This window comes from Salmo trutta, unplaced genomic scaffold (assembly GCF_901001165.1).
Source record: "Salmo trutta unplaced genomic scaffold, fSalTru1.1, whole genome shotgun sequence".
In the NCBI taxonomy this organism is placed as follows: domain Eukaryota; kingdom Metazoa; phylum Chordata; class Actinopteri; order Salmoniformes; family Salmonidae; genus Salmo; species Salmo trutta.
The window spans coordinates 176,087-320,265 of NW_021822696.1; the positions used below are offsets into that span (position 1 = coordinate 176,087).

Here is a 144,179-nt window from a genome sequence, read left to right on the forward strand (position 1 = left end):
CCTGTTCAGACAACACCCTCCAGGGGGCAGTAAATCACCATCCTTGTCTTTATACCTGTTCAGACAACTCCCTTCAGGGGGCAGTGTGCACCCTTTCTAGTTTGTTTACCAACTCTTAGAAGTAGTAGAAGAACAAAATGTAATACTTCAGAATGGAGATGGCCTCAATGGCATTGCCTGTGCTCTCACAGACCCCATAATGGGGCCAGTAACATTATACAATGTTAATCTAAGTCTCTGTTTCAAACACATATAATAGAATGCAGCCCTGCAGGAAATGCTGTGGGAATCAGAGAGGAAACCACAGTTGAAGTTGGCAAGCCAACGTGGTTTGTAGAGCTTGTGATAAGGATGTTTATAGCCACACTCATTCCTTGGACAACACCCTCAAAAAATAGGCCACACATTTCAACAATGGAGCAAATGACATCACACCCCATGACATTTAGGGGTGGCAGGTAGCCTAGTGGTTAGAGCGTTGGACCAGTAACTGAAAGGTTGCTAGATTGAATCCCTGAGCTGACAAGGTAAAAATCTGTCATCCTGCCCCTGAACAAGGCAGTTAACCCAATGTTCCTAGGCTGTCATTGTAAATAAGAATTTGTTCTTAACTGACTTGCCTTGTTAAATAAAGGTTAAATAACATGCAAATAGCACTTCATTTACCTGACGCATCTGTAGTATTGAAGTCATGATGACTCAATAGCAAAAGGAGAGTTCATCAGTGTAGCCAGCTCGCTCTGTATCACTTTGACTGGTGTGTGCATCATTAAATTATTATTATTATTATTATTATTATTATTGCTGCTGTTGAACAAATGTCCAAATGGTTTTGTCTTTGAGAAGTTAGGAGGGATGTGATGTTCATGTTAAATGGGTGTCAGTCCCTTTAAGAGCCACTGAGACTGGTTTAAGGGAGAGATGACCAGATAGAGAAACAGCATTTGCAAACAAAGGACAGAATGTAAACTTGACATCTGAATTAAAACCAGAAGAATCAGTTTTATCTGACAACAAAAAAACTTTTCCTGGGTCATAAGTTCTCAACATGGATTTACTTACTGGTGAAAGACACTACCGTTCAAAAGTTTGGGGTCACTCAGAAATGTCCTTGTTTTTGAAAGAAAAGCAATTTTTTTGTTCATTAAAAGAACATCAAATTGATCAGAAATGCAGTGTAGACATTGTTAAAACTAGTTTGGGCAAGGGGGCAGTATTGAGAATTTTGAAAAAAATATGTGCCCATTTTTAACTGCCTCCTACACCAACTTAGAAGCTAGGATATGCATATTATTAACAGATTTGGATAGAAAACACTCTGAATTTTATAAAAACTGTTTGAATGGTGTCTGTAAGTATAACAGAACTCATATGGCAGGCAAAAACCTGAGAAAAATACAAGCAGGACATGAGAATTTTGTGGCTGTACTATCTTCGAGTCATTGCCAATAGAACACACAGTAACAAAGGATTCATTTTGCACTTCCTACGGCTTCCACTAGATGTCAACGATCTTTGTAAAGTTGTTTGAAGCGTCTATGATGAACAGAGACCGGATGAGAAGGAAGGGAAGTTGACGTCCCTGGGATGTCGTCACTTCATTATTGCACGCACATGCGCGTTCATGTGAGATGAGACTTTGTATTTCAAACGTTTATCAAGACACAGGAGAGGTCCTGTTGAAATATTTATCCGTTTCACGTTCTCAAGGCCCTAAAGATTGATGCTAAACAACGTTTGACATGTTTGAACGAACGTAAATAGATTTTTTTTTAAACTTTTTGTCGTGACTTTTCCCTCCCCCGCCCTACATTTTGAGTAGCCTACCGAACGCGCTAACAACATGGAACAACTGGGAGTTATTTGGACATAAATTATGAACTTTGTCGAAAGAAACAACATTTGTTGTGGACCTGGGAATCCTGGAAGTGCCTTCTGATGAAGATTATTAAAGGTAAGGGAATAGTTCTAATGTTATTTATGATGTTAGATGACTCCAACATGCCGGCTAACTGTATAGCCTAGCCTATTTTTCTGAGCGCAGTAGTCAGATTATTGCAAAGTGTGCTTTCCCAGTAAAGTTATTTGGAAATCTGTCAATGCGGTTGCTTTCACGAGATATTAATCTACAATTCTTTGAATAACAGTTTAATATTTTATCCACGTTTTATAATGAGTATTTTTGAAAATTCACCGGCAGTTTTTGGGGGAGATACATTTTCTGAACGTCACGCGCCAATGTAAAATGCTGTTATTAGATATAAATATGAACTTGATGGAACAAAAAATGCATATATTGTATAACATAATGTCCTAGGAGTGTCATCTGATGAAGATTGTCAAAGGTTAGTGCATCATTTTAGCTGGTTTTCTGCTTTTGGTGACGCCTGTCTTTGCATTGACAAAACATTACAAACAGCTATTTTCAATGTACTCTCCTAACATAACCTAACTTTATGCTTTCGCCGTAAAGCCTCTTTGAAATCGGACAATGTGGTTGGATTTAGGAGATGTTTATCTTTCAAATGGTGTAAAATAGTTGATTGTTTGAGAAATTGAAATTATTAGATTCTTGCAGTTTTGAATTTCCCGCCATGGTATCTTGTCAAGCAATCCCGTTAACGGGATCAGAGTGGGAAGGGGTCCCCAATTAATGTTGTAAATGACAATTGTAGCTGGAAACGGCTGATTGTTTATGGAATATCAACATAGGCGTACAGAGGCCCATTACCAGCAACCATCACTCCTGTGTTCCAATGGCACATTGTGTTAGCTAATCCAAGCTTCATTTTAAAAGGCTAATTGATCATTAGAAAACCTTTTTCCAATTATATTGGCACAGCTGAAAACTGTTGTGCTGATTTAAAGAAGCAATACATCTGGCCTTGTTTAGACTAGTTGAGTATCTGGAGCATCCGCATTTGTGGGTTCGATTACAGGCTCAAAATGGCCAGAAACAAAGAACTTTATTCTGAAACTCGTCAGTCTATTCCTGTTCTGAGAAATTAAGGCTATTAAATGTGAGAAATTGCCAAGAAACTGAAGATCTCGTACAATGCTGTGTACTACTCCCTTCACAGAACAGAGCAAACTGGCTCTAACCAGAATAGAAAGAGGAGTGGGAGGCCCCGGTGCACAACTGAGCAAGAGGACAAGTACATTAGAGTGTCTAGTTTGAGAAACAGATGCCTCACAAGTCCTCAACTGGCAGCTTCATTAAATAGTACCGGCAAAACACCAGTCTCAACGTCAACAGTGAAGAGAAGACTCCGGGATGCTGGCCTTCTAGGCAGAGCTGCAAAGAAAAAGCCGTATCTTAGACTGGCCAATAAAAAGAAAAGATGGGCAAAATAACACAGACACTGGACTGAGGAACTCTGCCTAGAAGGCCAGCATCCCAGAGTTTTCATCAAGGATCTGTTCTTTGCTCCGTTTATCTTCCCCTCGATGCTAACTAGTATCCCAGTCCTTTCCTCTAAAATATCCCCACAACATGATGCTGCCACCACACTTCACCGTAGGGATGGTACCAGGTTTCCTCCAGACGTAACACTTGGCATTCAGGCCAAAGAGTTCAATCTTGGTTTCATCAGAACAGAGAATCTTGTTTCTCATGGTCAGAGTCCTTTAGGTGCCTTGTGGAAAACTCCAAGTGGGCTGTCATGTGCATTTTACTGAGTCGTTGCTTCCGTCTGGCCCCTCTACCATAAAGGCCTGATTGGTGGAGTGCTGCAGAGATGGCTGTCCTTCTGGAAGATTCTGCCATCTCCACAGAGGAACTCTGGAGCTCTTTCAGAGTGACCATTGGGTTCTTGGTCAAGTCCCTGATCAAGGCCCTTCTCCCCCGAATGCTTCGTTTGGCCGGGCGGCCAGCTCTACGAAGAGTCTTGGTAGTTCCAAACTTCTTCCATTTAAGAATGATGGAGGCCGCTGTGTTCTTGGTACCCTTCCCCACATCTGTTCCTCGACACAATCTTGTCTCGGAGCTCAACGGACAATTCCTTCCACCTCATGGCTTGGTTTTTGCTCTGACATGCACTGTCAACTGTGGGACCTTTTATAGACAGGTGTGTGCCTTGCCAACTTTCTATGGCTTGTTTTAAAAAAATAATGGTATTTTGGAGATGATATCATTTCCAAATAACTGAAAGTGAGAGGTTGTAATCTGAATATAGGGGAAAAGGCCATTCTTGAACATGGGGTGAGACATTCTTACTAATCTGCCAGAGAACCAGTTTGGATTTAAATATAACTTGTGTGACTGAAGCCTTTAGTGAGAGGTCTAATGCTTTAATATTTAATAATTTCTGCCCTCTGAATTCATATTCATTATATAAATAGGCCTGTTTAATTTTGACTAACTTGCCGTTCCAAATAAAATTGAATATTTTTTGCTCATATAATAAAAACAAAAACACGTTGGTAGGTGTAGGCCATGAGGAAATAGGTAAACTGCAGTAGGACTATTGAGTTTATTAGGGTGCTTTTTCCACAAATAGGCAGGTATTTTCCTTTCCATGGTAGCTAGCTCTTATTTACGGTGTATTTGGAAAGTATTCAGACCCCTTCCCCTTTTCCACATTTTGTTACGTCACAGCCTTATTTGAAATGGATTGAGTAATTCTTTGTCTCATCAATAGACACACAATACCCCATAATGACAAAGCGAAAACCGACATCAATCATAGACAACCTCTAATTTTGTCTTAATTAACATAACTTAAGCCCACAGCAACTGGAGGACACACCCCTACCTAATTACCCACCCCCCCCCCAAATCAGTTCTCCACAAACCTCATGTTTACATCCATCCATGGGTGAAACCACGTGGATAAATCATTTTTTAAAGCAACCTAGATTGACTCCAATCCTATTCTTCCATTCTCCACATTGTTTTCCTGCTACTACTGTCTGCAGCTTATTTTTTTTATATATAAAGGATTATCCAAAGTACCAATATAAAAAAGGTTCTCCACAGCCCAAAAAAGGTTTCCCTTACAGTGAAGTTAAAACACCTTTTTGGTACTAGCACCTTTTTTTGAGAGAGCAATAACATCAGCCCATATCTTCATTAACTAATGAATTACATTTTGTTCTCCCAGGCTATTGTACAAGCAGCCCAGTGTCTTGGTGGGGTGAGTAGTGTTACCTTGTGTTAGTTACATATCATTGTTATCTTCCACATCAGCGTGTAGCCTGGTAAACCACACATCTTTTCAAGGACCTTTATTTGCAAAACTATTGAGATCATAATCAGTACAACACATTCCAGCTTGATCTGTATATCTGTAAACATTGAGATCATAATCAGTACAACACATTCCAGCTTGATCTGTATATCTGTAAACATTGAGATCATAATCAGTACAACACATTCCAGCTTGATCTGTATATCTGTAAACATTGAGATTATAATCAGTACAACACATTCCAGCTTGATCTGTATATCTGTAAACATTGAGATCATAATCAGTACAACACATTCCAGCTTGATCTGTATATCTGTAAACATTGAGATCATAATCAGTACCACACAGTCAAGCTTGATCTGTATATCTGTAAACATTGAGATCATAATCAGTACCACACAGTCAGGCTTGATCTGTATATCTGTAAACATTGAGATCATAATCAGTACGACACAGTCAGGTTTGATCTGTATATCTGTAAACATTGAGATCATAATCAGTACAACACATTCCAGCTTGATCTGTATATCTGTAAACATTGAGATCATAATCAGTACCACACAGTCAAGCTTGATCTGTATATCTGTAAACATTGAGATCATAATCAGTACCACACAGTCAGGCTTGATCTGTATATCTGTAAACATTGAGATCATAATCAGTACGACACAGTCAGGTTTGATCTGTATATCTGTAAACATTGAGATCATAATCAGTACAACACAGTCAGGCTTGATCTTGTTCTGTTTCTTTAGTCGTACTGATGTGGTGGCAGTCACCCCATGGTTGGCACCCATTGTCTGGGAAGGAACCTTTGACCCTGACCTCGTCGACATAATCTACAAGTCCATGAACCTCACCATAGCAACCACAGTGTTTGCCGTTGGAAAGTGAGTATCGTACAACTTTTCCCAAATATTCAAAAGGGAAGTTAAACTATCAATATTTTTACAACATTAAAACTACACTGAGTGTACAAAACATTATGAACACGTGCTTTCTCCATAACAGACTGACCAGGTGAATCCAGGTTAAAGCTATGATCCCTTATTGATGTCACTTGTTAAATCCACTTCAATCAGTGTAGACGAAGGGGAGGAGACAGGTTAAATAAGGATTGTTAAGCCTCGACACATTTGAGACATGGATTGTGTATGTGTGCCATTCCGATGGTGAATGGGCAAGACAACAAAAAAACACTCAGTGTATGAGGACATAACCAGCTAATGTCACATGGCAGGTAATACAATATCATGATGTCATGATTCACAGCTTGGCTAAGATTTGAATAACTGTACTTTGTTTATTTCCTGGTAAACTGTAATTTCTGTTCAGAAACGGTTGAGTATGTCCTATACAGTCCTATGAGAATGACCATACAGTTACAGAGGGTTTCTGGCATCAGAATCGCAGGAGCCTGATACTGCCATTGTGCACTTGAGCAAGGCACCTTAATAACCTGTTATGGATAGGGGGCAGTATTTTCACGGCTGGATAAAAAACGTACCCGATTTAATCTGATTATTACTCCTGCCCAGAAACTAGAATATGCATATAATTATTAGCTTTGGATAGAAAACACTCCAAAGTTTCTAAAACTGTTTGAATGGTGTCTGTGAGTATAACAGAACTCATTTGGCAGGCCAAAACCTGAGAAGATTCAAAACAGTAAGGGCCCTCTCTGACCATTTCTTTGACTTCTTGATCATCTCTAACCAAAAACAGGGGATCTCTGGCATGACGTGACATTTTCTAACGCTCCCATAGGCTCTCAGAAGGCGGCAGAAATTTGACTGGTTGCTTTGGAGCCCCAGGCTGAAAAACATTAGCGCCTTTTGTAAGTGGTCGATCAGTGGACAATGAGAATGGATGGGCGTGCACGGTGTGCACGGGCCGATCCATGTTTACTTTATCTCTCCTTGAACGTATACAGGGTTTCCCGGTCGGAATATTATCGCTTTTTTACGAGAAAAATTGCATAAAAATTGATTTTAAACAGCGGTTGACATGCTTCGAAGTACGGTAATGGAATATTTAGAATTTTTTTGTCACGATATGCCCCGTGCGCGTGACCCTTATTTACCTTTTGGTTAGTGTCTTGAACGCACAAACAAAACGCCGCTATTTGGATATAACTATGGATTATTTTGAACCAAACCAACATTTGTTATTGAAGTAGAAGTCCTGGGAGTGCATTCTGACGAAGATAGCAAAGGTAATAACATTTTTCTTATAGTAAATCGGAGTTTTGTGAGGGCTAAACTTGGTGGGTGTCTAAATAGCTAGCCCGTGATGGCTGGACTATGTACTCAGAATATTGCAAAATGTGCTTTCACCGAAAAGCTATTTTAAAATCGGACATAGCGAGTGCATAGAGGAGTTCTGTATCTATAATTCTTAAAATAATTGTTATGTTTTTTGTGAACGTTTATCGTGAGTAATTTAGTAAATTCACTGGAAGTTTGCGGGGGGTATGCTAGTTCTGAACGTCACATGCTAATGTAAAAAGTTTTTTGATATAAATATGAGCTTGAATGAACAAAACATGCATGTATTGTATAACATAATGTCCTAGGATTGTCATCTGATGAAGATCATCAAAGGTTAGTGCTGCATTTAGCTGTGGTTTTGTTTTTTGTGACATTATATGCTAGCTTGAAAAATGGGTGTCTGATTATTTCTGGCTGGGTACTCTGCTGACATAATCTAATGTTTTGCTTTCGTTGTAAAGCCTTTTTGAAATCGGACAGTGTGGTTAGATAAAGGACAGTCTTGTCTTTAAAATGGTGTAAAATAGTCATATGTTTGAAAAATGGAAGTTTTGGGATTTTTGAGGAGTTTGTATTTCGCGCCCCGCCCACCATTGGATAATGGAGCAGGTGTTCCGCTAGCGGAACGTCTAGATGTAAGAGGTTTTAAAGCCTTATGTTATGTACAGGTAACTGACAAAATAGTGGAAAACACTAGTAAATGAGGGATACAAATATATTGAATGCAGGTGCTTCCACACAGGTGTGGTTTCTGAGTTAATTAAGCAATGAACAACCCATTATGCTTGGTGGTGGCCCAAGGTGGCTCGTGGTGGCCCAAGGTGGCTGGTGGTGGCCCAAGGTGGCTGGTGGTGGCCCAAGGTGGCTGGTGGTGGCCCAAGGTGGCTGGTGGTGGCCCAAGGTGGCTGGTGGTGGCCCAAGGTGGCTGGTGGTGGCCCAAGGTGGCTGGTGGTGGTGGCCCAAGGTGGCTGGTGGTGGCCCAAGGTGGCTGGTGGTGGCCCAAGGTGGCTCGTGGTGGCCCAAGGTGGCTGGTGGTGGCCCAAGGTGGCTGGTGGTGGCCCAAGGTGGCTCGTGGGGGCCCAAGGTGGCTGGTGGTGGTGGCCCAACTCTCTATTAAGTACCCTTTATGTTTATGTTTCCTATATTTTGTCAGTTACCTGTGTGTCTTTAAATTCTGACAGATACGTCCGCTTTCTCCAAGATTTCCTGGAGACAGCAGAGAAGCACTTCATGGTCGACTTCAACGTGCGCTACTACGTTTTCACTGATCGTCCCGACGATGTTCCATCAGTGAACCTGTCCCAGGGGAGACATTTGAGTGTGATCCAGGTCCCAGGTTCAAACCGCTGGCAGGAGATATCAGCCCGGAAGATGAAGACCATTCAGACAGCCATCGAACGTCAGATCAGCAGGGAGGCCGACTACATCTTCTGTCTGGACGTGGACAGCAAGTTCCATGCTCGCTGGGGGGCCGAGTCTCTGGGCAGGCTGGTTGCTGTGATTCACCCATGGTTTTACCAGGCGACCCGTGACCACTTCACATACGAACGGCGCCCAGCCTCGACAGCCTACATCCCCATGGATGAGGGAGACTACTACTACACCGGGGCTGTGTTCGGAGGGTTCGTGGAGGATGTGTACACACTAACAAAGGTATGTCGGAACCAGCTTGAAGAGGACGCGAGGAATTCCATCGAGGCTGCCTGGCAGGAGGAGAGTCACCTCAACAGGTACCTGCTTTACAACAAGCCCAGCAAGCTGTTGTCTCCAGAGTACCAGTGGGATGACAAGAAGACCAAAACCAAAGAGGTCAAAGTCATTCGCTTCTCTACTGTCATTAAAAACTATGCTGAAATTCGTCCCAATGTATAGGACTAGGAATTGGATATTCAACCGGCCGAAAAAAAACTTTATTGATTATGCTTAATGTTAGGTTAATTTCAGGTATTGCTTCACTGAGTTTTGGGTTAAGGTTAGGGAAAGGCATAAAATGTCACATTGGGTATATAGATGTCTGGCGCCATTCATTTTCTCTTGGTGAAATACATACACTTTGCTTTATACCCTGAGGAAGACAGCTTGGCTGTGTATTTTTCTTGAAATAAATAAAAATTCAGAATGTTTGTGTTATTTCACTACTTGTTATATTTTCTATAGCCTAACTAAAAACAACATCTCCCCTGTTACAACGATATGCGGTGTATGAGGAACAAACCAGTGGTTTAGTAGAGAAATAGGGAATGTTGCAAGGATTCCATCCATAGATGTGTACATCAGACAAGACACAGTGGTGGACTGAATTTCCATTTAGAAAAACTTCAGCATAATGTCAAAGTGGACCTGGCATTCCAGTCCAGAAACAACCCCTAACCACAATACATATACTGTAAACTGTAAGAAAACAAAGAAAAATACCCTTTTAAAAAGGTAATATGGAGGATTCCCTTCCTTGTGTAAAAACATCCTGCCAATGTCCAGGCAAAAGGGAAAATCCTTCAATTCAAGTCATACCATCTAATCAATGTTATGTGAGGGATAATCAACGAGGGGCTATGGGTTCAATGGATAATAATGAACGACGTGGAAGGTGTGTTCAGTGACCCGCTAGAGGATTAGATTTGACAATGTAAAAACACAATACAACCACAGATGTGTACAATCCATTTAAAATGATTGAAGATGACAAGTTAAAATTGAAAATACATGAAAACAAAATATATACACAAAATTATAATATGAAAACAAATAGTTTCATTAATACTACATTGAACAAAAAATATCAACTCAACATGCAACAATTTAAAAGATTTTACTGAGTTACAGTTCTTATAAGGAAACCAGTCAATGTAAATTCATTCATTAGGCCCTTATCTATGGATTCAACATGACTGGAAATACAGATCTGCATCTGTTGGTCAAAGATAACTTTAAAAAAGGTATGGGTGTGGATCAGACAGCTAGTCAGTATCTGGTGTAACCATCATGTGCATCGCACATCTCCTTTGCCTAGAGTTGATCAGGCTGTTGATTGTGGCATGTGGAATTCTGTTGATGCAGAGCGTCCCAAAACATGCTCACTGATTGACATATCTGGTGAGTGTGCAGGCCATGGAAGAATTGAGACATGTACAGCTTCCTGGAATTGTGTACAGATCCTTGCGACATGGGGCCGTGCATAATAATGCTGAAACATGAGGTGACGGCGGCGGATGAATGGCACGACAAGGGGCCTCAGGATCTCGTCAAGGTATCTCTGTGCATTCAAATTACCATTGATAAAATGCAATTGTGTTCATTGTAGTTTATGCCTGCCCCATACCATAACCCCCTGCCACCGTGGGACACTCTGTTCACAACGTTGACATCAGCAAACCACTTACCAATACGACACCATACACAGTGTCTGCCATCTGCCCGGTACAGTTGAAACCGGGATTCTTTCGTGAAGAGCACACTTCTCCAGCGTGACCATCAAAGGTGAGCATTTGTCCACTGAAGTCAGTTACAACGCCGAACTGCAGTCAGGTCAAAATATCGGCGAGTTCGACGAGCACGCAGATGGGCTCCCCTGAGACGGTTTCTGACAGTTTGAGCACAAATTCTTTGGTTGTGCAAACCCACAGTTTCATCAGCTGTCTGGGTGGCTGGTCTCAGATGATCCAGCAGGTGAAGAAGCCAGATGAAGCTCCTGTGCAGGTGTGGTCAGACATGTTCTACAGTTGTGAGACCTGTTGCATGTCCTGCCAAATTCTCTAAAATGACATTGGAGGTGGCTTATGGTTGAGAAGTTTACATGAAATTATCTGGCCACAGCACTGTTGGACATTCCTGCAGTCAGCATGACAATTGCATGCTCCCTCAAAACTTGAGACATCTGTGGCATTGTGTTGTTGTGACAAAACTGCACATTTTAGAGTGGCCTTTTATTGTTCCCAGCAGAATGTACACCTGTATAATGATCATGCTGTTTAATCAGCTTCTTGATATGCCACACCTGTCAGGTGGATGGATTATCTTGTCAAAGGAGAAATGCTCACTAACAAGGATGTATATAAATTTGTGCACAACATGTTGAGAGAAATAAGCTTTTTGTGTGTATGGAACATTTCTGGGATCTTTGACTTTACATGTTGTGTTTATATTTTTGTTCAGAATATTATACTTTCTCTTAGCCTGTTCTGTCTTAATACATTCCTTAAGGTTTGCCTTAACTTCATAACTTATGGATGGATTTTGATCTGTTTTGGTACACAACTCCATTCCTCTGCACCAGTGTTAAGGAAATAGCTTTTTCCAGCCAGGCTCCTATAGCGCAGCGGTCTGATATTGGCAACACTGCCTCTGGTGTGATGCTATGAGAGTCTGTAATGAAATTAAAATGACCAGACAGGTAACTGAATGTCATGTACTACTTTAAAAACCATTAACAGTTTGATCTGCATCAACCAGAGATCAAATGGAAGCCAGTTCAGTTCCCTGAAAGGATTATGATCAGATTGTTCTGGGTTGTTGCTGAGTTACTGTTTAGCCTGTTTTCCATTGTCTCTCTAAGCAGTGTGTTCCAGTTTGTGGAATTTAAACATGGTTGCCATGGTATTCAAACAATGGTGTATTCCAACTTATTTGGTTCCAGACAGTAATGAAGTGGAGGGTAAATGCACTTAAAAACCATTTATCCACCTTCCATAATTTTACCTATGCGTTTCCCCACCTCTTGTAGAAAAATGAAGTTAAAGTAGAGGGAGCTTTACTTTAGTCATTGCATATGGCGATCAACCTTTCCCAACTACTTTAACTGGTTCCAGAGTAGCCTAAGAACACATGTTGTTTTGGTTTCTAATGTGGTTGGTTTCTCAGTATCTTGGCAGAGAACACACTGTAGGCCTAACATGGCATTTATGATTGATGCTCTAGACCAGAACTCACTCTAGGACAGGTATTCTGTCCGATTTGCCTTTTCTTGGATACTAGCAAATAAAAAGTCTAATTCAATATGATTATTAATGATAATTCTAAGGACTGTTGTCAGAAAAGGCAACATACAAACTCAACGCACATAGTCACTAACTGCTATCTCTGTGAATGTGAATGCCTTTTATGTAAGTAGTGTCTCAGAGGGTTGGCTACTGTGGCAGTGAAAATGCTAAACTTAGATCTTTTTAAGGGGACTTCTATTTTGAAAACTCATTATGAATGATGTTGACTAAATGTGTTATGAAGATTGTTATGAATGATACTGCAGCTAGCCAATTAGGTAACGTGACTGAACAAAGTGTAAACAAACGGTCAGCAACCTCGACGCGCGAGTAGTTTTAAAACAGCCATTGGCGTGGTTTATGAATGTAAAATGCGGTCCTGGCAGTCCACTTTTCTAAGATAAATATGTTGCTCCTGCAATATGGGGAAGATGTTTTGACCAGGATGGGCGAGAAGCAAGCACTTTTAACTGTAGCAAATGGCGTAACCATTTCCACTGTCAGTCTGAGCAGTGTGTGCCAGTTCTTGTTATTCAAACATGGTTTCCGTTCTCCTCACCCATAAACCCCATCTATGTTTTTGTAAATATGTACAGTACAAGTCAAAAGTTTGGACACACCTCATTCAAGGCTTTTTCTTAATTTTTTACTGTTTTCTACATTGTAGAAGAATAGTGAAGGCATCAAAACTATGAAATAACTCATATGGCATCGTGTAGTAAAAAAAGTGTTAAACAAATCAAAATATATTTGTGATTTTGGATTCTTCAAAGTAGCCACCCTTTGTCTTGATGACAACTTTACACACTCTTGAGATTCTCTCAACCAGCTTCACCTGGAATGCTTTTCCAACAGTCTTGGGTTCCCACATATGCTGAGCTCTTGTTGGCTGCTTTTCCTTCACTCTGCGGTCCAACTCATCCCAAACCATCTCAATTGGGTTGAGGGTGGGTGATTGTGGAGGCCAGGTCATCTGATGCAGCACTCCATTACTCTCATTCTTGGTCAAATAGTCCTTACACAGCCTGGATGTGTGCTGGGTCATTGTCCTGTTGAAAACAAATCATAGTCCCACTAAGATCAAACCAGATGGTATGGTGTATTGCTGCAGAATGCTGTGGTAGCCATGCTGGTCAAGTGTATCTTAAATTGTAAATAAATCACTGACAGTGTCACAGCAAAGCACCACCACAGCACTTTCTCCATTTCATGCTTCACTGTGGGAACCACACATGCAGATATCCTTCATTAACCTACTCTGCGTCTCACAAAGACACAGCAGTTGGAACCAAAAATCTGAAATTTGGACTCATCAGAACAAAGGACAGGTTTCCACCGGTCTAATGGTTGCTTTGTAGCAATTCGATCATGAATGCCTGATTCATGCAGTCTCCTCTGAACACTTGATGTTGAGATGTCTGTTAATTGAAATCTGTGAAGCATTTATTTGGGCTGCAATATCTGAGGCTGGAAACTAATGAACTTACCTTCTGAAGCAGAGGTAACACTGGGTCTTCCTTTCCTGTGGCGTCCTCATGAGAGCCAGTTTCATCATAGTGTTTGATGGTTTTTGCGACTGCATTTGAAGAAACTTTCAAAGTTCTTGAAATGTTCCGTATTGACTGACATTCATGTCTTAAAGTAATGATGGACTGTTGTTTCTCTTTGAGCTGTTCTTGCCATAATATGGACTTGGTCTTTTACCAAGAAGGGCTATCTTCTGTATACCAATCCTACCTGTGACGATATGAGGTTGGACCCAGGAGCAGAGAAGAGACCAGACGAGGAATCAGTGGTTAAGGATAAACTAAAAAACTTTACTGAGAAACGGTAACAGAAGGATCACAGTAACACTGGGAAAACAACAAACTATGGGGCTAGAAACTCACTCAGGAGACAAACACACACGGCAATCAAATCAAGCTACATGAACGGGAAACAGAAAACACACCTCTCTTAAAACCTGTTGGGGCTAGGGGGAAGTATTTGCACGGCCGGATAAAAAACGTACCCGATTTAAACTGGTTACTACTCTTGCCCAGAAACGAGAATATGCATATAATTAGTAGATTTGGATAGAAAACACTCTAAAATATCTAAAACTGTTTGAATGGTGTCTGTGAGTATAACAGAACTCATATGGCAGGCCAAAACCTGAGAAGATTCCATACAGGAAGTGCCCTGTCTGACAATTTGTTCTCCTTCTGTTGCATCTCTATCGAAAATACAGCATATCTGCTGTAACGTGACATTTTCTAAGGCTTCCATTGGCTCTCAGAAGGCGCCAGAAAGTGTAATGACGTGTCTCCTGTCTCTGGGCGAAGAACAGCAGGAGTATTTGTGAGTGGTCAGGCTGAGAACAGTGACACTGGAGATGCGCGTTCATGAGAATTCTCTTTTTTTTTCTTTCAGCCTTTGAATGAATACAACGTCGCCCGGTTGGAATATTATCGCTATTTTAAGAGAAAAGTAGCATAAAAATAGATTTTAAACAGCATTTGACATGCTTCGAAGTACGGTAATGGAATATTTTGAAATTTTATGTCACGAAATGCACTCGCGCGTCACCCTTCGGATAGTGACTTGAACGAACGAACAAAACGGAGCTATTTGGATATAACTATGGATTATTTGGAACCAAAACAACATTTGTTGTTGAAGTAGAACTCCTGGGAGTGCATTCTGACGAAGAACAGCAAAGGTAATCCAATTTTTCTTATAGTAAATCTGAGTTTGGTGAGGGCCAAACTTGGTGGGTGTCAAATTAGCTAGCCGTGATGGCAGGCTATGTACTCAGAATATTGCAAAATTTTAAATTAAGTTATGTTAAATGCATAATGTACGATTCTAGCGCAATGACTGGAAGTCTACAGGTACATTAGCAATGCTACCGTACCTGGAGACTTCCAGTCATTGTGCTAATGCTATATAGCATTTGCTCGTGAAACAACCACTACCTTCCTTCATAATGCGCACAGAGACGTTAAAATGGTATTCATGATCCCTTTAACACTATTAAAGGTTATTAAATGTTAAGTTATGTTATGTAACATAATATCATTGTTTCCTCTGTAGATCGGTTGTTAGGATGTCTCTGCTGCTTTGTTGGGCAGTGATGGCTCTGCACCTCGCAACAGGTAAATATAAAAGTTGAAACTTGAAATGAAACAGTGTGTGTGTAAATAGTTTAATTCAATGATAAAGAACACCCTCTGTGTCTGTAATTTAAAAAAACCATGTAACCTATATTTAACTAGGAAGGTCAGGTAACTCTTTATCCACAATATAGCAGGTGGTGTAAAGCCATAACACATACGTTTTTCCAGCATCAGACTTTGATTGATAACGTCAAAGGCCACACACAAGTCTAACAAAACAGCTCCCACAATCTTTTTATCATGATTTTCACTCAGCCAATCATCAACCATTTTTGTAAGCGCCGTGCATGTTGAATGTCCTTCTCTATAAGCGTGCTGAAAGTCTGTTGTCAATTTGTTAACTGTAAAATTGCATGGTATCTGGTCAAACACAACTTTAAATTCTAGAAAGTAATTGAGGTGCTACTTGATCTAGCTTAGTTTGCACTTTTGGGATTATTCCATTAATTGCTTCAATGTACCAGGTAAACTAAGTCAACCACAGCTCTTGAACAGTACATACTGTCGGTGTGTGTTGTTGTTCTTCCAGGGGTGGATGCTGCCTCGGGGGTGGTGAACACTACAGAGGAGGAGGTGGAAGGGGTGGACTCCCAGTCACCATGCCCAGCCGGGTGGCATCAGAATGAGCATCGCTGCTTCTCCTTCTACCCCGTCTGGGCCACCTGGGCCACTGCAGAGGTAACACTTGTAACAGGGAGAGACAATTACTAATTACTACTACTATTTCACAACCATTGATACTTCAAGACTAGCAAGCACACATTTACTTCAGGAAATGTCAATTTCTAGCCTGCATTGATCTTTGCTCCCTGAGGTACTGCCTGGGCTTTAGCTCAGCGAGCTAACACAGTGTTCTCTGGCTGTCCCTCTAGTCGTACTGCTCCCAGCACAGAGGGAACCTGGTGTCGGTTCACAGCCCTGGTCAACAGATGTTTGTCCAGGATCTGGTCAGGAGACACACATACCAGCCGGTCTGGATAGGAGGCTACGATGCAGCTCAGGTAAACTGGGTCAATAATTCATCAGTCAGTCAGTCTGTCAATCAATCTGTCAAATGTCTACAGGTTACACAGGCAAAAGCTCAATGTACTTTCTGTTTAAAAACAAAAAGCCGTGGAATCAACCAATCAATGTTTTTCTGTGATAAGGAGGGGATGTGGCTGTGGAGTGACGGCTCTGCTGTTGACGATGTTTACTGGGAGGAGGATGAGCCCAGTAACTCTGGACAGGGGGAGAACTGTATGGAGCTACACACTGGAGGTACACACACACACACACACACACACACACACACACACTCTGAGTACATTGAAATAACTGAAGTGTGATTTGTTGTTGCCTTGACAACAGGTGGGCAGGGCTGGAATGACGTGTCCTGTGGAGAGCTGAGGTTCTATGTGTGTTCGATGGAGACAAGGTAGCAGGATAACACTGTCTTGTATCTGGACATGTTTTCACAGAGACCATATTAACACTAAATTACATTCATGTATTTATTTTCTTCATTTTCTTTTAGATCTGGTTTAGCAGCATTACCAAGTCAGAAAAAAGCACACGAGAGAGGTAGGAATGTTTTGTCCCATTGCCTAGGCTTGCCAGATCTAAGAGATCAAGAAGTTTCTGATGTCTGATAGTGGTTAGTTACAGGTGCAGCTCCTTGTTGAATGGCACTCTGACATTAAAAAGATGACAACTGTCTGATGATTAATGACACTTGTGAACGCATTGCCCTTTAAAACGTGTTGACCGATCTGGAATTGTTTTTAAACTATTAAGCTTTTTTTCCTCCTAGAAAATCTGTTCCTCTTTAATGGGATATCTTCAACATTATAAAGTTCCCTTTATTTAAATCTCCCATTTTAAATCTGACTTCCAACATTCTGTTCACTCTAAACAATGTGACTTTGACACGAATCAGCTATTTTGACCCCTTTCCCAGTAGCTTCGACAAAAACGTAGAGCATATTATTAGTCTACTCTGCTATTCAAATCTAAAATTAGAACAGAAATAACTTTTACCAATCAAACTATACAGCTGTTTTGGTAACTGCATCAACTAGTTTAATGTAGCTAACTTCCCACTGTTGAATTAACTGCTATATAACTAGTTTAATGTAGCTAACTTCCCACTGTTGAATTAACTGCTATAGAACTAGTTTAATGTAGCTAACTTCCCACTGTTGAATTAACTGCTATATAACTAGTTTAATGTAGCTAACTTCCCACTATTGAATTAACTGCCATATAACTAGCAATGTGAAACATGTATTTCTAGATGAAACACTGACTAAGTTGGGTGAATAAGTGACTGTATGATTGTATGTGTTGTAATAGTCAATTAAAAAATGTGCTTAGAGTTTTGAAACAACTGTCTTTTTGATGAACTGTTTTGAGTTTTGTATAAAGCATTGCTAAAATTTACCACATACTTGTGAAAACTGCACCAAAGCAATACAAACAAAAATATATATCTTTCTCTCTCTCTCCCCCCTCCCCCGGCCCAGAGCTGGTTGAAGAGGTGAGTATTTATGACGTCCTGTGGGAGACCAGTGAGAGAGTAGCAGATGAGACCCTCTACTCAGCCTTCCTCAGAGGGATGTATTCCAGACGTCTGCCTGCCCACTGCTATGCTGACTTCTGCCACCAGGAGATGCTATACCTGGACAGAGTCATCACCATGCTGCAGGTGAAAAGAAAATACATAAAAAAAAACAAATACAGTAACGTTTTACTTACTATGACTGTGATACGTGGTTGTCATCCCTAGCTATCTGAAGATAAGTTGGTCTGTGTGTGTAAATGTGTGTATGAGCCAGGTGCTGATCAGAACAGTCCAGGGTCCTCCAGACATCATGCAGTTTCTCCAGAGAACACATCAACGCTACCAGGAGTCTCTGAAGGAGGCCCAGAACCAAACTCCACAACACCTGGTAAGAAGCTGTTATAACAATCACCCTTAATATATAATTTAAGATAATATATCTTTATATACAATTTAACATAATATATCTTAATATACAATTTAAGATAATATATCTTAATATACAATTTAATAGAATATATCTTAATATACAATTTAAGATTATATATCTTAATATACAATTTAAGATAATATATCTTAATATACAATTTAAGAGAATATATCTTAATATACAATTTAAGATAATATATCTTAATATACAATTTAAGAGAATATATCTTAATATACAATTTAAGATAATATTTCTTAATATATATTTTAAGATAATATATCTTAATATACAGTATATTACGCAGTAGCTAAAGCTTAATAATAGCCACAACATACCAAACCTTCACAAACGTTTATTAACTTTATTAGGGTAATATCTCAAGTAAATCAAGCCATTGTTTATAGGGAAAATACAAGCAGAAGAGTGAATGTAAACCAGGGAAAAAATGCACTTCCCTCCCCTGTGCCCAATAAAATACCATACAACCCTCCCCAAAGCAAAAAAACATGGACAACCCTGCCCTATTTTGGACCCCCCCTCCCAACCTGTAAATGTAGATTTGTCCCATAGACTATAGAAAAGTAGGTAGTCTTTGAATTTGTAGTCTCACTCAACCCTCCCACATTTACCACTGCATTTCATATACAGTTTCTGTAGCCAAGTCTCCCTCTTTTCCTCAGAGAAAATGGCTTGATTCTACTGTTCAAAAGACATGACCCATAACCCCGATGCTACGGTTTTTTCTTTTTATCATGATTTGGCAGGCTGCATTTTACATTCATAAAGCATATCGCGGGCCGTTCTAAAACTAGGCTACTTGTGGACCGGACCGTTAACCATTTGTTTAGGATACACCTTGATCAGTCATGTTACCTCATTAGCTAGCTATAGTTAACTACCTAGGGGTGCGTTCAGCAGGATCAAGAATAAACATGCCTCTCTGATTGATGAAAAAGGAATAACGGCGGTAATATTCATAGAATTTCTGTCTTAGGTCTCATTTTATGTAGTGTCGTGTTGTCTCTCTTGTTGTGGTGTGTGAGTGTGTCTTAAGTTTACATACACTTAGGTTATGTCGATATAAAACTCGTTTTTCAACCTCTCCACAAATTTCTTGTTAACAAACTATAGTTTTGGCAAGTCGGTTAGGACATCTACTTTGTGCATGACACAAGTAATTTTTCCAACAACTGTTCACAGACAGATTATTTCACTTATAATTCACTGTATCACAATTCCAGTGGGTCAGAAGTGTACATACACTAAGTTGACTGTGCCTTTAAACAGCTTGGAAAATTCCAGAAAATGATGTCATTGCTTTAGAAGCATCTGATAGGCTAATTGACATCATTTTAGTCAATTGGAGGTGTACCTGTGGATGTATTTAAAGGCCTACCAAACTCAGTGCCTCTTTGCTTGACATCATGGGAAAATCAAAAGAAATCAGTCAAGACCTCAAAAAACATATTGTAGACCTCCCAAGTCTGGTTCATCCTTGGGAGCAATTTCCAAACGCCTGAAGGTACGCATCCGTCATACTGCTAAGGAAGGAGATGTGTTCTGTCTCCTAGAGATGAACTTATTTTTGTGCGAGAAGTGCAAATCAATCGCAAAACAACAGCAAAGGACCTGGTGAAGATGCTGGAGAAAACGGGTAGAAAAGTATCTATATCCACAGTAAAACGAGTCCTATATCGACATAACATGAAAGGCCGCTCAGCAAGGAAGAAGCCACTGCTCCAAAACCGCCATAAAAAAAGGTGGCAGCATGATGTTGTGGGGGTGCTTTGCTGCAGGAGAGACTGGTGCGCTTCACAAAATTGATGGCAAAATTATGTGGATATATTGAAGCAACATCTCAAAACATCAGTCAGGAAGTTAAACCTTGGTCGCAAATGGGTCTTCCAAATGGACAATGACCCAAGCATACTTGCAAAGTTGTGGTAAAATAGCTTAAGGTTAACAAAGTCAAGGTATTGGAGTGGTCATCACAAATCCCTGACCTCAATCCCATAGAAAATGTGTGGGCAGAATTGAAAAAGTGTGTGCGAGCGAGGACGCCTACAAACCTGATTCAGTTACACCAGCTCTGTCAGGAGGAATGGGCCAAAATTCACCGAACTTATTGTGGGAAGGTTGTAGAAGGCTACACGAAACGTTTGACCCAAGTTAAACATTTTGAAGGCAATGCTACCAAATACTAATTGAGTTTATGTAAACTTCTGACCCACTGGGAATGTGACGAAAGAAATAAAAGCCATATCTTCAATTAAACCAATAAAAGTATATCACACTCTACTATTATTCTGACTTTTCACATTCTTAAAATAAAGTTGTGATCCTAACTATCCTAAAACAGGGAATTTGTACCAGGATTAAATGTCAGGAATTGTGAAAAACTGAATTTAAATGTATTTGGCTAAGGTGTATTTAAACTTTTGACTTCAACTGTATGTACATGAAGGCAGGGTAAAGTGACAAGGCATCAGGATAGATGTCAAGCAAAGAGTCACTGAGTTTGTAGGCCTTGAAATACATCCACAAGTACACCTCCAATTGACTCAAATGATGTAAATTAGCCTATCAGTCCACAGTTATCTTCTGGGTGACTCTCAAAAAACTTGGCTTGACCACAAACCCAAGGGCTCTTTTAAATGTAACCAGTGCAACCATTGCCAAAATATTGCACAGAAAAAGTGTTTTGTTGACACAGCTTCCAAAATGGAGTATTACGCCAAGCATTTCATTAACTGCAAAACCACTCATGTCATCTATAGATTGGAATGTCCACAGTGCAAGGTGTTCTAAATTGGACGGACAAAGAGACGCCTTCAAGACCGCTTAGCGGAACACAAGTATGCCATACGGGTAGGCAATAAAGACGACCCCATGGCAAGGCACTACAAGTCCTTACACCATGGCAACCCTGCCTCCCTACAAGCTATGGGTATTGATCATGTTCCGGCCTCTATTAGAAAAGGGGACCGTCTTAAACAGTTAAACCAAAGGGAACGTTTTTGGATTTATAAACTACAGGCCACTAAGTACCCTGGTTTAAATGAAGATATGGATTTCTCACCCTTCCTGTAGGGTCGTGATAGGTCCATTTGCTGTCATCTAGTGGACTATATGCTCAATTGCCCCTCAATTGCCCTCAGCTATGTTTAGACTGTTGTTGTTCATGTTTGGCTGTGTTCTAGTGTACTATGGAATATACTGCTTTCTTATTCTTCACACTTCTCCCAGTCATATTTAAGGTTAGAACTACCTTTCTAAGTGTTCTGATACTTCTAGCTTGGAGTTGTATTTTTATGATAACATAGCTACGGTATTTCACTTTTTGACGTGCATAGTATTGCTTACTAGGTGTGTCCAATCAATTTTGTAACCACTCCCTCTTCAAATTATGGCTAATTGGAAAAGCTGTTCAAAAGAGGACATTGTATTATTTCTTTGTACTCCCTGACGAAGGCCATGCAGGCGAAACGCGTTGGATTTTTAAAACTTTGTTTCTATTGAACATGCCATACATATAAACGTATTTTAATTAATTATATGAAGAGTGCCTTGGTCCTCCTTTCTTTTTGATGACCAATTCACTCCTTTTACCAAAGAGCACCTTCTGTCTACCAAAATGTACTATTGTGGACCTTAGTAGCGCTTCCCTTCCTCCTCTTTCTACTAGCCTATCAGAAGCTTCCAAAGCCATGACATCATTTTCTGGAATTTTCCCAACTGTTTAAAGGCACAGTCAAGTTAGTGTACGTACACTTCTGACCCACTGGAATTGTGATACAGTGAGATATAAGTGAAATAAATCTGTCTGTAAACAATTGTTGGAAAAATCACTTGTGTCATGCACAATGTAGATGTCCTAACCAACTTGCCAAAACTATAATTTGTTGACAAGAAATTTGTGGAGTGGTTGAAAAATGAGTTTTACTGACTACAACCTAAGTGTATGTAAACTTCCGACTTCAACTGTACCTACTTCAAATACCTTAGTATTATCTATCCTGATGCATAGTCACTTTACCCTGCCTTCATGTACATACTGTATCAACCTCAAATGCCTTATACCTCTGCACATTGATCTGGTACTGGTACTTCCTGTATATAGCTCCATATTGATCTGGTACTGGTACTTCCTGTATATAGCTCCACATTGATCTGGTACTGGTACTCCCTGTACATAGCTCCACATTGATCTGGTACTGGTACTCCCTGTATATAGCTCCACATTGATCTGAGACTGGTACTTCCGTTATATAGATCCACATTGATCTGGTACTGGTACTTCCTGTATATAGCTCCACATTGATCTGGTACTGGTACTTCCGTTATATAGATCCATATTGATCTGGTACTGGTACTCCCTGTATATAGCTCCACATTGATCTGGTACTGGTACTCCCTGTATATAGCTCCATATTGATCTGGTACTGGTATTCCCTGTATATAGCTCCACATTGATCTGGTACTACCTGTATATAGCTCCACATTGATCTGGTACTGGTACTTCCTGTATATAGCTCCACATTGATCTGGTACTGGTACTTCCTGTATATAGATCCACATTGATCTGGTACTGGTACTCCCTGTATATAGCTCCACATTGATCTGGTACTCCCTGTATATAGTTCCACATTGATCTGGTACTGGTATTCCCTGTATATAGCTCCACATTGATCTGGTACTGGTACTTACTGTATATAGCTCCACGTTTGATCTGGTACTGGTACTCCCTGTATATAGCTCCACATTGATCTGGTACTGGTACTTCCGTTATATAGATCCACATTGATCTGGTACTGGTACTCCCTGTATATAGCTCCACATTGATCTGGTACGGGTACTTCCTGTACATAGCTCCACATTGATCTGGTTCTGGTACTCCCTGTATATAGCTCCACAATGATCTGGTACTGGTACTTCTGTTATATAGATCCACATTGATCTGGTACTGGTTCTCCCTGTATATAGCTCCATATTGATCTGGTACTCCCTGTATATAGCTCCACATTGATCTGGTACTGGTACTTCTGTTATATAGATCCACATTGATCTGGTACTGGTTCTCCCTGTATATAGCTCCATATTGATCTGGTACTGTTACTTCCTGTATATAGCTCCACATTGATCTGGTACTGGTACTTCCGTTATATAGATCCACATTGATCTGGTACTGGTATTCCCTGTATATAGCTCCATTATGATCTGGTACTGGTACTCCCTGTATATAGCTCCACATTGATCTGGTACTGGTCCTTCCTGTATATAGCTCCACATTGATCTGGTACTCCCTGTATATAGCTCCACATTGATCTGGTACTTCCTGTATATAGCTCCACATTGATCTGGTACTTCCTGTATATAGCTCCATATTGATCTGGTACTTCCTGTTTTTAGCTCCACCTTTATTTTATTCCTCCTGTTACTTTTATTTGTGTTATGTTTTAACTCTGCATCTTTGGGAAGGGCTTGTTAGCATTTCACAGTAAAGTCTACACCAGTTGTATTCAGTGCATGTGACAAATAAATGTAATTCGATTTTCCTCCTCCTCCGTCTGCCTACAGAACCAGTCCTCCATCCAGCCCTCTGCAGCTGTGCTTCAGTACCTTCAGACCTTCCATCACCATATAGTAAACTCCCTGTCTCTCTTCCTCCTCCTCCATCTCCTCCTCCTCCTCCTGCCTACAGAACCTGTCCTCCATCCAGCCCTCTGCAGCCGTGCGTCAGTACCTCCAGAGCTTCCATGACATTGTGAATGAGGAGCCCATCTACTGGCTGGTGTCTCTGCTGCCCAGAGCCCTGCTCAGACCTTACTTGGCAAAGAACCTGCCCCTGGGAGAGAGGACCAGACCAGGCCCCAGGCCCTGCCTCTACCCCTGGCTAAGCCTCTTCCCCTGCCCCTGCTACCAGTGGGGGGGAGAGGACATGAAGTCAGACCAGAGGAACCAGAAAGACAAGTCAGGGACATATTACAGGTATCTTGAAGTTTATAGCCTATGGAGGTTTATAGTGTCTCAACTCAACTCACAACACATTGTTGTGTTTAATCTTGTCAAGTGTCGTGATATTGTGGAGTGTCGCTTTTCTTACCTTGTCTCTCTCTCCAGGCCTCTACTGGAGAAGTACCAGGATGTGATAGATGTCTATAAGGCTGTCAACATCTTCAGAGTCCAGATGATCAACGAGAAGGCTCTCTTCACCTCCAGGTGCGGTTAGCCCAACTTAGGTCTACAGTTAGCCTGACTTAGGTTTTCAGTTAGCCTGACTTAGGTCTACAGCTAGCCTGACTTAGGTCTACAGTTAGCCTGACTTAGGTCTACAGTTAGCCTGACTTAGGTCTACAGTTAGCCTGGTCCTGCTATCTAAGTTTACAGTTAGCCAGGTCCTGCTATCTAAGTTTACAGTTAGCCAGGTCCTGCTATCAAATTCTACAGTTAGCTTGGTCCTGCTAAACAAGTCTTGCCAGGTCTCCCTCTCAAAACAGGCTCTCAACCCTACGGATCTCCATAGCCTGGGTGCCAGTCTAATTTGTGATATCATTCTACTCCTTGTCAACATAATTTGGCATATGACATGGAGTACAGGAAGTGGAATCCCAACCAGGGAATTTGGTTTGTTGAAGTTGTGGGATCGTACATTTTTGGTTTACCATTGGTTCTGGGCAGGAAGCAATAACTTTACTGAACGGTAAAACGGAATTCTGAAAACTTAGCCTGTTCTGGGAACGTTAAGTTTTAGGTTCCAGGGAGGTTTCTGAGAACGTCTTACTATGGTTCCAGGGAGGTTTCTGAGAACGTCTTAATATGGTTCCAGGGAGGTTTCTGAGAACGTCTTACTATGGTTCCAGTGAGGTTTCTGAGAACGTCTCACTATGGTTCCAGTGAGGTTTCTGAGAATGTCTTACTACGGTTCCAGGGAGGTTTCTGAGAGCGTCTTACTATGGTTCCAGTGAGGTTTCTGAGAACGTCTTACTATGGTTCCAGGGAGTTTTCTGAGAACGTCTTACTGTGGTTCCAGGGAGGTTTCTGAGAACGTCTTACTATGGTTCCAGTGAGGTTTCTGAGAACGTCTAACTATGGCTCCAGGGAGGTTCTGAGAACGTCTTACTATGATTCCAGGGAGGTTTCTGAGAACGTCTTACTATGGTTCCAGGGAGGTTCTGAGAACGTCTAACAATGGTTCCAGGGACGTTTCTGAGAACGTCTTACCATGGTTCCCCGAACATTTTCCTGTGAGGTTTAATTTTAATGCTCAGAGAAACGGAATTATAGGTTATTTGGAGTTTTTTTTTTAGTTCTTTAAAACGTTCACTGAATGTTTCAATAATACTTTTAACAAAAGTTTTAGCTTTTTTAAGCTTAACTTTTTTAAAGTCCAAGCACAAATAGGACAAGGGGCGCAACTTTGTGCGCTAGCTGGGATGTTAGCACAAAACAGGTTTGGATTTCAGGCTCTCAGTGAAACACTACAGTAGAACACGTGTATCACATTAACCAGGTGATCTCTGTATTAATGTTAAATATCTCTGTGATGTTCATCTCTGTATTACTAGCTGGCAGCGTAATATATCTGAGGTCATATATAATGTGTTCTCCGGATGGAGCGTCCTAATACTTTTAAATATCAAATCAATTCTATAAATCAATGAATATCTTATGTAATCTAATCCGTCTGTGTAATGTTATCCTAGTTGGTTTCCCACTGGTGACGAGGAGGAAGTGGAAGACCAACCCAACCTGTGGTCTGTGGAGTCTGGACCTGACGTTAGGGTGAGTGACATATTTATCTTGTATTGAAATCAGTCGAGGATTGTGCACATTTAAAAAAAAGAAAATGCACCTTTATTTAACCAGGTAGGCTAGTTGAGAACAAGTTCTCATTTACAACTGCGACCTGGCCAAGATAAAGCAATGCAGTTCGACACATACAACAACACAGAGTTACACATGGAATAAACAAACATACAGTCAATAATACAGTAGAAAAGTCTATATACAGTGTGTGCAAATGAGGTAAGATAAGGGAGGTAAGGCAATAAATAAGCCATAGGGGCGAAATAATTACAAAGTAGCAATTAAACACTGGAGGGATAGATGTGCAAAAGATGAATGTGCAAGTACAGATACTGGGGTGCAAAGGAGCAAGATAAATACATAAATACAGTATGGGGATGAGGTAGTTGGATGGGCTATTTACAGATGGGCTATATACAGGTGCAGTGATCTGTGATGATTGATAATGTGACTGTTTTTCTTTTCAACATTTACATGTATTTTCTAACACACTGCCCCCCCTCCCAAAACAGTTATTGTTTGCAAAACCCCCAATTTAGACCAGCCCACTGTGCTTAAAGATGGACCGGACCATCTGGCCCCAAACTTTCTTATGGCCAGTTCGTTTCTGGTTTATAGTGACTCTATTGGGACAGCTATGTCAGGAGAGTCTTACAGATAAAATGTGTTATCGTTCATTGGTCTTGTTTGTCCTGTTCCTTAAATCTGTTTGTTTCTGTCTCTCTTCTCTAGGTGAAGCTGTAGCAGTGCAGCTGTAGAATACAGGGAGCTGTGTGTGTATGGCTGTGTGTGTTGGCTTTCACACTGGGCAGGACTGTTCCTCTTGTCAGACATATTCCAATATGTCACTTTTATGTTTGAAACTTCCCCCCCAACAACTACTGTTTAAACTGTATTAATGCAAAAACAGAATGAATGTACACATCTAATAATTGTCAACAAAGGAGCTACAATAAAATAAAAAACTATTTAGGTAATAAAATCATAGAATGAAACAGCGTGAAATGTAAAACTGTATTTTCTTATGGGTGTTGCAATATGAATATTACACAGCCAATCACATTGCTGTGCTCTTCCACAATCAGAAGAATTGCTCTGGCTAGCCAATAAACAGATGGTATTGCTTCCAAGAATTGACCAATCAGAAAAAGCTAAGATTGCCCCACTGTCAGTGGACCAGTTTTTGAATGCTCCATTGTATAAACTATTGTATTTTTCCTATGTTCATGTTTTATATTCATGTTGGATCCATCGATTTCAAACAATTAGACAATAGTTGTCCCTATCACGTCTTCCTCAAATTCTGTCTTTAATTTTTTCCTGGATTTACAATCAAAACAACTTGGCTAACATTATGGTTTCTATGTAAACCTGTTCTTAAATGAATAGATCAAACCCTTTCTCTTTGGGAAGTACCAAACGTAACTCCTGTTAACACTTTCACCCTTCTGGGTATAACGTGTGAAGTTCCAATCCTGACGAGTGGAATGAGAAAAATAGAGGGTTTATATCAGAATTTATGGTCTGGATGACGTTGACAGATTTACATGGCGAGCAGCGAGGATAGTTAGAAACCTGATGTTTTCTCCTGTCAGATTTACATGGTGAGGAGCGAGGATAGTTAGAAACCTGATGTTTTCTCCTGTCAGATTTACATGGTGAGGAACGAGGATAGTTAGAAACCTGATGTTTTCTCCTGTCAGATTTACATGGCGAGGATAGTTAGAAACCTGATGTTTTCTCCTGTCAGATTTACATGGCGAGGAGCGAGGATAGTTAGAAACCTGATGTTTTCTCCTGTCAGATTTACATGGTGAGGATAGTTAGAAACCTGATGTTTTGTCCAGTCAGATTTACATGGTGAGGAGCGAGGATAGGTAGAAACCTGATGTTTTCTCCTGCCAGATTTACATGGTAAGAAAAAAGAAGCATACAATTAATGATTTTAGAGTGAATACAGCAGCTGATGTCAGGATTCCATACTGGGTCGGCGTCTGTGAGTGTTTCATTGTTGGTAGAACATGAGTCCAGAATTCGCTCCAATTATTCATTCTTGGTAGTGCAACCGCAACCTCCAAACGTGTGTGTGCGCACCTCCGCTCACGGCCACCAGGGGGAACCAGTACATCCAGCCAGCTCCCTGCACCAGGTTGATGAGGGGAGAGGGCTGAGGTCGAACAAGAAACTTTTCCAATGGGTCTCCTTGTTCTGTGGGAAGTTTGTTGTAGTTATCATCTATGGTACAATGGAATAATAAAGCACATAAAAGAGCTGCCCATTCTGTCTCATAAATATACCCCACAATGCATACAGTTATGACCTAGTGTTATGACCTAGTGTTATGTTAGCTAGCTACATAGTTGCCTTTGTATCATGATAAGGTGTAGTACTGAAACTATCGAGGTTACCTAGCCAGCTACACTTTCAAAGTCAACAACGCAGCCACTGCTAGCTAGCCTACTTCACCAGCCAGCAGTACTGTATCATTTTAGTCAATAAGATCTTTGCAACGTAAGCTTAACTTTCTGAACATTCGAGACGTGTAGTCCACTTGTCATTCCAATCTCCTTTGCATTAGCGTAGCCTCTTCTGTAGCCTGTCAAGTATGTGTCTGTCTATCCCTGTTCTCTCCCCTCTGCACAGGCCATACAAACGCTTCACACGCGTGGCCGCTGCCACTCTAACCTGGTGGTCCCAGCGCGCACGACCCACGTGGAGTTCCAGGTCTCCGGCAGCCTCTGGAACTGCCGGTCTGCGGCCAACAAGGCAGAGTTCATCTCAGCCTATGCTACCCTCCAGTCCCTCGACTTCTTGGCGCTGACGGAAACATGGATTACCACAGACAACACTGCTATTCCTACTGCTCTCTCCTCGTCTACCCACGTGTTCTCGCATACCCCAAGAGCATCTGGCCAGCGGGGTGGTGGCACTGGAATCCTCATCTCTCCCAAGTGGACATTCTCTCTTTCTCCCCTGACCTATCTGTCTATCGCCTCCTTTGAATTCCATGCTGTCACAGTTACCAGCCCTTTCAAGCTTAACATCCTTATCATTTATCGCCCTCCAGGTTCCCTTGGAGAGGTCATCAATGAGCTTGACGCCTTGATAAGTTCCTTTCCTGAGGATGGCTCACCTCTCACAGTTCTGGGTGACTTTAACCTCCCCACGTCTACCTTTGACTCATTCCTCTCTGCCTCCTTCTTTCCACTCCTCTCCTCTTTTGACCTCACCCTCTCACCTTCCCCCCCTACTCACAAGGCAGGCAATACGCTTGACCTCATCTTTACTAGATGCTGTTCTTCCACTAATCTCATTGCAACTCCCCTCCAAGTCTCCGACCACTACCTTGTATCCTTTTCCCTCTCGCTCTCATCCAACACTTCTCACTCTGCCCCTACTCGGATGGTATTGCGCCGTCGCAAACTTCGCTCTCTCTCTCCCGCTACTCTCTCCTCTTCCATCCTATCATCTCTTCCCTCTGCTCAAACCTTCTCCAACCTATCTCCTGATTCTGCCTCCTCAACCCTCCTCTCCTCCCTTTCTGCATCCTTTGACTCTCTATGTCCTCTATCCTCCAGGCCGGCTCGGTCCTCCCCTCCTGCTCCGTGGCTCGATGACTCATTGCGAGCTCACAGAACAGGGCTCCGGGCAGCCGAGCGGAAATGGAGGAAAACTAGCCTCCCTGCGGACCTGGCATCCTTTCACTCCCTCCTCTCTACATTTTCCTCTTCTGTCTCTGCTGCTAAAGCCACTTTCTACAACTCTAAATTCCAAGCATCTGCCTCTAACCCTAGGAAGCTCTTTGCCACCTTCTCCTCCCTCCTGAATCCTCCTCCCCCTCCCCCCCCTCCCTCTCTGCGGATGACTTCGTCAACCATTTTGAAAAGAAGGTCGACGACATCCGATCCTCGTTTGCTAAGTTAAACGACACCGCTGGTCCTGCTCACACCGCCCTACCCTGTGCTCTGACCTCTTTCTCCCCTCTCTCTCCAGATTAAATCTCGCGTCTTGTGACGGCCGGCCGCCCAACAACCTGCCCGCTTGACACTATCAACTCCTCTCTTCTCCAGAGCATTTCTGGAGACCTTCTCCCTTACCTCACCTTGCTCATCAACTCATCCTTGACCGCTGGCTACGTCCCTTCCGTCTTCAAGAGAGCGAGAGTTGCACCCCTTCTGAAAAAACCTACACTCGATCCCTCCGATGTCAACAACTACAGACCAGTATCCCTTCTTTCTTTTCTCTCCAAAACTCTTGAACGTGCCGTCCTTGGTCAGCTCTCCTGCTATCTCTCTCAGAATGACCTTCTTGATCCAAATCAGTCAGGTTTCAAGACTGGTCATTCAACTGAGACTGCTCTTCTCTGTGTCACGGAGGCTCTCCGCACTGCTAAAGCTAACTCTCTCTCCTCTGCTCTCATCCTTCTAGACCTATCTGCTGCCTTTGATACTGTGAACCATCATATCCTCCTCTCCACCCTCTCCGAGTTGGGCATCTCCGGCGCGGCCCACGCTTGGATTGCGTCCTACCTGACAGGTCGCTCCTACCAGGTGGCGTGGCGAGAATCTGTCTCCGCACCACGTGCTCTCACCACTGGTGTCCCCCAGGGCTCTGTTCTAGGCCCTCTCCTATTCTCGCTATACACCAAGTCACTTGGCTCTGTCATATCCTCACATGGCCTCTCCTATCATTGCTACGCAGATGACACACAATTCATCTTCTCCTTTCCCCCTTCTGATAACCAGGTGGCGAATCGCATCTCTGCAAGTCTGGCAGACATATCAGTGTGGATGACGGATCACCACCTCAAGCTGAACCTCGGCAAGAAGGAGCTGCTCTTCCTCCCGGGGAAGGACTGCCCGTTCCATGATCTCGCCATCACGGTTGACAACTCCATTGTGTCCTCCTCCCAGAGTGCTAAGAACCTTGGCGTGACCCTGGACAACACCCTGTCATTCTCCACTAACATCAAGGCGGTGACCCGATCTTGTAGGTTCATGCTCTACAACATTCGCAGAGTACGACCCTGCCTCACACAGGAAGCGGCGCAGGTCCTAATCCAGGCACTTGTCATCTCCCGTCTGGATTACTGCAACTCGCTGTTGGCTGGGTTCCCTGCCTGTGCCATTAAACCCCTACAACTCATCCAGAACGCCGCAGCCCGTCTGTTGTTCAACCTTCCCAAGTTCTCTCACATCACCCCGCTCCTCCGCTCTCTCCACTGGCTTCCAGTTGAAGCTTGCATCCGCTACAAGACCATGGTGCTTGCCTATGGAGCTGTGAGGGGAACGGCACCTCCGTACCTTCAGGCTCTGATCAGGCCCTACACCCAAACAAGGGCACTGCGTTCATCCACCTCTGGCCTGCTGGCCCCCCTACCTCTGAGGAAGCACAGTTCCCGCTCAGCCCAGTCAAAACTGTTCGCTGCTCTGGCACCCCAATGGTGGAACAAGCTCCCTCACGACGCCAGGACAGCGGAGTCAATCACCACCTTCCGGAGACACCTGAAACACCACCTCTTTAAGGAATACCTGGGATAGGATAAAGTAACCCTTCTAACCCCCCCCCAAAAAAGATATAGATGTACTATTGTAAAGTGGTTGTTCCACTGGATATCATAAGGTGAATGCACAAATTTGTAAGTCGCTCTGGATAAGAGCGTCTGCTAAATGACTTAAATGTAAATGACTTAAACGTCATTGATATCAGAAAAGGGTCAAACTGACTGACTGACTGATGCTACACAGACTTCCCGTGATGACAAACAAAAGCCATTCTAGAGCTCAATGCCACAAATGCAGTTTATCTTTTTAAATTTCTATACATCAACATTCTATACTATTTTGATGTATAGCATTGTTTCTATGAGTCCATGTGAAAACAAATCCCTTCCATCATTTATTCATTATTTTATAGAAACAATATGTTCCTCCAGCCTTCGTCTTGAACAGTGATTTCCTGCTAATTCTAGAGACACAATACATCCACTAGATGGGGGTGTTTTGACTAAAGTACCTACTCATTCTAGAGACACAATACATCCACTAGATGGGGGTGTTTTGACTAAAGTACCTACTCATTCTAGTGACACAATACATCCACTAGACGGGGGTGTTTTGACTAAAGTACCTACTCATTCTAGAGACACAATACATCCACTAGACGGGGGTGTTTTGACTAAAGTACCTACTCATTCTAGAGACACAATACATCCACTAGATGGGGGTGTTTTGACTAAAGTACCTACTCATTCTAGAGACACAATACATCCACTAGACGGGGGTGTTTTGACTAAAGTACCTACTCATTCTAGAGACACAATACATCCACTAGATGGGGGTGTTTTGACTAAAGTACCTACTCATTCTAGAGACACAATACATCCACTAAATGGGGGTGTTTTGACTAAAGTACCTACTCATTCTAGAGACACAATACAACCACTAGATGGGGGTGTTTTTCCTACTCATTCTAGAGACACAATACATCCACTAGATGGGGGTGTTTTGACTAAAGTACCTACTCATTCTAGAGACACAATACATCCACTAGATGGGGGTGTTTTGACTAAAGTACCTACTCATTCTAGAGACACAATACATCCACTAGACGGGGGTGTTTTGACTAAAGTACCTACTCATTCTAGAGACACAATACATCCACTAGACGGGGGTGTTTTGACTAAAGTACCTACTCATTCTAGAGACACAATACATCCACTAGATGGGGGTGTTTTGACTAAAGCACCTACTCATTCTAGAGACACAATACATCCACTAGATGGGGGTGTTTTGACTAAAGTACCTACTCATTCTAGAGACACAATACATCCACTAGATGGGGGTGTTTTGACTAAAGTACCTACTCATTCTAGAGACACAATACATCCACTAGATGGGGGTGTTTTGACTAAAGTACCTACTCATTCTAGAGACACAATACATCCACTAGATGGGGGTGTTTTGACTAAAGTACCTACTCATTCTAGAGACACAATACATCCACTAGATGGGGGTGTTTTGACTAAAGTACCTACTCATTCTAGAGACACAATACATCCACTAGATGGGGGTGTTTTGACTAAAGTACCTATTCATTCTAGAGACACAATACATCCACTAGATGGGGGTGTTTTGACTAAAGTACCTACTCATTCTAGAGACACAATACATCCACTAGATGGGGGTGTTTTGACTAAAGTACCCACTCATTCTAGAGACACAATACATCCACTAGATGGGGGTGTTTTTACTAAAGTACCTACTCATTCTAGAGACACAATACATCCACTAGATGGGGGTGTTTTGACTAAAGTACCTACTTTTCTAAAACCCCATGTGTTTGATCATTAGATTCATCAATTAATAGTCACTTCCCTTTCCAAGACACAAAGCCTGGATGAAAATATTGTTTCTACAAAGGAATTAATAAACTGTTAAGGAATCTGCAGAGGAGGAAGAACCTGGGTCATTCCAAAGGCAATTTATTCTGGAACAGAGTAATACATCAAATCAGGCTTTAATATATAGCACATTTCAGACATGAATGAAACACAATGCACTTCATAGGAAAAAACAATGAAAATAAAAGCGGAATATTTACTACACTAGAATCATAAAAGGATATAAAAACAACAAAAGTATTACAATTTTATAACTAAAAGAGTAAAAAAGCATTCTAAGGTAAATGCACACCTGTTCAGTGTTCATTACACCTGTTCAGTGTTCATTATACCTGTTCAGTGTTCATTATACCTGTTCAGTGTTCATTACAACTGTTCAGTGTTCATTACACCTGTTCAGTGTTCATTACAACTGTTCAGTGTTCATTACACCTGTTCAGTGTTCATTACACCTGTTCAGTGTTCATTACACCTGTTCAGTGTTCATTACACCTGTTCAGTGTTCATTACATCTGTTCAGTGTTCATTACACCTGTTCAGTGTTCATTACACCTGTTCAGTGTTCATTAAACATGTTCATTACACCTGTTCAGTGTTCATTACACCTGTTCAGTGTTCATTACACCTGTTCAGTGTTCATTACACCTGTTCATTACACCTGTTCAGTGTTCATTACACCTGTTCATTACATCTGTTCAGTGTTCATTACACCTGTTCAGTGTTCATTACACCTGTTCAGTGTTCATTATACCTGTTCAGTGTTCATTACACCTGTTCAGTGTTCATTAAACATGTTCATTACACCTGTTCAGTGTTCATTACACCTGTTCAGTGTTCATTACACCTGTTCAGTGTTCATTACACCTGTTCAGTGTTCATTATACCTGTTCAGTGTTCATTACACCTGTTCAGTTCATTACACCTGTTCAGTGTTCATTACACCTGTTCAGTGTTCATTATACCTGTTCAGTGTTCATCACACCTGTTCAGTGTTCATTACACCTGTTCAGTGTTCATTATACCTGTTCAGTGTTCATTACACATGTTCAGTGTTCATTACACCGTTCATTACACCTGTTCAGTGTTCATTATACCTGTTCAGTGTTCATTACACCTGTTCAGTGTTCATTATACCTGTTCAGTTCATTACACCTGTTCAGTGTTCATTACACCTGTTCAGTGTTCATTACACCTGTTCAGTGTTCATTGTACCTGTTCAGTGTTCATTACACCTGTTCAGTGTTCATTACACCTGTTCAGTGTTCATTACACCTGTTCAGTGTTCATTACATCTGTTCAGTGTTCATTACACCTGTTCAGTGTTCATTACACCTGTTCAGTGTTCATTAAACATGTTCATTACACCTGTTCAGTGTTCATTACACCTGTTCAGTGTTCATTACACCTGTTCAGTGTTCATTACACCTGTTCAGTGTTCATTACACCTGTTCAGTTCATTACACCTGTTCAGTGTTCATTACACCTGTTCAGTGTTCATTATACCTGTTCAGTGTTCATCACACCTGTTCAGTGTTCATTACACCTGTTCAGTGTTCATTATACCTGTTCAGTGTTCATTACACATGTTCAGTGTTCATTACACCGTTCATTACACCTGTTCAGTGTTCATTATACCTGTTCAGTGTTCATTACACCTGTTCAGTTCATTACACCTGTTCAGTGTTCATTACACCTGTTCAGTGTTCATTACACCTGTTCAGTGTTCATTATACCTGTTCAGTGTTCATTACACCTGTTCAGTGTTCATTATACCTGTTCAGTGTTCATTACACCTGTTCAGTGTTCATTACACCTGTTCAGTGTTCATCATACCTGTTCAGTGTTCATTACACATGTTCAGTGTTCATTACACCTGTTCAGTGTTCATTACACCTGTTCAGTGTTCATTACACCGTTCATTACACCTGTTCAGTGTTCATTACACCTGTTCAGTGTTCATTACACCTGTTCAGTGTTCATCATACCTGTTCAGTGTTCATTACACCTGTTCAGTGTTCATTACACCGTTCATTACACCTGTTCAGTGTTCATTACACCTGTTCAGTGTTCATTACACCTGTTCAGTGTTCATTACACCTGTTCAGTGTTCATTACACCTGTTCAGTGTTCATTACACCTGTTCAGTGTTCATTACACCGTTCATTACACCTGTTCAGTGTTCATTACACCGTTCATTACACCTGTTCAGTGTTCATTACACCTGTTCAGTGTTCATTACACCTGTTCAGTGGTCATTACACCGTTCATTACACCTGTTCAGTGTTCATTACACCGTTCATTACACCTGTTCAGTGTTCATTACACCTGTTCAGTGTTCATTACACCGTTCATTACACCTGTTCAGTGTTCATTACACCTGTTCAGTGTTCATTACACCTGTTCAGTGTTCATTATACCTGTTCAGTGTTCATTACACCTGTTCAGTGTTCATTACACCTGTTCAGTGTTCATTACACCTGTTCAGTGTTCATTACACCTGCTCAGTGTTCATTATACCTGTTCAGTGTTCATTACACCTGTTCAGTGTTCATTACAACTGTTCAGTGTTCATTACACCTGTTCAGTGTTCATTACACCTGTTCAGTGTTCATTACACCTGTTCATTACACCTGTTCAGTGTTCATTACACCTGTTCAGTGTTCATTACACCTGCTCAGTGTTCATTATACCTGTTCAGTGTTCATTACACCTGTTCAGTGTTCATTACAACTGTTCAGTGTTCATTACACCTGTTCAGTGTTCATTACACCTGTTCAGTGTTCATTACACCTGTTCATTACACCTGTTCAGTGTTCATTACACCTGTTCAGTGTTCATGTACAGGTGATTAGAACGCATGTGGTCACTTTTACACGCGTTCATTACACCTGTTCAGCCTGTTGGGTAAGGAATGGCGATTTTGGAGTTGTTTTTGGATAATTGCCGAAAACAATTTTTTTTGTAGCTAATGTCACATTTTGTGATTTAAAAAAAAAATTGATGTAATCGGAAAAACTCACATAAAGGCTTCATAGTTCATAAAGGTATTTTCTTATTTTAATTAGCTATCCATAATTTTTCCTTGTCTGAAGTATCAAGCACTAAGTCCATGAAAAATTGTGACACTTCCCATCCACAGATGAGAAAAGTACCTACTTTTCCAAAACCCCATTTGTTTGATAAATAAAATAAAGCAATAATAGTCACTAAACTTTCCAAACCACAAAGGCTGAATTAAAATGTTTTCTTAAAAGGAATTTATAAACTGTTAAGGAGGCAGCGGAGGAAGGACCAGGGTGCAACATTCGAGTGAAATAAGCTTTTTGTGCACATAGAAAATGTCGGCCATCTTTTATTTCAGGTCATAAAACATGAGACCAACACTTTACATGATGCATTTATATTTTTGTTCAGTGTATTACTACGTCCATGTGACAATGTGCTGCAAACTGAGACGTCACCACTCAAGTTGGTAATCCAATGTTTTGAGAATAGCTAGCTAGCTGTCTGTCCAGTACATAACATGCACATATCTAATGTTATCTTAAGGCTACCTATGCACCGTTTCTTTTGATAGGATGTACATTTACCTACTCATTCCTTGACATTGTCCAAGTTCTGATTTCTCATTAATTCTCTCTTCCTCCTCCAATGTATTCCATATTGCCCACTTCGTCACTAGACAGTAGCAACAAACTATTAAAAAACGGTGCTGATTTCATTCAACATTTTAAAAAGGGTAGTAGACATTTACAGTAGACATTTCCTCGATCAGTCTAGCTCAGAACTAATGAGACTGTTTCAGTATGTAAAAAGTAACTGCACAACACGTTATTTTCACAAACATAAAATAATAAGTGAGTCATCCGTTGTGCTCGTTCAACATAGCATTTGGAGATTCCTGTGAAAATCAACAGTCATAAACATGTCATTCTGAACAGCAACATCTTCCTAATAAGAATTTAGACCAGTTGACAATTCAACAGAACTCAAGTCTTGTTCATGTTGATGATAGTTACAACATGAGACAGATAGCAAGCCACGGTATATCAGACCGTATACCACGGGTATGAGTCAATATTACTTGTTTACTGTTGTAATAGCAATAGCAATTGTTTTTAATAGCAATAAGGCATCTTGGGGGTTTGTGGTATATGGCCAATATACCACGGCTAAGGGCTGTATCCAGGCACTCCACGTTGTGTTGTGCTTAAGAACAGCCCTTAGCCGTGGTATATTGTTCAAACACAACAAACCCCTGAGCTGCCTTATTGCTTAAACATAACAGATACAGATTATGAGCATGTGAGGTTTCAAATAATGTTACTACTACTAGCTTGCCCTCTCCCTGCTTTTCCTGAACATGTTTATTTGATATAGCTAGTTATTATTGTTCTAGCTTGCTCATTCAAAGCAGGCTTTTGTCCTCCACTTCAGATGCTTGAATACATGATCATCATGTTGTGGCTGTCATATGGACGTTCCATCAGAACAACAACTAGATACACTCTTAGAAAGAAGGGTTCCAAAAGGATTCTTCAGCTGTCCTCATAGTATAACCCTTTTTGGTTCCAGGTAGAACCATTTTAGGTTCCATGTAGAACACTCTGTGGAAAGGGTTCTACATGGAACCCAAAATGGTTCTACTTAGAACCAAAAGGGTTCTACTTGGAAACAAAAGGGTTCTTCAGAAAGTTATCCAATGGGGACAGCAGAATAACTTTTTAAGATCTTATTCTCCATTGTCTAGATTCTGCAGGGAGCTAGCCTGTTCTACTAAAACATTAGCTAATAGCTAAGATAGCCAACTTGAGCAAATACATCTCAGCTTCCTAACTGGAAAAGCCAACCAATTAAACAACAAATATACACAAAGTAAACAATGACTTTCTAAACTAATGTTAGTCTCAACCAAATTACAAGTACAAATAACTATTCTGTTCCACAACGTAACAACCATTAGTTAGAGGCTAGACAGAAGACTATTGCTAGCTAGCTAACCAGCCATGCTATTTCAATGAAAAGAAGCTTGCTAGCCAGCGTCAGCTAGTTGTTCTAATGCTATGTGGAAAAAGTAGTTTATATTATTTCCTTCATTTTTCTCACCAATAATTTGCTGTAGCGTTTACATTCTGTAAATGTGATTGACTAATTTGAACAATTTGATCCATTGTTAGAAACATCTCCTCCCTCCCTGAGTAAGTGATTCTTCGCGACAAGCCGGAAGTCAAACAAAGTCAATTATTTTGAGGTGGGAGGGGCTACAACGTGGAACGATCAGACTCATGAGATTGTGCCGGTGCACCACACAGGCGTTGAGAGCGGTGGTACAATTACATGCATCTGAAAGTTTAAGGAAGGAACACAACTCCATCCAGGTCACCAGGAGGGATCAGCCAATGAATTATACTGGTGAGGAAACATACCATAACTGCAGGTAGCAGTAAATCACCATCCTTGTCTTTATACCTGTTCAGACAACTCCCTCCAGGGGGCAGTAAATCACCATCCTTGTCTTTATACCTGTTCAGACAACTCCCTCCAGGTGGCAGTAAATCACCATCCTTGTCTTTATACCTGTTCAGACAACTCCCTTCAGGTAGCAGTAAATCACCATCCTTGTCTTTATACCTGTTCAGACAACACCCTCCAGGGGGCAGTAAATCACCATCCTTGTCTTTATAACTGTTCAGACAACACCCTCCAAGGGGCAGTAAATCACCATCCTTGTCTTTATACCTGTTCAGACAACTCCCTTCAGGGGGCAGTAAATCACCATCCTTGTCTTTATACCTGTTCAGACAACTCCCTTCAGGGGGCAGTGTGCACCCTTTCTAGTTTGTTTACCAACTCTTAGAAGTAGTAGAAGAACAAAATGTAATACTTCAGAATGGAGATGGCCTCAATGGCATTGCCTGTGCTCTCACAGACACCATAATGGGGCCAGTAACATTATACAATGTTAATCTAAGTCTCTGTTTCAAACACATATAATAGAATGCAGCCCTGCAGGAAATGCTGTGGGAATCAGAGAGGAAACCACAGTTGAAGTTGGCAAGCCAACGTGGTTTGTAGAGCTTGTGATAAGGATGTTTATAGCCACACTCATTCCTTGGACAACACCCTCAAAAAATAGGCCACACATTTCAACAATGGAGCAAATGACATCACACCCCATGACATTTAGGGGTGGCAGGTAGCCTAGTGGTTAGAGCGTTGGACCAGTAACTGAAAGGTTGCTAGATTGAATCCCTGAGCTGACAAGGTAAAAATCTGTCATCCTGCCTCTGAACAAGGCAGTTAACCCAATGTTCCTAGGCTGTCATTGTAAATAAGAATTTGTTCTTAACTGACTTGCCTTGTTAAATAAAGGTTAAATAACATGCAAATAGCACTTCATTTACATGACGCATCTGTAGTATTGAAGTCATGATGACTCAATAGCAAAAGGAGAGTTCATCAGTGTAGCCAGCTCGCTCTGTATCACTTTGACTGGTGTGTGCACCATTAAATTATTATTATTATTATTATTATTATTATTGCTGCTGTTGAACAAATGTCCAAATGGTTTTGTCTTTGAGAAGTTAGGAGGGATGTGATGTTCATGTTAAATGGGTGTCAGTCCCTTTAAGAGCCACTGAGACTGGGTTAAGGGAGAGATGACCAGATAGAGAAACAGCATTTGCAAACAAAGGACGGAATGTAAACTTGACATCTGAATTAAAACCAGAAGAATCAGTTTTATCTGACAACAAAAAAACTTTTCCTGGGTCATAAGTTCTCAACATGGATTTACTTACTGGTGAAAGACACTACCGTTCAAAAGTTTGGGGTCACTCAGAAATGTCCTTGTTTTTGAAAGAAAAGCAATTTTTTTGTTCATTAAAAGAACATCAAATTGATCAGAAATGCAGTGTAGACATTGTTAAAACTAGTTTGGGCAAGGGGGCAGTATTGAGAATTTTGAAAAGAATATGTGCCCATTTTTAACTGCCTCCTACACCAACTTAGAAGCTAGGATATGCATATTATTAACAGATTTGGATAGAAAACACTCTGAATTTTATAAAAACTGTTTGAATGGTGTCTGTAAGTATAACAGAACTCATATGGCAGGCAAAAACCTGAGAAAAATACAAGCAGGAAATTAGAATTTTGTGGCTGTACTATCTTCGAGTCATTGCCAATAGAACACACAGTAACAAAGGATTCATTTTGCACTTCCTACGGCTTCCACTAGATGTCAACAATCTTTGTAAAGTTGTTTGAAGCGTCTATGATGAACAGAGACCGGATGAGAAGGAAGGGAAGTTGACGTCCCTGGGATGTCGTCACTTCATTATTGCACGCACATGCGCGTTTATGTGAGATGAGACTTTGTATTTCAAACGTTTATCAAGACACAGGAGAGGTCCTGTTGAAATATTTATCCGTTTCACGTTCTCAAGGCCCTAAAGATTGATGCTAAACAACGTTTGACATGTTTGAACGAACGTAAATAGATTTTTTTTGTAACTTTTTGTCGTGACTTTTCCCTCCCCCGCCCTACATTTTGAGTAGCCTACCGAACGCAATAACAACATGGAACAACTTGGAGTTATTTGGACATAAATTATGAACTTTGTCGAAAGAAACAACATTTGTTGTGGACCTGGGATTTCTGGAAGTGCCTTCTGATGAAGATTATTAAAGGTAAGGGAATAGTTCTAATGTTATTTATGATGTTAGATGACTCCAACATGCCGGCTAACTGTATAGCCTAGCCTATTTTTCTGAGCGCAGTAGTCAGATTATTGCAAAGTGTGCTTTCCCAGTAAAGTTATTTGGAAATCTGTCATTGCGGTTGCTTTCACGAGATATTAATCTACAATTCTTTGAATAACAGTTTAATATTTTATCCACGTTTTATAATGAGTATTTTTGAAAATTCACCGGCAGTTTTTGGGGGAGATACATTTTCTGAACGTCACGCGCCAATGTAAAATGCTGTTATTAGATATAAATATGAACTTGATGGAACAAAAAATGCATATATTGTATAACATAATGTCCTAGGAGTGTCATCTGATGAAGATTGTCAAAGGTTAGTGCATCATTTTAGCTGGTTTTCTGCTTTTGGTGACGCCTGTCTTTGCATTGACAAAACATTACAAACAGCTATTTTCAATGTACTCTCCTAACATAACCTAACTTTATGCTTTCACCGTAAAGCCTCTTTGAAATCGGACAATGTGGTTGGATTTAGGAGATGTTTATCTTTCAAATGGTGTAAAATAGTTGATTGTTTGAGAAATTGAAATTATTAGATTCTTGCAGTTTTGAATTTCCCGCCATGGTATCTTGTCAAGCAATCCCGTTAACGGGATCAGAGTGGGAAGGGGTCCCCAATTAATGTTGTAAATGACAATTGTAGCTGGAAACGGCTGATTGTTTATGGAATATCAACATAGGCGTACAGAGGCCCATTACCAGCAACCATCACTCCTGTGTTCCAATGGCACATTGTGTTAGCTAATCCAAGCTTCATTTTAAAAGGCTAATTGATCATTAGAAAACCTTTTTCCAATTATATTGGCACAGCTGAAAACTGTTGTGCTGATTTAAAGAAGCAATACATCTGGCCTTGTTTAGACTAGTTGAGTATCTGGAGCATCCGCATTTGTGGGTTCGATTACAGGCTCAAAATGGCCAGAAACAAAGAACTTTATTCTGAAACTCGTCAGTCTATTCCTGTTCTGAGAAATTAAGGCTATTAAATGTGAGAAATTGCCAAGAAACTGAAGATCTCGTACAATGCTGTGTACTACTCCCTTCACAGAACAGAGCAAACTGGCTCTAACCAGAATAGAAAGAGGAGTGGGAGGCCCCGGTGCACAACTGAGCAAGAGGACAAGTACATTAGAGTGTCTAGTTTGAGAAACAGACGCCTCACAAGTCCTCAACTGACAGCTTCATTAAATAGTACCCGCAAAACACCAGTCTCAACGTCAACAGTGAAGAGAAGACTCCGGGATGCTGGCCTTCTAGGCAGAGCTGCAAAGAAAAAGCCGTATCTTAGACTGGCCAATAAAAAGAAAAGATGGGCAAAATAACACAGACACTGGACTGAGGAACTCTGCCTAGAAGGCCAGCATCCCAGAGTTTTCATCAAGGATCTGTTCTTTGCTCCGTTTATCTTCCCCTCGATGCTAACTAGTATCCCAGTCCTTTCCTCTAAAATATCCCCACAACATGATGCTGCCACCACACTTCACCGTAGGGATGGTACCAGGTTTCCTCCAGACGTAACACTTGGCATTCAGGCCAAAGAGTTCAATCTTGGTTTCATCAGAACAGAGAATCTTGTTTCTCATGGTCAGAGTCCTTTAGGTGCCTTGTGGAAAACTCCAAGTGGGCTGTCATGTGCATTTTACTGAGTCGTTGCTTCCGTCTGGCCCCTCTACCATAAAGGCCTGATTGGTGGAGTGCTGCAGAGATGGCTGTCCTTCTGGAAGATTCTGCCATCTCCACAGAGGAACTCTGGAGCTCTTTCAGAGTGACCATTGGGTTCTTGGTCAAGTCCCTGATCAAGGCCCTTCTCCCCCGAATGCTTCGTTTGGCCGGGCGGCCAGCTCTACGAAGAGTCTTGGTAGTTCCAAACTTCTTCCATTTAAGAATGATGGAGGCCGCTGTGTTCTTGGGGACCTTCCCCACATCTGTTCCTCGACACAATCCTGTCTCGGAGCTCAACGGACAATTCCTTCCACCTCATGGCTTGGTTTTTGCTCTGACATGCACTGTCAACTGTGGGACCTTTTATAGACAGGTGTGTGCCTTGCCAACTTTCTATGGCTTGTTTAAAAAAAATAATGGTATTTTGGAGATGATATCATTTCCAAATAACTGAAAGTGAGAGGTTGTAATCTGAACAAAGGAAAAAAGGCCATTCTTGAACATGGGGTGAGACATTCTTACTAATCTGCCAGAGAACCAGTTTGGATTTAAATATAACTTGTGTGACTGAAGCCTTTAGTGAGAGGTCTAATGCTTTAATATTTAATAATTTCTGCCCTCTGAATTCATATTCATTATATAAATAGGCCTGTTTAATTTTGACTAACTTGCCGTTCCAAATAAAATTGAATATTTTTTGCTCATATAATAAAAACAAAAACACGTTGGTAGGTGTAGGCCATGAGGAAATAGGTAAACTGCAGTAGGACTATTGAGTTTATTAGGGTGCTTTTTCCACAAATAGGCAGGTATTTTCCTTTCCATGGTAGCTAGCTCTTATTTACGGTGTATTTGGAAAGTATTCAGACCCCTTCCCCTTTTCCACATTTTGTTACGTCACAGCCTTATTTTAAATGGATTGAGTAATTCTTTGTCTCATCAATAGACACACAATACCCCATAATGACAAAGCGAAAACCGACATCAATCATAGACAACCTCTAATTTTGTCTTAATTAACATAACTTAAGCCCACAGCCACTGGAGGACACACCCCTACCTAATTACCCACCCCCCCCCAAATCAGTTCTCCACAAACCTCATGTTTACATCCATCCATGGGTGAAACCACGTGGATAAATCATTTTTTAAAGCAACCTAGATTGACTCCAATCCTATTCTTCCATTCTCCACATTGTTTTCCTGCTACTACTGTCTGCAGCTTATTTTTTTTATATATAAAGGATTATCCAAAGTACCAATATAAAAAAGGTTCTCCACAGCCCAAAAAAGGTTTCCCTTACAGTGAAGTTAAAACTCCTTTTTGGTACTAGCACCTTTTTTTGAGAGAGCAATAACATCAGCCCATATCTTCATTAACTAATGAATTACGTTTTGTTCTCCCAGGCTATTGTACAAGCAGCCCAGTGTCTTGGTGGGGTGAGTAGTGTTACCTTGTGTTAGTTACATATCATTGTTATCTTCCACATCAGCGTGTAGCCTGGTAAACCACACATCTTTTCAAGGACCTTTCTTTGCAAAACTATTGAGATCATGATCAGTACAACACATTCCAGCTTGATCTGTATATCTGTAAACATTGAGATTATAATCAGTACAACACATTCCAGCTTGATCTGTATATCTGTAAACATTGAGATCATAATCAGTACAACACATTCCAGCTTGATCTGTATATCTGTAAACATTGAGATCATAATCAGTACAACACATTCCAGCTTGATCTGTATATCTGTAAACATTGAGATCATAATCAGTACAACACATTCCAGCTTGATCTGTATATCTGTAAACATTGAGATCATAATCAGTACAACACATTCCAGCTTGATCTGTATATCTGTAAACATTGAGATCATAATCAGTACAACACATTCCAGCTTGATCTGTATATCTGTAAACATTGAGATCATAATCAGTACAACACAGTCAGGCTTGATCTGTATATCTGTAAACATTGAGATCATAATCAGTACAACACATTCCAGCTTGATCTGTATATCTGTAAACATTGAGATCATAATCAGTACAACACATTCCAGCTTGATCTGTATATCTGTAAACATTGAGATCATAATCAGTACCACACATTCGAGCTTGATCTGTATATCTGTAAACAATGATATCATAATCAGTACAACACATTCCAGCTTGATCTGTATATCTGTAAACATTGAGATCATAATCAGTACAACACATTCCAGCTTGATCTGTATATCTGTAAACATTGAGATCATAATCAGTACAACACATTCCAGCTTGATCTGTATATCTGTAAACATTGACATCATAATCAGTACAACACATTCCAGCTTGATCTGTATATCTGTAAACATTGAGATCATAATCAGTACAACACATTCCAGCTTGATCTGTATATCTGTAAACATTGAGATCATAATCAGTACAACACATTCCAGCTTGATCTGTATATCTGTAAACATTGAGATCATAATCAGTACAACACAGTCAGGCTTGATCTGTATATCTGTAAACATTGAGATCATAATCAGTACAACACAGTCAGGCTTGATCTGTATATCTGTAAACATTGAGATCATAATCAGTACAACACATTCCAGCTTGATCTGTATATCTGTAAACATTGAGATCATAATCAGTACAACACAGTCAGGCTTGATCTGTATATCTGTAAACATTGAGATCATAATCAGTACCACACATTCCAGCTTGATCTGTATATCTGTAAACATTGAGATCATATTCAGTACCACACATTCCAGCTTGATCTGTATATCTGTAAACAATGATATCATAATCAGTACAACACATTCCAGCTTGATCTGTATATCTGTAAACATTGAGATCATAATCACTACAACACATTCCAGCTTGATCTGTATATCTGTAAACATTGAGATCATAATCAGTACAACACATTCCAGCTTGATCTGTATATCTGTAAACATTGAGATCATAATCAGTACCACACATTCCAGCTTGATCTGTATATCTGTAAACATTGACATCATAATCAGTACAACACATTCCAGCTTGATCTGTATATCTGTAAACTATTGAGATATTAATCAGTACAACACATTCCAGCTTGATCTGTATATCTGTAAATATTGAGATCATAATCAGTACCACACATTCCAGCTTGATCTGTATATCTGTAAACATTGAGATCCTAATCAGTACAACACATTCCAGCTTGATCTGTATATCTGTAAACATTGAGATCATAATCAGTACAACACATTCCAGCTTGATCTGTATATCTGTAAACATTGAGATCATTATCAGTACAACACATTCCAGCTTGATCTGTATATCTGTAAACATTGAGATCATAATCAGTACAACACAGTCAGGCTTGATCTGTATATCTGTAAACATTGAGATCATAATCAGTACAACACATTCCAGCTTGATCTGTATATCTGTAAACATTGAGATCATAATCAGTACCACACATTCCAGCTTGATCTGTATATCTGTAAACATTGAGATCATAATCAGTACAATACAGTCAGGCTTGATCTGTATATCTGTAAACATTGAGATCATAATCAGTACAACACATTCCAGCTTGATCTGTATATCTGTAAACATTAAGATCATTATCAGAACCACACATTCCAGCTTGATCTGTATATCTGTAAACATTGAGATCATAATCAGTACCACACATTCCAGCTTGATCTGTATATCTGTAAACATTGAGATTATAATCAGTACCACACATTCCAGCTTGATCTGTATATCTGTAAACATTGAGATCATAATCAGTACAATACAGTCATGCTTGATCTGTATATCTGTAAACATTGAGATCATAATCAGTACAACACAGTCAGGCTTGATCTGTATATCTGTAAACATTGAGATCATAATCAGTACCACACAGTCAGGCTTGATCTGTATATCTGTAAACATTGAGATCATAATCAGTACAACACAGTCAGGCTTGATCTGTATATCTGTAAATATTGAGATCATAATCAATACAATACAGTCAGGCTTGATCTGTATATCTGTAAACATTCAGATCATAATCAGAACAACACAGTGAGGCTTGATCTTGTTCTGTTTCTTTAGTCGTACTGATGTGGTGGCAGTTACCCCATGGTTGGCACCCATTGTCTGGGAAGGAACCTTTGACCCTGACCTCGTCGACATAATCTACAAGTCCATGAACCTCACCATAGCAACCACAGTGTTTGCCGTTGGAAAGTGAGTAGCCTACAACTTTTCCCAAATATTCAAAAGGGAAATTAAACTATCAATATTTTTACAACACTGAAACTACACCGAGTGTACAAACATTATGAACACGTGCTTTCTCCATAACAGACTGACCAGGTGAATCCAGGTGAAAGCTATGATCCCTTATTGATGTCACTTGTTAATTCCACTTCAATCAGTGTAGAGGAAGGGGAGGAGACAGGTTAAAGAAGGATTGTTAAGCCTCGACACAATCGAGACATGGATTGTGTATGTGTGCCATTCCGATGGTGAATGGGCAAGACAACAAAAAAACACTCAGTGTATGAGCACATAACTAGCTAATGTCATATGGCAGGTAATACAATATCATGATGTCATGATTCATGGCTTGGCTAAGATTTGAATAACTGTACTACTTTGTTTATTTCCTGGTAGACTGTAATTTCTGTTCAGAAATGGTTGAGTATGTCCTATACAGTCCTATGAGAATGACCATACAGTTACAGAGGGTTTCTGGCATCAGAATCGCAGGAGCCTGAGACTGCCATTGTGCACTTGAGCAAGGCACCTTAAACCCTTATGTTATGTACAGGTAACTGACAAAATAGTGGAAAACACTAGTAAATGAGGGATACAAAGTATATTGAATGTAGGTGCTTCCACACAGGTGTGGTTTCTGAGTTAATTAAGCAATGAACATCCCATTATGCTAACGGTCATGTATAAAAAGGCTGGGCTGACCATTATTTCAGTCATTCTTTTTGCTACCATGGCTCTGCCCCCAGATCAACAATGCCCCCATTTACAGGGCACAAGTGGTCACCTAATGGTTTGATGAGCATGAAAACGATGTAAACCATATGCCAGTCACCAGATCTCAATCCAAATGAGCCTGAGATAGTGTTTCCACCACTATCAACAAAACACCAAATTATCCCTCTGATAGAGTTTCAGACACTTGTAGAATCTTTGCCAAGGTGCATTAGAGCTGTTCTGGTGGCTGGTGGTGGACCAAGGTGGCTCGTGGTGGCCCAAGGTGGCTGGTGGTGGCCCAAGGTGGCTGGTGGTGGCCCAATGTGGCTGGTGGTGGCCCAAGGTGGCTCGTGGTGGCCCAAGGTGGCTGGTGGTGGCCCAAGGTGGCTGGTGGTGGCCCAAGGTTGCTGGTGGTGGCCCAGGGTGGCTGGTGGTGGCCCAAGGTGGCTGGTGGTGGCCCAAGGTGGCTGGTGGTGGCCCAAGGTTGCTGGTGGTGGCCCAAGGTGGCTGGTGGTGGCCCAATGTGGCTGGTGGTGGCCCAAGGTGGCTCGTGGTGGCCCAAGGTGGCTGGTGGTGGCGGCCCAAGGTGGCTGGTGGTGGCCCAAGGTGGCTGGTGGTGGCCCAACTCTCTATTAAGTACCCTTTATGTTGATGTTTCCTATATTTTGGCAGTTACCTGTGTGTCTTTAAATTCTGACAGATACGTCCGCTTTCTCCAAGATTTCCTGGAGACAGCAGAGAAGCACTTCATGGTCGACTTCAACGTGCGCTACTACGTTTTCACTGATCGTCCCGACGATGTTCCATCAGTGAACCTGTCCCAGGGGAGACATTTGAGTGTGATCCAGGTCCCAGGTTCAAACCGCTGGCAGGAGATATCAGCCCGGAGGATGGAGATCATTCAGACAGCCATCGAACGTCAGATCAGCAGGGAGGCCGACTACATCTTCTGTCTGGACGTGGATAGCAAGTTCCACGCTCGCTGGGGGGCCGAGTCTCTGGGCAGGCTGGTTGCTGTGATTCACCCATGGTTTTACCAGGCGACCCGTGACCTCTTCACATATGAACGGCGCCCAGCCTCGACAGCCTACATCCCCATGGATGAGGGAGACTACTACTACGCCGGGGCTGTGTTCGGAGGGTCCGTGGAGGATGTGTCACACTAACAAAAGGTATGTCGGAACCAGCTTGAAGAGGACGCGAGGAATTCCATCGAGGCTGCCTGGCAGGAGGAGAGTCACCTCAACAGGTACCTGCTTTACAACAAGCCCAGCAAGCTGTTGTCTCCAGAGTACCAGTGGGATGACAAGAAGACCAAAACCAAAGAGGTCAAAGTCATTCGCTTCTCTACTGTCATTAAAAACTATGCTGAAATTCATCCCAATGTATAGGACTAGGAATTGGATATTCAACCGGCCGAAAAAAACTTTATTGATTATGCTTAATGTTAGGTTAATTTCAGGTATTGCTTCACTGAGTTTTGGGTTAAGGTTAGGGAAAGGCATAAAATGTCACATTGGGTATACAGATGTCTGGCGCCATTCAATCCTTCAATTCAAGTCATACCATCTAATCAATGTTATGTGAGGGATAATCAACGAGGGGCTATGGGTTCAATGGATAATAATGAACGACGTGGAAGGTGTGTTCAGTGACCCGCTAGAGGATTAGATTTGACAATGTAAAAACACAATACAACCACAGATGTATACAATCCATTTAAAATGATTGAAGATGACAAGTTAAAATTGAAAATACATGAAAACAAAATATATACACAAAATTATAATATGAAAACAAATAGTTATACTACACTGAACAAAACATATCAACTCAACATGCAACAATTTAAAAGATTTTACTGAGTTACAGTTCTTATAAGGAAACCAGTCAATGTAAATAATTTCATTGGGCCCTTATCTATGGATTCAACATGACTGGAAATACAGATATGCATCGGTTGGTCAAAGATAACTTTAAAAAAGGTATGGGTGTGGATCAGAAAGCTAGTCAGTATCTGGTGTAACCATCATTTGCCTCACACATCTCCTTCGCCTAGAGTTGATCAGGCTGTTGATTGTGGCATGTGGAATTCTGTTGATGCAGAGCGTCCCAAACATGCTCACTGATTGACATATCTGGTGAGTGTGCATGCCATGGAATAATTGAGACATGTACAGCTTGTCACGCCCTGACCAGAGATAGACGGTTTATTTCTCTATTTTGTTAGGTCAGTGTGTGGGATGGGCATTCTATGTTTTGTATTTCTTTGTTTTTGGCCGAGTATGGTTCCTAATCAGAGGCAGCTGTCTATCGTTGTCTCTGATTAGGAATCATACTTAGGCAGACTTTTCCCACCTGTGTTTATGGGTAGTTGTTTTCTGTTTAGTTTTCTGTACCTGACAGAACAGTGAGCTTTCGTTTTCCCTTTGTTATTTAGGTTTGAGTGTTTGTTTCATTCAAATAAAAAATCATGAACACGTGCCACGCTGCATCTTGGTCCCCTGTCTACGACAGTCTTTACAGAACTACCCAACACTACTGGATCAAGCAGCGTGCCCGGGAGGAGATGGATTCCTGGTATCTGGAGGAGTTGCGAGAGAGGATAGACTGGACTTGGGGGCAAGCATTGGAGAGATACAGAAGCCTGCCAGGGAATCCCGAGAGGTAGCGCCAAAAAGTTTTTTTTGGGGGGGGGGCACACGGGTAGATTGGCGGAGTCAGGGTTGATACCTGAGCCAATTCCCCGTGCTTATCGTGGTGAGCATGTTCCTGCTCCTCGCACTCTCCCTCCAGTGCGCCTCCACAGCCCAGTATGTCTTGTGCCTGCTCCTCACACTCTCCCTCCAATGCGCCTCCACGGACCAGTATACCCTGTGCCAGCTCTGCACACCCGGTATCCAGTGCATCTCCCCAGTCCGGTGAAACCTGTTCCAGCTCCACGAAAGAAGCCTCCAGTGATGATCTATGGTCCGAAGCCTCCAGTGAATCCATGGCACGAAGCCTCCAGTGATGATCCATGGCCCGGAGCCTGTAGTGATGATCCATGGAACGAAGCCTCCAGTGATAGTCCATGGCCCGGAGCCTGTAGGGATAATCCATGGCAAGAAACCTGTAGGGATGATCCATGGCAAGAAACCTGTAGGGATGATCCATGGCCCGGAGCCTGTAGGGATAATCCATGGCAAGAAACCTGTAGGGATGATCCATGGCAAGAGACCTGTAGGGATGATCCATGGCCCGGAGCCTGTAGAGATGATCCACGGTACAAAGCCTCATGTGATAATCCATGGCCCGGAGCCTCCAGTGATGATCCATGGCACAAAGCCTCCAGTGATGATCCATGGCGCGGAACCTGTAGTGATGATCCAGGGCACGGAGCCTGCAGTGACGGTCCCCAGTCCGGAACCTACAGCGACGCTCCCCAGTCCGGAGCCTTCAACGACGCTCCCCAGTCCGGAGCCTTCAGCGACGCTCCCCAGTCCGGAGCCTGTAGGGATGATCCATGGCATGAAGCCTCCAGTGATAATCCATGGCCCGGAGCCTGTAGAGATGATCCATGGCACAAAGCCTCCAGTGACGATCCATGGCACGAAGCCTTCAACGACGCTCCCCAGTCCGGAGCCTGCAGCGGCGCTCTCTAGTCCGGAGCCTTCAGCGACGCTCTCCAGTCCGGAGCCTTCAGCGACGCTCCCCAGTCCGGAGCCTCCAGCGACGCTCCCCAGTCCGGAGCCTCCAGCGACGCTCCCCAGTCCGGAGCCTCCAGCGACGCTCCCCAGTCCGGAACCTCCTGAGACGGCCTGCAGCCCGGAACCTCCTGAGACGGCCTGCAGCCCGGAACCTCCTGAGACGGTTTGCAGCCCAGAGTCTTCAGCGGCGGTCTGCAGCCCAGAGTCTTCAGCGGCGGTCTGCAGCACAGAGACTTCAGCGGCAGCCTGCAGTCCAGAGTCTTCAGCGGCGTTCGGCAGTTCAGAGCCTCCGGCGATAATCCACGGTCTGGTTCCTCCGGCGACACAGAAACGGGGGGATCAGCGTGCGGAGTGGGGGCTACGCCCCGAACCAGAGCCGCCGCAAGAATAGATGCCCACCCGGACCCTCCCCTATAGGTTCAGGTTTGCGGCCGGGAGTCCGCACTTTTTTTGGGGGGGGGGTACTGTCATGCCCTGACCTGAGAGAGACAGTTTATTTCTCTATTTTGTTAGGTCAGGGTGTGGGGTGGGCATTCTATGTTTTGTATTTCTTTGTTTTGGGCCGAGTATGGTTCCTAATCAGAGGCAGCTGTCTATCGTTGTCTCTGATTAGGAATCATACTTAGGCAGACTTTTCCCACCTGTGTTTATGGGTAGTTGTTTTCTGTTTAGTTTTCTTTACCTTACAGAACTGTGCACTTTTGTTTTCCCTTTGTTATTTTGGTTTGAGTGTTTGTTTGATTCAAATAAAACATCATGTACACGTGCCACGCTGCATCTTGGTCCCCTCTCTACGACAGTCGTTACAAAGCCGAACTGCAGTCAGATCAAGATACCGGCGAGGTCAACGAGCACGCAGATGAGCTCCCCTGAGACGGTTTCTGACAGTTTGAGCACAAATTCTTTGGTTGTGCAAGCCCACAGTTTGATCAGCTGTCCGGGTGGCTGGTCTCAGATGATCCAGCAGGTGATTTTGATCTGTTTTGGTACACAACTCCATTCCTCTGCACCAGTGTTAAGGAAATAGCTTTTTCCAGCCAGGCTCCTATAGCGCAGCGGTCCGATATTGGCAACACTGGCTCTGGTGTGATGGCTATGAGAGTCTGTAATGAAATTAAAATGACCAGACAGGTAACTGAATGTCATGTACTACTTTAAAAACCATTAACAGTTTGATCTGCACCAACCAGAGATCAAATGGAAGCCAGTTAAGTTCCCTGAAAGGATTATGATCAGATTGTTCTGGGTTGTTGCTGATTTACTGTTTAGCCTGTTTTCCATTGTCTCTCTAAGCAGTGTGTTCCAGTTTGTGGAATTTAAACATGGTTGCCATGGTATTCAAACAATGGTGTATTCCAACTTATTTGGTTCCAGACAGTAATGAAGTGGAGGGTAAATACACTTAAAAACCATTTATCCACCTTTCATAATTTTATCTATGTGTTTCCCCACCTCTTGTAGAAAAATGAAGTTAAAGTAGAGGGAGCTTTACTTTAGTCATTGCATATGGCGATCAACCTTTCCCAACTACTTTAACTGGTTCCAGAGTAGCCTAAGAACCCATGTTGTTTTGGTTTCTAATTTTGTTGGTTTCTCAGTATCTTGGCAGAGAACACACTGTAGGCCTAACATGGCATTTATGATTGATGCTCTAGACCAGAACTCACTCTAGGACAGGTATTCTGTCTGATTCGCCTTTTCTTGGATACTAGCAAATAAAAAGTCTAATTCAATATGATTATTAATGATAATTCTAAGGACTGTTGTCAGAAAAGGCAACATACAAAACTCAACGCACATAGTCACTAACTGCTATCTCTGTGAATGCCTCTTATGTAAGTAGTGTCTCAGAGGGTTGGCTACTGTGGCAGTGAAAATGCTAAACTTAGATCTTTTTAAGAGGACTTCTATTTTGAAAACTCATCATGAATGATGTTGACTAAATGTGTTATGAAGATTGTTATGAATGATACTGCAGCTAGCCAATTAGGGAATGTGACTGAACAAAGTGTAAACAAACGGTCAGCAACCTCGACGCGCGAGTAGTTTTAAAACAGCCATTGGCGTGGTTTATGAATGTAAAATGCGGTCCTGGCAGTCCACTTTTCTAAGATAAATATGTTGCTCCTGCAATATGGGGAAGATGTTTTGACCAGGATGGGCGAGAAGCAAGCACTTTTAACTGTAGCAAATGGCGTAACCATTTCCACTGTCAGTCTGAGCAGTGTGTGCCAGTTCTTGTTATTCAAACATGGTTTCCGTTCTCCTCACCCATAAACCCCATCTATGTTTTTGTAAATATGTACAGTACAAGTCAAAAGTTTGGACACACCTCATTCAAGGCTTTTTCTTAATTTTTTACTGTTTTCTACATTGTAGAAGAATAGTGAAGGCATCAAAACTATGAAATAACTCATATGGCATCGTGTAGTAAAAAAAGTGTTAAACAAATCAAAATATATTTGTGATTTTGGATTCTTCAAAGTAGCCACCCTTTGTCTTGATGACAACTTTACACACTCTTGAGATTCTCTCAACCAGCTTCACCTGGAATGCTTTTCCAACAGTCTTGGGTTCCCACATATGCTGAGCTCTTGTTGGCTGCTTTTCCTTCACTCTGCGGTCCAACTCATCCCAAACCATCTCAATTGGGTTGAGGGTGGGTGATTGTGGAGGCCAGGTCATCTGATGCAGCACTCCATTACTCTCATTCTTGGTCAAATAGTCCTTACACAGCCTGGATGTGTGCTGGGTCATTGTCCTGTTGAAAACAAATCATAGTCCCACTAAGATCAAACCAGATGGTATGGTGTATTGCTGCAGAATGCTGTGGTAGCCATGCTGGTCAAGTGTATCTTAAATTGTAAATAAATCACTGACAGTGTCACAGCAAAGCACCACCACAGCACTTTCTCCATTCCATGCTTCACTGTGGGAACCACACATGCAGATATCCTTCATTAACCTACTCTGCGTCTCACAAAGACACAGCAGTTGGAACCAAAAATCTGAAATTTGGACTCATCAGAACAAAGGACAGGTTTCCACCGGTCTAATGGTTGCTTTGTAGCAATTCGATCATGAAGGCCTGATTCATGCAGTCTCCTCTTAACACTTGATGTGGAGATGTGTCTGTTACTTGAAATCTGTATCATTTATTTGGGATGCAATATCTGAGGCTGGTAACTCTAATGAACTTACCTTCTGCAGCAGAGGTAACACTGGGTCTTTCTTTCCTGTGGCATCCTCATGAGAGCCAGTTTCATCATAGTCTTTGATGGTTTTTGCGACTGCATTTGAAGAAACTTTCAAAGTTCTTGAAATGTTCCGTATTGACTGACATTCATGTCTTAAAGTAATGATGGACTGTTGTTTCTCTTTGAGCTGTTCTTGCCATAATATGGACTTGGTCTTTTACCAAGAAGGGCTATCTTCTGTATACCAATCCTACCTGTGACGATATGAGGTTGGACCCAGGAGCAGAGAAGAGACCAGACGAGGCATCAGTGGTTAAGGATAAACTAAAATACTTTATTGAGAAACGGTAACAGAAGGATCACAGTAACACTGGGAAAACAACAAACTATAGGGCTAGAAACTCACTCAGGAGACAAACACACACGGCAATCAAATCAAGCTACATGAACGGGAAACAGAAAACACACCTCTCTTAAAACCTGTTGGGGCTAGGGGGAAGTATTTGCACGGCCGGATAAAAAACGTACCCGATTTAAACTGGTTACTACTCTTGCCCAGAAACGAGAATATGCATATAATTACTAGATTTGGATAGAAAACACTCTAAAATGTCTAATATTCTAGTCTGTCAGAACAGGAGATGTGTTGTTAGAACTAGCAGGATGTTGATGTGATTCTAGTCTGTCAGAGCAGGAGATGTGTTGTTAGAACTAGCAGGATGTTGATGTGATTCTAGTCTGTCAGAGCAGGAGATGTGTTGTTAGAACTAGCAGGATGTTGATGTGATTCTAGTCTGTCAGAACAGGAGATGTGTTGTTAGAACTAGCAGGATGTTGATGTGATTCTAGTCTGTCAGAACAGGAGATGTGTTGTTAGAACTAGCAGGATGTTGATGTGATTCTAGTCTGTCAGAACAGGAGATGTGTTGTTAGAACTAGCAGGATGTTGATGTGATTCTAGTCTGTCAGAGCAGGAGATGTGTTGTTAGAACTAGCAGGATGTTGATGTGATTCTAGTCTGTCAGAACAGGAGATGTGTTGTTAGAACTAGCAGGATGTTGATGTGATTCTAGTCTGTCAGAGCAGGAGATGTGTTGTTAGAACTAGCAGGATGTTGATGTGATTCTAGTCTGTCAGAACAGGAGATGTGTTGTTAGAACTAGCAGGATGTTGATGTGATTCTAGTCTGTCAGAACAGGAGATGTGTTGTTAGAACTAGCAGGATGTTGATGTGATTCTAGTCTGTCAGAGCAGGAGATGTGTTGTTAGAACTAGCAGGATGTTGATGTGATTCTAGTCTGTCAGAACAGGAGATGTGTTGTTAGAACTAGCAGGATGTTGATGTGATTCTAGTCTGTCAGAACAGGAGATGTGTTGTTAGAACTAGCAGGATGTTGATGTGATTCTAGTCTGTCAGAAGAGATGTGTTGTTAGAACTAGCAGGTTGTTGATGTGATTCTAGTCTGTCAGAACAGGAGATGTGTTGTTAGAACTAGCAGGATGTTGATGTGATTCTCATCTGACTGATAATGAGAGTGGGCAGGGCTGAGGCTTTTAGGACACACCCACTAGTGTAGAGAGGACGGTACGGGCTGGTTGCTGTTCTGCAGTACCTTATCATTTCCTCATCTCTTCTCCTCACATCATCTCATTTCACTCCTCCTCCTCCTCAACAGTGACTAATCCAAGCCAGAAGCAGGTAGAAAAGAGCAGATGTTCTGAGCTATCCTACCAGGACCAAGCTACTACTACTACTGTCACTGTGTTACTAGCTAGCTCAGGTACTTTCAACATTCTCTGATCTATGTACAGGTAATGTACTACGTTACAGATGGAGCTGCTCTGTTATGTCATGTTAACTTATGTCACTTAAAAGTTGTGTTATGTTTTGTCATGTTATGTTATGCAATGTCATTTTAAATTAAGTTATGTTAAATGCATAATGTACGATTCTAGCGCAATGACTGGAAGTGTACAGGTACATTAGCAATGCTACCGTACCTGGAGACTTCCAGTCATTGTGCTAATGCTAGATAGCATTTGCTCATGAAACAACCACTACCTTCCTTCATAATGCACACAGAGACGTTAAAATGGTATTCATGATCCCTTTAACACTATTAAAGGTTATTAAATGTAAAGTTAAGTTATGTTATGTAATATAATATCATTGTTTCCTCTGTAGATCGGTTGGTAGGATGTCTCTGCTGCTTTGTTGGGCAGTGATGGCTCTGCACCTCGCAACAGGTAAATATAAAAGTTGAAACTTGAAATGAAACAGTGTGTGTGTAAATAGTTTAATTCAATGATAAAGAACACCTTCTGTGTTCTGTAATTTAAAAAACCATGTAACCTATATTTAACTAGGAAGGTCAGGTAACTCTTTATCCACAATATAGCAGGTGGTGTAAAGCCATAACACATACGTTTTTCCAGCATCAGACTTTGATTGATAACGTCAAAGGCCACACACAAGTCTAACAAAACAGCTCCCACAATCTTTTTATCATGATTTTCACTCAGCCAATCATCAACCATTTTTGTAAGCGCCGTGAATGTTGAATGTCCTTCTCTATAAGCGTGCTGAAAGTCTGTTGTCAATTTTTTAACTGTAAAATTGCATGGTATCTGGTCAAACACAACTTTAAATTCTAGAAAGTAATTGAGGTGCTACTTGATCTAGATTAGTTTTCACTTTTGGGATTATTCCATTAATTGCTTCAATGTACCAGGTAAACTAAGTCAACCACAGCTCTTGAACAGTACATACTGTCGGTGTGCGTTGTTGTTGTTCCAGGGGTGGATGCTGCCTCGGGGGTGGTGAACACTACAGAGGAGGAGGTGGAAGGGGTGGACTCCCAGTCACCATGCCCAGCCGGGTGGCATCAGAATGAGCATCGCTGCTTCTCCTTCTACCCCGTCTGGGCCACCTGGGCCACTGCAGAGGTAACACTTGTAACAGGGAGAGACAATTACTAATTACTACTACTATTTCACAACCATTGATACTTCAAGACTAGCAAGCACACATTTACTTCAGAAAATATCAATTTCTAGCCTGCATTGATCTTTGCTCCCTGAGGTACTGCCTGGGCTTTAGCTCAGCGGGCTAACACAGTGTTCTCTGGCTGTCCCTCTAGTTGTACTGCTCCCAGCACAGAGGGAACCTGATGTCGGTTCACAGCCCTGGTCAACAGATGTTTGTCCAGGATCTGGTCAGGAGACACACAGACCAGCCGGTCTGGATAGGAGGCTACGACGCAGCTCAGGTAAACTGGTCAGTCTGTCAATCAATCTGTCAAATGTCTACAGGTTACACAGGCAAAAGCTCAATGTACTTTCTGTTTAAAAAGAAAAAGCCGTGGAATCAATCAATCAATCAATCAATCAATGTTTTTCTGTGATAAGGAGGGGATGTGGCTGTGGAGTGACGGCTCAGCTGTTGACAGTTTTTACTGGGAGGAGGATGAGCCCAGTAACTCTGGACAGGGGGAGAACTGTATGGAGCTACACGTTGAGGGTACACACACACACACACACACACACACACACACACACACACACACACACACACACACACACACACACACACTCTGAGCACATTGAAATAACTGAAGTGTGATTTGTTGTTGACAACAGGTGGGCAGGGCTGGAATGACGTGTCCTGTGGAGAGCTGAGGTTCTATGTGTGTTCTATGGAGACAAGGTAGCAGGATAACACTGTCTTGTATCTAGACATGTTCTTACAGAGACCATATTAACACTAAATTACATTCATGTATTTTTTTCATTTTTTTTAGATCTGGTTTAGCAGGAATGCAAAGTAAGAAGAAAGCACACGAGAGAGGTAGGCTTGTCTTGGCCCATTGCCTAGGCTAGACAATATGTTTATTGTATTACAGGTACAGTTCCTTGTTGAATGGCACTCTGACATGTAGAAGATGACAGCTATCTGATGATTAATGACACTTGTGAACGCGTTGCCCTTTAATACTGTAAAACGTGTTGACCAGTCTGGAATTGTTTTTAAACTATTAAGCTTTTTGTCCTCCTAGAAAATCTCTTCCTCTTTAATGGGATATCTTCAACATTCTAAAGTTCCCTTTATTTAATCTTACATCTAGATGTGCCGCTAGCGGAACGCCTCGCCAATATCCAATGTTAGAGCGTGGCGTGAATTACAAACTCCTCAAAAAATACAAAAACTTCAATTTTTCAAATATATGACTATTTTACAGCATTTTAAAGACAAGACTCTCCTTTATCTTACCACACTGTCCGATTTCAAAAAGGCTTTACAGCGAAAGCAAAACATTAGATTATGTCAGCAGAGTACCCAGCCAGAAATAATCAGACACCCATTTTTCAAGCTAGCATATAATGTCACAAAAAACAAAACCACAGCTAAATGCAGCACTAACCTTTGATGATCTTCATCAGATGACACGCCTAGGACATTATGTTATACAATACATGCATGTTTTGTTCAATCAAGTTCATATTTATATCAAAAACCAGCTTTTTACATTAGCATGTGACGTTCAGAACTAGCATTCCCACCGAACACTTCCGGTGAATTTACTAAATTACTCACGATAAACGTTCACAAAAAACATAACAATTATTTTAAGAATTATAGATACAGAACTCCTGTATGCACTCGCTATGTCCGATTTTAAAATAGCTTTTCGGTGAAAGCACATTTTGCAATATTCTAAGTAGATAGCCCGGCATCACAGGGCTAGCCATTTAGACACCCACCAAGTTTAGCCCTCACCAAAGTCAGATTTACTATAAGAAAAATGTTATTACCTTTGCTGTTCTTCGTCAGAATGCACTCCCAGGACTTCTACTTCAATAACAAATGTTGGTTTGGTTCAAAATAATCCATAGTTATATCCAAATAGCGGCGTTTTGTTCGTGCGTTCAAGACACTATCCAAGGGTGACGAAGGGTTACGCGCCCGACGCGTTTCGTGACAAAAAAAATCGAAATATTCCATTACCGTACTTCGAAGCATGTCAACTGCTGTTTAAAATCAATTTTTATGCAATTTTTCTCGTAAAAAAGCGATAATATTCCGACCGGGAAACCGTTTTTTGTACAAAGAGAGAGAAAGTAAACATGGAGTCGACTCGTGCACGCGCTTCAGTCTCATAGTACTCTGACCGGCCACTATCCAAACGAGCTGTTTTTCAGCCAGGGCCTGCAAAGCAACCATTCAGCTTTTTGCCGCCTTCTGAGAGCCCATGGGAGCCGTAGGAAGTGTCACGTAACAGCAGAGATCCCCTGTTTTGGATAGAGATGATCAAGGCGGCCAAGAAATGGTCAGACAGGGTACTTCCTGTACAGAATCTTCTCAGGTTTTGGCCTGCCAAATGAGTTCTGTTATACTCACAGACACCATTCAAACAGTTTTAGAAACTTTGGAGTGTTTTCTATCCAAAGCTAATATATTAATTATATGCATATTCTAGTTTCTGGGCAGGAGTAATAATCAGATTAAATCGGGTACGTTTTTTATCCGGCCGTGAAAATACTGCCCCCTATCCATAACAGGTTATTAACATACATACTTCAGTTGACTTCCATCCGTCCTGGAGGAAAGAATCCTACTCAAACACATTAGACAATAAAATGTTTAATTAAGTGAAATCAACACCAAAAATAAACAATAAACAGTAAACAATAAGCACACCCACAACCCTTTTCCAGCAATCAAATCACTTCAACCTGTTGCATACATTTAGTAAAAACAATTAATGATCTGCCTTCTGTCTGTTCAGGGTTTGAAGTTCCAATGTATGCAGATGATACATTGATCAATGCATGCAATTAACAAACAACCTACACAAGAACCCACTACTGTAATGGTTCAGATGACAAAGTTGCTCAGAGACTCATGTTTGCATCTCAATAATAAAAGAAAATTTAAATTAAAAAAAACACAAAACACAGTCTGCATGTTTCTCACAAAGAAAACAACTGATGCCCCTGAGACAGATGTCTATGTATCAGGGGAAAAGTTCCACGTGATATCTGATTTTAAGTTCCACGGCGTCATACTTGATTCCAACCTCTCTTTTAAAAAGCAAATGAAAAAGGTAATTCAAATAACCAAATGCAACCTAGCTAATTTCCAAAACATATGAAATTGTTTTACTACAGAGGTACCAAAACTATACTTCAAGTGCTCAGAGCGAGTGACGTCACCGATTGAAACGCTATTAGCGCGCATCAGCGCGGTTACACTCACCCCCCTTACAAAGAGCGCATCCTCGCGTTAGCTTGCGACTGTACGTCCTACAGGAACGCGCACGCCGGCTAGGCACACGCACAACTGTGATTAATTTGCACTGTTCCTGTGAAATAAAATTAACTCAACCTGCAATTCACTTTACTGACCTGACATTGTTTCACGTAATGGAATTTTTTTTTAAGGTTAGAATACATTCACTTCTTGTTCAATCCACTGGTGTTATTTAACAATCAAACCAAGAATCAATAACCAGAAACTATCACAGAGTTTTTACGATTTGCAAGCGTCCCACCCAGGGAGGTTAATGTAGCTAACTTCCCACTGTTGAATTAACTGCCATTGAACTAGTTTAATGTAGCTAACTTCCCACTGTTTAATTAACTGCTATTGAACTTTTAGAATGTTCTAATTAAGACTGATTATGCATTATGCTAATTATAACACCTCTAACCCACTTACCTGTGGTAGCAGTTCTACAGGAAGAGAGGGACTGCAGATTCTTTCAAACAACAATTTTATAAGATTTGCAAAAATGAAGCAATCAACCATCACCAAGAATTGTTCAGAGTTGAAAACTTAAGAAACGTAGTCGGGTCTCTGCTTTTATAGAAGAATACATCATTCTTGTGTCCGTGGCAGTCAGCAGATAGTGTGTAAAAGGTAATTAGTTGTCTGTGTAGATTGAAGATAGCATGAGGTTGATAGTCCGAGGGCTCAACCGTCTAACTGCATTCAGAACAACAACAAAAAATGAAACAAAATATAATGTTATTGGTCACATACATGTGTTTAGCAGATGTTATTGTGGGTGTAGCGAAATGCTTGTGCTTCTTGTTCCGACAGTGCAGCAATATCTAACAAGTAATATCTAACATGTATCTACCACTACTAATATCTACCACTATCTACCAATATCTAACATTTATCTACCACTACTAATATCTACCAATATCTACCAATATCTAACAAGTAATATCTAACATTTATCTACCACTACTAATATCTACCAATATCTACCAATATCTAACATTTATCTACCACTACTAATATCTACCAATATCTTCCAATATCTAACATTTATCTACCACTACTAATATCTACCAATATCTACCAATATCTTCCAATATCTAACATTTATCTACCACTACTAATATCTACCAATATCTACCAATATCTAACAAGTAATATCTAACATTTATCTACCACTACCAATATCTACCAATATCTACCAATATCTAACATTTATCTACCACTACTAATATCTACCAATATCTACCAATATCTACCAATATCTAACATTTATCTACCACTACTAATATCTACCAATATCTAACAAGTAATATCTAACATGTATCTACCACTACTAATATCTACCAATATCTACCAATATCTAACAAGTAATATCTAACATGTATCTACCACTACTAATATCTACCAATATCTTCCAATATCTAACATTTATCTACCACTACTAATATCTACCAATATCTACCAATATCTAACAAGTAATATCTAACATTTATCTACCACTACCAATATCTACCAATATCTACCAATATCTACCAATATCTAACATTTATCTACCACTACTAATATCTACCAATATCTACCAAGTAATATCTAACATTTATCTACTACTACTAATATCTACCAATATCTACCAAGTAATATCTAACATTTATCTACCACTACTAATATCTACCAATATCTACCAAGTAATATCTAACATTTATCTACTACTACTAATATCTACCAATATCTACCAAGTAATATCTAACATTTATCTACCACTACTAATATCTACCAATATCTACCAAGTAATATCTAACATTTATCTACTACTACTAATATCTACCAATATCTACCAAGTAATATCTAACATTTATCTACTACTACTAATATCTGTCTCCTCGTACTACCCACTGAACGCTACTATCAACTATGTCTACAACAGTGACTCTACTAAACCAGCCAAATAAAATGTAACACTAACAAACTTCTAAACTACTTCCATTAGATGCACCATATCCCTGTGGCTCAGTGCCTCTCTGTGGATCAGTTGGTAGAGCATGGTGTTGGCAACGCCAGGGTTGTGGGTTCGATTCCCATGGGGGGCCAGTACAGGAAATAAAAAATAAAAAATGTATGCATTCACTACTGTAAGTCGCTCTGGATAAGAGCATCTGCTAAATGACTTAAATGTAAATGTAATCATATTTCCTCCCTAAATAATATCCTAAAACATTTCTGATTCCTTATGAGTGAAAGTGTAGTAGTCTGACTATAGTTGTTAGTGATGAAATATGTGACCTAACTGCCCCACACTCCAAAGTAATAAGATTTACATAGTAGTCCATCAAAGTAAACAGACCAGATATTGGCATATTTGTTATTATTTTTGACTATTTCACTACTTTGCTTAAATAAAGCATTTTAACATTTGTTCCACTGCCACAACAATACTTGTTGAGTTAAAGCAACCCCCACAGTCATTTCCATGAAGGAAAACCATCTAGTTACTTATTTTGTTACTCACATTGGTGCTATTTTCACAAGTATGTGTGGAATTTTCAGAACTCTTAGTACAAAACTCCAAACTGGTAACAGTTGCAATGCAGCCAGTCTTCTATTTAAAAACATTTTTACAGAGCATCCATTTTGTTTGGAGACATCTCTCACCACACAACCATTGATCCAAAATATATGTTTACAGTAAAATACAATGAGAACATTGATTTAATCACCAAAACATAATGACATCTTCTCAACTTAGAGAGTAAACATTATTTATAATAATGTCACATGGAGAAAATCAAACCTCTCTGAAATGAAAATGGATGGCCCTCCCTTCAGCAAAATATATTTTCCCTGAACGCTGAAATGAAAATGGATGGCCCTCCCTTCAGCAAAATATATTTTCCCTGAACGCTGAAATGAAAATGGATGGCCCTCCCTTCAGCAAAATATATTTTCCCTGAACGCTGAAATGAAAATGGATGGCCCTCCCTTCAGCAAAATATATTTTCCCTGAACGCTTGAAAATAAAAAAAACTGAGGCAAGCTATTTCACCCCCTGGAGTCGATTGACGCACCGGTCCATCAATTGAAGTTACATAACAACAAAAAATCACATCAAACACTCTGTTCATCAGCAAGCTGACCAGACTGTTGTAGATAGTGGCAGAGCCTGTTATTTAGAATGCAGGAATACAATTTACACACAGTGCTAATGGGACCAATCCCTCTATGGTTCAATGTGATTTTAGGGTCCTTTTTGGAGGATTTTTGGAACGGCTTGATTATGGATTTGTACTATACAGAAGGAATAATGCCTGTCTCAAAACAAGCCTGGAAGAGTTCAAATAGTATTTGGAATAGTCTTTGGGAAATTAAGACATATTTCACAATAATTGATGCAAAAAAGAAATGTATTGTTCCAACATAGGTGTACTGTAATCAGATGATACAAATTAAATTAATGAATGAAAGAAACAAGGTTTAGCAGGCGTTAGTTAGCATCAAGCCTGTCTGGAGCATTTGGCCATAGGTTCTCATCCACATCACAGTAAATGCACCTGGTGAAAAACATTTTTGGAATTGCAAATACAAGCCTGACATAGTTTTTATTATTTTCTACATTGTAGAATAATAGTGAAGACATCAAAACTATGAAGTAACACATATGGAATCATGAAGTAAAAGTATTAAGCAAATCCAAATATATTTTAGATTCTTTTAAGTAGCCACCCTTTGCATTGATGACAGCTTTGCAAACTCTTGGAATTCTCTTAACCAGCTTCACCTGGAATGCTTTTCCAACATTCTTGAAGGAGTTCCCACATGTGCTGAGCACTTGTTGTCTGCTTTTCCTTCAATCTGCGATCCAACTCATCCCAAATCATCTCAATTGGGTTGAGGTCAGGTGATTGTGGAGGCCAGGTCATCTGATGCAGCACTCTATCACTCTCCTGCTTGGTCAAATAGCCCTTACACAGCCTGGAGGTGTGTTGGGTCATTATTGTCCCACTAAGTTCACACCAGGGATGGAGCATCACTGCAGAATTATATGGTAGCCATGCTGGTTGAGTTTGCCTTGAATTCAAAATAAATCACTGACAGTGTCACCAGCAAAGCAACCCCACACCATCACACCTCTTCCTCCATGGTTCATGGTGGGAACCACACATGCGGAGATCATCCATTCACCTACTCTGCATCTCACAAAGACACGGCGGTTGGAATCAAAAATTTGGACTCATCAGAACAAACAATAGATTTCCACCGGTCTAATGTCCATTGCTCGTGTTTCTTGGCCCAAGCAAGTCTCTTCTTATTGGTGTCCTTTAGTAGTGGTTTCTTTGCAGCAATTCGACCATGGAGGCCTGATTCACTCAGTCTCCTCTGAACAGTTGATGTTGAGATGTGTCTGTTACTTGAGCTCTGTGAAACATTTATTTGGGCTGCAATTTCTGAGGCTGGTAACTCTAATGAACTTATCCTCTGCAGCAGAGGTAACTCTGGGTCTTCCTTTCCTGTGGCGGTCCTCATGAGAGCCAGTTTCATCATAGCGCTTGATGCTTTTTGCGACTGCACTTGAAGAAACTTTCAAAGTTCTTGAAATGTTCCACATTGACTGACCTTCATGTCTTAAAGTAATGACTGACTGTCGTTTTTCTTTGCTTATTTGAGCTGTTCTTTCCATAATACGGACTTGGTCTTTTACCAAATAGGGTTATCTTCTGTATACCACCCCTACCTTGTCACAACACAACTGATTGTCTCAAACGCATTAAGAAGGAAAGACATTCCACAAATTAACTTTTAACAAGGCACACCTGTTAATTAAAATGCATTCCAGGTGACTACCTCATGAAGCTGAATGCTAAGAGTGTGCAAAACTGTCATCAAGACAAAGGGTGGCTACTTTGAAGAATCTCAAATATAACATATATTTTGATTTGTTTAACACTTTTTTGGTTACTACATGATTTAATATGTGTTATTTCTTAGTTTTGATGTTTTCGTTATTATTATACAATGTGTAAAATAGTAAAAATAAAGAAAAACCCTGGAATGAGTAGGTGTGTCTAAACTTTTGACTGGTACTGTAGTTCTGGATTGATATCATTAAATGTATTTTATTGTATTAATGTATTGTGTCTTGTGTGGCTTAATTAGTATGAGCATGGCACTAGCAACACCAGAGTTGTGGGTTTTGATTCCCACTGGGGTCACACCAAAACTTTGGATAAAGCACCTGCTACATAAATGGCATATATTAGAGTGATAGTAAAATGTATTTTAACAAATGAGAAGAGAATCATATCTAAAGTAAAGTGAGGGTTGCATTGTGAAAAGCAATTACTTTATATGAACATGTATTACAATGTGAAACATGTATTTCTAGATGAAACACTGATTAAGTTTTGGTGAATAAGTGTCTGTATGATTTTGTGTGTTGTAATAGTCAATTGAAAATGTAGTTTTGAAAATGTAGTTTTGAAACAACTCTTTTTGATGATCTGTTTTGGGTTTTGTACTAATCATTGCTAAAATGTACCAAATAGTTGTGAACACTGCACCAAAGCAATAAAAATATATATCTTTCTCCCTCCCTCCCTCAGAGCTGGTTGAAGAGGTGAGTATTTATGACGTCCTGTGGGAGACCAGTGAGAGAGTAGCAGATGAGACCCTCAACTCCGCCTTCTTCAGAAGGATGTATTCCAGACGTCTGCCTGCCCGCTGCTATGCTGACTTCTGCCACCAGGAGGTGCTATACCTGGACAGAGTCATCATCATGCTGCAGGTGACAAGAAAATAAATGTAATAGAACGAATATCATACAGTTTTACTTACTATGACTGTGATACGTGGTTGTCATCCCTAGCTATCTGAAGATAAGTTGCTCTGTGTGTGTAAATGTGTGTATGCGTGTGTATGAGCCAGGTGCTGATCAGAACAGTCCAGGGTCCTCCAGACATCATGCAGTTTCTCCAGAGAACACATCAACGCTACCAGGAGTCTCTGAAGGAGGCCCAGAACCAAACTCCACCACACCTGGTAAGAAGCTGTTATAACAGTCACCCTTAATATATAATGTAAGATAATATATCTTAATATACAATTTAAAATAATATATCTAACTATACACTTTAAGATAATATATCTTAATATACAATTTAAGATAATATATCTTAATATACAATTTAAGATAATATATCTTAATATAAGTTGGCGGGTGTCTGAATATTCTGAGTACATAGCTCAGCCATCACAGCTAGCTAATCAGACACCCGCCAACTTCGGGGTCACCTAAACTCAGAATTGTTATTAGAAATATTGTATTTCCTTTGCTGATCTTCCTCAGAATGCACTCCCAGGACTGCTACTTCCACAACAAATGTTGTTTTTGTTCGAAATTATCCATAGTTATGTCCAAATACCTCAGTTTTGTTCGTGCGTTCAGGTCACTATGCAAAGGTAACGCGCGAGCGCATTTCGAGACCAAAAAATACAAAATGTTCCATCACCGTACTTAGAAGCATGTCAAACGCTGTTTAAAATCAATTTTTATGGTATTTTTCTCGTAAAATAGCGATAATATTCCAACCGGACAATAGTGTATTCAATCAAAGAGGAAACGAAAAAACAGCGTGCTCACGTGAACGCGCATATCTAATCTCTTTGTCACCAGGCAGACCACTGAGAAACTGAGCTACTATACTCTATCCAGAGGCAGGAGACGGCTCAATCCACGTTCTGAAGGCTTTAAACAGCCAATGGAAGCCTTAGGAAGTGCAACGTGACTCATAAGTATTTGTAGTTTCTCTAGGGATTCAAAAGTAGAACTACAGTTCTCAGACAGGCCACTTCCTGCATGGAATCTTCTCAGGTTTTGGCCTGCCATATGAGTTCTGTTATACTCACAGACACCATTCAAACAGTTTTAGAAACTTTAGAGTGTTTTCTAACCAAATCTACTAATTATATGCATATTCTCATTTCTGGGTAAGAGTAGTAACCAGTTTAAATTGGGTACGTTTTTTATCCGGCCGTGAAGATACTGCCCCCTAGCCCCAACAGGTTAACACTTTTTTGGTTACTACATGATTCCATATGTGTTATTTCATAGTTTTGATGTCTTCACTATTATTCTACAATGTAGAAAATAGTACAAATAAAGAAAAACCCTTGATTGAGTAGATGTGTCAACTTTTTACTGGCACTGTATGTATAGACATATATTATTTATATATATATATATATTCATACATACATACATACATACATACATACAGTTGAAGTCGGAGGTTTACATACACCTTAGCTAAATACATTTAAACTCAGTTTTTCACAATTCCTGACATTTAATCCTAATGAAAATGCCCTGTCTTAGGTCAGTTAGGATCACCACTTTATTTTAAGAATGTGAAATGTCAGAATAATTGTAAAGAGAATGATTTATTTCAGCTTTTATATCTCCTCTGAACAGTTGATGTTCAGATCTGTCTGTTATTTGAACTCTGAAGAATTTATTTGGGCTGCAATCTGAGGCTGGTAACTCTAATAAAGTTATCCTCTGCAGCAAAGATATATCTGGGTCTGTAAATAGCTCCAAACTGATCTGGTACTGGTACTCCCTGTATATAGATCCATTCTTGTTTATTGTATTTTATTCCTCCTTTTACTTTCATTTCACAGTGCTCTTAAGCATTTCACGGTAAAGTCAACACCAGTTGATTTCAGAGCCTGTAAAAACTAAAATGTAAATTAGATTTTGCTTCTCCTTTTACTCCTCCTCTTCCTCCTCCTCATTCTCCTCCTCTTCCTCTTCCTCCATATCCTCCTCCTCCTCTTCCTCCTCCTCTTCCTCCATATCCTCCTCCTCTTCCTCCTCCTCTTCCTCCATCTCCTCCTCCTCGTCCTCCTCCTCTTCCTCCATCTCCTCCTCATCTACCTCCATCTCCTCCTCCTCGTCCTCCTCCATATCCTCCTCCTCTTCCTCCTCCTCTTCCTCCATATCCTCCTCCTCCTCTTCCTCCTCCTCTTCCTCCATCTCCTCCTCCTCGTCCTCCTCCTCTTCCTCCTCCTCTTCCTCCACCGTGCGTCAGTACCTTCAGACCTTCCATCACCATATACTAAACTCCCTGTCTCTCTTCCTCCTCCATCTCCTCCTCCTCCTCCTGCCTACAGAACCTGTCCTCCATCCAGCCCTCTGCAGCCGTGCGTCAGTACCTCCAGAGCTTCCATGACATTGTGAATGAGGAGCCCATCTACTGGCTGGTGTCTCTGCTGCCCAGAGCCCTGCTCAGACCTTACCTGGCAAAGAACCTGCCCCTGGGAGAGAGGACCAGACCAGGCCCCAGGCCCTGCCTCTACCCCGGGCTAAACCTCTTCCCCTGCCCCTGCTACCAGTGGGGGGAAGAAGACATGAAGTCAGACCAGAGGATCCAGAAGGACGAGTCAGGGACATATTACAGGTATATTGAGGATATTATAATGTATTACAACTGATACAATATAATGTATGCTGATTAATATTGATGATATGAGGTATGCTGATTGATATTGATGATATGAGGTATGCTGATTGACATTGATGATATGAGGTATGCTGATTGATATTGATGATATGAGGTATGCTGATTGATATTGATTCATATTGATGATATGAGGTATGCTGATTGATATTGATGATATTGTAGGTATCTTGAGGTTTATAGCCTATGGAAGTTTATAGTGTCTCAAGTCCACGTTGTTGTGTTTAATCTTGTCAAGTGTGGTGATATTGTGGAGTGACTCTTTTCTAACCTGTTTCTCTCTCCAGGCCTCTACTGGAGAAGTACCAGGATGTGATAGATGTCTATAAGGCTGTCAACATCTTCAGAGTCCAGATGATCAACGAGAAGGCTCTCTTCACCTCCAGGTGCGGTTAGCCTATCCAAGTCTACAGTTAGCATGATCCTGCTAACTAGGTTTACAGTTAGCCAGATCCTGCTATCTAATTCTACAGTTAGCCTGGTCCTGCTATCTAATTCTACAGTTAGCCTGGTCCTGCTATCTAATTCTACAGTTAGCCTGGTCCTGCTATCTAATTCTACAGTTAGCCTGGTCCTGCTAACTAATTCTACAGTTAGCCTGGTCCTGCTAACTAAGTTTACAGTTAGCCTGGCCCTGCTAACTAAGTTTACAGTTAGCTTGGTCCTGCTAAACAAGTCTTGCCAGGTCTCCCTCTCAAAACAGGCTCTCAACCCTACGGATCTCTTTAGCCTGGGCACCAATCTGTTTTGTGATAACATTCTACTCCTTGTCAACATCATTTGGTATATGACATGGAGTACAAGAAGTGTAATCCCAACTAGCGCATTTGGTTTATTGAAAGTTGTGGGAACATGCATGTTTGGTTTACCATTGGTTCTAGGAAGGAAGTCATAACTTTACTGACTGGTAAAACGGAGCGTTTTTTAAACATTCTGAAAACGGAAGTGAAAACTTAGCCTGTTCTGGGAACATTAAGTTTAAGGTTGCAGGGAGGTTTCTGAGAACGTCTTACTATGCTTCCAGGGACGTTTCTGAGAACGTCTAACTATGGCTCCAGGGACGTTCTGAGAACGTCTTACTATGGTTCCATGGAGGTTCTGAGAACGTCTTACTATGGTTCCAGGGAGGTTCTGAGAACGTCTTACTATGGTTCCCTGAAAGTTTTCCTGGGAGGTTTTTTTATCGCTCACAGACAGAATTATAGGTTATTTTAACATTTTTTTAACTTCCTTAAAACCTTCACTGAATGTTTCAATAATACTTTTAATAACAGTGTTAGCTTTTTTTGGCTTAACTTTTTTAAAGTCCAAGCACAAATAGGACAAGGGACACAACTTTATGAGCTAGCTAGGATGTTAGCACATAACAGGTCTGGATTTCAGGCTCTCAGTGAAACACTACAGTAGAACATGTGTATCACATTAACCAGGTGATCTCTGTATTAATGTTAAATATCTCTGTGATGTTTATCTCTGTATTACTAGCTGGCAGCATAATATAACTGAGGTCATATATAATGTTGTCTCCGGATGGAGCGTCCTAATACTTTTAAATATCAAATCAATTCTATAAATCAATGAATATCTGTCACGAGTCCTACCGACGGTGGCGCCCCCTCCTGCTCGGGTGGCGCTCGGCGGTCGTCGTCACCGGCCTATTAGCTGCCACCGATTCCCTTTTTGTTTTTCCCTTTTTTTATGTTTTCTCACCTGCCCTGAGTTAGTCATTAGGAGGGCTATTTAGTTCAGCTGGCCCGCTTCCTATTGTGCGGGATTGTCTTTCTGTGTGTCGACTGCAGTTTGTTCGACTGTGCTTGTTTGTTGTATTTTTCCCTGTTGTTGGGAGCCCTTTAATTTTGTACGTTGTGGTTGATTAAAATTACCACACCGTGTTCGCTGCTTCCTGCGCTTCTTTCCGCCACACCACAGACAAGCCGTTACAGAATCCCGCACCTCTAAGAGCATGGAATCAGCGGGAGCAGCGGGCATTTCACTACCCTCGATAGAGGAACGTGTCCTACAAAATACATTGGTCCTGCATCGCATCGGATCCGCCATGGACCAGGTGATGGAGAGGATGGACCGATAGGAGAGGAGTGGTATCCTCTCTCCACCTACACCCCCCCGATACAACCATCTCCTCCTCCTACGACGTCTGGCTCTGGCGCGCTTCGCCTGGCACTCCCGAGGGAGTACGATGGGACGGCGGCTGGGTGCAAGGTTTTTCTTCTCCAGTTAGAGTTGTACCTGGCCACCGTCAGGCCTGCTCCTACAGGTGAGGAGAGCGTGAGTGCCCTCGTTTCCTGCCTGACGGGCCGAGCTCTGGAGTGGGCTAATGCGGTCTGGAACGCTCCGGACTCGGCGAGGGACCACTACCCAGAGTTCACCCGCCGCTTTCGGGCTGTTTTCGACCACCCCCCCGAAGGTAGAGCGGCGGGTGAACGGCTGTTCCACCTCAGGCAGGAGACGAAGAGCGCTCAAGACTTCGCGCTGGAGTTTAGGACCTTGGCTGCTGGAGCGGGGTGGAATGACAGGGCCCTCATAGACCACTACAGGTGTAGTCTCCGGGCGGACGTCCGCAGGGAGCTGGCCTGTAGGGACACCAATCTGTCCCTGGACGAACTGATTGATATGTCCATACGGTTGGACAATTTGCTGGCTGCCCGCGGGCGTTCGGAGAGGGTCCTGCCCGTTCCACCCCCGGGCACCCCCGCCCCTACCCCTATGGAGGTGGGGGGGGCCGTGTCAAGGGGCACCGGAGGATGTGGCTTCTCCTGCACCAGCTGTGGTCGGAGAGGACACACGGCCGACCGGTGCTGGAGGAGCCAGTCTGGGAGTCGAGAAGGCAGGCAGAACACTTCTCGGTCACCTCAGGTGAGTCAGCACCAGACTCGCCCAGAACCCCCTGTTGGTCATGTGTTTTTGCCTGTTTCATTTTCTAACTTTTTTCCCTCTTCCCAGCATAGGGCGCTAGTCGATTCGGGCGCAGCTGGGAACTTTATGGACCGTGGACTTGCCATTAAGCTGGGCATTCCACGGGTGCCGATAGATTCCCCCTTCCCCGTGCACTCCTTAGATAGCCGACCATTAGGGTCAGGGCTAGTCAGGGAGTCTACGGTGCCGCTGGACATGGTAACGCTGGGGAGTCATAAGGAAAGCATTAACTTTTTCCTTATTGATTCACCTGCGTTTCCGGTGGTGCTGGGGGTCCCCTGGCTGGCTGGTCACAATCCCCTCATTTCATGGAAACAGGGGGTTCTCCAGGGGTGGTCGGAGGAGTGTTCAGGGAGATGTCTAGGAGTTTCCATAGGTGCCACGTCGGTGGAGAGTCCAGACCAGGTGTCCACCGTGCGCATTCCCCCTGAATACGCCGATTTGGCGATCGCTTTTTGTAAAAAGAGAGCGACTAAATTACCACCTCATCGACAAGGGGATTGTGCGATAGATCTCCAGGTTAACGCTGCGCTTCCCAGGAGTCACGTGTACCCCTTGTCACAAGAGGAGACGGTGGCTATGGAAACATACGTCACGGAATCCTTGGGACAGGGGTACATTCGGCCCTCCATCTCACCCGCTTCCTCGAGTTTCTTTTTTGTGAAGAAAAAGGAGGGAGGTCTGCGTCCGTGCATTGATTATAGAGGTCTAAACGCGATCACGGTGGGGTTTAGTTACCCACTACCTCTTATCGCTACGGCGGTGGAATCATTTCACGGAGCACAGCTCTTCACAAAATTGGATCTCAGGAGCGCGTATAACCTGGTGCGTATCAAGAAGGGAGATGAGTGGAAAACCGCCTTTAGTACCACATCAGGCCATTATGAGTACCTCGTCATGCCGTATGGGTTGAAAAATGCTCCAGCCGTCTTTCAATCCTTTGTTGACGAGATTCTCAGGGACCTGCACGGGCAGGGCGTGATTGTTTATATCGATGACATTCTGATATATTCCGCCACCCGCTCCGCGCATGTGTCCCTGGTGCGCAAGGTGCTTGGTAGACTGCTGGAGCATGACCTATACGTTAAGGCTGAGAAGTGTGAGTTTTTCAAACGAGCCGTCTCCTTTCTGGGTTATCGCATTTCCACCACGGGGGTGGTGATGGAGTGTGACCGCGTTAAGGCCGTGCGTAATTGGCCGACTCCAACCACGGTGAAGGAAGTGCAGCGGTTCTTGGGCTTTGCCAACTACTACCGGAGGTTTATCCGGGGTTTTGGCCAGGTAGCGGCTCCCATTACCTCACTGCTGAAGGGGGGGCCGGCGCGTTTGAGATGGTCGACGGAGGCGGACAGAGCCTTCAAGAAGTTGAAGACACTGTTCACCGACGCGCCCGTGTTGGCGCACCCGGACCCGTCTTTAGCGTTCGTGGTAGAGGTGGACGCATCCGAGGCTGGGGTGGGTGCCGTGCTATCACAGCGCTCGGGTGCGCCACCGAAACTTCGCCCCTGTGCTTTCTTCTCAGGGAAGCTCAGTTCGGCGGAGCGTAATTACGATGTGGGGGACAGGGAGTTGCTAGCGGTAGTCAAAGCCTTGAGGGTGTGGCGACACTGGCTTGAGGGGGCTAAGCACCCCTTTCTCATCTGGACCGACCACCGAAACCTGGAGTACATCCGGGCAGCGAGGAGACTGAATCCACGTCAGGCAAGGTGGGCCATGTTCTTCGCCCGGTTTAGGTTTACCATCTCATATAGACCGGGTTCCCTTAATACTAAAGCCGACGCGCTGTCCCGTCTGTATGACACGGATGACCGACCCATCGATCCAACTCCCATCATTCCAGCGTCAAGGCTGGTGGCACCAGTGGTGTGGGAGGTGGACGCGGACATGGAGCGGGCACTGGCGTTGGAACCTGCGCCGACGCAGGTGCCCGAGGGGCGCATGTATGTGCCGCTCGATGTTCGCGATCGGTTGATTTGGTGGGCGCACACGCTACCTGCGGCGGGTCATCCTGGTGTAGAGAGGACAGTGCGGAGTCTAAGGGGGAAGTATTGGTGGCCCACCTTGGCTAAGGACGTGAGGTCATATGTCTCTTCCTGTTCGGTGTGTGCCCAGAGTAAGGCTCCTAGGCATTTACCAAGAGGGAAGTTACAGCCCCTCCCCGTTCCGCAACGACCATGGTCGCACCTGTCTATCGACATCCTGACAGATCTTCCCTCCTCTCAGGGGAACACTGCGATCCTGGTGGTTGTGGATCGGTTTTCTAAGTCCTGCCGTCTCCTCCCCTTGCCTGGTCTCCCTACGGCCCTGCAGACTGCGGAGGCCCTATTTACCCACGTCTTCCGGCACTACGGGGTGCCGGAGGATATTGTCTCTGATCGGGGTTCCCAGTTCACATCCAGGGTCTGGAAGGCGTTTATGGAGCGGCTGGGGGTCTCGGTCAGTTTAACCTCCGGTTATCACCCCGAGAGCAATGGGCAGGCGGAGAGGGTGAACCAGGAGGTGGGCAGGTTCCTGAGGTCGTATTGCCGGGACCGGCCAGGGGAGTGGGCGAGGTATATTCCCTGGGCAGAGTTAGCCCAGAACTCACTTCGCCACTCCTCTACTAACATGTCACCCTTCCAGTGTGTGTTAGGGTACCAGCCGGTCCTGGCCCCATGGCACCAGAGCCAGACCGAGGCTCCTGCGGTGGAGGACTGGGTTCAGCACTCCAAGGAGACCTGGAGAGCAGTACAGGACTCACTGAAGGAGGCCAGTGCCAGGCAGAAAAGGAGTGCTGACCGCCACCGCAGTGAGGCGCCGGTGTTCGCACCGGGTGACAGGGTCTGGCTCTCGACCCGGAACCTGTCCCTCCGCGTGCCCTGCCGGAAGCTGGGGCCGCAGTGTGTGGGGCCCTTCAAAGTCCTGAGGAGGATAAACGAGGTGTGTTATCGGTTGCAACTCCCTTCCTATTACCGTATTAACCCCTCGTTTCATGTGTCTCTCCTCAGGCCGGTGGTAGCTGGTCCCCTACAAGAAGATGAGGTGCCGGAGGTCCCTCCACCCCCCCTGGACATCGGGGGGTCCCCGGCGTACAGCGTAAGGGCCATTCTGGACTCGAGACGCCGGGCGGGGGGCCTGCAGTACCTCGTGGACTGGGAGGGGTACGGTCCGGAGGAGAGGTGCTGGGTGCCGACGGAGGACGTCTTGGACCCATCCATGTTGAAGGAGTTCCACCGCCTCCGTCCGGATCGCCCTGCGCCTCGTCCTCCGGGTCGGCCTCGAGGCCGGTGTCGGCGCGCTGCAGGAGCCGCGCGTCAGGGGGGGGTACTGTCACGAGTCCTACCGACGGTGGCGCCCCCTCCTGCTCGGGTGGCGCTCGGCGGTCGTCGTCACCGGCCTATTAGCTGCCACCGATTCCCTTTTTGTTTTTCCCTTTTTTTATGTTTTCTCACCTGCCCTGAGTTAGTCATTAGGAGGGCTATTTAGTTCAGCTGGCCCGCTCCCTATTGTGCGGGATTGTCTTTCTGTGTGTCGACTGCAGTTTGTTCGACTGTGCTTGTTTGTTGTATTTTTCCCTGTTGTTGGGAGCCCTTTAATTTTGTACGTTGTGGTTGATTAAAATTACCACACCGTGTTCGCTGCTTCCTGCGCTTCTTTCCGCCACACCACAGACAAGCCGTTACAATATCTGATGTAATCTAATCTGTCTGTGTAATATTATCCTAGTTGGTTTCCCACTGGTGACGAGGAGGAAGTGGAGGACCAACCCAACCTGTGGTCTGTGGAGTCTGGACCTGGCGTTAGCGTGAGTGACGAATTTACTTAGGAAATATTTATCTTGTATTGAAATCAGTCGAGGATTGTGTACGACTGATAATGTGACTGTTTTTCTTTTCAACATTGACTTCTATTTTCTAACACACTGCTCCCCCTCCCAAAACAGTTAATCTTTGCAAAACTCCCAATTTAGACCAGCCCACTTTGCTTAAAGATGGACCGGCCCATCTGGCCCCAAACTGTCTTATGGCCAGTCAGTATTTGGTTCATAGTGACTCTATCGAGATAGCTATGTCAGGAGAGCCTTTCAGATAAGATGTGTTATCATTCATTGGTCTTGTTTGTCCTGTTCCTTAAATCTGTTTGTTTCTGTCTCTCTTCTCTAGGTGAAGCTGTAGCAGTGCAGCTGTAGAATACAGGGAGCTGTGTGTGTATGGCTGTGTGTGTTGGCTTTCACACTGGGCAGGACTGTTCCTCTTGTCAGACATATTCCAATATGTCACTTTTATGTTTGAAACTTCTCCCCAACAACTACTGTTTAAACTATTAATGCAAAAACAGAATAAATGTACACATCTAATAATTGTCAACAAAGGAGTTACAATAAAATAAAAACTATTTAGGTAATAAAATCATAGAATGAAACTGTAAAACTGTATTTTCTTATGGGTATTGCAATATGAATATTACACAGCCAATCACATTGCTGTGCTCTTCCACAATCAGAAGAATTGCTCTGGCTAGCCAATAAACAGATGGTACTGCTTCCAAGAATTGACCAATCAGAAAAAGCTAAGGTTGCCCGACTGGCACTTGGCCAGTATTTGAATTCTCCATTGTATAAACTATTGTATTTTTTCTGTGTTCATGTTTTATATTCATGTTGGATCCACTGATTTCAAACAATTAGAGTATAGTTGTCATTATCACGCCTAATTTCTGTGTCTTTAATTATTTCCTGCATTTACAAGCAAAACAACTTGGCTAACATTATGGTTTCTATGTAAACCTGTTCTTAAATGAATAGATCAAACCCTTTCTCTTTGGGAAGTACCAAACGTAACTCCTGTTAACACTTTCACCCTTCTGGGTATAACGTGTGAAGTTCCAATCCTGACGAGTGGAATGAGAAAAATAGAGGGTTTTAAATCAGAATTTATGGTCTGGATGACAATGACAGATTTACATGGCGAGGAGCGAGGATAGTTAGAAACCTGATGTTTTCTCCTGTCAGATTTACATGGTGATGATAGTTAGAAACCTGATGTTTTCTCCTGTCAGATTTACATGGTGAGGAGCGAGGATAGTTAGAAACCTGATGTTTTCTCCTGTCAGATTTACATGGTGAGGATAGTTAGAAACCTGATGTTTTCTCCTGTCAGATTTACATGGTGAGGATAGTTAGAAACCTGATGTTTTCTCCTGTCAGATTTACATGGTGAGGAGCGAGGATAGTTAGAAACCTGATGTTTTCTCCTGCCAGATTTACATGGTGAGGAACGAGGATAGTTAGAAACCTGATGTTTTCTCCTGTCAGATTTACATGGCGAGGAGCGAGGATAGTTAGAAACCTGATGTTTTGTCCAGTCAGATTTACATGGTGAGGAGCGAGGATAGGTAGAAACCTGTTTTCTCCTGCCAGATTTACATGGTAAGAAAAAAGAAGCATACAATTAATGATTCTAGAGTGAATACAGCAGCTGATGTCAGGATTCCATACTGGGTCGGCGTCTGTGAGTGTTTCATTGTTGGTAGAACATGAGTCCAGAATTCGCTCCAATTATTCATTCTTGGTAGTGCAACCGCAACCTCCAAACGTGTGTGTGCGCACCTCCGCTCACGGCCACCAGGGGGAACCAGTACATCCAGCCAGCTCCCTGCACCAGGTAGATGAGGGGAGAGGGCTGAGGTCGAGCAAGAAACTTTTCCAATGGGTCTCCTTGTTCTGTGGGAAGTTTGTTGTAGTTATCATCTATGGTACAATGGAATAATAAAGCACATAAAAGAGCTGCCCATTCTGTCTCATAAATATACCCCACAATGCATACAGTTATGACCTAGTGTTATGACCTAGTGTTATGTTAGCTAGCTACATAGTTGCCTTTGTATCATGATAAGGTGTAGTACTGAAACTATCGAGGTTACCTAGCCAGCTACACTTTCAAAGTCAACAACGCAGCCACTGCTAGCTAGCCTACTTCACCAGCCAGCAGTACTGTATCATTTTAGTCAATAAGATCTTTGCAACGTAAGCTTAACTTTCTGAACATTCGAGACGTGTAGTCCACTTGTCATTCCAATCTCCTTTGCATTAGCGTAGCCTCTTCTGTAGCCTGTCAACTATGTGTCTGGCTATCCCTGTTCTCTCCCCTCTGCACAGGCCATACAAACGCTTCACACGCGTGGCCGCTGCCACTCTAACCTGGTGGTCCCAGCGCGCACGACCCACGTGGAGTTCCAGGTCTCCGGCAGCCTCTGGAACTGCCGGTCTGCGGCCAACAAGGCAGAGTTCATCTCAGCCTATGCTACCCTCCAGTCCCTCGACTTCTTGGCGCTGACGGAAACATGGATTACCACAGACAACACTGCTTTTCCTACTGCTCTCTCCTCGTCTACCCACGTGTTCTCGCATACCCCAAGAGCATCTGGCCAGCGGGGTGGTGGCACTGGAATCCTCGTCTCTCCCAAGTGGACATTCTCTCTTTCTCCCCTGACCTATCTGTCTATCGCCTCCTTTGAATTCCATGCTGTCACAGTTACCAGCCCTTTCAAGCTTAACATCCTTATCATTTATCGCCCTCCAGGTTCCCTTGGAGAGGTCATCAATGAGCTTGACGCCTTGATAAGTTCCTTTCCTGAGGATGGCTCACCTCTCACAGTTCTGGGTGACTTTAACCTCCCCACGTCTACCTTTGACTCATTCCTCTCTGCCTCCTTCTTTCCACTCCTCTCCTCTTTTGACCTCACCCTATCACCTTCCCCCCCTACTCACAAGGCAGGCAATACGCTTGACCTCATCTTTACTAGATGCTGTTCTTCCACTAATCTCATTGCAACTCCCCTCCAAGTCTCCGACCACTACCTTGTATCCTTTTCCCTCTCGCTCTCATCCAACACTTCTCACTCTGCCCCTACTCGGATGGTATTGCGCCGTCGCAAACTTTGCTCTCTCTCCCGCTACTCTCTCCTCTTCTATCCTATCATCTCTTCCCTCTGCTCAAACCTTCTCCAACCTATCTCCTGATTCTGCCTCCTCAACCCTCCTCTCCTCCCTTTCTGCATCCTTTGACTCTCTATGTCCTCTATCCTCCAGGCCGGCTCGGTCCTCCCCTCCTGCTCCGTGGCTCGATGACTCATTGCGAGCTCACAGAACAGGGCTCCGGGCAGCCGAGCGGAAATGGAGGAAAACTAGCCTCCCTGCGGACCTGGCATCCTTTCACTCCCTCCTCTCTACATTTTCCTCTTCTGTCTCTGCTGCTAAAGCCACTTTCTACCACTCTAAATTCCAAGCATCTGCCTCTAACCCTAGGAAGCTCTTTGCCACCTTCTCCTCCCTCCTGAATCCTCCTCCCCCTCCCCCCCTCCCTCTCTGCGGATGACTTCGTCAACCATTTTGAAAAGAAGGTCGACGACATCCGATCCTCGTTTGCTAAGTTAAACGACACCGCTGGTCCTGCTCACACCGCCCTACCCTGTGCTCTGACCTCTTTCTCCCCTCTCTCTCCAGATTAAATCTCGCGTCTTGTAACGGCCGGCCGCCCAACAACCTGCCCGCTTGACACTATCCCCTCCTCTCTTCTCCAGAGCATTTCCGGAGACCTTCTCTCTTACCTCACCTCGCTCATCAACTCATCCTTGACCGCTGGCTACGTCCCTTCCGTCTTCAAGAGAGCGAGAGTTGCACCCCTTCTGAAAAAACCTACACTCGATCCCTCCGATGTCAACAACTACAGACCAGTATCCCTTCTTTCTTTTCTCTCCAAAACTCTTGAACGTGCCGTCCTTGGTCAGCTCTCCTGCTATCTCTCTCAGAATGACCTTCTTGATCCAAATCAGTCAGGTTTCAAGACTGGTCATTCAACTGAGACTGCTCTTCTCTGTGTCACGGAGGCTCTCCGCACTGCTAAAGCTAACTCTCTCTCCTCTGCTCTCATCCTTCTAGACCTATCTGCTGCCTTTGATACTGTGAACCATCAGATCCTCCTCTCCACCCTCTCCGAGTTGGGCATCTCCGGCGCGGCCCACACTTGGATTGCGTCCTACCTGACAGGTCGCTCCTACCAGGTGGCGTGGCGAGAATCTGTCTCCGCACCACGTGCTCTCACCACTGGTGTCCCCCAGGGCTCTGTTCTAGGCCCTCTCCTATTCTCGCTATACACCAAGTCACTTGGCTCTGTCATATCCTCACATGGCCTCTCCTATCATTGCTACGCAGATGACACACAATTCATCTTCTCCTTTCCCCCTTCTGATAACCAGGTGGCGAATCGCATCTCTGCATGTCTGGCAGACATATCAGTGTGGATGACGGATCACCACCTCAAGCTGAACCTCGGCAAGAAGGAGCTGCTCTTCCTCCCGGGGAAGGACTGCCCGTTCCATGATCTCGCCATCACGGTTGACAACTCCATTGTGTCCTCCTCCCAGAGTGCTAAGAACCTTGGCGTGACCCTGGACAACACCCTGTCATTCTCCACTAACATCAAGGCGGTGACCCGATCTTGTAGGTTCATGCTCTACAACATTCGCAGAGTACGACCCTGCCTCACACAGGAAGCGGCGCAGGTCCTAATCCAGGCACTTGTCATCTCCCGTCTGGATTACTGCAACTCGCTGTTGGCTGGGTTCCCTGCCTGTGCCATTAAACCCCTACAACTCATCCAGAACGCCGCAGCCCGTCTGTTTTTCAACCTTCCCAAGTTCTCTCACATCACCCCGCTCCTCCGCTCTCTCCACTGGCTTCCAGTTGAAGCTTGCATCCGCTACAAGACCATGGTGCTTGCCTATGGAGCTGTGAGGGGAACGGCACCTCCGTACCTTCAGGCTCTGATCAGGCCCTACACCCAAACAAGGGCACTGCGTTCATCCACCTCTGGCCTGCTGGCCCCCCTACCTCTGAGGAAGCACAGTTCCCGCTCAGCCCAGTCAAAACTGTTCGCTGCTCTGGCACCCCTATGGTGGAACAAGCTCCCTCACGACGCCAGGACAGCGGAGTCAATCACCACCTTCCGGAGACACCTGAAACCCCACCTCTTTAAGGAATACCTAGGATAGGATATAGTAACCCTTCTAACCCCCCCCAAAAAGATATAGATGTACTATTGTAAAGTGGTTGTTCCACTGGATATCATAATTTGAATGCACAAATTTGTAAGTCGCTCTGGATAAGAGCGTCTGCTAAATGACTTAAATGTAAATTACTTAAAAGTCATTGATATCAGAAAAGGGTCAAACTGACTGACTGATGCTACACAGACTTCCCGTGATGACAAACAAAAGCCATTCTTGAGCTCAATGCCACAAATGCAGTTTATCTTTTTAAATTTCTATACATCAACATTCTATACTATTTTGATGTATATAATTGTTTCTATAAGTCCATGTGAAAACAAATCCCTTCCATCATTTATTCATTATTTTATAGAAACAATATGTTCCTCCAGCCTTCGTCTTGAACAGTGATTTCCTACTCATTCTAGAGACACAATACATCGACTAGATGGGGGTGTTTTGACTAAAGTACCTACTCATTCTAGAGACACAATACATCCACTAGATGGGGGTGTTTTGACTAAAGTACCTACTCATTCTAGAGACACAATACATCCACTAGATGGGGGTGTTTTGACTAAAGTACCTACTCATTCTAGAGACACAATACATCCACTAGATGGGGGTGTTTTGACTAAAGTACCTACTCATTCTAGAGACACAATACATCCACTAGATGGGGGTGTTTTGACTAAAGTACCTTCTCATTCTAGAGACACAATACATCCACTAGATGGGGGTGTTTTGACTAAAGTACCTACTCATTCTAGAGACACAATACATCCACTAGATGGGGGTGTTTTGACTAAAGTACCTACTCATTCTAGAGACACAATACATCCACTAGATGGGGGTGTTTTGACTAAAGTACCTACTTTTCTAAAACCCCATGTGTTTGATCATTAGATTCATCATTTAATAGTCACTTCCCTTTCCAAGACACAAAGCCTGGATGAAAATATTGTTTCTACAAAGGAATTAATAAACTGTTAAGGAATCTGCAGAGGAGGAAGAACCTGGGTCATTCCAAAGGCAATTTATTCTGGAACAGAGTAATACATCAAATCAGGCTTTAATATATAGCACATTTCAGACATGAATGAAACACAATGCACTTCATAGGAAAAAACAATGAAAATAAAAGAGGAATATTTACTACACTAGAATCATAAAAGGATATAAAAACAACAAAAATATTACAATTTTATAACTAAAAGAGTAAAAAAGCATTCTTAGGTAAATGCACACCTGTTCAGTGTTCATTACACCTGTTCAGTGTTCATTACACCTGTTCAGTGTTCATTATACCTGTTCAGTGTTCATTACAACTGTTCAGTGTTCATTACACCTGTTCAGTGTTCATTACACCTGTTCAGTGTTCATTACACCTGTTCAGTGTTCATTACACCTGTTCAGTGTTCATTAAACATGTTCATTACACCTGTTCAGTGTTCATTACACCTGTTCAGTGTTCATTACACCTGTTCAGTGTTCATTACACCTGTTCAGTGTTCATTACACCTGTTCATTACACCTGTTCAGTGTTCATTACACCTGTTCAGTGTTCATTACACCTGTTCAGTGTTCATTACATCTGTTCAGTGTTCATTACACCTGTTCAGTGTTCATTACACCTGTTCAGTGTTCATTAAACATGTTCATTACACCTGTTCAGTGTTCGTTACACCTGTTCAGTGTTCATTACACCTGTTCAGTGTTCATTACACCTGTTCATTAAACCTGTTCAGTGTTCATTACACCTGTTCATTACATCTGTTCAGTGTTCATTACACCTGTTCAGTGTTCATTACACCTGTTCAGTGTTCATTATACCTGTTCAGTGTTCATTACACCTGTTCAGTGTTCATTACACCTGTTCAGTGTTCATTACACCTGTTCAGTGTTCATTACACCTGTTCAGTGTTCATTACACCTGTTCAGTGTTCATTAAACATGTTCATTACACCTGTTCAGTGTTCATTACACCTGTTCAGTGTTCATTACACCTGTTCAGTGTTCATTACACCTGTTCAGTGTTCATTATACCTGTTCAGTGTTCATTACACCTGTTCAGTTCATTACACCTGTTCAGTGTTCATTACACCTGTTCAGTGTTCATTATACCTGTTCAGTGTTCATCACACCTGTTCAGTGTTCATTACACCTGTTCAGTGTTCATTATACCTGTTCAGTGTTCATTACACATGTTCAGTGTTCATTACACCGTTCATTACACCTGTTCAGTGTTCATTATACCTGTTCAGTGTTCATTACACCTGTTCAGTTCATTACACCTGTTCAGTGTTCATTACACCTGTTCAGTGTTCATTACACCTGTTCAGTGTTCATTGTACCTGTTCAGTGTTCATTACACCTGTTCAGTGTTCATTACACCTGTTCAGTGTTCATTACACCTGTTCAGTGTTCATTACACCTGTTCAGTTCATTACACCTGTTCAGTGTTCATTACACCTGGTTCAGTGTTCATTATACCTGTTCAGTGTTCATCACACCTGTTCAGTGTTCATTACACCTGTTCAGTGTTCATTATACCTGTTCAGTGTTCATTACACATGTTCAGTGTTCATTACACCGTTCATTACACCTGTTCAGTGTTCATTATACCTGTTCAGTGTTCATTACACCTGTTCAGTTCATTATACCTGTTCAGTGTTCATTACACCTCTTCAGTGTTCATTACACCTGTTCAGTGTTCATTATACCTGTTCAGTGTTCATTACACCTGTTCAGTGTTCATTACACCTGTTCAGTGTTCATCATACCTGTTCAGTGTTCATTACACATGTTCAGTGTTCATTACACCTGTTCAGTGTTCATTACACCTGTTCAGTGTTCATTACACCGTTCATTACACCTGTTCAGTGTTCATTACACCTGTTCAGTGTTCATTATACCTGTTCAGTGTTCATTACACCTGTTCAGTGTTCATTACACCTGTTCAGTGTTCATTACACCTGTTCAGTGTTCATTACACCTGTTCAGTGTTCATCATACCTGTTCAGTGTTCATTACACCTGTTCAGTGTTCATTACACCGTTCATTACACCTGTTCAGTGTTCATTACACCTGTTCAGTGTTCATTACACCTGTTCAGTGTTCATTACACCTGTTCAGTGTTCATTACACCGTTCATTACACCTGTTCAGTGTTCATTACACCGTTCATTACACCTGTTCAGTGTTCATTACACCTGTTCAGTGTTCATTACACCTGTTCAGTGGTCATTACACCGTTCATTACACCTGTTCAGTGTTCATTACACCGTTCATTACACCTGTTCAGTGTTCATTACACCTGTTCAGTGTTCATTACACCGTTCATTACACCTGTTCAGTGTTCATTACACCTGTTCAGTGTTCATTACACCTGTTCAGTGTTCATTATACCTGTTCAGTGTTCATTACACCTGTTCAGTGTTCATTACACCTGTTCAGTGTTCATTACACCTGTTCAGTTTTCATTACACCTGCTCAGTGTTCATTATACCTGTTCAGTGTTCATTACACCTGTTCAGTGTTCATTACAACTGTTCAGTGTTCATTACACCTGTTCAGTGTTCATTACACCTGTTCAGTGTTCATTACACCTGTTCATTACACCTGTTCAGTGTTCATTACACCTGTTCAGTGTTCATTACACCTGCTCAGTGTTCATTATACCTGTTCAGTGTTCATTACACCTGTTCAGTGTTCATTACACCTGTTCAGTGTTCATTACAACTGTTCAGTGTTCATTACACCTGTTCAGTGTTCATTACACCTGTTCAGTGTTCATTACACCTGTTCATTACACCTGTTCAGTGTTCATTACACCTGTTCAGTGTTCATGTACAGGTGATTAGAACGCATGTGGTCACTTTTACACGCGTTCATTACACCTGTTCATTACACCTGTTCAGTGTTCATTACACCTGTTCAGTGTTCATGTACAGGTGATTAGAACGCATGTGGTCACTTTTACACGCGTTCATTACACCTGTTCAGCCTGTTGGGTAAGGAATGGCGATTTTGGAGTTGTTTTTGGATAATTGCCGAAAACAAATTTTTTGGTAGCTAATGTCACATTTTGTGATAAAAAAAAAAAATTGATGTAATCGGAAAAACTCACATAAAGGCTTCATAGTTCATAAAGGTATTTTCTTATTTTAATTAGCTATCCATAATTTTTCCTTGTCTGAAGTATCAAGCACTAAGTCCATGAAAAATTGTGACACTTCCCATCCACAGATGAGAAAAGTACCTACTTTTCCAAAACCCCATTTGTTTGATAAATAAAATAAAGCAATAATAGTCACTAAACTTTCCAAACCACAAAGGCTGAATTAAAATGTTTTCTTAAAAGGAATTTATAAACTGTTAAGGAGGCAGCGGAGGAAGGACCAGGGTGCAACATTCGAGTGAAATAAGCTTTTTGTGCACATAGAAAATGTCGGCCATCTTTTATTTCAGGTCATAAAACATGAGACCAACACTTTACATGATGCATTTATATTTTTGTTCAGTGTATTACTACGTCCATGTGACAATGTGCTGCAAACTGAGACGTCACCACTCAAGTTGGTAATCCAATGTTTTGAGAATAGCTAGCTAGCCGTCTGTCCAGTACATAACATGCACATATCTAATGTTATCTTAAGGCTACCTATGCACCGTTTCTTTTGATAGGATGTACATTTACCTACTCATTCCTTGACATTGTCCAAGTTCTGATTTCTCATTAATTCTCTCTTCCTCCTCCAATGTATTCCATATTGCCCACTTCCTCACTAGACAGTAGCAACAAACTATTAAAAAACGGTGCTGATTTCATTCAACATTTTAAAAAGGGTAGTAGACATTTACAGTAGACATTTCCTCGATCAGTCTAGCTCAGAACTAATGAGACTGTTTCAGTATGTAAAAAGTAACTGCACAACACGTTATTTTCACAAACATAAAATAATAAGTGAGTCATCCGTTGTGCTCGTTCAACATAGCATTTGTACCTGTTCAGACAACTCCCTTCAGGGGGCAGTAAATCACCATCCTTGTCTTTATACCTGTTCAGACAACTCCCTTCAGGGGGCAGTGTGCACCCTTTCTAGTTTGTTTACCAACTCTTAGAAGTAGTAGAAGAACAAAATGTAATACTTCAGAATGGAGATGGCCTCAATGGCATTGCCTGTGCTCTCACAGACACCATAATGGGGCCAGTAACATTATACAATGTTAATCTAAGTCTCTGTTTCAAACACATATAATAGAATGCAGCCCTGCAGGAAATGCTGTGGGAATCAGAGAGGAAACCACAGTTGAAGTTGGCAAGCCAACGTGGTTTGTAGAGCTTGTGATAAGGATGTTTATAGCCACACTCATTCCTTGGACAACACCCTCAAAAAATAGGCCACACATTTCAACAATGGAGCAAATGACATCACACCCCATGACATTTAGGGGTGGCAGGTAGCCTAGTGGTTAGAGCGTTGGACCAGTAACTGAAAGGTTGCTAGATTGAATCCCTGAGCTGACAAGGTAAAAATCTGTCATCTTGCCTCTGAACAAGGCAGTTAACCCAATGTTCCTAGGCTGTCATTGTAAATAAGAATTTGTTCTTAACTGACTTGCCTTGTTAAATAAAGGTTAAATAACATGCAAATAGCACTTCATTTACCTGACGCATCTGTAGTATTGAAGTCATGATGACTCAATAGCAAAAGGAGAGTTCATCAGTGTAGCCAGCTCGCTCTGTATCACTTTGACTGGTGTGTGCACCATTAAATTATTATTATTATTATTATTATTATTATTGCTGCTGTTGAACAAATGTCCAAATGGTTTTGTCTTTGAGAAGTTAGGAGGGATGTGATGTTCATGTTAAATGGGTGTCAGTCCCTTTAAGAGCCACTGAGACTGGGTTAAGGGAGAGATGACCAGATAGAGAAACAGCATTTGCAAACAAAGGACGGAATGTAAACTTGACATCTGAATTAAAACCAGAAGAATCAGTTTTATCTGACAACAAAAAAACTTTTCCTGGGTCATAAGTTCTCAACATGGATTTACTTACTGGTGAAAGACACTACCGTTCAAAAGTTTGGGGTCACTCAGAAATGTCCTTGTTTTTGAAAGAAAAGCAATTTTTTTGTTCATTAAAAGAACATCAAATTGATCAGAAATGCAGTGTAGACATTGTTAAAACTAGTTTGGGCAAGGGGGCAGTATTGAGAATTTTGAAAAAAATATGTGCCCATTTTTAACTGCCTCCTACACCAACTTAGAAGCTAGGATATGCATATTATTAACAGATTTGGATAGAAAACACTCTGAATTTTATAAAAACTGTTTGAATGGTGTCTGTAAGTATAACAGAACTCATATGGCAGGCAAAAACCTGAGAAAAATACAAGCAGGACATGAGAATTTTGTGGCTGTACTATCTTCGAGTCATTGCCAATAGAACACACAGTAACAAAGGATTCATTTTGCACTTCCTACGGCTTCCACTAGATGTCAACGATCTTTATAAAGTTGTTTGAAGCGTCCATGATGAACAGAGACCGGATGAGAAGGAAGGGAAGTTGACGTCCCTGGGATGTCGTCACTTCATTATTGCACGCACATGTGCGTTCATGTGAGATGAGACTTTGTATTTCAAACGTTTATCAAGACACAGGAGAGGTCCTGTTGAAATATTTATCCGTTTCACGTTCTCAAGGCCCTAAAGATTGATGCTAAACAACGTTTGACATGTTTGAACGAACGTAAATAGATTTTTTTTTAAACTTTTTGTCGTGACTTTTCCCTCCCCCGCCCTACATTTTGAGTAGCCTACCGAACGCGCTAACAACATTGAACAACTTGGAGTTATTTGGACATAAATTATGAACTTTGTCGAAAGAAACAACATTTGTTGTGGACCTGGGATTCCTGGAAGTGCCTTCTGATGAAGATTATTAAAGGTAAGGGAATAGTTCTAATGTTATTTATGATGTTAGATGACTCCAACATGCCGGCTAACTGTATAGCCTAGCCTATTTTTCTGAGCGCAGTAGTCAGATTATTGCAAAGTGTGCTTTCCCAGTAAAGTTATTTGGAAATCTGTCAATGCGGTTGCTTTCACGAGATATTAATCTACAATTCTTTGAATAACAGTTTAATATTTTATCCACGTTTTATAATGAGTATTTTTGAAAATTCACCGGCAGTTTTTGGGGGAGATACATTTTCTGAACGTCACGCGCCAATGTAAAATGCTGTTATTAGATATAAATATGAACTTGATGGAACAAAAAATGCATATATTGTATAACATAATGTCCTAGGAGTGTCATCTGATGAAGATTGTCAAAGGTTAGTGCATCATTTTAGCTGGTTTTCTGCTTTTGGTGACGCCTGTCTTTGCATTGACAAAACATTACAAACAGCTATTTTCAATGTACTCTCCTAACATAACCTAACTTTATGCTTTCGCCGTAAAGCCTCTTTGAAATCGGACAATGTGGTTGGATTTAGGAGATGTTTATCTTTCAAATGGTGTAAAATAGTTGATTGTTTGAGAAATTGAAATTATTAGATTCTTGCAGTTTTGAATTTCCCGCCATGGTATCTTGTCAAGCAATCCCGTTAACGGGATCAGAGTGGGAAGGGGTCCCCAATTAATGTTGTAAATGACAATTGTAGCTGGAAACGGCTGATTGTTTATGGAATATCAACATAGGCGTATAGAGGCCCATTACCAGCAACCATCACTCCTGTGTTCCAATGGCACATTGTGTTAGCTAATCCAAGCTTCATTTTAAAAGGCTAATTGATCATTAGAAAACCTTTTTCCAATTATATTGGCACAGCTGAAAACTGTTGTGCTGATTTAAAGAAGCAATACATCTGGCCTTGTTTAGACTAGTTGAGTATCTGGAGCATCCGCATTTGTGGGTTCGATTACAGGCTCAAAATGGCCAGAAACAAAGAACTTTATTCTGAAACTCGTCAGTCTATTCCTGTTCTGAGAAATTAAGGCTATTAAATGTGAGAAATTGCCAAGAAACTGAAGATCTCGTACAATGCTGTGTACTACTCCCTTCACAGAACAGAGCAAACTGGCTCTAACCAGAATAGAAAGAGGAGTGGGAGGCCCCGGTGCACAACTGAGCAAGAGGACAAGTACATTAGAGTGTCTAGTTTGAGAAACAGACGCCTCACAAGTCCTCAACTGGCAGCTTCATTAAATAGTACCGGCAAAACACCAGTCTCAACGTCAACAGTGAAGAGAAGACTCCGGGATGCTGGCCTTCTAGGCAGAGCTGCAAAGAAAAAGCCGTATCTTAGACTGGCCAATAAAAAGAAAAGATGGGCAAAATAACACAGACACTGGACTGAGGAACTCTGCCTAGAAGGCCAGCATCCCAGAGTTTTCATCAAGGATCTGTTCTTTGCTCCGTTTATCTTCCCCTCGATGCTAACTAGTATCCCAGTCCTTTCCTCTAAAATATCCCCACAACATGATGCTGCCACCACACTTCACCGTAGGGATGGTACCAGGTTTCCTCCAGACGTAACACTTGGCATTCAGGCCAAAGAGTTCAATCTTGGTTTCATCAGAACAGAGAATCTTGTTTCTCATGGTCAGAGTCCTTTAGGTGCCTTGTGGAAAACTCCAAGTGGGCTGTCATGTGCATTTTACTGAGTCGTTGCTTCCGTCTGGCCCCTCTACCATAAAGGCCTGATTGGTGGAGTGCTGCAGAGATGGCTGTCCTTCTGGAAGATTCTGCCATCTCCACAGAGGAACTCTGGAGCTCTTTCAGAGTGACCATTGGGTTCTTGGTCAAGTCCCTGATCAAGGCCCTTCTCCCCCGAATGCTTCGTTTGGCCGGGCGGCCAGCTCTACGAAGAGTCTTGGTAGTTCCAAACTTCTTCCATTTAAGAATGATGGAGGCCGCTGTGTTCTTGGGGACCTTCCCCACATCTGTTCCTCGACACAATCCTGTCTCGGAGCTCAACGGACAATTCCTTCCACCTCATGGCTTGGTTTTTGCTCTGACATGCACTGTCAACTGTGGGACCTTTTATAGACAGGTGTGTGCCTTGCCAACTTTCTATGGCTTGTTTTAAAAAAATAATGGTATTTTGGAGATGATATCATTTCCAAATAACTGAAAGTGAGAGGTTGTAATCTGAACAAAGGAAAAAAGGCCATTCTTGAACATGGGGTGAGACATTCTTACTAATCTGCCAGAGAAGCAGTTTGGATTTAAATATAACTTGTGTGACTGAAGCCTTTAGTGAGAGGTCTAATGCTTTAATATTTAATAATTTCTGCCCTCTGAATTCATATTCATTATATAAATAGGCCTGTTTAATTTTGACTAACTTGCCGTTCCAAATAAAATTGAATATTTTTTGCTCATATAATAAAAACAAAAACACGTTGGTAGGTGTAGGCCATGAGGAAATAGGTAAACTGCAATAGGACTATTGAGTTTATTAGGGTGCTTTTTCCACAAATAGGCAGGTATTTTCCTTTCCATGGTAGCTAGCTCTTATTTACGGTGTATTTGGAAAGTATTCAGACCCCTTCCCCTTTTCCACATTTTGTTACGTCACAGCCTTATTTTAAATGGATTGAGTAATTCTTTGTCTCATCAATAGACACACAATACCCCATAATGACAAAGCGAAAACCGACATCAATCATAGACAACCTCTAATTTTGTCTTAATTAACATAACTTAAGCCCACAGCCACTGGAGGACACACCCCTACCTAATTACCCACCCCCCCCCAAATCAGTTCTCCACAAACCTCATGTTTACATCCATCCATGGGTGAAACCACGTGGATAAATCATTTTTTAAAGCAACCTAGATTGACTCCAATCCTATTCTTCCATTCTCCACATTGTTTTCCTGCTACTACTGTCTGCAGCTTATTTTTTTTATATATAAAGGATTATCCAAAGTACCAATATAAAAAAGGTTCTCCACAGCCCAAAAAAGGTTTCCCTTACAGTGAAGTTAAAACTCCTTTTTGGTACTAGCACCTTTTTTTGAGAGAGCAATAACATCAGCCCATATCTTCATTAACTAATGAATTACGTTTTGTTCTCCCAGGCTATTGTACAAGCAGCCCAGTGTCTTGGTGGGGTGAGTAGTGTTACCTTGTGTTAGTTACATATCATTGTTATCTTCCACATCAGCGTGTAGCCTGGTAAACCACACATCTTTTCAAGGACCTTTCTTTGCAAAACTATTGAGATCATGATCAGTACAACACATTCCAGCTTGATCTGTATATCTGTAAACATTGAGATTATAATCAGTACAACACATTCCAGCTTGATCTGTATATCTGTAAACATTGAGATCATAATCAGTACAACACATTCCAGCTTGATCTGTATATCTGTAAACATTGAGATCATAATCAGTACAACACATTCCAGCTTGATCTGTATATCTGTAAACATTGAGATCATAATCAGTACAACACATTCCAGCTTGATCTGTATATCTGTAAACATTGAGATCATAATCAGTACAACACATTCCAGCTTGATCTGTATATCTGTAAACATTGAGATCATAATCAGTACAACACATTCCAGCTTGATCTGTATATCTGTAAACATTGAGATCATAATCAGTACAACACAGTCAGGCTTGATCTGTATATCTGTAAACATTGAGATCATAATCAGTACAACACATTCCAGCTTGATCTGTATATCTGTAAACATTGAGATCATAATCAGTACAACACATTCCAGCTTGATCTGTATATCTGTAAACATTGAGATCATAATCAGTACCACACATTCGAGCTTGATCTGTATATCTGTAAACAATGATATCATAATCAGTACAACACATTCCAGCTTGATCTGTATATCTGTAAACATTGAGATCATAATCAGTACAACACATTCCAGCTTGATCTGTATATCTGTAAACATTGAGATCATAATCAGTACAACACATTCCAGCTTGATCTGTATATCTGTAAACATTGACATCATAATCAGTACAACACATTCCAGCTTGATCTGTATATCTGTAAACATTGAGATCATAATCAGTACAACACATTCCAGCTTGATCTGTATATCTGTAAACATTGAGATCATAATCAGTACAACACAGTCAGCTTGATCTGTATATCTGTAAACATTGAGATCATAATCAGTACAACACAGTCAGGCTTGATCTGTATATCTGTAAACATTGAGATCATAATCAGTACAACACATTCCAGCTTGATCTGTATATCTGTAAACATTGAGATCATAATCAGTACAACACAGTCAGGCTTGATCTGTATATCTGTAAACATTGAGATCATAATCAGTACCACACATTCAGCTTGATCTGTATATCTGTAAACATTGAGATCATATCAGTACCACACATTCCAGCTTGATCTGTATATCTGTAAACATGAGATCATAATTCAGTACAACACATTCCAGCTTGATCTGTATATCTGTAAACTATTGAGATATTAATCAGTACAACACATTCCAGCTTGATCTGTATATCTGTAACTATTGAGATATTAATCAGTACAACACATTCCAGCTTGATCTGTAGATCTGTAAACAGTGAGATTATAATCAGTACCACACATTCCAGCTTGATCTGTATATCTGTAAACATTGAGATCATAATCAGTATAATATATTCAGGCTTGATCTGTATATCTGTAAACATTGAGATCATAATCAGTACAACACATTCCAGCTTGATCTGTATATCTGTAAACATTGAGATCATATTCAGTACCACACATTCCAGCTTGATCTGTATATCTGTAAACAATGATATCATAATCAGTACAACACATTCCAGCTTGATCTGTATATCTGTAAACTATTGAGATATTAATCAGTACAACACATTCCAGCTTGATCTGTATATCTGTAAATATTGAGATCATAATCAGTACCACACATTCCAGCTTGATCTGTAGATCTGTAAACAGTGAGATTATAATCAGTACCACACATTCCAGCTTGATCTGTATATCTGTAAACATTGAGATCATAATCAGTATAATATATTCAGGCTTGATCTGTATATCTGTAAACATTGAGATCATAATCAGTACAACACATTCCAGCTTGATCTGTATATCTGTAAACATTGAGATCATAATCAGTACAACACATTCCAGCTTGATCTGTATATCTGTAAACATTGAGATCATATTCAGTACAACACATTCCAGCTTGATCAGTATATCTGTAAACATTGAGATCATAATCAGTACAACACAGTCAGGCTTGATCTGTTTATCTGTAAACATTGAGATTATAATCAGTACCACACATTCCAGCTTGATCTGTATATCTGTAAACATTGAGATCCTAATCAGTACAACACATTCCAGCTTGATCTGTATATCTGTAAACATTGAGATCATAATCAGTACAACACATTCCAGCTTGATCTGTATATCTGTAAACATTGAGATCATTATCAGTACAACACATTCCAGCTTGATCTGTATATCTGTAAACATTGAGATCATAATCAGTACAACACAGTCAGGCTTGATCTGTATATCTGTAAACATTGAGATCATAATCAGTACAACACATTCCAGCTTGATCTGTATATCTGTAAACATTGAGATCATAATCAGTACCACACATTCCAGCTTGATCTGTATATCTGTAAACATTGAGATCATAATCAGTACAATACAGTCAGGCTTGATCTGTATATCTGTAAACATTGAGATCATAATCAGTACAACACATTCCAGCTTGATCTGTATATCTGTAAACATTAAGATCATTATCAGAACCACACATTCCAGCTTGATCTGTATATCTGTAAACATTGAGATCATAATCAGTACCACACATTCCAGCTTGATCTGTATATCTGTAAACATTGAGATTATAATCAGTACCACACATTCCAGCTTGATCTGTATATCTGTAAACATTGAGATCATAATCAGTACAATACAGTCATGCTTGATCTGTATATCTGTAAACATTGAGATCATAATCAGTACAACACAGTCAGGCTTGATCTGTATATCTGTAAACATTGAGATCATAATCAGTACCACACAGTCAGGCTTGATCTGTATATCTGTAAACATTGAGATCATAATCAGTACAACACAGTCAGGCTTGATCTGTATATCTGTAAATATTGAGATCATAATCAGTACAATACAGTCAGGCTTGATCTGTATATCTGTAAACATTCAGATCATAATCAGAACAACACAGTGAGGCTTGATCTTGTTCTGTTTCTTTAGTCGTACTGATGTGGTGGCAGTTACCCCATGGTTGGCACCCATTGTCTGGGAAGGAACCTTTGACCCTGACCTCGTCGACATAATCTACAAGTCCATGAACCTCACCATAGCAACCACAGTGTTTGCCGTTGGAAAGTGAGTAGCCTACAACTTTTCCCAAATATTCAAAAGGGAAATTAAACTATCAATATTTTTACAACACTGAAACTACACCGAGTGTACAAACATTATGAACACGTGCTTTCTCCATAACAGACTGACCAGGTGAATCCAGGTGAAAGCTATGATCCCTTATTGATGTCACTTGTTAATTCCACTTCAATCAGTGTAGAGGAAGGGGAGGAGACAGGTTAAAGAAGGATTGTTAAGCCTCGACACAATCGAGACATGGATTGTGTATGTGTGCCATTCCGATGGTGAATGGGCAAGACAACAAAAAAACACTCAGTGTATGAGCACATAACTAGCTAATGTCATATGGCAGGTAATACAATATCATGATGTCATGATTCATGGCTTGGCTAAGATTTGAATAACTGTACTACTTTGTTTATTTCCTGGTAGACTGTAATTTCTGTTCAGAAATGGTTGAGTATGTCCTATACAGTCCTATGAGAATGACCATACAGTTACAGAGGGTTTCTGGCATCAGAATCGCAGGAGCCTGAGACTGCCATTGTGCACTTGAGCAAGGCACCTTAAACCCTTATGTTATGTACAGGTAACTGACAAAATAGTGGAAAACACTAGTAAATGAGGGATACAAAGTATATTGAATGTAGGTGCTTCCACACAGGTGTGGTTTCTGAGTTAATTAAGCAATGAACATCCCATTATGCTAACGGTCATGTATAAAAAGGCTGGGCTGACCATTATTTCAGTCATTCTTTTTGCTACCATGGCTCTGCCCCCAGATCAACAATGCCCCCATTTACAGGGCACAAGTGGTCACCTAATGGTTTGATGAGCATGAAAACGATGTAAACCATATGCCAGTCACCAGATCTCAATCCAAATGAGCCTGAGATAGTGTTTCCACCACTATCAACAAAACACCAAATTATCCCTCCGATAGAGTTTCAGACACTTGTAGAATCTTTGCCAAGGTGCATTAGAGCTGTTCTGGTGGCTGGTGGTGGACCAAGGTGGCTGGTGGTGGCCCAATGTGGCTGGTGGTGGCCCAAGGTGGCTCGTGGTGGCCCAAGGTGGCTGGTGGTGGCCCAAGGTGGCTGGTGGTGGCCCAAGGTTGCTGGTGGTGGCCCAGGGTGGCTGGTGGTGGCCCAAGGTGGCTGGTGGTGGCCCAAGGTGGCTGGTGGTGGCCCAAGGTTGCTGGTGGTGGCCCAAGGTGGCTGGTGGTGGCCCAATGTGGCTGGTGGTGGCCCAAGGTGGCTCGTGGTGGCCCAAGGTGGCTGGTGGTGGCGGCCCAAGGTGGCTGGTGGTGGCCCAAGGTGGCTGGTGGTGGCCCAACTCTCTATTAAGTACCCTTTATGTTGATGTTTCCTATATTTTGGCAGTTACCTGTGTGTCTTTAAATTCTGACAGATACGTCCGCTTTCTCCAAGATTTCCTGGAGACAGCAGAGAAGCACTTCATGGTCGACTTCAACGTGTGCTACTATGTTTTCACTGATCGTCCCGATGATGTTCCATCAGTGAACATGTCTCAGGGGAGACATTTGAGTGTGATCCAGGTCCCAGGTTCAAACCGCTGGCAGGAGATATCAGCCCGGAGGATGGAGATCATTCAGACAGCCATCGAACGTCAGATCAGCAGGGAGGCCGACTACATCTTCTGTCTGGACGTGGATAGCAAGTTCCACGCTCGCTGGGGGGCCGAGTCTCTGGGCAGGCTGGTTGCTGTGATTCACCCATGGTTTTACCAGGCGACCCGTGACCTCTTCACATATGAACGGCGCCCAGCCTCGACAGCCTACATCCCCATGGATGAGGGAGACTACTACTACGCCGGGGCTGTGTTCGGAGGGTCCGTGGAGGATGTGTACACACTAACAAAGGTATGTCGGAACCATCTTGAAGAGGACGCAAGGAATTCCATCGAGGCTGCCTGGCAGGAGGAGAGTCACCTCAACAGGTACCTGCTTTACAACAAGCCCAGCAAGCTGTTGTCTCCAGAGTACCAGTGGGATGACAAGAAGACCAAAACCAAAGAGGTCAAAGTCATTCGCTTCTCTACTGTCATTAAAAACTATGCTGAAATTCATCCCAATGTATAGGACTAGGAAGTTGATATTCGACCGGCAGAAGAAAAACTGAATTGATTATGGTTAATGTTAGGTTAATTTCAGGTATTGCTTCACTGAGGTTTGTGTTAAGGTTAGGGAAAGGCATAAAAGGTTACATTGGACATACAGATGTCTGGTGCCATTCATTTTCTCTTGGTGAAATATATACACTGACATAAAACTACTATTTTAAATGTTCTGTATATCAGTCACTGTTGTAGTTTGGGGATAATAGCGTTCTTCACTTATAGGAAATAATATATTTTTAATAACCTCATTCATCCTGTATTCTGTAGCCTATCTACTGTGTATGTTGATTACTGGGAAAAATCTCAATAAATATTATGTTTAAAAAAAAATACGATTGTTTATTTTTCTTGAAATAAATATTTAACCGCTTTCAGAATGTTTGTGTTATTTCACTACTTGTTATATTTTCTATAGCCTAACTAAAAACAACATCTCCCATGTGACAACGATATTGTGACGTGCTGATCCTAGTAAGATGTCATTTTCTATAGTAGAGTAGGACGTGACAGGAGGTGTTTTTGGTTGTTCTATGTTTTCTATTTCTATGTTTAAGTTCAAATCAAATCAAATTTATTTATATAGCCCTTCGTATATCAGCTGAAATCTCAAAGTGCTGTACAGAAACCCAGCCTAAAACCCCAAACAGCAAGCAATGCATGTGAAAGAGGCACGGTGGCTAGGAAAAACTCCCTAGGAAAAACTCCCTAGAAAGGTCAAAAACCTAGGAAGAAACCTAGAGAGGAACCAGGCTATGAGGGGTGGCCAGTCCTCTTCTGGCTGTGCCGGGTGGATATTATAACAGAACATGGTCAAGATGTTAAAATGTTCATAAATGACCAGCATGGTCAAATAATAATAATCATTGTAGTTGTCGAGGGTGCAACAAGCACGTCCGGTGAACAGGTCAGGGTTCCGTAGCCGCAGGCAGAACAGTTGAAACTGGAGCAGCAGCATGGCCAGGTGGACTGGGGACAGCAAGGAGTCATCATGCCAGGTAGTCCCGAGGCATGGTCCTAGGGCTCAGGTCCTCCGAGAGAAAGAAAGAGAGAAAGAGAGAATTAGAGAGAGCATATTTAAATTCACACAGGACACCGGATAAGACCAGAGAATACTCCAGATGAAACAGACTGACCCTAGCCCCCCGGCACATAAACTACTGCAGCATAAATACTGGAGGCTGAGACAGGAGGGATCAGAAGACACTGTGGTCCCATCCGATGATACCCCCGGACAGGGCCAAACAGGCAGGATATAACCCCACACCCCCACACCACTAGAGGGATGTCTACATCCACCAACTTACCGTCCTAAGACAAGGCCGAGTATAGCCCACAAAAATCTCCGCCATGGCACAACCCAAAGGGGGGGCGTTCTAGTTTTCTATTTGTATGTTGGGATTGTTTGGGGTTGATCTCTAATTGGAGGCAGCTGATCCTCATTGCCTCCTATTAGAGATCATATTTAAGTAGGGGTTTTTCTCTTCCTGTTTTGTGGGTTATTATCTTTTGAGTAGTGTGTTTTCCTCTGCGTCACGGTTTGTTGTTTTTGTGTTTTCAATTATTTATGTGTATTGTATTCAGTTTCACGTTTAATAAATATGTGGAACTACGAACACGCTGCATTTTGGTCCACTCCTTCGAACAGCCGTGACAGATATGCGGTGTATGAGTAACAAACCAGTGGTTTAGTGGAGAGATGGAGAAATAGGGAATGTTGCATGGATTCCATCTATAGATGTGTAGATCAGACAAGACACAGTGGTGGACTGAATTTCCATTAATTAAGAAAAACATTGTCAGAAGGTCAAAGTGGAGCTGGCATTCCTGTCTAGAAACATCCCCTGACCACTAGACACATACTGTAAACTGTATGGAAACAAACATGAAAACAAAGAAAAATACCCTTTTAAAAAGGTAATATGGAGGATTCCCTTCCTTGTGTAAAAACATCCTGCCAATGTCATGGGCAAAATGGAAAATCCTTCAATTCAAGTCATACCATCTAATCAATGTTATGTGAGGGATAATCAACGAGGGGCTATGGGTTCAATGGAAAATAATGAACGACGTGGAAGGTGTGTTCAGTGACCCGCTAGAGGATTAGATTTGACAATGTAAAAACACAATACAACCACAGATGTATACAATCCATTTAAAATGATTGAAGATGACAAGTTAAAATTGAAAATACATGAAAACAAAATATATACACAAAATTATAATATGAAAACAAATAGTTATACTACACTGAACAAAACATATCAACTCAACATGCAACAATTTAAAAGATTTTACTGAGTTACAGTTCTTATAAGGAAACCAGTCAATGTAAATAATTTCATTGGGCCCTTATCTATGGATTCAACATGACTGGAAATACAGATATGCATCGGTTGGTCAAAGATAACTTTAAAAAAGGTATGGGTGTGGATCAGAAAGCTAGTCAGTATCTGGTGTAACCATCATTTGCCTCACACATCTCCTTCGCCTAGAGTTGATCAGGCTGTTGATTGTGGCATGTGGAATTCTGTTGATGCAGAGCGTCCCAAAACATGCTCACTGATTGACATATCTGGTGAGTGTGCATGCCATGGAATAATTGAGACATGTACAGCTTGTCACGCCCTGACCAGAGATAGACGGTTTATTTCTCTATTTTGTTAGGTCAGTGTGTGGGATGGGCATTCTATGTTTTGTATTTCTTTGTTTTTGGCCGAGTATGGTTCCTAATCAGAGGCAGCTGTCTATCGTTGTCTCTGATTAGGAATCATACTTAGGCAGACTTTTCCCACCTGTGTTTATGGGTAGTTGTTTTCTGTTTAGTTTTCTGTACCTGACAGAACAGTGAGCTTTCGTTTTCCCTTTGTTATTTAGGTTTGAGTGTTTGTTTCATTCAAATAAAAAATCATGAACACGTGCCACGCTGCATCTTGGTCCCCTGTCTACGACAGTCTTTACAGAACTACCCAACACTACTGGATCAAGCAGCGTGCCCGGGAGGAGATGGATTCCTGGTATCTGGAGGAGTTGCGAGAGAGGATAGACTGGACTTGGGGGCAAGCATTGGAGAGATACAGAAGCCTGCCAGGGAATCCCGAGAGGTAGCGCCAAAAAGTTTTTTTTGGGGGGGGGCACACGGGTAGATTGGCGGAGTCAGGGTTGATACCTGAGCCAATTCCCCGTGCTTATCGTGGTGAGCATGTTCCTGCTCCTCGCACTCTCCCTCCAGTGCGCCTCCACAGCCCAGTATGTCTTGTGCCTGCTCCTCACACTCTCCCTCCAATGCGCCTCCACGGACCAGTATACCCTGTGCCAGCTCTGCACACCCGGTATCCAGTGCATCTCCCCAGTCCGGTGAAACCTGTTCCAGCTCCACGAAAGAAGCCTCCAGTGATGATCTATGGTCCGAAGCCTCCAGTGAATCCATGGCACGAAGCCTCCAGTGATGATCCATGGCCCGGAGCCTGTAGTGATGATCCATGGAACGAAGCCTCCAGTGATAGTCCATGGCCCGGAGCCTGTAGGGATAATCCATGGCAAGAAACCTGTAGGGATGATCCATGGCAAGAAACCTGTAGGGATGATCCATGGCCCGGAGCCTGTAGGGATAATCCATGGCAAGAAACCTGTAGGGATGATCCATGGCAAGAGACCTGTAGGGATGATCCATGGCCCGGAGCCTGTAGAGATGATCCACGGTACAAAGCCTCATGTGATAATCCATGGCCCGGAGCCTCCAGTGATGATCCATGGCACAAAGCCTCCAGTGATGATCCATGGCGCGGAACCTGTAGTGATGATCCAGGGCACGGAGCCTGCAGTGACGGTCCCCAGTCCGGAACCTACAGCGACGCTCCCCAGTCCGGAGCCTTCAACGACGCTCCCCAGTCCGGAGCCTTCAGCGACGCTCCCCAGTCCGGAGCCTGTAGGGATGATCCATGGCATGAAGCCTCCAGTGATAATCCATGGCCCGGAGCCTGTAGAGATGATCCATGGCACAAAGCCTCCAGTGACGATCCATGGCACGAAGCCTTCAACGACGCTCCCCAGTCCGGAGCCTGCAGCGGCGCTCTCTAGTCCGGAGCCTTCAGCGACGCTCTCCAGTCCGGAGCCTTCAGCGACGCTCCCCAGTCCGGAGCCTCCAGCGACGCTCCCCAGTCCGGAGCCTCCAGCGACGCTCCCCAGTCCGGAGCCTCCAGCGACGCTCCCCAGTCCGGAACCTCCTGAGACGGCCTGCAGCCCGGAACCTCCTGAGACGGCCTGCAGCCCGGAACCTCCTGAGACGGTTTGCAGCCCAGAGTCTTCAGCGGCGGTCTGCAGCCCAGAGTCTTCAGCGGCGGTCTGCAGCACAGAGACTTCAGCGGCAGCCTGCAGTCCAGAGTCTTCAGCGGCGTTCGGCAGTTCAGAGCCTCCGGCGATAATCCACGGTCTGGTTCCTCCGGCGACACAGAAACGGGGGGATCAGCGTGCGGAGTGGGGGCTACGCCCCGAACCAGAGCCGCCGCAAGAATAGATGCCCACCCGGACCCTCCCCTATAGGTTCAGGTTTGCGGCCAGGAGTCCGCACTTTTTTTGGGGGGGGGGTACTGTCACGCCCTGACCTGAGAGAGACAGTTTATTTCTCTATTTTGTTAGGTCAGGGTGTGGGGTGGGCATTCTATGTTTTGTATTTCTTTGTTTTGGGCCGAGTATGGTTCCTAATCAGAGGCAGCTGTCTATCGTGTTCTCTGATTAGGAATCATACTTAGGCAGCCTTTTCCCACCTGTGTTTATGGGTAGTTGTTTTCTGTTTAGTTTTCTTTACCTTACAGAACTGTGCACTTTTGTTTTCCCTTTGTTATTTTGGTTTGAGTGTTTGTTTGATTCAAATAAAACATCATGTACACGTGCCACGCTGCATCTTGGTCCCCTCTCTACGACAGTCGTTACAACGCCGAACTGCAGTCAGATCAAGATACCGGCGAGGTCAACGAGCACGCAGATGAGCTCCCCTGAGACGCTTTCTGACAGTTTGAGCACAAATTCTTTGGTTGTGCAAACCCACAGTTTCATCAGCTGTCCGGGTGGCTGGTCTCAGATGATCCAGCAGGTGATTTTGATCTGTTTTGGTACACAACTCCATTCCTCTGCACCAGTGTTAAGGAAATAGCTTTTTCCAGCCAGGCACCTATAGCGCAGCAGTCTGATATTGGCAACACTGGCTCTGGTGTGATGCTATGAGAGTCTGTAATGAAATTAAAATGACCAGACAGGTAACTGAATGTCATGTACTACTTTAAAAACCATTAACAGTTTGATCTGCATCAACCAGAGATCAAATGGAAGCCAGTTAAGTTCCCTGAAAGGATTATGATCAGATTGTTCTGGGTTGTTGCTGATTTACTGTTTAGCCTGTTTTCCATTGTCTCTCTAAGCAGTGTGTTCCAGTTTGTGGAATTTAAACATGGTTGCCATGGTATTCAAACAATGGTGTATTCCAACTTATTTGGTTCCAGACAGTAATGAAGTGGAGGGTAAATGCACTTAAAAACCATTTATCCACCTTCCATAATTTTACCTATGCGTTTCCCCACCTCTTGTAGAAAAATGAAGTTAAAGTAGAGGGAGCTTTACTTTAGTCATTGCATATGGCGATCAACCTTTCCCAACTACTTTAACTGGTTCCAGAGTAGCCTAAGAACCCATGTTGTTTTGCTTTCTAATTTTGTTGGTTTCTCAGTATCTTGGCAGAGAACACACTGTAGGCCTAACATGGCATTTATGATTGATGCTCTAGACCAGAACTCACTCTAGGACAGGTATTCTGTCTGATTTGCCTTTTCTTGGATACTAGCAAATAAAAAGTCTAATTCAATATGATTATTAATGATAATTCTAAGGACTGTTGTCAGAAAAGGCAACATACAAAACTCAACGCACATAGTCACTAACTGCTATCTCTGTGAATGTGAATGCCTTTTATGTAAGTAGTGTCTCAGAGGGTTGGCTACTGTGGCAGTGAAAATGCTAAACTTAGATCTTTTTAAGGGGACCTCTATTTTGAAAACTCATTATGAATGATGTTGACTAAATGTGTTATGAAGATTGTTATGAATGATACTGCAGCTAGACAATTAGGTAACGTGACTGAACAAAGTGTAAACAAACGGTCAGCAACCTCGACGCGCGAGTAGTTTTAAAACAGCCATTGGCGTGGTTTATGAATGTAAAATGCGGTCCTGGCAGTCCACTTTTCTAAGATAAATATGTTGCTCCTGCAATATGGGGAAGATGTTTTGACCAGGATGGGCGAGAAGCAAGCACTTTTAACTGTAGCAAATGGCGTAACCATTTCCACTGGCAGTCTGAGCAGTGAGTGCCAGTTCTTGTTATTCAAACATGGTTTCCGTTCTCCTCACAAATAAACCCCATCTATGTTTTTGTAAATATGTACAGTACAAGTCAAAAGTTTGGACACACCTTCTCATTCAAGGCTTTTTCTTAATTTTACTGTTTTCTACATTGTAGAAGAATAGTGAAGGCATCAAAACTATGAAGTAACTCATATGGCATCGTGTAGTAAAAAAAGTGTTAAACAAATCAAAATATATTTGTGATTTTGGATTCTTCAAAGTAGCCACCCTTTGTCTTGATGACAACTTTACACACTCTTGAGATTCTCTCAACCAGCTTCACCTGGAATGCTTTTCCAACAGTCTTGGGTTCCCACATATGCTGAGCTCTTGTTGGCTGCTTTTCCTTCACTCTGCGGTCCAACTCATCCCAAACCATCTCAATTGGGTTGAGGGTGGGTGATTGTGGAGGCCAGGTCATCTGATGCAGCACTCCATTACTCTCATTCTTGGTCAAATAGTCCTTACACAGCCTGGATGTGTGCTGGGTCATTGTCCTGTTGAAAACAAATCATAGTCCCACTAAGATCAAACCAGATGGTATGGTGTATTGCTGCAGAATGCTGTGGTAGCCATGCTGGTCAAGTGTATCTTAAATTGTAAATAAATCACTGACAGTGTCACAGCAAAGCACCACCACAGCACTTTCTCCATTCCATGCTTCACTGTGGGAACCACACATGCAGATATCCTTCATTAACCTACTCTGCGTCTCACAAAGACACAGCAGTTGGAACCAAAAATCTGAAATTTGGACTCATCAGAACAAAGGACAGGTTTCCACCGGTCTAATGGTTGCTTTGTAGCAATTCGATCATGAATGCCTGATTCATGTAGTCTCCTCTGAACACTTGATGTTGAGATGTCTGTTAATTGAAATCTGTGAAGCATTTATTTGGGCTGCAATATCTGAGGCTGGTAACTCTAATGAACTTACCTTCTGAAGCAGAGGTAACACTGGGTCTTCCTTTCCTGTGGCGTCCTCATGAGAGCCAGTTTCATCATAGTCTTTGATGGTTTTTGCGACTGCATTTGAAGAAACTTTCAAAGTTCTTGAAATGTTCCGTATTGACTGACATTCATGTCTTAAAGTAATGATGGACTTTTGTTTCTCTTTGAGCTGTTCTTGCCATAATATGGACTTGGTCTTTTACCAAGAAGGGCTATCTTCTGTATACCAATCCTACCTGTGACGATATGAGGTTGGACCCAGGAGCAGAGAAGAGACCAGACGAGGAATCAGTGGTTAAGGATAAACTAAAAAACTTTACTGAGAAACGGTAACAGAAGGATCACAGTAACACTGGGAAAACAACAAACTATAGGGCTAGAAACTCACTCAGGAGACAAACACACACGGCAATCAAATCAAGCTACAAGAAAGGGAAACAGAAAACACACCTCTCTTAAAACCTGTTGGGGCTAGGGGGAAGTATTTGCATGGCCGGATAAAAAACGTACCCGATTTAAACTGGTTACTACTCTTGCCCAGAAATGGGAATATGCATATAATTAGTGGATTTGGATAGAAAACACTCTAAAATATCTAAAACTGTTTGAATGGTGTCTGTGAGTATAACAGAACTCATATGGCAGGCCAAAACCTGAGAAGATTCCATACAGGAAGTGCCCTGTCTGACAATTTGTTCTCCTTCTGTTGCATCTCTATCGAAAATACAGCATCTCTGCTGTAACGTGACATTTTCTAAGGCTTCCATTGGCTCTCAGAAGGCGCCAGAAAGTGGAATGATGTGTCTCCTGTCTCTGGGCGAAGAACAGCAGGAGTATTTGTTAGTGGTCAGGCTGGGAACAGTGACACTGGAGATGCGCGTTCATTTTTTTCTTTCAGCCTTTGAATGAATACAACGTCGCCCGGTTGCAATATTATCGCTATTTTACGAGAAAAGTAGCATAAAAATTGATTTTAAAAAGCGTTTGACATGCTTCGAAGTGCAGTAATGGAATATTTTGAAATTTTATGTCACGAAATGTGCTCGCAAGTCACCCTTCGGATAGTGACTTGAACGCACGAACAAAACGGAGCTATTTGGATATAACTATGGATTATTTGGAACCAAAACAACATTTGTTGTTGAAGTTGAAGTCCTGGGAGTGCATTCTGATGAAGAACAGCAAAGGTAATCCAAATTTTCTAATAGTAAATCTGAGTTTGGTGAGGGCCAAACTTGGTGGGTGTCAAATTAGCTAGCCGTGATGGCCGGGCTATTTACTCAGAATATTGCAAAATGTGCTTTCGCCAAAAAGCTATTTTAAAATCTGACACCGCGATTGCATAAAGGAGTTCTGTATCTATAATTCTTAAAATAATTGTTATGTATTTTGTGAACGTTAATCGTGAGTAATTTAGTAAATTCACCGGAAGTTTGCGGTGGGTATGCTAGTTCTGAACATCACATGCTAATATAAAAAGCTGTTTTTTGCTATAAATTTGAACTTGATAGAACAAAACATGCATGTATTGTATAACATAATGTCCTAGGAGTGTCATCTGATGAAGATCATCAAAGGTTAGTGCTGCATTTAGCTGTGGTTTTGTTTTTATTGACATATATGCTTGCTTTGAAAATGGCTGTGTGATTATTTTTGGCAGGGTACCCTCCTGACATAATCTAATGTTTTGCTTTCACTGTAAAGCCTTTTTGAAATTGGACAATGTGGTTAGATTGACAAGAGTCTTGTCTTTAAAATGGTGTAAAATAGTCATATGTTTGAGAAATTGAAGTTATAGCATTTTTGAGGTATTTCTATTTTGCGCCACGCGATTCCACTGGCTGTTGACTAGGGTGGGACGCAAACGTCCCACTGGCCCAGAGAGGTTAAAATCGGACAGCGCGATTGTATAAAGGAGTTCTGTATCTATAATTCTTAAAGTAATTGTTATGTTTTTTGTGAACGTTTATCGTGAGTAATTTAGTAAATTCACCGGAAGTTTTCGGTGGGTATGCTAGTTCTGAACAAAACATGCTAATGTAAAAAGCTGGTTTTTGATATAAATTTGAACTTGATTGAACAAAACATGCATGTATTGTATAACATAATGTCCTAGGAGTGTCATCTGATGAAGATCATCAAAGGTTAGTGCTGCATTTAGCTGTGGTTTTGGTTTTTGTGACATTATATGCTAGCTTGAAAAATGGGTGTGTGATTATTTCTGGCTGGGTACTCTCCTGACATAATCTAATGTTTTGCTTTCGTTGTAAAGCCTTTTTGAAATCGGACAGTGTGGTTAGATAAAGGCGAGTCTTGTCTTTTAAATGATGTAAAATAGTCATATATTTGAAAAATTGAAGTTTTTGCATTTTTGTGGTGTTTGTAATTCACGCCACGCTCTATCATTGAAAATTGGTGAGGGGTTCTGCTAGCGGAACATCTAGATGTAAAAGGTTAAAACCATACAAAGCAGCACAGATAAATCTTCAAGAAGATAAGTCACTTGACAGAGAATTGTTACAGGATAGCCAAGAACGAATACCCCAGGAAGAATTGGACATGTGCAAAATGAAAGGGGCAATCCTACAATATAAGGTCTGACATAAGGATAATTTACTAATCTTACCAAAGACATTGTTTAGATGTGCAGCAATATTGATACATGGGCTGAGCCATGTATCAATAGGGGGGAAGGATGGTAGAGCAGGTGATAGAACAGGTTAGGAAACACTGCAGGTTAGGAAAGAGTGGTGGCTTAGAGGATAACTACTTAATGGCATAGAGGATAATTACTTAAAAAGAACAACATTTTTGGTAGAATATCCACTCCAACATTTGGAAATGGACATTATTGAACTACTCCGAAAAGAGAGGGGAAGAAGGGGTGTTTAACAATAATAAATAAGTATAGCAAATGGGTAGAAGCGTTCCCAACTTACTTGGTGGACATGATTATGGTAACTAAAATATGAGGTCAAGATATTATCCCTAGATTTGGTTTACTAGGATCTATCTCTTTAAATGATGGATGACATTTTAGCTAATCGGGTTGAACAAATAGAATGCCAGAGTTAGAGATACCAGAACAGGTAGACATAGAAGTTGAAGAAATACTAGCAGAGCACATGAGAAGACTGTTTGTTAACCAAACCCATATGTAAAAGATTTTGTGTCCAACAGGTGAATTACAGGAGAAGGTGATTCACTCAATCCAACCAGGAGACTGGGTGTGGATCCATTCCCTGAGGAGAAAAGACTGGAAGCAGCCCCATTGGGAAGGCCCATACCAGGTTCTGTTAACCTCTCTAGGGCAGGCGGGACGAAATCGTCCCACCTACGTAACAGCCAGTTGAATCCTGTGGCGCGATTTTCAAATACCTTAGAATTGCTATTACTTCAATTTCTCAAACGTATGACTATTATACAGCTATTTAAAGACAAGACTCTCGTTAATCTAACCACACTGTCCGATTTCAAAAAGGCTTTACAACGAAAGCAAAACATTAGATTATGTCAGCAGAGTACCCAGCCAGAAATAATCAGACACCCATTTTTCAAGCTAGCATATAATGTCACAAAAACCCAGAAGACAGCTAAATGCAGCACTAACCTTTGATGATCTTCATCAGATGACAACCCTAGGACATTTTGTTATACAATACATGCATGTTTTGTTCAATCAAGTTCATATTTATATCAAAAAACAGCTTTTTACATTAGCATGTGACGTTCAGAACTAGCATACCCCCCACAAACTTCCGATGAATTTACTAACAATTTACTAAATTACTCACAATAAACATTCACAAAAAGCATAACAATTATTTTAAGAATTGTAGATACAGAACTCCTCTATGCACTCGATATGTCCGATTTTAAAATAGCTTTTCGGTGAAAGCACATTTTGCAATATTCTAAGTAGATAGCCCGGCATCACAGGGCTAGCTATTTAGACACCCAGCAAGTTTAGCACTCACCAAAGTCAGATTTACTATTAGAAAAGTTGTATTACCTTTCCTGTTCTTCGTCAGAATGCACTCCCAGGACTTCTACTTCAATAACAAATGTAGGTTTGGTCCAAAATAATCCATAGTTATGTTCCAACAGCGACGTTTTGTTTGTGCGTTCAAGACACTATCCCAATGGTAAATAACGGTCACGCGCACGGCGCATTTCGTGACAAAAGATTTCTAAATATTTCATTACCGTACTTCGAAGCATGTCAACCGCTGTTTAAAATCAATTTTTATGCCATTTTTCTCGTAAAAAAGCGATAATATTCTGACCGGGAATCTGCAATTAGGTAAACAGCCGAAAGAAAATACAGCACATGGTCGAATCGGGCACGCGCCTAATTCCTTTCTCCTCTGATCGGCCACTTGGCAAAGGCGATAATGTGTTTCAGCCAGAGGCTGACTCGTCATCATTCAACTTTTTCCCGGGCTCTGAGAGCCTATGGAAGCCGTAGGAAGTGTCACGTTACAGCTAAGATCCCCACTCTTCAATAAACAGAGACAAGAAGAACGACTCCTTGTCAGACAGGCCACTTCCTGCATGAAACCTTCTCAGGTTTTTGCCTGCCATGTGAGTTCTGTTATACTCACAGACACCATTCAAACAGTTTTAGAAACTTTAAGGTGTTTTCTATCCAAAGCCAATAATTATATGCATATTCTAGTTACTGGGCAGGAGTAGTAACCAGATTAAATCGGGTACGTTTTTTATCCGGCCGTGTAAATACTGCCCCCTACCGCCAGCAGGTTAAACCACTGCCTTTGCCATTAGAAAAGCTGAGAGAGTCACTTGGGTCCACGTTACCCACTGCAAGAAGGTATGTACACATATGAGCACTGCTGATCACACACAGAGTTAGGAGAAGAACCGAGTACCAACAGGGTCCGGGGGTTACCTCCTTAAAACCTGTTGAGGCCAGGGGGCAGGATCTTATCCCGGTATTGGGATTCATTGTCATGTGACCATGGCGGGGAATTCAAAACTGCAAGAGTAATCATTTCAAATAATCAAATAATCAACTATTTTCCTCCATTTGAAAGATATATCTCCTAAATCTAACCACGCTGTCCGATTTTCAGAGGCTTTACGGAGAATGCATAAAGTTAGGTTATGTGAGGAGAGTACATTGACAATAGCTGCGTGTAATGTTTAGCCGATTCAAAGAAGGGCATCAACAGACAGAAAACTAGCTAGAATTATGCACTTACCTTTGACAATCTGCATCAGATGACACTCATAGGACATTATGTTAGACAATACATGCATTTTTAGTTCCATCAAGTTCATATTTATATCCAAAAACAGCATTTACAGTCACGGTGAAATTCAGAATTTTTTTCGGCTCGAATGCTCCCAGTGAATCCAGCATTACAAATCACGGAATTACTATTCGAAAACATTGGTAAATTATAATATTGTCATTCAAAGAATAATATATTATCATCTCGTAATTGCTACCGAATGGCCAGATCTCAAAATAACTTTACTGGGAAATCACATTTTGATATAAACTGGGTACTATGCTAACAACATAAGCTAAGCTATAAGCTAAGCTAAGCTATACCGTTAGCATTAGCATCATCTAATATCGATAATAACATTCTAAATATCCCCTTACCTTTGATTATCTCCATCATAAGGCGCTGCCAGCGATCCCAGGTCTAGAACAAATGTGGTTTCTTTTGATAAAGTTCATAATTTATGTCCAAATAGTTAGCGTTCAGTAGGCTCCCACAAAATGAGGTGGGCAGTGTAAAGTCACGCCGAAAAGCTAAAAAAAACCTAGTAAATAATCTATTTATGTTTGTTCAAACATGTCAAACGTTGTTTAGCATTAATCTTTTAGTCCATTTTTAACGTGAAACATCAGTAAACATCAGTAATATTTTCACACAACCTATCAAGTGTCTAGAATAAACGATTATGACAAAGACACTCTTCTCAGATTCATGCGCAGGCGCAAAAAATGAAGTGATGACGTGTCAACTTGTAAGCATTCTAATTCGGTCTGTATTCATCACAGATGCTTCCAACAACTTTCTAAAGATCGTTGACATCTAGTGGAAGCAGTAGGAGTTGCGAACTGAATCCTTTCTCACTGTGGTATCTTTAAAACAATGACACTAAATAGTACAGTCACAAAATTCTCATTTTTTTTAATCTATTTTTCACAGGTTTTTGCCTGCAATATGAGTTTTGTTATACTTACAGACACCATTCAAACTGTTTTAGAAAATTCTGAGTGTTTTCTATCCGAATGTGTTAATAATATGCATATCCTAGCTTCTGAGTTGGTGTAGGAGGCAGTTAAAAATGGGCACATATTTTTTTCAAAATTCTCAATACTGCCCCCGTGGCCCGTAGAGGTTAACAAAGATTCCCTATCCCGACCGTACATCACTGTGTGTGCTCTAGAGGTGTGAGTATGGGGCAGTACCTAGCAGATCGACTAAGGGTGTCAGAGGGTTGGCGGTTTTTGGGAAGAGTAGGTACTCTGAGCTGCATCATAGTCTTGGTAACCTTTCTGATATATCCAGATCCACCACCTTCTGGTACTAATTATATGACACCGTTGTCATTGAGAAGAAGTAAAAGACAAACAATATAGAATACTGACCATCAAGGATGAGTAACTTACAGAATAGGAGTCAAAGAAGGTCAGGATGTAGGTTTAAGGTAAACATTAAACAATTCCCTAGGAAAACAGACAACTGTACAGGGACTGGGTGGGCCAGATTGAAGTGCTCAGCCAACCCACCTCGGTTCACTTAAATTCCTGATGAGTAACAGTGTTATAGATACAAGAATGGCACCGAGAACTTAGATGATTTCAATGGCTGAAAGGTAATCGTTAATGTGACTGACTTAGGTTTAGAAGTACAGGAGAAATTTCTGAACCTCACAGCACCTATAACTAACTGATGAAGGGTAGGCTAGTACCAGTAAAGGACGCATACAAAGGAAATTGCCACAAAGGGTGGTTAGGAACTTGCGCCCGGGGTTATTGGTCTAACCAGTTCGAGTTAGTCATCAGAGGCCAGTTATAGAAGGCTAAAGTAGGCACAGGAGGAGTTTTGACCAGGAATGGGAGTAGCTTTATCTAGATGGATGCTATTGGCATCCTCAGGGAAGTTCCAGATGAATGCAAAGCTATGAACCAAATAGGTGAAGACTTTACCACTATGTTCCTTTGATAGTTGACAAGAAATAAAAATGTGGATTGGATTAATGACATCATTGGGTTAATGCAACAGAGATTCAGGAATGAAACCGGGGATGCAGTAAAGGGGTTCTCTGACCAATTATCCGCCACCTCCCTCATGACCTGGTAAAATAGACTGACTCTCGATATGTTATTGGCAGAAAAGGGCGGTGTAGGTAGAATGATGGGGTTTCATTGCTGCACGTACATTCCTGATAACACAGCTTCAGCTGGATCAGTGACTAAGGCCCTGGCAGGTTTAACCACATTAGCTAATAACTTAGCAGAGAATTCGAGGGTGGATACTTTCCTGACAGGATGTTTTGATAACATGTTCGAGAAATAGAAAAGTGTTGTAAGTATGGTATAGTGGGCTGCTTTCACCTGTATGAGCGTGTTTGTGTTGTGTGGTTGTTGTTTGGTCCCGTGTGCGAGAGGTCTCATTTCCAGGGTTCTGGAGAGATTGATAACGGAGCAGATGGTGAGATACGGACCGATTCCAAGTTCAGACCACTGGGATGACAAATATCTACCGCCGAGCCTGGTGGAGGATTCATTCAATTATGAGGAGCCCATGGTAGATGAGACCATCTTTAGAGTTTAGGAAGACTGTTTCTTTAAGTAAAGGTCATAACAAAATTCCTGATCCGAAGTGTTATGATTGGAGATCAGGCTTAGAAAAGTCATCGATAAGTATGTGTTGACAGTATATGCATTTGTTTTCTTTGATGTCCTGAATTAGTTTGAGTTTGTGTAACATTACCAAATTAGTTTGATTTTGTGTGACATTTCTGAATTAGTTTGATTTTGTGTGAAATTTCTGAATCCAATAAAAATAGATGTGTTATAGTGTATGTGAAATATTTAGCCAATCGGGTGGATTGTAATGGAAATTATATGATTAAAGGTTTGACTAAATGATTTCACTCAGAAACCCTATAACCTGTTGAAATGTATTGGAAATAAGGCTATAATAATGGGTTAAAAACTATATTCCAATACTGTGTGAGTAAGACACTGTTACCACTTCAAAATGAGCAGGGCAGAGTTGATAAGACGACCTTGGGAAAGGAACTGGAGAAGATGCCTCCCTAAGTTAGGGGGAGAAACAACGGCCTGGGAACGGCTAGTTGGCAGGAGATTAGAAGACAGGTGGCAAGGATGATAAGGAATGTATGTGTACTGTGGAAAAATACAGCCGCCTAAAGCGGGGTGGAGTTCTCTACTGATGTAAGTTTGTGCGTGTGTGTTAATATAAAAGGCTTTGTACATTGTAAGAATTTCAGAGCTCTCATAAATAAACGTTCTGCCCATTGTTAGCTGGGCCTCAGTCTGTTTATTTCAACTGGAACCTTACACCTTCTGGTATACAAGCTGAGTAGTTTAAATTGAAGTTCGGTTTAAGAACATTGATAACTTATTTCTCATAACAGTTTCAGATTATTTCACTTATAATTCACTGTATCACAATTCCAGTGGGTCAGAAGTTTACAGACACTAAATTGACCACCTTTAACCTCTATGGGCTACTCAACAGCCAGTGGAATCCCGTGGCGTGATTTTCAAATACCTTAGAAATGCTATTACTTCAATTTCTCAAACATATGGCTATTTTACACCATTTTAAAGACAAGACTCTCCTTCATCTAACCACACTGTCCGATTTCAAAAAGGCTTTACAACGAAAGCAAAACATTTAGATTGTCAGCAGAGTACCCAGCCAGAAATAATCAGACACCCATTTTTCAAGCTAGCATATAATGTCACAAAAACCAAAACCACAGCTAAATGCAGCACTAACATTTGATGATCTTCATCAGATGACAATCCTAGGACATTATGTTACACAATACATGCATGTTTTGTTCAATCAAGTTCATATTTATATCAAAAACCAGCTTTTTACATTAGAATTTACTAAATTACTCACGATAAACGTTCACAAAAAACATAACAATTATTTTAAGAATTATAGATACAGAACTCCTTTATGCAATCGCCATGTCCGATTTTAAAATAGCTTTTCGGTGAAAGCATATTTTGCAATATTCTGAGTAGATAGCCCGGCATCACAGGCTAGCTATTTTGACACCCACCAAGTGTGTCACTCACCAAACTAAGATTTACTATAAGAAAAATTGGATTACCTTTGCTGTTCTTCGTCAGAATGCACTCCCAGGACTTCTACTTCAATAACAAATGTTGGTTTGGTTCAAAATAATCCATAGTTATATCCAAATAGCGGCGTTTTGTTCGTGCGTTCAAGACACTATGCGAAGGGTAAAGAGGGTGACGCACCCGACGCGTTTCGTGACAAAAAATGTCTAAATATTCCATTACCGTACTTCGAAGCATGTCAAACGCTGTTTAAAATCAATTTTTATGCGATTTTTCTAGTAAAAAAAGCGATAATATTCTGACCGGGAGTCGTTGTTTTCGTTCAAAGAGAGAGAAAGTAAACACGGTGTCAGCTCATGCACGCACCTCCAGTCTCATTGTCCTCAGATCGACCACTATCCAAATGCGCTAATGTTTTTCAGCCATGGTCTGCAAAGCCACCATTCATCGTTCTGGCGCCTTCTGAGAGCCTATGGGAGCGTTAGAAAATGTCATGTTATGCCAGAGATCCCCTGTTTTGGTTAGAGATGATCAACAAGGCCATGAAATGGTCAGAGAGAGCGCTTCCTGTTTGGAATCTTCTCAGGTTTTGGCCTGCCAAATGAGTTATGTTATACTCACAGACACCATTCAAACAGTTTTAGAAACTTTAGGGTGTTTCTATCCAAATCAATCAACTATATGCATATTCTAGTTACTGGGCAGGAGTAGTAACCAGATTAAATCGGGTACGTTTTTTATCCGGCCGTGAAAATACTGCCCCCTATCCCCAACAGGTTAAACAGCTTGGAAAATTCCAGAAAATGATGTAATGGCTTTAGAAGCTTCTGATAGGCTAATTAACATAATTTCAGTCAATTGGAGGTGTACCTGTGGATGTATTTCAAGGCCTACCTTCAAACTCAGTGCCTCTTTGCTTGACATCATGGGAAAATCAAAAGAAATCAGCCAAGACATCTGAAAAAGCATTTGTAGACCTCCACAAGTCTGGTTCATCCTTGGGAACAATTTCCAAATGGCTGAAGGTACCACGTTCATCTGTACAAACAATAGTCCACAAGTATAAACACCATGGGACCACAAAGCCGTCATACCGCTCAGGAAGGAGACGTGTTCTGTCTCCTAGAGATGAATTTACTTTGGTGCGAGAAGTGCAAATCAATCCCAGAACAACAGCAAAGGACCTAGTGAAGATGCTGGAGAAAACGGGTAGAGACGTATCTATATCCACAGTAAAATGAGTCCTATATCGACATAACCTGAAAGGCCGCTCAGCAAGAAAGAAGCCACTGCTCCAAAACCGCCATAAAGAATGCCAGACTATGTTTTGCAACTCCACATGGGGACAAAGATTGTACTTTTTGGAGAAATGTCCTCTTGTCCGATGAAACAAAAATAGAACTGTTTGGCCATAATGACCATCGTTATGTTTGGAGGAAAAAGGGGGAGGTTTGCAAGCCGAAGAACACCATACCAACCGTAAAGCACGGGAATGGCAGCATGATGTTGTGGGGGTGCTTTGCTGCAGGAGGGACTGGTGCACTTCACAAAATAGATGGCATCATGAGGCTGGAAAATTATGTGGATATATTGAAGCAACATCTCAAGACATCAGTCAGGAAGTTAAACCTTGGTCGCAAATGGGTCTTCCAAATGGACAATGACCCAAGCATACTTGCAAAGTTGTGGCAAAATGACTTAAGGTTAAAAAAGTCAAGGTATTGGAGTGGCCATCACAAAACCCTCACCTCAATCCCATAGAAAATGTGTGGGCAGAACTGAAAAAGTGTGTGCGAGCGAGGAGGCCTACAAACCTGACTCAGTTACAACAGCTCTGTCAGGAGTAAAGGGCCAAAATTCACCCAACTTATTGTGGGAAGTTTGTAGAAGGCTACACGAAACATTTGACCCAAGTTAAACATTTTGAAGGCAATGCTACCAAATACTAATTGAGTTTATGTAAACTTCTGTCCCACTGGGAATGTGATGAAAGAAATAAAAGCTGAAATATATCAATCTCTCTACTATTATTCTGACATTTCACATTCTTAAAATATTTGTACTGGGATTAAATGTCAGGAATTGTGAAAAACTGAGTTTAAATGTATTTGGCTAAGGTGTATGTAAACTTCTGACTTCAACTGCATACACATGAAGGCAGGGTAAAGTGACAAGGCATCAGGATAGATGTCAAATAAAGAGGCACTGAGTTTGTAGGCCTTGAAATACATCCACAAGTACATCTCCAATTGACTCGATGTCAATTAGCCTATCAGTCCACAGTTATCTTCTGGGTGACTCTCAAAAAACTTGGCTTGACCACAAACCCAAGGTCTCTTTTAAATATAACCAGTGCAACCATTGCAGAAATATTGCACAGAAAAAGTGTTTTGTTGACACAGCTTCCAAAATGGAGTATTACGCCAAGCATTTCATTAACTGCAAAACCACTCATGCCATCTATAGATTGGAATGTCCACAGTGCAAGGTGTTCTAAATTGGACGGACAAAGAGACGCCTTCAAGACCGCTTAGCGGAACACAAGTATGCCATACGGGTAGGCAATAAAGACTATCCCATGGCAAGGCACTACAAGTCCTTACACTATGGCAACCCTGCCTCCCTACAAGCTATGGGTATTGATCATGTTCCGGCCTCTATTAGAAAAGGGGACAGTCTAAAACAGTTAAACCAATGGGAAAGTTTGGGGATTTACAAATTACAGGCCACTAAGTACCCTGGTTTAAATGAAGATATGGATTTCTCACCCTTCCTGTAGGGTCGTGATAGGTCCATTTGCTGTCATCTAGTGGACTATATGCTCAATTGCCCTCAGCTATGTTTAGACTGTTGTTGTTCATGTTTGGCTGTGTTCTAGTGTACTATGGAATATATTGCTTTCTTATTCTTCACACTTCTCCCAGTCATATTTAAGGTTAGAACTACCTTTCTAAGTGTTCTGATACTTCTAGCTTGGAGTTGTATTTTTATGATAACATAGCTACGGTATTTCACTTTTTGACGTGCATAGTATTGCTTACTAGGTGTGTCCAATCAATTTTGTAACCACTCCCTCTTCAAATTAGGGCTAATAGGAAAAGCTGTTCAAAAGAGGACATTGTATTATTTCTTTGTACTCCCTGACGAAGGCCATGCAGGCGAAACGCGTTGGATTTTTAAAACTTTTTATATTGAACATGCCATACATATAAAGGTATTTTAATTAATTATATGAAGAGTGCCTTGGTCCTCCTTTCTTTTTGATGACCAATTCACTCCTTTTACCAAAGAGCACCTTCTGTCTACCAAAATGTACTATTGTGTACCTTAGTTGCACCTCCCTTCCTCCTCTTTCTACTAGCCTATCAGAAGCTTCCAAAGCCATGACATCATTTTCTGGAATTTTCCCAACTGTTTATAGGCACAGTCAAGTTCGTGTACGTAAACTTCTGACCCACTGGGATTGTGATACAGCGAAATAAATCTGTCTGTTAATAACAATTGTTGGAAAAAATGACTTGTGTCATGCACAAAGTAGATGTCCTAACCGACTTGCCAAAACTATAGTTTGTTGACAAGAAATTTGTGGAGTGGTTGAAAAACAAGTTTTAATGACTCCAACCTAAGTGTATGTTAACTTCCCACTTCAACTTCAAATACCTTACTAATATCTATCCTGATTCATAGTCACTTTACCCTGCCTTCATGTACATACTGTATCAACATCAAATACCTTATAACTCTGAACATTGATCTGGTACTGGTACTTCCTGTATATAGCTCCATATTGATCTGGTACTGGTACTTCCTGTATATAGCTCCACATTGATCTGGTACTGGTACTTCCTGTATATAGCTCCATATTGATCTACTACTGTTACTTCCTGTATATAGCTCCACATTGATCTGGTACTGGTACTTCCTGTATATAGCTCCACATTGATCTGGTACTGGTACTTCCTGTATATAGCTCCACATTGATCTGGTACTGGTACTTCCTGTATATAGCTCCATATTGATCCGGTACTTCCTGTATATAGCTCCACATTGATCTGGTACTGGTACTTCCTGTAAATAGCTCCAAATTGATCTGGTACTTCCTGTATATAGCTCCACATTGATCTGGTACTTCCTGTATATAGCTCCACATTGATCTGGTACTGGTACTTCCTGTATATAGCTCCACATTGATCTGGTACTGGTACTTCCTGTATATAGCTCCACATTGATCTGGTACTTCCTGTATATAGCTCCACATTGATCTGGTACTTCCTGTATATAGCTCCATACTGATCTGGTACTGGTACTTCCTGTATATAGCTCCACATTGATCTGGTACTGGTACTTCCTGTATATAGCTCCACATTGATCTGGTACTTCCTGTATATAGCTCCATATTGATCTGGTACTTCCTGTATATAGCTCCATATTGATCTGGTACTTCCTGTTTTTAGCTCCACATTTATTTTATTCCTCCTGTTACTTTTATTTGTGTTATTATGTTTTAACTCTGCTTCGTTGGGAAGGGCTCGTAAGCATTTCACAGTAAAGTCTACACCAGTTGTATTCAGTGCATGTGACAAATTAATGTAATTCGATTTTCCTCCTCCTCCGTCTGCCTACAGAACCAGTCCTCCATCCAGCCCTCTGCAGCTGTGCTTCAGTACCTTCAGACCTTCCATAACCACATAGTAAACTCCCTGTCTCTCTTCCTCCTCCATCTCCTCCTCCTCCTCCTGCCTACAGAACCTGTCCTCCATCCAGCCCTCTGCAGCTGTGCGTCAGTACCTCCAGAGCTTCCATGACATTGTGAATGAGGAGCCCATCTACTGGCTGGTGTCTCTGCTGCCCAGAGCCCTGCTCAGACCTTACCTGGCAAAGAACCTGCCCCTGGGAGAGAGGACCAGACCAGGCCCCAGGCCCTGCCTCTACCCCTGGCTAAGCCTCTTCCCCTGCCCCTGCTACCAGAGGGGGGGAGAGGACATGAAGTCAGACCAGAGGAACCAGAAAGACAAGTCAGGGACATATTACAGGTATCTTGAAGTTTATAGCCTATGGAGGTTTATAATGTCTCAACTCATAGTGTCTCAACTCAACTCACAACACATTGTTGTGTTTAATCTTGTCAAGTGTGGTGATAATGTGGAGTGACTCTTTTCTAACCTGTTTCTCTCTCCAGGCTTCTACTGGAGAAGTACCAGGATGTGATAGATGTCAATAAGGCTGTCAACATCTTCAGAGTCCAGATGATCAACGATAAGGCTCTCTTCACCTCCAGGTGCGGTTAGCCCAACTTAGGTCTACAGTTAGCCTGACTTAGGTCTACAGTTAGCCTGACTTAGGTCTACAGTTAGCCTGACTTAGGTCTACAGTTAGCAAGCCTGACTTAGGTCTACAGTTAGCAAGCCTGACTTAGGTCTACAGTTAGCCTGACTTAGGTCTACAGTTAGCCTGACTTAGGTCTACAGTTAGCCTGACTTAGGTCTACAGTTAGCCTGACTTAGGTCTACAGTTAGCCTGACTTAGGTCTACAGTTAGTCTGGTCCTGCTAACTAAGTTTACAGTTAGCCAGGTCCTGCTATCTTATTCTACAGTTAGCCTGGTCCTGCTATCTAATTCTACTGTTAGCTTGGTCCTGCTAAACAAGTCTTGCCAGGTCTCCCTCTCAAAACAGGCTCTCAACCCTACGGACCTCCATAGCCTGGGTGCCAGTCTAATTTGTTATATCATTCTACTCCTTGTCAACATAATTTGGCATATGACATGGAGTACAGGAAGTGGAATCCCAACCAGGGAATTTGGTGTGTTGAAGTTGTGGGAACGTACATTTTTGGTTTACCATTGGTTCTGGGGAGGAAGCAATAACTTTACTGAACGGTAAAACGGAATTCTGAAAACGTAGCCGGTTCTGGGAACGTTAAGTTTTAGGTTCCAGGGAGGTTTCTGAGAACGTCTTACTATGGTTCCAGGGAGGTTCTGAGAACGTCTTACTATGGTTCCAGTGAGGTTTCTGAGAACATCTTACTATGGTTCCAGGGAGGTTCTGAGAACGTCTTACTATGGTTCCAGGGATGTTCTGAGAACGTCTTACTATGGTTCCAGGGATGTTCTGAGAACGTCTTACTATGGTTCCAGGGAGGTTTCTGAGAACGTCTAACTATGGTTCCAGGGAGGTTTCTGAGAACGTCTTACTATGGTTCCATGGAGGTTTCTGAGAACGTCTTACTATGGTTCCAGGGAGGTTCTGAGAACGTCTTACTATGGTTCCAGTGAGGTTTCTGAGAACATCTTACTATGGTTCCAGTGAGGTTTCTGAGAACGTCTTACTATGGTTCCAGGGAGGTTCTGAGAACGTCTTACTATGGTTCCAGGGAGGTTTCTGAGAACGTCTAACTATGGTTCCAGGGAGGTTTCTGAGAACGTCTAACTATGGTTCCAGGGAGGTTTCTGAGAACGTCTTACTATGGTTCCAGGGAGGTTCTGAGAACGTCTTACTATGGTTCCAGGGAGGTTTCTGAGAACGTCTTACTATGGTTCCAGGGAGGTTTCTGAGAACGTCTTACTATGGCTCCAGGGAGGGTTCTGAGAACGTCTTACTATGGCTCCAAGGAGGGTTCTGAGAACGTCTTACTATGGTTCCAGGGAGGTTTCTGAGAACGTCTTACTATGGTTCCAGGCAGGTTCTGAGAACGTCTTACTATGGTTCCAGTGAGGTTTCTGAGAACATCTTACTATGGTTCCAGGGAGGTTCTGAGAATGTCTTACTATGGTTCCAGGGAGGTTCTGAGAACGTCTTACTATGGTTCCAGGGAGGTTTCTGAGAACGTCTAACTATGGTTCCAGGGAGGTTTCTGAGAACGTCTTACTATGGTTCCAGGGAGGTTTCTGAGAACGTCTTACTATGGTTCCAGGGAGGTTCTGAGAACGTCTTACTATGGTTCCAGGGAGGTTTCTGAGAACGTCTTACTATGGTTCCAGGGAGGTTTCTGAGAACGTCTTACTATGGTTCCAGGGAGGTTTCTGAGAACGTCTTACTATGGCTCCAGGGAGGGTTCTGAGAACGTCTTACTATGGTTCCAGGGAGGTTTCTGAGAACGTCTTACTATGGTTCCAGGGAGGTTCTGAGAACGTCTTACCATGGTTCCCCGAACATTTTCCTGGGAGGTTTTATTTTAACGCTCAGAGAAACGGAATTATTGGTTATTTGGAGTTTTTTTTTTTAGTTCCTTACAACGTTGACTGAATGTTTCAATAATACTTTTAACAAAAGTTTTAGCTTTTTTTGGCTTAACTTTTTTAAAGTCCAAGCACAAATAGGACAAGGGACACAACTTTATGCGCTAGCTGGGATGTTAGCACATAACAGGTCTGGATTTCAGGCTCTCAGTGAAACACTACAGTAGAACATGTGTATCACATTAACCAGGTGATCTCTGTATTAATGTTAAATATCTCTGTGATGTTCATCTCTGTATTACTAGCTGGCAGCATAATATAACTGAGGTCATATATAATGTTGTCTCCGGCTGGAGCGTCCTAATACTTTTAAATATCAAATCAATTCTATAAATCAATGAATATCTGATGTAATCTAATCCGTCTGTGTAATATTATCCTAGTTTTTTTCCCACTGGTGACGAGGAGGAAGTGGAGGATCAACCCAACCTGTGGTCTGTGGAGTCTGGACCTGACATTAGGGTGAGTGACGTATTTACTTATGACATGTTTATCTTGTATTGAAATCAGTTGTAGGATTGTGTGCGACTGATAATGTGACTGTTTTTCTTTTTACCTTTTACATTTATTTTCTAACACACTACCCTGTTACACACTACCCTGTTACACACTACCCTGTTACACACTACCCTGTCACACACTACCCTGTCACACACTACCCTGTTACACACTACCCTGTTACACACTACCCTGTTACACACTACCCTGTCACACACTACCCTGTTACACACTACCCTGTTACACACTACCCTGTTACACACTACCCTGTCACACACTACCCTGTCACACACTACCCTGTCACACACTACCCTGTTACACACTACCCTGTTTTGGGGGGGGGGGGCCCCCGCCCCCCCCCCCCAAAACAGTTATTCTTTGCAAAACTCGCAATTTAGACCAGCCCACTGGGCTTAAAGATGGACCGGCCCATCTGGCCCCAAACTATCCTATGGCCAGTCAGTATTTGGTTCATAGTGACTCTATCGAGACAGCTATGTCAGGAGAGCCTTTGAGATAAGATGTGTTATCGTTCATTGGTCTTGTTTGTCCTGTCCCTTAAATCTGTTTCTGTCTCTCTTCTCTAGGTGAAGCTGTAGCAGTGCAGCTGTAGAATACAGGGAGCTGTGTGTGTATGGCTGTGTGTGTTGGCTTTCACACTGGGCAGGACTGTTCCTCTTGTCAGACATATTCCAATATCTCACTTTTATATTTGAAACTTCCCCCCCAACAACTACTGTTTAAACTGTATTAATGCAATAACACAATGAATGTACACATCTAATAAACTACAATAAAATAAAAAAACATTTAGATAAAATCAATGAAACTGTGTGAAATGTAAAACGGTATTTTCTTATGGGTATTGCAATATGAATATTACAATCACATTGCTGTGCTCTACCACAATCAGAAGAATTGCTCTGGCTAGCCAATAAACAGATGGTATTGCTTCCAAGAATTGACCAATCAGAAAAAGCTAAGGTTGCCCCACTGTCAGTGGACCAGTATTTGAATTCTCCATTGTATAAACTATTGTATTTTTCCTGTGTTCATGTTTTATATTCATGTTGGATCCACTGATTTCAAACAATTAGACAATAGTTGTCCTTGTCACGTCTTCCTCAAATTCTGTCTTATTTCCTGGATTTACAATCAAAACAACTTAGCTAACATTATGGTTTCGATGTAAACCTGTTCTTAAATGAATAGATCAAACCCTTTCTCTTTGGGAAGTACCAAACGTAACTCCTGTTAACACTTTCACCCTTCTGGGTATAACGTGTGAAGTTCCAATCCTGACGAGTGGAATGAGAAAAATAGAGGGTTTATATCAGAATTTATGGTCTGGATGACGTTGACAGATTTACATGGCGAGGAGCGAGGGTGTGACGAAGGCGCAGCGTGAGTTGGGTTCATTATTTTATTTATTTATTTTCAATGTGAACCAGCAAAAACAAACAACAACGAACGAAAAGCTATGCGTGTAAACACATGCAACACCAAGACAAGATCCCACAACTGACTGCGGGGAAAAAGCAAAAGGAAGAGTTATCTATTCAAAACGTAGATAAAAAAAAGTCCAGTTGCCAAGACAACCAATACAAATTCCATCTAGACACTGTTGCTCTAGAGCACACAAAAACTATACATACTTCGGCCTAAACATCAGCGCCACAAGTAACTTCCACAAAGCTGTTGTCATGGCTTTCTTCAGAATGAGAGGACCAAAGCGCAGCATGGTAAGTGCTCATGATTTATTCCACTATGAAACACTTGAACAAAATGAAAACAAGCCAACAGTTCTGTTATGTACAGAAAACTAAACAGAAAACTACCAACAAACACAGGTGGGGAAAAAGGCTGCCTAAGTATGATTCCCAATCAGAGACAACGATAGACAGCTGCCTCTGATTGGAAACCATACTAGGCCAATCAAAGAAAAAGACCACATAGAAATATAACACATAGAATGCCCACCCCATGTCACACCCTGACCTAACCAAACAGAGAAAAACGCCTCTCTCATGTCAGGGCGTGACAGAGGATAGTTAGAAGCCCGATGGTTTCTCCCATAAAATTTGCACGGTAAGAAAAAATAAGCAGAAAATCAATGAGTCTAGAGTGAATACAGCAGCTGATGTCAGGATTCCATACCAGGTCTGTGTCTGTAAGTGTGTCAATGTTGGTAGAACATGAGCCCCGAATTCACTCCAATTATTACTTATTGGTAGCACAACCACTACCTCCAAACGTGTGTGTGTGTGCGTGTGCACGTGCGAAAGAATGTAAGGTATATGGTTGAGTTTGTGCGTGTGAGTGGCTATACCAGTGTCTTCTTACCTGCTCCTGTATTACTGAGTGGTAGATGGACAGTCCTCTCTGTTTCCCTATCTCTCTCTCTCTCTCCAAGACTGGTGATAGTAGGATTTAATATTTTTTCATAAAAACATGTTAAATATTTGTTAAGTTATTCCACTAAATCAGTTTATTGGTCTATACTGTACATGGCCAATTCTCTCCGTATAAACAAAACATGACTTTTTACAGTCAAAATTACTGATTTAAACTCATGTAATGGATAATAGTAAAATCATTATCCATTAATAATGGACTGGGCGGATGTGGCACCAGCATCTTCCTCCTGAATCCTCCTCACGATGGTTGCAGAAGCTGGGGTCCTTGGGATATGTTGCCTCCTCTGGATTTGAGGTCTTACCAATGCCATGCCCAACTCCTCGAGAAAGAGCCATCTCCTCTGGAGCTTCCCTCTGTTCCAATCTGGGTACAACGCCATCCAGAGGACAAACGTGTTGTACACCGAGATGTCCAAGATGTTGGAGAATATCACAATTGGCCAGCGTGTGCCTCAATACCTGCTTTGACTTGCAAGAGGAAGAAGAAGATGGAATTAAATGGCTGATATATATATTTTTTTGTAGCTGTAGCCAGTCACCAACTTGTCCAAATTTTCCACCCCTTCTTTTGTGGAATTGTAATCCATTATGATTTCTGGTTTTTGATGTTTCTGGCCACAAAATCTGTCATTCTGCCCCTGAACAAGGCAGTTAACCCACTGTTCCCCAGTAGGCCATCACTGTAAATAAGGATCTGTTCTTAAATCAATGTTAAATAATTTTTTAAAATAAAATTCTCCCATCCCTATGCAGCATACTCATGAGTACCACATTTTTGCCTTTCTTTGGCACGTAGGACACTAGGGACATGTCGGCCATGACACAAACTTAGAGGAATTGATAGGCCTGTTCCGTGTATTCAACAGCTGAGGTGGGAGCTCTGACTTGTTTTTTCATACTGTTCCTACCATCGTCAGCTTCCTCTTGAGGAGCTCCTGTCCCATCTTTTGTGAAATAAAGAAGTTATTGCATGTGATGTTGTGGCCACTGTGTCCCTGTGTCACGTCCAGGACAACCTGCATCCCTTGGTTCTTCTCAGGGACTCCTCCATCTGGCTTCCTTGTATACAATTGCAAGTTCCATGCATATGATGAAGCAGCATCACAGGCAGCCCAGATCTTGATTCCATATTTTGCGGGTTTAGACGGTATGAACTCTCTGAAGGGGCAGCGGACCCTAAATGGCATAAACTGCTCATCAACAGTAATGTTGGGCCCAGGGTTGTAAAACAGGGGAAAGCAGTCCACCTACTTGTCCCACACTGACCTGATTGCAGCTAGCTTGTCTCTCTGCCGCCGAGCTAGTCTGGTGTCTCGGTTATCGAAGTGGATAATCCTGGAAACAATGTGGAAGTTTTCCAGAGACATTGTTGCACGGAAAAGTTCTCTGTCAGTTTCTGAATCCCACAGGGATTCCGTGGATTCCCATTGGATCTGAAAACACCAGCAAGGATAAGACCCCCAAAGTATGCATGTAAATGAGTTTGGTCCATCTCCTTCCATCTCTTTCCAAAAACACTCCTTCCCTCCAAGTTTGTGCAGTCCAGAATGATTTTTTGGATGGTGTCTGGGATGAACAGTTCAAAAGAAGACTTTATGTTCTGTACATAAGGAACCTCCATCCACGTCGGCCCTTGTTACATCCTTATCACATTGGCAACCGGAGGGTCTCAAGCCTTGTCCAAGAAGACCATTCAATTTCAAACATTTTTAACATCCATATTTCTCCTTCCGCAGGTTGCTGATGAGCTGGTTGCTGACGGGCTGGTCCTGGGGCTGTCTGCTGATGGGCTGGTCCTGGGGCTGGCTGCTGAAGGGCTGGTCCTGGGGCTGGCTGCTGATGGGCTGGTCCTGGGGCTGGCTGCTGATGGGCTGGTCCTGGGGCTGGCTGCTGATGGGCTGGTCCTGGGGCTGGCTGCTGATGAGCTGGTCCTGGGGCTGGCTGCTGATGGGCTGGTCCTGGGGCTGGCTGCTGAAGGGCTGGTCCTGGAACTGGCTGCTGACGGGCTGGTCCTGGGGCTTGTTGCTGACAGGCTGGTTCAGGGGCTGGCTGCTAACGGGCTGGTCCTGGGGCTGGCTGCTGATGGGCTGGTTCAAGGGCTGGCTGCTGAAGGGCTGGTCCTGGGGCTGGCTGCTGATGGGCTGGTCCTGGGGCTGGCTGCTGACGGGCTGGTCCTGGGGCTGGCTGCTGACGGGCTGGTCCTGGGGCTGGCTGCTGACGGGCTGGTCCTGGGGCTGGCTGCTGAAGGGCTGGTCCTGGAGCTAGCTGAGGGTCAATCTCATCCTCTTCTTCAAACTCACTGTCAGACTCCGAATTGACGGAGACATGATCATCATATTTGTAAACTTCTTAATCTTGCAAAGTGGAAGACGCTCCTTCCACACTAGCTTCTCTATCTGCAAAAAATCTTTCTAAGGCCCTCTGAGCAGAGATTATTTTTGCCATACTGATTGATTGTGGTAATGAGCCACACATGCAAAGCTATTTCTTTGTTGTGTCCCTCCTCCTCCAAGTTGCACCTGGCTGGGGTAGAGTGTTTTACAATGTATTGGAATAACGTATTGAAGTAATGTATTGTAATACCATTGAAAAGGTTCCTGCAAGACATCGTGTAGTTTCACACGCTACAAAGGGCTAAGAGTGGGAGATAAACGGGAGACAGACAGACAGGGAGACAGACAGGCAGGGAGACAGACAAGGAGACAGGCAGGTAGGGAGACAGGCAGGCAGGGAGACAGACAGGCAGGGAGACAGACAGGCAGGGAGACAGACAGGCAGGGAGACAGACAGACAGGGAGACAGGCAGACAAGGCAGGGAGACAGGCAGGCAGGGAGACAGACAGACAGGGAGACAGGCAGAGAGGGAGACAGGCAGACAGGGAGACAGACAGGCAGGGAGACAGACAGGCAGGGAGACAGACAGACAGGGAGACAGGCAGACAGGGAGACAGGCAGACAGGGAGACAGGCAGGCAGGGAGACAGACAGACAGGGAGACAGGCAGACAGGGAGACAGGCAGACAGGGAGACAGGCAGGCAGGGAGACAGGCAGACAGGGAGACAGGCAGACAGGGAGACAGACAGACAGGGAGACAGGCAGGCAGGGAGACAGGCAGGCAGGGAGACAGGCAGACAAGGCAGGGAGACAGGCAGGCAGGGAGACAGGCAGGCAGGGAGACAGGCAGGCAGGGAGACAGGCAGACAGGGAGACAGGCAGGCAGGGAGACAGGCAGACAGGGAGACAGGCAGGCAGGGAGACAGGCAGACAGGGAGACAGACAGGGAGACAGGGAGACAGGGAGACAGGCAGACAGGGAGACAGGCAGGCAGGGAGACAGGCAGGCAGGGAGACAGACAGGGAGACAGGGAGACAGGGAGACAGGCAGACAGGGAGACAGGCAGACAAGGCAGGGAGACAGGCAGACAGGGAGACAGGCAGACAAGGCAGGGAGACAGGCAGACAGGGAGACAGGCAGGCAGGGAGACAGGCAGGCAGGGAGACAGGCAGACAAGGCAGGGAGACAGGCAGACAGGGAGACAGGCAGGCAGGGAGACAGGCAGGCAGGGAGACAGGCAGGCAGGGAGACAGGCAGACAGGGAGACAGGCAGACAAGGCAGGGAGACAGGCAGACAGGGAGACAGGCAGGCAGGGAGACAGGCAGGCAGGGAGACAGGCAGGCAGGGAGACAGGCAGACAAGGCAGGGAGACAGGCAGACAGGGAGACAGGCAGGCAGGGAGACAGGCAGGCAGGGAGACAGGCAGACAAGGCAGGCAGACAGGGAGACAGGCAGACAGGGAGACAGGCAGACAGGGAGACAGGCAGGCAGGGAGACAGGCAGGCAGGGAGACAGGCAGACAAGGCAGGGAGACAGGCAGACAGGGAGACAGGCAGGCAGGGAGACAGGCAGGCAGGGAGACAGGCAGGCAGGGAGACAGACAGGCAGGGAGACAGGCAGGCAGGGAGACAGGCAGGCAGGGAGACAGGCAGGCAGGGAGACAGACAGACAGGGAGACAGGCAGGCAGGGAGACAGGCAGGCAGGGAGACAGGCAGGCAGGGAGACAGGCAGGCAGGGAGACAGGCAGGCAGGGAGACAGGCAGGCAGGGAGACAGGCAGACAGGGAGACAGGCAGACAGGGAGACAGGCAGGCAGGGAGACAGGCAGACAGGGAGACAGGCAGGCAGGGAGACAGGCAGGCAGGGAGACAGGCAGACAGGGAGACAGACAGGCAGGGAGACAGGCAGACAGGGAGACAGGCAGACAGGGAGACAGGGAGACAGGGAGACAGGCAGACAGGGAGACAGGCAGGCAGGGAGACAGGCAGGCAGGGAGACAGGCAGGCAGGGAGACAGGCAGGCAGGGAGACAGGCAGGCAGGGAGACAGGCAGACAGGGAGACAGGCAGACAGGGAGACAGGCAGGCAGGGAGACAGACAGGGAGACAGGCAGACAAGGCAGGGAGACAGGCAGGGAGACAGGCAGACAGGGAGACAGGCAGGCAGGGAGACAGGCAGACAGGGAGACAGGCAGGCAGGGAGACAGGCAGACAAGGCAGGGAGACAGGCAGACAAGGCAGGGAGACAGACAGGCAGGGAGACAGGCAGACAAGGCAGGGAGACAGGCAGGCAGGGAGACAGGCAGGCAGGGAGACAGGCAGGCAGGGAGACAGGCAGACAAGGCAGGGAGACAAACAGGCAGGGAGACAGGCAGACAAGGCAGGGAGACAGGCAGACAAGGCAGGGAGACAGACAGGCAGGGAGACAGGCAGACAAGGCAGGGAGACAAACAGGCAGGGAGACAGGCAGGCAGGGAGACAGGCAGACAGGGAGACAGGCAGACAAGGCAGGGAGACAAACAGGCAGGGAGACAGGCAGACAAGGCAGGGAGACAAACAGGCAGGGAGACAGGCAGACAAGGCAGGGAGACAAACAGGCAGGGAGACAGGCAGGCAGGGAGACAGGCAGACAAGGCAGGGAGACAAACAGGCAGGGAGACAGGCAGGCAGGGAGACAGGCAGACAAGGCAGGGAGACAAACAGGTTTTGGTGCTGTGTTGAAACAGCAGGCCCAGGGAAGAGGAAGACAGAGTGTAGGCACACAACAAACATTTGTTTCATTTTAATTGTTTTCACCTACACACACACACACACACACACACACACACACACACACACACACACACTTCCACACTTTTATTACCCTCTGGTCCAGTGGACCAGAACACCACATATGTAATATAAATGTGTAGGGGGGGGTCCAGCGGACCAGAACACCACATATGTAATATAAATGTGTAGGGGGGGGTCCAGTGGACCAGAACACCACATATGTAATATAAATGTGTAGGGGGGGTCCAGCGGACCAGAACACCACATATGTAATATAAATGTGTAGGGGGGGTCCAGCGGACCAGAACACCACATATGTAATATAAATGTGTAGGGGGGGTCCAGCGGACCAGAACACCACATATGTAATATAAATGTGTAGGGGGGGTCCAGTGGACCAGAACACCACATATGTAATATAAATGTGTAGGGGGGGTCCAGCGGACCAGAACACCACATATGTAATATAAATGTGTAGGGGGGGTCCAGCGGACCAGAACACCACATATGTAATATAAATGTGTAGGGGGGGTCCAGCGGACCAGAACACCACATATGTAATATAAATGTGTAGGGGGGGTCCAGTGGACCAGAACACCACATATGTAATATAAATGTGTAGGGGGGGTCCAGCGGACCAGAACACCACATATGTAATATAAATGTGTAGGGGGGGTCCAGCGGACCAGAACACCACATATGTAATATAAATGTGTAGGGGTGGTCCAGTGGACCAGAACACCACATATGTAATATAAATGTGTAGGGGGGGTCCAGTGGACCAGAACACCACATATGTAATATAAATGTGTAGGGGGGGTCCAGTGGACCAGAACACCACATATGTAATATACATGTGTAGGGGGGTGCACAATTTGCACTCAATGAAAATGTGTTATTTGTCACAGAAAATGACAAAAAATATATAATTTTTATTTTAGTAAACATTGAAAATGTGTCCGACAGACCTGAACACCACACAAGGGTGAAGCTTCCTCACACCAGCTCTATACACCCTGCTGGCTTGCTAACTTCAACTGTGGTCTCAACCACATGGAATGCAGCCTAGCGGATACTGTTGTGGGAATCTACCTCTACGCTGTTATTGTCAGAACATTAAAGTCTTTCCCTACTATTGTAATTGAGATAGAAAGGCCTTGCTGGGTGCAACGTACTTCAACGTCTTTACATACTATTATAATTGAGATAGAAAGGCCTGGGCGGGTGCAACTTGTCAAGAAGGTAAATGCCTGTGGGCAACACCCTATCATGCAGTGGCATGCAATATAACACTGGTATATATATATATAGGAGCAGTACTCACTGACAATTCTTCCTGAAACAGGAGGTAAAAATGTATAACATAGATTGAATGTTAATATTGTGAAACTATCAAAATATATGATCATACACAGAGAATGTGATCAATATTTATAGTAATATACACACACAATTTTCAATCAGTAAAAAAAAACAACTATTTAGAATTATTGATACTATAAGAAAGTTTTCTTTGTCTTTCTCCATGGTGATGGATCACTAATGGGTTTTACAAGTGTGTTACCTCATTTTTATACCCCAGTGAAACAGGAAGCCATGAAAGGTCACAATATAGTTCCTTAAACTGCGATTAAAAGTAGAATGTTAATCCAGATAACATTTTGTTGGATTTAATTTATAAGAATTGTTAGGAGTGCCAATATTTTCAGATCTGACTGTAATTTATTAAGGTCCCAGCTAGCACATTTGGTTCCTTGTAAGTTGTGGGAATGTTTGTTTTTGTATTGGTTGTGAGAACGAAGCCATACGTTTCCTGACTGGAAAAACAGAACGTTTTTATGCGTTCTGAGAACAGAAACGAACATATCACCTGTTCTGGGAATGTTTATTTTTAGGATGCAGGGAGGTTCTGAGAACATCTTACTATGGTTCCAGGGAGGTTCTGAGAATGTTCTACTATGGTTCCTTGAAAGTTTTCGTGGGAGGTTTTATTAACGCTCAGAGAATACACATTTTAGATCATTTTGAGGTTTTTGAGTGTCCCCACTTGCGCCAGCGAATAGCTAGCTTTTCGCGTGGTGCCCGACTGGTAAGACGATTTAGGAGGGCGGTCACATGTGCTAGCAAGGCAGAGGTACTCGCCCAGCAAGCAGCGTGACGTCCTTAAGGGCTGAGACAAAACATTGTTGTTGGAATGCAGTGGGAATTTACCAACCCTTGTTATTCAACATCTGTTTCCTCATTTCATCACTATTATTACTGAGGTAAAAAGGCCTGGGAGGGTGCAACTGGGCACGAAGATACTATTATTACTGAGGTAAAAAGGCCTGGGAGGGTGCAACTGGGCAAGAAGATAAGTTCCTATAGGCCACACCCTCTCATGCAATGCCATGCAAATATAACACTGGCTTACAAACTTCTACATGGAAACTTCAACATGAAGAGGACCAGAGGACAACCAGGTTAGTTGAGAAAGTCATGGTACTTTAAACACTGTTGTTTCCTATCATCCATGATATCATGTACAGCGATGACATACTATTACAGAGATGTTACTCGTGGGCACCAATATTGATCCTTCTGTACCATATGTTACTAGTGGTAGGGAGCCAATATTGATCCTTCTGTACCATACGTTACTAATGGTAGGGAGCCAATATTGATCCTTCTGTACCATATGTTACTAGTGGTAGGGAGCCAATATTGATCCTTCTGTATGATATGGATATCGTTTGATATCGATATGAACAAGGTACATCGTCATGTCTGTTTGTCCTTGCTGTTAACCTACACTATTATGAAAAAGAGCAAACATAACTTTTCCTGCAGGTTATATGTGTGTTGTGATATGTACTGACAGCATGGGTTAGTGATTATTGAAAACATCACGCTCATATTTGATTTAGCCGTTGACACTCCATAGGAGCTGGGTGGATATAAACTTACTGTCACATGGGATGACGCTGGAGAGACAAAGCAGGTACGGGGGAGTAAAACATTTAATGAATAACGGACATGGAACGAGACAGAAACAGCGTCAGCAAACAGGTAACACAAACAAAAGACTATCAATGCAGCAGCAGGGAACAAAGCAAAGGGAACTGACAAATATAGAGGAGGAAATAAACAGATGAGTGAGTCCAATAACGCAATGCGCGTGATGAGGGAAGGCAGGTGTGCGTAATGAATAGAAGGAGTGCGTGATGCAGGGCAGCCTGGCGCCCCCATGCGTCGGGGGGGGGGGGGGGGTACAGTCACGTCTGCTCCTGCTCTCCCCCCCCCCCTTGGGGCGCCATCCATCATCCCACCTGGGTGAACCGGCCGAGACATGGGTGCTTGGGCAAGCCTGTTGGGGCGTGGGTGCCCGACGAACCGGCAGGAGCGTGAGAGCCTTGCGAGTCGGGGGAGGCACGACTCGCATCTTGCCTCAGCCCGACAATCCGGCTGAGGCAAGATGCCTGTCAATCCAGATTCTGAGGGAGGCGTGACACAGGGCAACCTGACGCCCTCGAGCGCCAGGGGGGGAAGAGTGGGAGTATACGTGACACTTACATCATATTTGATGTAGCCGTTGGTACTCCATAGGAGCTTGCTGGATGTAAATCTTACATCAAATTTTATGCAGATTATTTTGGGAAGCAAGGCCCTAAATAAGCGACCGAATCAGTTTAGTAAATGTAGTGTCATTCATTCTCTCAAGAATGCCCCAACTGTCCTATCATTGATTCATATATGTTCTGTTCTACCAACCAGTCTAAACTGATGATCCATGGTGAATTGAGGAACATTATGGGACAGTGTGTGTCCCAAATGGCACCCTATTACCTATGGACCCTGGTCAAATGTAGTGGGACTGCACTATGTAGGGAATAGGGTGCCATTTGGAATGCAGACGGAGTCCCCTGACCACCCATTCACTGCTCTTTCTCTCAATCAGCATTTTTACCAGCTAGGAGAGAGTGTCTATGAGGAGCTGAGGCAGGTAGGGGTGAATTAATGCAGGCTGACTGCTGTTATCAACATGTCTCTATATTTGGCGCCCTCATGCGGTAGTCAGGGTGCATTTCAGATATAAATATACATTTTGGATCTTCGTGATTTGGACAGTTGTAATCTTATAGTATAGAGAAAAACACATATTATGACTTTAAATGGAGGGGATATATTGTGTAACATAAATACAATGTAACTTCAATATCCTTGTTGTAGGAAGTGCATGATTTTGGGAGTGGGAATACACCATCATACATTGCGTTCGGGAAAGTATTCAGACCCCTTGACTTTTTCCACATTTTATTACGTTACAGCCTTATTCTAAAATAGATTAAATTAATGGTTTTCCTCATCAATCTACACACAATACCCATAACGGCAAATTGAAAACCGGTTTTTATAAATCTTTGCAAATGTACAGTACCAGTCAAAAGTTTGGACACCTACTCACTCTAGGGTTTTTCTTAATTTGTTTCTATTTTTTTACATTTTTTAATAATAGTGATGACATCAAAACTATGAAATAACACAACACACAAAAAAGTGTTAAACAATTCAAAATTTTATATTTGAAATTCATCAAAGTAGCCAGTGTTGCATACTCCTGGCATTCTCACAACCAGCTTCACGAGGTAGTCACCTGGAATGCATTTCAATTAACCTCTCTGGGCCAGTGGGACGCCCACCTACTCAACAGCCAGTGTAATCCCGTGGCGCGATATTCAAATACCTTAGAAATGCTATTACTTCAATTTCTCAAACATATGACTATTTTACACCATTTTAAAGACAAGACTCTCGTTAATCTAACCACACTGTCCGATTTCAAAAAGGCTTTACAACGAAAGCAAAACATTAGATTATGTCAGCAGAGTACCCAGCCAGAAATAATCAGACACCCATTTTTCAAGCTAGCATATAATGTCACATAAACCCAAACCACAGCTAAATGCAGCACTAACCTTTGATGATCTTCATCAGATGACAATCCTAGGACATTATGTTATACAATACATGCATGTTTTGTTCAATCAAGTTCATATTTATATCAAAAACCAGCTTTTTACATTAGCATGTGACTAGCATGTGACTAGCATTCCCACCGAACACTTCCGGTGAATTTACTAAATTACTCACGATAAACGTTCACAAAAAACATAACAATTATTTTAAGAATAATAGATACAGAACTCTTTTATGCACTCGCTATGTCCGATTTTAAAATAGCTTTTCGGTGAAAGCACATTTTGCAATATTCTGAGTAGATAGCCCGGCCATCACAGGCTAGCTATTTTGACACCCACCAAGTGTTGTACTCACCAAACTCCGATTTACTATTAGAAAAGTTTGATTACCTTTGCTGTCTTCGTCAGAATGCACTCCCAGGACTTCTACTTCAATAACAAATGTTGGTTCGGTTCAAAATAATCCATAGTTATGTTCAAATATCCTCTGTTTTGTTTGTGCGTTCAAGACACTATCCGATGGGTAAAGAAGGGTGACGCGCCCGACGCGTTTTGTGACAAAAAAATTCAAAATATTCCATTACCGTACTTCGAAGCATTTCAACCGCTGTTTAAAATCAATTTTTATGCTATTTTTCTCGTAAAAAAGCGATAATATTCCAACCGGGAGTCGTTGTTTTCGTTCAAAGAGAGAGAAAGTAAACATGGTGTCGGCTCGTGCACGCGCCTCCAGTCTCATTGTCCTCAGATCGACCACTTACAAAATGCGCTAATGTTTTTCAGCCAGGGCCTGCAAAGCCACCATTCATTGTTCTGGCGCCTTCTGAGAGCCTATGGGAGCGTTAGAAAATGTCACGTCATGCCAGAGATCCCCTGTTTTGGTTAGAGATGATCAAGAAGGCCATGAAATGGTCAGAGAGAGCGCTTCCTGTTTGGAATCTTCTCAGGTTTTGGCCTACCAAATGAGTTCTGTTATACTCACAGACACCATTCAAACAGTTTTAGAAACTTTAGGGTGTTTTCTATCCAAATCAAACAATTATATGCATATTCTAGTTACTGGGCAGGAGTAGTAACCAGATTAAATCGGGTACGTTTTTTCTCCGGCCGTGAAAATACTGCCCCCTATACCATGACAGGTTAACATGTTTTTATGAAAAAATATTTAATCCTACTATCACCAGTCTTGGAGAGAGAGAGAGAGAGAGATAGGGATACAGAGAGGACTGTCCATCTACCACTCAGTAATACAGGAGCAGGTAAGAAGTCACTGGTATAGCCACTCACACGCACACACATATTTGGAGGTAGTGGTTGCGCAACCAATAATTAATAATTGGAGCGAATTCGGGGCTCATGTTCTACCAACATTGACACACTCACAGACACAGACCTGGTATGGAATCCTGACATCAGCTGCTGTTTTCACTCTAGAATCATTGATTTTCTGCTTATTTTTTCTTACCGTGCAAATTTTATGGGAGAAACCATCGGGCTTCTAACTATCCTCTGTCACGCCCTGACATGAGAGAGGCGTTTTTCTCTGTTTGGTTAGGTCAGGGTGTGACATGGGGTGGGCATTCTATGTGTTATATTTCTATGTGGTCTTTTTCTTTGATTGGCCTAGTATGGTTTCCAATCAGAGGCAGCTGTCTATCGTTGTCTCTGATTGGGAATCATACTTAGGCAGCCTTTTTCCCCACCTGTGTTTGTTGGTAGTTTTCTGTTTAGTTTTCTGTACATAACAGAACTGTTGGCTTGTTTTCATTTTGTTCAAGTGTTTCATAGTGGAATAAATCATGAGCACTTACCATGCTGCGCTTTGGTCCTCTCATTCTGAAGAAAGCCATGACAACAGCTTTGTGGAAGTTACTTGTGGCGCTGATGTTTAGGCCGAAGTATGTATAGTTTTTGTGTGCTCTAGAGCAACAGTGTCTAGATGGAATTTTGTATTGGTTGTCTTGGCAACTGGACTTTTTTTTGATCTACGTTTTGAATAGATAACTCTTCCTTTTGCTTTTTCCCCACAGTCAGTTGTGGGATCTTGTCTTGGTGTTGCATGTGTTTACACGCAAAGCTTTTCGTTCGTTGTTGTTTGTTTTTGCTGGTTCACATTGAAAATAAATAAATAAAATAATGAACCCAACTCACGCTGCGCCTTCGTCACACCCTCGCTCCTCGCCATGTAAATCTGTCATCGTCATCCAGACCATAAATTCTGATTTAAAACCCTCTATTTTTCTCATTCCACTCATCAGGATTGGAACTTCACACGTTATACCCAGAAGGGTGAAAGTGTTAACAGGAGTTACGTTTGGTACTTCCCATAGAGAAAGGGTTTGATCTATTCATTTAAGAACAGGTTTACATCGAAACCATAATGTTAGCCAAGTTGTTTTGATTGTAAATCCAGGAAATAAGACAGAATTTGAGGAAGACGTGACAAGGACAACTATTGTCTAATTGTTTGAAATCAGTGGATCCAACATGAATATAAAACATGAACACAGGAAAAATACAATAGTTTATACAATGGAGAATTCAAATACTGGTCCACTGATAGTGGGGCAACCTTAGCTTTTTCTGATTGGTCAATTCTTGGAAGCAATACCATCTGTTTATTGGCTAGCCAGAGCAATTCTTCTGATTGTGGTAGAGCACAGCAATGTGATTGTAATATTCATATTGCAATACCCATAAGAAAATACCGTTTTACATTTCACACAGTTTCATTGATTTTATCTAAATGTTTTTTATTTTATTGTAGCTTATTAGATGTGTACATTCATTGTGTTATTGCATTAATACAGTTTAAACAGTAGTTGTTGGGGGGGAAGTTTCAAATATAAAAGTGAGATATTGGAATATGTCTGACAAGAGGAACAGTCCTGCCCAGTGTGAAAGCCAACACACACAGCCATACACACACAGCTCCCTGTATTCTACAGCTGCACTGCTACAGCTTCACCTAGAGAAGAGAGACAGAAACAGATTTAAGGGACAGGACAAACAAGACCAATGAACGATAACACATCTTATCTCAAAGGCTCTCCTGACATAGCTGTCTCGATAGAGTCACTATGAACCAAATACTGACTGGCCATAGGATAGTTTGGGGCCAGATGGGCCGGTCCATCTTTAAGCCCAGTGGGCTGGTCTAAATTGCGAGTTTTGCAAAGAATAACTGTTTTACACACTACCCAAAACAGGGTAGTGTGTAACAGGGTAGTGTGTGACAGGGTAGTGTGTGACAGGGTAGTGTGTGACAGGGTAGTGTGTAACAGGGTAGTGTGTAACAGGGTAGTGTGTAACAGGGTAGTGTGTAACAGGGTAGTGTGTGACAGGGTAGTGTGTGACAGGGTAGTGTGTGACAGGGTAGTGTGTAACAGGGTAGTGTGTAACAGGGTAGTGTGTAACAGGGTAGTGTGTTAGAAAATAAATGTAAAAGTTTAAAAGAAAAACAGTCACATTATCAGTCGTACAATCCTACAACTGATTTCAATACAAGATAAACATGTCATAAGTAAATACGTCACTCACCCTAATGTCAGGTCCAGACTCCACAGACCACAGGTTGGGTTGATCCTCCACTTCCTCCTCGTCACCAGTGGGAAAAAAACTAGGATAAAATTACACAGACGGATTAGATTACATCAGATATTCATTGATTTATAGAATTGATTTGATATTTAAAAGTATTAGGACGCTCCAGCCGGAGACAACATTATATATGACCTCAGTTATATTATGCTGCCAGCTAGTAATACAGAGATGAACATCACAGAGATATTTAACATTAATACAGAGATCACCTGGTTAATGTGATACACATGTTCTACTGTAGTGTTTCACTGAGAGCCTGAAATCCAGACCTGTTATGTGCTAACATCCCAGCTAGCGCATAAAGTTGTGTCCCTTGTCCTATTTGTGCTTGGACTTTAAAAAAGTTAAGCCAAAAAAAGCTAAAACTTTTGTTAAAAGAATTATTGAAACATTCAGTCAACGTTGTAAGGAACTAAAAAAAAAAACTCCAAATAACCAATAATTCCGTTTCTCTGAGCGTTAAAATAAAACCTCCCAGGAAAATGTTCGGGGAACCATGGTAAGACGTTCTCAGAACCTCCCTGGAACCATAGTAAGACGTTCTCAGAAACCTCCCTGGAACCATAGTAAGACGTTCTCAGAACCCTCCCTGGAGCCATAGTAAGACGTTCTCAGAAACCTCCCTGGAACCATAGTAAGACGTTCTCAGAAACCTCCCTGGAACCATAGTAAGACGTTCTCAGAAACCTCCCTGGAACCATAGTAAGACGTTCTCAGAACCTCCCTGAAACCTCCCTGGAACCATAGTTAGACGTTCTCAGAAACCTCCCTGGAACCATAGTAAGACGTTCTCAGAACCTCCCTGGAACCATAGTAAGACATTCTCAGAACCTCCCTGGAACCATAGTAAGATGTTCTCAGAAACCTCACTGGAACCATAGTAAGACGTTCTCAGAACCTGCCTGGAACCATAGTAAGACGTTCTCAGAAACCTCCCTGGAACCATAGTAAGACGTTCTCAGAACCCTCCTTGGAGCCATAGTAAGACGTTCTCAGAACCATCCCTGGAGCCATAGTAAGACGTTCTCAGAAACCTCCCTGGAACCATAGTAAGACGTTCTCAGAAACCTCCCTGGAACCATAGTAAGACGTTCTCAGAACCTCCCTGGAACCATAGTAAGACGTTCTCAGAAACCTCCCTGGAACCATAGTAAGACGTTCTCAGAAACCTCCCTGGAACCATAGTTAGACGTTCTCAGAAACCTCCCTGGAACCATAGTTAGACGTTCTCAGAAACCTCCCTGGAACCATAGTTAGACGTTCTCAGAAACCTCCCTGGAACCATAGTTAGACGTTCTCAGAAACCTCCCTGGAACCATAGTAAGACGTTCTCAGAACCTCCCTGGAACCATAGTAAGATGTTCTCAGAAACCTCACTGGAACCATAGTAAGACGTTCTCAGAACCTCCCTGGAACCATAGTAAGACGTTCTCAGAAACCTCCATGGAACCATAGTAAGACGTTCTCAGAAACCTCCCTGGAACCATAGTTAGACGTTCTCAGAAACCTCCCTGGAACCATAGTAAGACGTTCTCAGAACATCCCTGGAACCATAGTAAGACGTTCTCAGAACATCCCTGGAACCATAGTAAGACGTTCTCAGAACCTCCCTGGAACCATAGTAAGATGTTCTCAGAAACCTCACTGGAACCATAGTAAGACGTTCTCAGAACCTCCTTGGAACCATAGTAAGACGTTCTCAGAAACCTCCCTGGAACCTAAAACTTAACGTTCCCAGAACCGGCTACGTTTTCAGAATTCCGTTTTACCGTTCAGTAAAGTTATTGCTTCCTCCCCAGAACCAATGGTAAACCAAAAATGTACGTTCCCACAACTTCAACACACCAAATTCCCTGGTTGGGATTCCACTTCCTGTACTCCATGTCATATGCCAAATTATGTTGACAAGGAGTAGAATGATATAACAAATTAGACTGGCACCCAGGCTATGGAGGTCCGTAGGGTTGAGAGCCTGTTTTGAGAGGGAGACCTGGCAAGACTTGTTTAGCAGGACCAAGCTAACTGTAGAATAAGATAGCAGGACCTGGCTAACTGTAAACTTAGTTAGCAGGACCAGACTAACTGTAGACCTAAGTCAGGCTAACTGTAGACCTAAGTCAGGCTAACTGTAGACCTAAGTCAGGCTAACTGTAGACCTAAGTCAGGCTTGCTAACTGTAGACCTAAGTCAGGCTTGCTAACTGTAGACCTAAGTCAGGCTAACTGTAGACCTAAGTCAGGCTAACTGTAGACCTAAGTCAGGCTAACTGTAGACCTAAGTTGGGCTAACCGCACCTGGAGGTGAAGAGAGCCTTCTCGTTGATCATCTGGACTCTGAAGATGTTGACAGCCTTATTGACATCTATCACATCCTGGTACTTCTCCAGTAGAAGCCTGGAGAGAGAAACAGGTTAGAAAAGAGTCACTCCACATTATCACCACACTTGACAAGATTAAACACAACAATGTGTTGTGAGTTGAGTTGAGACACTATGAGTTGAGACATTATAAACCTCCATAGGCTATAAACTTCAAGATACCTGTAATATGTCCCTGACTTGTCTTTCTGGTTCCTCTGGTCTGACTTCATGTCCTCTCCCCCCCACTGGTAGCAGGGGCAGGGGAAGAGGCTTAGCCAGGGGTAGAGGCAGGGCCTGGGGCCTGGTCTGGTCCTCTCTCCCAGGGGCAGGTTCTTTGCCAGGTAAGGTCTGAGCAGGGCTCTGGGCAGCAGAGACACCAGCCAGTAGATGGGCTCCTCATTCACAATGTCATGGAAGCTCTGGAGGTACTGACGCACAGCTGCAGAGGGCTGGATGGAGGACAGGTTCTGTAGGCAGGAGGAGGAGGAGGAGATGGAGGAGGAAGAGAGACAGGGAGTTTACTATGTGGTTATGGAAGGTCTGAAGGTACTGAAGCACAGCTGCAGAGGGCTGGATGGAGGACTGGTTCTGTAGGCAGACGGAGGAGGAGGAAAATCGAATTACATTTATTTGTCACATGCACTGAATACAACTGGTGTAGACTTTACTGTGAAATGCTTACGAGCCCTTCCCAAAGATGCAGAGTTAAAACATAATAACACAAATAAAAGTAACAGGAGGAATAAAATAAATGTGGAGCTAAAAACAGGAAGTACCAGATCAATATGGAGCTATATACAGGAAGTACCAGATCAATGTGGAGCTATATACAGGAAGTACCAGTACCAGATCAATGTGGAGCTATATACAGGAAGTACCAGTACCAGATCAATATGGAGCTATATACAGGAAGTACCAGTACCAGATCAATATGGAGCTATATACAGGAAGTACCAGATCAATGTGGAGCTATATACAGGAAGTACCAGTACCAGATCAATGTGGAGCTATATACAGGAAGTACCAGTACCAGATCAATGTGGAGCTATATACAGGAAGTACCAGATCAATGTGGAGCTATATACAGGAAGTACCAGATCAATTTGGAGCTATATACAGGAAGTACCAGTACCAGATCAATGTGGAGCTATATACAGGAAGTACCGGATCAATATGGAGCTATATACAGGAAGTACCAGTACCAGATCAATGTGGAGCTATATACAGGAAGTACCAGTACCAGATCAATGTGGAGCTATATACAGGAAGTACCAGTACCAGATCAATGTGGAGCTATATACAGGAAGTAACAGTAGTAGATCAATATGGAGCTATATACAGGAAGTACCAGTACCAGATCAATGTGGAGCTATATACAGGAAGTACCAGTACCAGATCAATATGGAGCTATATACAGGAAGTACCAGTACCAGATCAATATGGAGCTATATACAGGAAGTACCAGATCAATGTGGAGCTATATACAGGAAGTACCAGTACCAGATCAATGTGGAGCTATATACAGGAAGTACCAGTACCAGATCAATGTGGAGCTATATACAGGAAGTACCAGATCAATGTGGAACTATATACAGGAAGTACCAGATCAATTTGGAGCTATATACAGGAAGTACCAGTACCAGATCAATGTGGAGCTATATACAGGAAGTACCGGATCAATATGGAGCTATATACAGGAAGTACCAGTACCAGATCAATGTGGAGCTATATACAGGAAGTACCAGTACCAGATCAATGTTCAGAGTTATAAGGTATTTGATGTTGATACAGTATGTACATGAAGGCAGGGTAAAGTGACTATGCATCAGGATAGATATTAGTAAGGTATTTGAAGATGAAGTGGGAAGTTAACATACACTTAGGTTGGAGTCATTAAAACTTGTTTTTCAACCACTCCACAAATTTCTTGTCAACAAACTATAGTTTTGGCAAGTCGGTTAGGACATCTACTTTGTGCATGACACAAGTAATTTTTTCCAACAATTGTTATTAACAGACAGATTTATTTCACTTATATCTCACTGTATCACAATTCCAGTGGGTCAGAAGTTTACGTACACTAACTTGACTGTGCCTATAAACAGTTGGGAAAATTCCAGAAAATGATGTCATGGCTTTGGAAGCTTCTGATAGGCTAGTAGAAAGAGGAGGAAGGGAGGTGCAACTAAGGTTCACAATAGTACATTTTGGTAGACAGAAGGTGCTCTTTGGTGAAAGGGGTGAATTGGTCATCAAAAAGAAAGGAGGACCAAGGCACTCTTCATGTAATTAATTAAAATACCTTTATTAGTATGGCATGTTCAATAGAAACAAAGTTTTAAAAATCCAACGCGTTTCGCCTGCATGGCCTTCGTCAGGGAGTACAAAGAAATAATACAATGTCCTCTTTTGAACAGCTTTTCCTATTAGCCCCAATTTGAAGAGGGAGTGGTTACAAAATTGATTGGACACACCTAGTAAGCAATACTATACACATTAAAAAGTGAAATACCGTAGCTATGTTATCATAAAAATACAACTCCAAGCTGGAAGTATCAGAACACTTAGAAAGGTAGTTCTAACCTTAAATATGACTGGGAGAAGTGTGAAGAATAAGAAAGCAGTATATTCCATAGTACACTAGAACACAGCCAAACATGAACAACAACAGTCTAAACATAGCTGAGGGCAATTGAGCAAAATGTCCACTAGATGACAGCAAATGGACCTATCACAACCCTACAGGAAGGGTGAGAAATCCATATCTTCATTTAAACCAGGGTACTTAGTGGCCTGTAGTTTGTAAATCCCCAAACTTTCCCATTGGTTTAACTGTTTTAGACTGTCCCCTTTTCTAATAGAGGCCGGAACATGATCAATACCCATAGCTTGTAGGGAGGCAGGGTTGCCATGGTGTAAGGACTTGTAGTGCCTTGCCATGGGGTAGTCTTTATTGCCTACCCGTATGGCATACTTGTGTTCCGCTAAGCGGTCTTGAAGGCGTCTCTTTGTCCGTCCAATTTAGAACACCTTGCACTGTGGACATTCCAATCTATAGATGGCATGAGTGGTTTTGCAGTTAATGAAATGCTTGGCGTAATACTCCATTTTGGAAGCTGTGTCAACAAAACACTTTTTCTGTGCAATATTTCTGCAATGGTTGCACTGGTTACATTTAAAAGAGCCCTTGGGTTTGTGGTCAAGCCAAGTTTTTTTGAGAGTCACCCAGAAGATAACTGTGGACTGATAGGCTAATTGACATTGAGTCAATTGGAGATGTACTTGTGGATGTATTTCAAGGCCTACAAACTCAGTGCCTCTTTGCTTGACATCTATCCTGATGCCTTGTCACTTTACCCTGCCTTCATGTACATGCAGTTGAAGTCAGAAGTTTACATACACCTTTGCCAAATACATTTAAACTCAGTTTTTCACAATTCCTGACATTTAATCCCAGTACAAATTCCCTGTTTTAGTTCAGTTAGGATCACAACTTTATTTTAAGAATGTGAAATGTCAGAATAATAGTAGAGAGATTGATGTATTTCAGCTTTTATTTCTTTCGTCACATTCCCAGTGGGACAGAAGTTTACATAAACTCAATCAGTAGTTGGTAGCATTGCCTTCAAAATGTTTAACTTGGGTGAAATGTTTCGTGTAGCCTTCTACAACCTTCCCACAATAAGTTGGGTGAATTTTGGCCCTTTACTCCTGACAGAGCTGGTGTAACTGAGTCAGGTTTGTAGGCCTCCTCGCTCGCACACACTTTTTCAGTTCTGCCCACACATTTTCTATGGGATTGAGGTCAGGGTTTTGTGATGGCCACTCCAATACCTTGACTTTTTTAACCTTAAGTCATTTTGCCACAACTTTGCAAGTATGCTTGGGTCATTGTCCATTTGGAAGACCCATTTGCAACCAAGGTTTAACTTCCTGACTGATGTCTTGAGATGTTGCTTCAATATATC

At 42.4% G+C, this 144,179-nt stretch overlaps 4 protein-coding genes, 1 long non-coding RNA gene and 1 pseudogene across 6 annotated transcripts in view; 4 read left to right on the top strand and 2 right to left on the bottom strand.

Moving 5' to 3' along the window:
• The first annotated feature begins 5,094 nt into the window (after nt 1-5,094).
• LOC115183720 (uncharacterized) lies at nt 5,095-27,380 on the top strand. The gene is made up of 14 exons (XM_029744792.1): nt 5,095-5,135; nt 5,945-6,079; nt 15,511-15,572; nt 16,123-16,271; nt 16,466-16,594; nt 16,742-16,853; nt 16,944-17,010; nt 17,110-17,156; nt 18,098-18,279; nt 18,410-18,523; nt 24,267-24,553; nt 24,686-24,784; nt 26,269-26,347; nt 27,104-27,380. The coding sequence occupies exons 2-14, from the start codon at nt 6,039-6,041 to the stop codon at nt 27,113-27,115; spliced, it is 1,380 nt and encodes a 459-aa protein (XP_029600652.1). The 5' UTR covers nt 5,095-5,135; nt 5,945-6,038; the 3' UTR covers nt 27,116-27,380.
• Nucleotides 27,381-27,684: 304 nt separating this feature from the next.
• LOC115183721 (uncharacterized) lies at nt 27,685-28,277 on the bottom strand. Its single transcript, XR_003874046.1, has 2 exons — nt 28,203-28,277; nt 27,685-28,155 (listed from the first exon to the last, which is right to left on the bottom strand). It is a non-coding gene; the product is annotated as an uncharacterized LOC115183721 (long non-coding RNA).
• Nucleotides 28,278-37,111: 8,834 nt separating this feature from the next.
• On the top strand, nt 37,112-49,731 carry LOC115183715 (globoside alpha-1,3-N-acetylgalactosaminyltransferase 1-like; annotated as a pseudogene).
• A 6,858-nt stretch (nt 49,732-56,589) lies between these two features.
• Nucleotides 56,590-77,201, top strand: LOC115183716 (uncharacterized). The gene is made up of 13 exons (XM_029744788.1): nt 56,590-56,871; nt 57,245-57,306; nt 57,857-58,005; nt 58,200-58,328; nt 58,468-58,579; nt 58,699-58,765; nt 58,860-58,906; nt 66,943-67,124; nt 67,265-67,378; nt 69,512-69,798; nt 70,146-70,244; nt 76,498-76,576; nt 76,935-77,201. The coding sequence occupies exons 1-13, from the start codon at nt 56,864-56,866 to the stop codon at nt 76,944-76,946; spliced, it is 1,347 nt and encodes a 448-aa protein (XP_029600648.1). The 5' UTR covers nt 56,590-56,863; the 3' UTR covers nt 76,947-77,201.
• A 17,589-nt stretch (nt 77,202-94,790) lies between these two features.
• On the top strand, nt 94,791-97,361 carry LOC115183724 (globoside alpha-1,3-N-acetylgalactosaminyltransferase 1-like). Its single transcript, XM_029744796.1, has 3 exons — nt 94,791-94,801; nt 95,088-95,222; nt 96,630-97,361. The coding sequence occupies exons 1-3, from the start codon at nt 94,791-94,793 to the stop codon at nt 97,318-97,320; spliced, it is 837 nt and encodes a 278-aa protein (XP_029600656.1). The 3' UTR covers nt 97,321-97,361.
• A 40,386-nt stretch (nt 97,362-137,747) lies between these two features.
• The window catches only part of LOC115183722 (uncharacterized), a 13,116-nt gene continuing 6,684 nt past the window's right edge, over nt 137,748-144,179 (bottom strand). For both annotated transcript variants that reach the window (XM_029744794.1, XM_029744793.1), the window contains exons 10-12: nt 140,392-140,678; nt 140,147-140,245; nt 137,748-137,868 (exon numbers count right to left, since the gene is read on the bottom strand). In XM_029744794.1, the coding sequence (XP_029600654.1) occupies nt 137,748-137,868; nt 140,147-140,245; nt 140,392-140,678 (507 nt within the window). The remainder of the gene's footprint in view (nt 137,869-140,146; nt 140,246-140,391; nt 140,679-144,179) is intronic.

Bases quoted from the DNA above. Each gene is read 5' to 3' on its own strand.
- LOC115183720 (XM_029744792.1), top strand. From the start codon at position 6,039: ATGAACCTCACCATAGCAACCACAGTGTTTGCCGTTGGAAA. The intron at 18,524-24,266 runs GTAAGAAGCTGT...TCCTGCCTACAG, and splicing joins ACCAAACTCCACAACACCTG to AACCTGTCCTCCATCCAGCC. The intron at 24,785-26,268 runs GTGCGGTTAGCC...ATGTTATCCTAG, and splicing joins AAGGCTCTCTTCACCTCCAG to TTGGTTTCCCACTGGTGACG.
- LOC115183716 (XM_029744788.1), top strand. The intron at 67,125-67,264 runs GTGACAAGAAAA...TGTATGAGCCAG, and splicing joins GAGTCATCATCATGCTGCAG to GTGCTGATCAGAACAGTCCA. The intron at 70,245-76,497 runs GTGCGGTTAGCC...ATATTATCCTAG, and splicing joins AAGGCTCTCTTCACCTCCAG to TTGGTTTCCCACTGGTGACG.
- LOC115183724 (XM_029744796.1), top strand. The intron at 95,223-96,629 runs GTGAGTAGCCTA...AAATTCTGACAG, and splicing joins ACAGTGTTTGCCGTTGGAAA to ATACGTCCGCTTTCTCCAAG.